This window comes from Stegodyphus dumicola, chromosome 2, assembly GCF_044657685.1.
Source record: "Stegodyphus dumicola isolate Sdum_Otavi_A_Nest chromosome 2, ASM4465768v1".
Classification (NCBI taxonomy): domain Eukaryota; kingdom Metazoa; phylum Arthropoda; class Arachnida; order Araneae; family Eresidae; genus Stegodyphus; species Stegodyphus dumicola.
The window spans coordinates 80,662,163-80,806,341 of NC_140769.1; the positions used below are offsets into that span (position 1 = coordinate 80,662,163).

The 144,179-nt window shown below is 32.3% G+C and overlaps 1 protein-coding gene across 1 annotated transcript; it reads right to left on the reverse strand.

The window, feature by feature from the left end:
• Positions 1-671: 671 nt before the first annotated feature.
• Positions 672-78,960, reverse strand: LOC118205471 (uncharacterized). Its single transcript, XM_035377757.2, has 2 exons — positions 78,788-78,960; positions 672-1,623 (listed from the first exon to the last, which is right to left on the reverse strand). The coding sequence occupies exons 1-2, from the start codon at positions 78,796-78,798 to the stop codon at positions 1,158-1,160; spliced, it is 477 nt and encodes a 158-aa protein (XP_035233648.1). The 5' UTR covers positions 78,799-78,960; the 3' UTR covers positions 672-1,157.
• Positions 78,961-144,179: the final 65,219 nt, after the last annotated feature.

A 144,179-nucleotide genomic window follows, 5' to 3' on the forward strand; every position in this document is an offset into this window, starting at 1 on the left:
ACGGAGGAATAAAAGTTACTATTCACAAAAAATTACCTTGAATTTAAAGAAATTTGATTTTAAACTGAAAATGTGGTGCAAAGTTTTCATATGCATTTAGAAAATCTATAATATTTTTTAATTCCATTATGGAATTCTTACAAGCATAAGATAGAAAATTATGTATTGAAAATGCGTGCAAATATTTCCATTTCTTCAACTTTAATATATTGAAAATTTGAAGAGAAATAATAACAAAACTGAAGTTTACTAGCTACCAATAACTGCTATCATATATCCACCTTTTTGCCAGTAAATTATGGTAATGTTAATTGCATTAAAAATTATTCTATTTTATAACCTTCAAACAGAACATTTAGTTAAATTTTACATAAGCGTAGTTAACACATCTCCTGAAAAATGAATGTGTTCTTAAATTGCGCATGCAGATCATTAAGTAATTCCTCCAAGTCCGATTTTCAAAAAGTTAATTTTATAAAAACCTTAATATCGATAGATGCAAGTAAGCATTTTTAAATTATTATAAAACCATATGTGTTCAATTAATAGCTTAATTTCTTAGCAACATAAAGTTGGCTTAAATCGTAACCCTTCTTTAATACAAATCATGCTAGTTTGCATTAAAGATGCATCCCGTTTCTTATTAAAAAAATTTCACACATTTTATAATATTCTTTCGCAGTTAAAAGCCTTTTATTTTAAATAAAATACAGATTTGTAATACAAATATTCAGCATGCAATTTACATGTAAAAAAATTCATGTAAAATTTTTGAAATTATTTGAAATACTGAAATTTCAGCGCTATTTTTTTAAATCAGATTATAATACTCTCTCATAGAGGTTCCTTTTCCTTACTTTCTGACATTAAAAAAAGAATGAGAAACATCTTTTTCATTATGAACATTTCACAAAGCTCGCTTTCACATCGGAGCATACGTTGATAAATAACGATCATGTATATGTTGCTGCTAACAACGAATCTTATTGAAATTTCTGTTACGAAATTTCTAAGATAAACAACAAAAAATAATTCTTTGCTGAATTTGCAAAGGTCTCTGAAGATGCATCTGTATAAATGTCAATGTTTTTATCATCTTCGTGGAACTGATAAAGATTTGCTATAATTTCTTAAGTTCGATACAATGTGAACATACATCACAAATAGTTGAAAGATGGGTCTTTGAGGTAGACGCCAATAGGCTTTGCGTTCGAAATGTACTTCAGTGGCAACCGTATGATATTAGATAAGGCATGCGGCAAGAAGTCCATGACGTGATGAGATTTGCTGGGGAATCCATGAATTACACTGTGTGGCTTCCCATTAGAAAATAGACGCAAGGGTAGCCTGTAGACCGCTGAGCCAGCAGCTGATCCCGACAACCCTGAAGAAGAATATAAACTGCCGAAAGGATTCATGGATTCTGACGGAGGCACAAACGGATTTATGAAATGGATGGGAGAAGTTCCGTCCATAAGCCGACGATCGGCACGAGGAGGATACCCTCCATTATTCTTTCTATATGCCATGTAACTCTTTAGCTTGAAGGCTGGAGCACTTTGGGAGGACATTACATTAAGCAGCAAGAAAACTACCAACGACGCAAACAACTTGAAATAGCACCTGAAAATAGAAACAACAAGTTAAGTTCCTTTGAAATCACTATGAGAAAACATGAGTTCTGATTAACCATATCATAAAATCATACTTTTAATGTTATTAAAGTATAATGTGTTAATCACGGCAGTCAGCAGCTCCGCATACTAATATGCTGTATCAGACATCCCACTGTTTCGTATTTTCCAAAACAAAATTTATAATTGCTTCATTAAATGATTAGTTATATATATCATTCAGCTATTAATCGCGCAGTAGATAGATGTCCCATTGTATGTTATTCTCGTAAATATATCTTAACTACAGTAGCAAAGCTTTATGTTAATTACTTTCAAATTGAATCTTGTCGAAACTCAACTGCCTTTGAAAATGACTAATCTAATCTCCATTGTGCTGTATTGACAGTATGTGTTGATTAATCATTTTTATTACCTGAGAACTTTTTCTAATCTTCTTCTATCTTTCATTGCATAATTATACTACAAAAGTGATTACAACTTACTACACAGTTTTTTTCTTCTGTTATTGAAATAGATACATCGGTTTATAAAAAACATGTTTTCGATTTTAATATTTTATTAGCTTTGTTAACATTTTCGAATTTCGTAGCAACTTTTGACGATAAAATTAAAATTACATGCCACAGAACCCGTAACGGAAGTCCAGATTGGCTATAGCTGAATAATGTTAGCGTGCTTATATACTGGTAATGAGTTCTATTTTCGAAAATATATATTAATAAGCCTATTCCTTAAAAATAAATCAAGCTATCATCTTTATACTCTTATCCTCTGCATTTTAAATCATGCTAGTATATATCTAATTATTACAATATTAAATTAATATCTAATTATTATTAAAAAGAAATTTAGACCTGGTATCGAAATACAGATTGATTCAAGCAGTTGCGATAAGCTTATAAGCTTCCTAATTTAGAAATTATACCTTAAAATCTAAAGATAAAATATAAAATAAAGCATAAAATTTTATAATTAAACTAAAGTATTCAAAATGGCAAAGCCAAATATGAGAAAAAGTTATGCTGTTCTATCGCAAATTAAGCCAACATGTATATTTTTGCAGTTACATAATACAGAAAAGGTTTAATTATTAAAGATATAGCGATGCAGTTGTTTCAATGGATCCCTTGTTTACCGATGCTTGTACCAAATATTTTTCTTTCTATTTTGCAAAGATATGAAATCTGCGAATTTGAAACAATGTGCACGTCGAAGAAATTTCTTTCAAAGTATGGGAGAAAAGGTTTAAGAGAAAGAAAATGCTAAAATCTGAGGAGGGAATGGATCTTGAACTCTAGCAATTTCGAACATGCTTGCACTCGTCTACTAAGATTATCGCCGAAGATATTTCAGTAAAATCTTACTTACGTTCTAAAACTAAATCACACTGCTAATAATAAATTAGTCTAATTTGTTAATGCCTAATTCAGGGTAGAAGAGAAGGAAATAGAAGTTTTAAACAAATTATTACTTAAAAATCCTACATTCAAAAGAAACATTGTTGTAAGATATTTGCTCTTCTTGACCAGAAATCTTTGAGTGTGTGACATCACTGACTCCCTTTGTGTCTTCCTTTCTCCCACTTCTATAAGTCAAAAAACATCACTGAACTCGATAGTTGGAAAGAGCGTAACCTTGTTTGTCTGTTGACCAAGGTTATATCAAAATGTTATCTTAACACTAATATATGGTTTAAAAAAGCATATTTAAAGTAAATGAAAATTGACATTACTGTAAATAATACTGCAGGTTGCCAGAATGTGCGAGGAAAGAATGATTTCTTTATGCTAATGAAAAATCTCGTTATCGTCTGTTACAATTTGTACATCATACTGAGTGTATTCAAGAAATTTTCAGTCTGAAATCATGTCTAAAGATTTTGACATTAATATTTCAAGACTTTAGAGACCAAAGTATCATTACTAGGTTAAAACATTTCTTTCAAAATCTGAAACGTCTCAGTCATTATGGTTTATTCTGTGAATTTTCTCTTTGATGCTTTTCTTAATTTGTGAACAAGTGTCATTTAACAAAAACTATGAAATAATGTATACCAAAATTCCACATACTGAAAAAACATTTGTATAAGATATTTTTACTGCCTATAGTTAATTGATCGATCAGTAAAAAGTATAAAACTTTTTACAGAAAATGCTATAAACATAAACAATACTTGCTTAAGAATCTGTTTCCAGAGGCAATGATAATTCATTGAAAAACTTTTAAAAATTAATATTAAAGTTCTAAAATTATCAAAAGAACATTTTTGCTGTTTACACTTGTCAATTTTGAATGTTATTCAAATTGAGGTGATTTAATGAACATTAGAACTTCTTGAGGAATTTTATATTTGTCCTATGCTAAATAAAGTTGTAAGATAAATTTCTGAGAAAACGTTCTAAATTTTATAAACAAAAAATACTAGCTCACACAGAATAAATTTAATCTATTTTTTTTAGAAATCGTTAATCTTCTACGATATCCTAATAAAATTTTGTATATCTTTTCATTTTTTTTTAAGCAATCTATTTGTGTTAGCCCATATATTGCTTGCATGTGCAGTTTTTGAAATCACTTTCAGTTAAATTCTTTTAATCCCTTTGCAGACTTTTGTGAATGCTTTTGAAAACTATTAATTTTTAAAGGAATATATTTATTCACTTCTCACTTTTAACTTGCATTACAAGGTAATGGACAAGTGTAGAGTAGAATTTTAAATAGATCGTAAGCTAATTATTTACCTTGCCATCTCCCTGACACAAAAATCAAGTTTATGTAAATATGGCATAAAGGTCAAATTTATGCTATATTTGAAGCACGTGACTTCATGAGGCAATAACACCGAACGTAAGACACATTTCTGTCTCTTGCACGTGGTGCTCATTCTTTTTTTTTTCTCTTAATATGTGAGGGCATATGCACTAGAAATAAATATATTTTTATTCTTTTTGCAAGGATACATTATGTACAACATTTCGCAAAATTCGTATTGTGATAAACCATTTTGTTTTCATTTTATGCATTGTAAATTAACTATTACTATAAGCAGATTTACACATATTAGCTCCTTCGTACAAAATGTTATGCTGTTTCTGCAATTTTCATATTTCCTCATTAGTTCTTTCATTTTTCCTTAATGAGAATCGTCTAATAAGTGCGATTTTAAGTCATTTAACCAAGCGTGAAAAGAAAAAATTGTTCATTAAAATTAGATAAGTTATGGTTCTATTTTAATTCCACTGGCTGACTAAAATTTTGATACTTGAAATTTTAATGTTGTTATTAGCTGAGAGACATCCTGCGTTATGTAAGTACTGGAATTATGGTCATTATAAAAGAAAATATGACAATAATTAATTTTGAAATGATACATTTCAGAGCTACTAAGGCTCTTCGCATAGTTTTTAGACGATTTTCCTTGTGTTCACAGAAATATTTTACTTAAAATGTTTCCGTTTTGAATGTTCCATTTGATAACACTTATCCTTCACTATCTTTCTGCACCGTAATTTCCCAAGACAATAAAACTTTTTTTAGTAGCGGAAGAGGTATTTTATCCCGTTCCTCTTGAAGAGTTTTCCAAAATCCAAAGAGGTTAGGTCGAAGTCTGAATAAACCGCTTTTTAAAATTTAAAAAGCGCAAAAATCCGTTGGATGATATATCAGAAAATTTATTAGGGATATGAATGAAGGGTATGGCGATACTCGTTTCTTGTTTCATTTTTTTCCGCGAAATTAACAGTGGGTTTTGACTTGTGGCTCCTTTCTTTGTGTATGGCACTGTGAGTAAAGAGAAGATATTTCATATTTGGAAACTGGATACAAAATATGTTCCTGATAATATGTGGAGTTGACTTTAACAGTTTTCTTTCTGCAATCTATTCAATTTTTAATTGTAGTTATATCAAAAACCAACAAAAACCATAAATCCCTTTGAAAAATTTTCTTTAGATTCTTTGAACCATGTTCTAAATTTTTAATTTTTTTCTTTTCTTTGATGGTAATAAATGGATCTCTTTTTATTGCGTTCATTTAAATGTATTCTAGATTCATCTTTTGTGACAATATTTTTCCATTTTTTGTCCGAATAATTGTTTCTCAAATAGTGATTTCCAGCGCGTTTTGCTTTCAGCGATATGTCGTGGGGAAAGACGACGCCATTAGTTTTTTTTTTTTTTTTTTTTTTTTTTTTTTTTTTTTTCCGACTTAAGTTAAAGAATGTAAAAAGGAAAGCTTTCGTCTAAAATTTTGATTAGGGAGCAGGAAAATCCCTTACAGTAAAATTACAGAAGCGTTTTATTTGATTAATATTGCATTTAGTAATTTTTACGAAAATTAAAGCTATATTGGGATAATGTAGAAATAAAGTAAATTATATTATTTATTAAATTAATTATTTCATAAAATAATTAATTCTACGTCTTGAATTACTTTGGATCCGGTTATAAATATAGCCCGAATTAAGAAAAGTTCTAATTATTAAATAAAGGAGGAATAATCATTTCTCGGCTGTCCCCTTGAAAACGATTTAGCCCAGTCTTCATTTATTTTAATTAATTTATTGTTTTTCAACTTTTCTTTCTCAAGTTTCCAAAAATTTTTCAACTTAATCTTAAATTTAATTCGTTATAACTTATATTAATTTCTATTAGCAATGCTTTGTTTCTTAAAGCAGAATACTTTGAAAAAAATTTTTTTTTTAATTTAGATGATACTTTTCCCTTTTACATGGTTACCTGTTTTAATTTATGAGCATTGAGCTTGTTTCCTTTGGAAAGCAATAGCAGTAATTTATATTCATTATTTGTTTAAAAAATTTTTGATTATTACTGATTTAGCGTATAATTAATTTCATATTTATGTAATTAAAAAAATTAAACTTTAAATTGAATTTTTATTTCAGTTTACATTAATTGCACAATATTGCTTTATACATGATGCATCGTGGAGCAGTTTTTACTCGAATACAAACCATAAAAATATGTTATAGAATATAAAATGAAATTGAAATAAAGCTTTTCAAATAAAAAAAAAGTCTCGCGACAACTAATTAGATTGGCTCGGCAATGGTGGAGATGTATGGTTTTAGAGAGAGATATTCTCTGGTAGTTTATAGCTCTCGCGATCTTGAAGACTAAAGGTAGTCAGGGACTATATGAGTTGTCATTTTGACGAAAGTATGAGCAGTTGCCATGTCAATATCCGCACTTGCTGCCTCACATCCGCACTTTGACGTGATGTAGAAAGGCACGCTTCTTGAATTGTTCGCACTTTAAATCCGGATTATACTCCGTATCCGGAATAACAGCCTTCTTTTGAAAGTTTTTATATAAAGACCTAGCCTTTTCCTTGATAATCCGAAAGCTCAATGGTATATACATTTCTGCGCTGAATCTTCGATCCAGTGATACAGCAATTTCTCTATATCTGAAATTGGGCCGGCCTCTGGCGTTGGTAATATTTGTACAATTCAACCTATTTAATTTATATATCATCATCATTGGTGTTTTTGAAAATGAGAACTTTATTCTTCATTGCAAAGTATATCCTTTATTATGTAGAAATAGGTTCACTTACGTCCCGAATTATCGTTGATAATTTATTTTTGTCTTCATATATGCGAATTCGTTTCAAATTTTGTTCCAAATTAGTTTCAGATCTTTAATTTTAAATGGTTTTGCGCTTCAGATTCATTTTAAGATTAGATAAACAATGAACAATAACGGTGATAAACAAGTGACTACACTAACCAGGCGATTATTTATATGAATTGAAGAAACATGGGTCGTCGGAGAAAGAAATTATTTCCGGATTCTTTATTTCTAACTGGTTTCAGTTTGAATGTTATGGCTTTTGTGCACGTATTTAAATGCGATTTACGTAAGTTGCATACTTTGTAAAGCAGGAGATTACTGTAAGCATGTTGCTATTCTTAGGACAAAAAGGGAACCAAACCTTTAGACTCTTTTATGATGCATACCAAAGTTGAAATTTTATCTTTATCTTGCATGTATATCTTACATTATATCGTATATTATCTTACGAACACAGAGACATATATATGTGTGGGGTTAATGTTTTAGGATGCAAGAGAAGATACAGATAATTTTGATCGGGCCGATGGTTTTATAAATGGCGCTGGCATGTAAAATACGTAATTGAGCAGTTGTAGTCAGACGCAGCCTGACTTCAGGATAATTTACTTCAGGACAGAATAATTCCATAGAAGGATATTCTGATCCACACATCAATATGAGCGAAGTCTGCATTAGCATCAATATGAGAGCATCATCATATTTTTATTCGTATTTTAGATTTTATTATATCTTAAGACAAGTGCAATGAATGACACAGAGAAGTGGGTCGCTAAGTATTAAAAGCAAGCAAGCAGAAAAGTGCATTCCAAAGAAGTCCTAGGAGAGAGTCAAAAGATTATGGTTCCCCAAAAACGTTTTGAGGTCAAATGAACTCTTATTCATTGATTGGCTGAAACGTACCGACATTCGCAGCGTTATGTGAGATCGTTTGATATGACATAACTTTAAATAACGCAGTTTAAATAACTGTATTGTAAGCAGTTATTATTTTATTATTAAACCAGAAAGGGAAAATAAACAAAATTAAAATGAAGAACATGAGTAACTATTGCCAATTAAAGTTAGAAATTTGTTTTACATATATTTTTACTTTACATATACGTATAGCTTAAAAATATCTCTGAAGGAACTTTCCGATCGCTAGGAAGAAGGTACCAGAAATCGATACATCATTGCCAGCCATGCGACATTTTTATTATATCTTTCAGATTTACAATATATTTAGATTACTATTGTTATAAAACAAGGCAATATACTTTTAAATAATATTTTATGCTTCTCATTGGCAATAAAAGCGTTTGAAAAATGTTTGCCGATTCCGTAGTGGCTTCATTATTATTCATAAATATAACTATAGTGGTTCTGTTTATATTCCTTAGACATATTCAAGACAAAAAAGTCTTGTTTGGGTTACAACAAAGCCGTTTTACGAAACCAAAGGAATGGAAAGGATATTTGATTATATAATATATTTGATCATAATTGATACTATACTGCATAATACTATATTTTTTAGACCCTCCATTTAAAAAAATATACACGTATTTAAATTAATTTATTGATTAGTTAAATAGTTACAAACAGTTCTAAAATAGGAAACGTTTAATTATACTGGCTCGCTCCACTGGTTTAAAAGCATCCTTACTAATTTCTCTGTAACTACATTTATTCTTTTACCGAAGCAAAACATAGAAAGAAAGATTCGTCAAACAACCTGTATAATAAACTTATCAAAATAAGTAACCATTTATAAACTGAGTATAAAAAGTTGCGAAAACGTAAATGATACATCAAATAGAAAAAGTCAATTACATGCATTTTTTAAAGTAACCCTTTTTTCCATTTTTTTAGGCTGTAATGATGGAGATATACAAAAAAATTCTAAGAAACCTTTCGGAAGCTTTTAAATGCTCACATGTATCCATCAATAACATATAAGGCGCCCAGACTCAACTCATTTGAAGCGTATGATCAAAGGTAGGACTGATGGCAGTAAGCGCCGAGTTCAGTGATCTCCGCGCGCTAAACAACAAAAAAGTAAATAATAATAAGGCTGAATGAAATGAGAAAAGGATAAAAAAAAAGGTGCTCCAATAATGTGATCTTTTCGAAGGCTTCTTCAATATTCGATTTTTTACTTCATGTCTATGTGGTGGTCACTTTATGAGAAGCGCTATGTAGCCCGAGGAGTTCTACAAGAATTCAGTGATTGAGATTCAAGATTAGACTGGTATTGTAAAGGATGAAAAAGATGAGCTATTTTTCGGTTTGATTGATTTCTGTTGCAGCTTTATATTTTATTTATTTCATTCTTCAACTGAGATTTCTAAAGTACTGACAGCAATGATTTTTGAACAGATGTTCACCGTAACACTAGCATTCTGTGAAGGTATACCAAATGTGTTAGTAGTTCCAAAAGCTCAATTCGTAAGGCATTTTACATGTGTTCTTAAAGCTAAGCAATATTCACGTTTAAACTGACAATGGTTTATTTAAAAAACTTCATTCAAAACAAAAACCAAAAATAATAATAATAATAATAATAATAACAATAATAATAATAAAAATTAATAAAACGTAAATTTGAAAAATTTAGATTTTAACGTCAATGTTTTATTTGCTTTTGCTTAGTTCATAGTTCATCAGTTTGCTGCTGGGCACAATCATGTGGACCTTTTTACTACACAAGGTGTCCCTGAATTCATTGGCCAAACTTTAACGTAAGTAAAATACATATAAAGAAGCATTTTTTGTACAGCAATATGAGGTCAGAAATAACATGTGTAGGCGAAGGAACAGGAAATATTGAGGAAATAAAAAAAAGATCCTTATCTCCATAACATTATTTATAGTAAGTGCTGAAACGTCCGACCATTAACAGCAATAAAGCCCTGGAAGTGTCAATTCAGTGATCAGGATATATTGTAAGTGGTAGAGGACAGTGTCACAACAGCTAGGCAGCATGTATTTTCGTAAAAGATTTTTAGAGCAAGTGATATTAGAAATTGAACGACATAGCTTAAAAAAACAAATGAATTCTAAGGAGGAAAATTATTTAATATGGAGGCTGAATTTGTTTGTATTATTAATCTTCGGCAAAACACTTTTATTGAGCTTGAATGGTATTCTGCGAGCTTCAAATAATTCTTTGCTCTTAGAGATTTTTATGCGTGGTGGAGCAATTTACACTCTTTGAGAAAGCAGACATGCATCTTATGTACAGGGCTGTGAACTGTTAACAGAAGAGAAGCATCTTCGAAAGAGTAAACCGATCTCTTGCTAGACGCTACTAGGCCTGTATCGACACTGGTGCTGGCATATTTGAGCACTTACCATTAATATAACTAAAGAGCTTTTTTTCATTTCCTCAGCATCTCTGTCTTTTCCGTCTACACTTTTTATTTCCGATCCCTCACTGCTATATAAAAAATGCTTCTTTATATGTATTTTACCTACCCTTAAAGTGTATCCCATGAATTCAGGGATACCATGTATAATAATAATTCCATTCCTCCATAAAATGGAAAATGATAAATATTCGTGTCCATATAGATATAGTTAATCATTTTCTATTGTGAGGAATACATAATTAATTACTAAATAATGAAGAAACTGACCATGTAGGTGTATGAAAAGTGGCTCACATCTGTTTTCGGACTGTATATACTTGTAAGATTAAAACTTCGATAGCATAAATCTTATACTGAATATTGAAACACAGACTTCAATTTTTTAAATACATTATTTCTGTATTTTAAGCATCATTTAAATATTCCTTGTAATAAAGTAATTTATTCAAAGTATTAATCACATAATATATGCGATCACTAACTTACATAATAATTCGAACACTCAAAAGTTTTTGAGATATTTTATCAGATGATATTTCTTGCCATAATTTTTTGTTTTCCATTAAATTACATCACAAGGGTTATCGTCTGCATTTGAAAAGTGTTACTTATTCATCAAAACATAATTAACAGCTCTATATCTGAAGTGAACCTAGCAAAGCTACACATTAACAATAAGTTCAGTTTGAAATTTAACTATTCATCATTCTAAGAATGGCCAAAGTATTCAAAATATCCAAAAGTTTCGTCAGGTAAAGTATTCAACTAATTATCTATGATGTACTAAAATGGTTGCACTGTGTGAAAATTTTCAAAATGCATTGAAGTCTGGGCTACATTTATCATATTGAAACAATATTATATTTGCAGACGAATTAAAATTTATTATATTCGGATCAGATGAACGAATTGCTGTGTGACGAAAGGCGAATGAATCCGAATAATTGCCTACTGTTTATCACGAGGGTGAAGGAATAAGGGTTTGGGGTACTTCGTTGCCTCTGGGATGGGAAATTTAATTTTTATAGAAAATAATTTGAATCAGTATAAATATATAAATATTCATAACGAAAACATGGCAAAATTAATAAAAGTAACAAAGAAATTTACTTGGAGACAAGGGGAAAAGCTATTTACATGCAAATTCCGCCGAAACTCGAACTAACTGTTGAGCTGTTAGTTTTTTTAAAATCGTCCGCTATAGTGAAGCTTCAGGAAATGAAGACTGATTTCTCGCGTTTCTGTTGCATCAGGTTCTTCTATTTACAATAAAATTAATGTAAAATTCCTTACCTGCTGCATCTTCAGTGTTCTCGACGCCAGGCTTCTAATAATCACGTTTTCCAGTAAGAGTTTCTATTACAATTAGCAGGCCATCTTGTCTTTTAATTATTTATTGAAATAAAAAGCTAATATACACTATTTACAAGGTAGGTGATAATTATTTTAAAACAGTACATTTTTAGTTCTGAGTCTTTACGCTCCTCAGAGCGGTTCCAATCTCGACTGCTTCTCGGAACTTAATTACAGCAAAAGTAAAGGAAGAGATGCCCGCCACCTAGTGGCAAGAATGTGACATCCTCCCACCTTTTGATTTTACCTCGATAAGATGGGAAAATCAAAACAAAATTTATCAATAATCAAACAAAAATTCAAGTACAACTTTCACAAATATGAAAAGTAACTAATGCTCTAAAATTAATACTTACAAAGAAGGATTACACATCTAAACATTTTCTGCATTACATTCATACCATATCCAGATAACATGTTCCAATTGACAACTGTTAGGACAATTAAATTTCTAAAATACTGAAAAGAAACAAAAATTAATATAGCAATTTAAAAATATGTAAGAGGTTTTACAGTTTTACGTCCATATCTAGTTTGATAGTTCATATCACTGTAACACTTATCCGCAGAGTTTTTTATGTTCATGGTGAAGTCACTAAACAAGTTAGGTCTATCAAGTTCGAGAGGATAAATACGTTTCACAGGTCTTAGGAGTTCACCCGTTGCAGTTTTCACTTTGACAACACGTACTTCGTTGTCTTTCCCAGGATATAGTTCTACAACACGACCTATTGGCCAATCTATTCTCTTCTTGTTGTCGCTGCCGACAAACACCAAGTCATTTTTGTTGATAGTCCGAGTAGATCGTTTAGATGGTTTTTGCACTAGGATAGCTAAATATTCACCACGAAATCTTTTGCGGAAATGTTCTCTTAAGTTCTGCAAGAACTTGTATCTTTTTGTCAGATTAATGGTATCCAGGTAGTCTAAGTCAGGCACTCCGACGTCGTGCACATCTTGTAGAAACATTGAAGGAGTTAGTGCCGTAAGATCATTTGGATCTTCTGAAAGGTACGTAAGGGGTCTTGAGTTGATTACTGATTCGATATCACAAAGTATAGTCAACATTTCCTCATAAGAGACACAGGACTTGCCGAGAACATTTCTCAACATCTTCTTCACTGTTTGTACCAACCTCTCCCACCAACCGCCCCACCATGAAGCAGTTGGAGGATTAAACTTCCACTGTATTCTCATACTAGTTGAATTACATTCTATTTCTTTCCAATCTATCGATCTTAAAAGATTTTCAGTTCCAACGAAATTAGTGCCATTGTCGCTGTAAATAATACTTGGACGACCTCTTCTGGCAATAAATCTCCTTAATCCCAAGATGAACGCATTAGTTGATAAACTTTCTATCAGTTCAAGATGTATCGCGCGATAGACCGCGCAAGTAAAGAGCAAGATCCATGCCTTTTTTCCTTTTCGTAAATAAAGAGGACCGGCTACATCGACTCCGGTCACTTCAAACACCAGAGCATCTCGAACTCGATCTTCAGGAAGAGGTGCTGGAACAGTCTCTATATTCTTTGCGCTATATCTTCTACAGCGAACACACTTCATAAGAACTTTACGTACTGTTTTTCTTCCTCTCAGGACCCAGAATTTCTGTCGAATATTGGCTAGTACGAACTGCACACCAGCGTGGGATAGTCGCAAATGGTAATCTAAAATTAACCTATGAACTAAGTCATGATTTTAGGGCAATACAATTGGACAGAGAAAATTTTCTTCTTCCTCTCTTCTAGTAATCTTGGTCTTTAACCGAATAAGGCCATCTGAGTCAAAAAAGGTACAAAGGTTGCTAACTTTAAGTTCTTTGCCAAATGCTTCTATTTGTATTATCTTGCATATTTTCTTTTCTACAGTTTCTATTTCCGGGACCGTGAGTTCTCCTGATTGTTTAGAATCTGGTCTTCTGCAGTTTTTGATAAATCTGCATATCCAAGCAGTTATTCTTAACATTTTATGGTAAGATGAATATTTCTCAAAAAAATGTTCTACCCTTTGCGTATTTAGTGCAGAAATGACTGATTTCCTTTTTTCTGAATTCACTATTTCCATGTCCGGTATTTCCCTTTGTCTAGGCCATTCTTCCTGATTTTTCTTCAGCCAGTCGGGGCCCTCCCACCATCTAACTACTAAAAGTTGTTTAGCGGTGCAACCTCTTGATGGGAGGTCAGCTGGATTTTTTGTTCCAGCAATATGTTTCCACGTTTTTGGATCCGTCAGTTTCCTAATCTCCCTGACTCTGTTTTCCACAAAGACAGCCCAGACAATCTCTTCCCTTTGAATCCATGTCAAAACTGTTGTAGAATCCGTCCAAAAATGCGTTTCCATATTTTGCCATTGCAAACCATTTAAAACAGAAGAGCATAGTCTGGCACCTATCGTGGCAGCTATCAATTCCAGACGAGGGATCGTAATAGATTTTACGGGAGCTACTCTAGACTTCGATGCCAACAGATGAATTTCAACTCCAGAATTCGTCACAGTTCTCAAGAAAACTGCAGCAGCATACGCATTACTACTGGCATCACAGAATGTGTGAATGCTGCAGAACTTCCTATTGTCCTTGCTGGAATGTATCCAACGTAGGAGGGATATTTCTTTTAAGAGAAAAAGGCTTTTATACCAATTCACAAAATTTTGTTTTGTACTCTCGTCAACTTCAGTATCCCAAGAAATTCCTGTTTTCCATAGGTTCTGCAACAATATTTTAGAATACAAGAGAACAGGACTCACAATACCAATAGGATCAAATATTTTGTGTGTTACAGCGAGAATTGTTCTCTTCGTTATTATACCCATTTCAAAATCTTCTAGCCAATTCAGATTCAAAGTTAAATTATCTTTCTGACAGTTCCATAACAGACCCAATACGGGTGAAATAGTTTCCTGTTTCAGGTTATCTCCATTATGTAACCAACCTCGAAGATTAAACTTTCCTTCATTCATTATTTCTCGAGATTTTTCGATGAACTGAATCATCTCGGATTCTTTGTCAAAACTGGCAACAACGTTATCTACGTAGAAGCTACGCAAGAGTTTAGCTATTATCTCCGTATCATATGAAGAATTTTTCATGTACTTTTGTAGATGGAATTCTATAACAGCTGCCAAAAGGAAAGGACTACTCTTAACCCCAAATACTACCCTAGTATGACGAAATATTTTCGTTTTCCTTTCTTCCACATCATTCCACCAGAAAAACCGAAGCCAGTCTCTATCTTGAGGCCTTACACTGATCTGTAAGAAAGCCTTTTCAACGTCTGCTATAGCAGCAAACTTGCCTTCCCGAAATCTCAACAAAAGAGATGGAATTAGTTCTATCAAATTTGGTCCACACTCCAAACACTGATTTAGAGAAGGAGACGATTGTTTCCTCGCAGACGCATCAAACACCGGTCGAATTGGTGTTGAGCTATTTTCTTTGATCACCGGTCTATGCGGTAAATAATGTCCATAGTCAACCGCAATATTTTCTTTAACTTCTTCGATCACTCCTAAGTTACACCAGTCATTAAAAACTGCATTGTATGAAGAAAATAAATTTTGAGATAAAAGTTTCTGGGTGGTAGATTGTAGACGTTTCAACGCTAAATCCTTGTGGGTGGAGAGTGGTACATGATTCTCCGCCCACGGAAGTGCGACTTCATAACGCCCTTCTTCGTTTAGAGATACAGAATTTTCGAACTGCAATTTTGCTTGCAAATCCCTTTCCTCTCTAGCCTTCTTTGTAACTGGATCTGTTATTCCGATAACATCAAGCCTCCACAGTTCTGACAGCGTGGCATCAGAAATATGTAAAGATAACGAAAGCGTGGAAAAGGAATTTTCTATTTCATAATTGTCAGTGTTCGCTTTCCCCATGACTGTCCACCCAAGTCTTGTACTTACAGCAACTAATCTTCCCCAAGGAAGAACTTCGATTTTACCTGTAAATAAATTTGCAGCAACATCTGTCCCTAACAACAAATGAATCTCTTGGGGGTTCTCCTGAAATAATCTGCAATTTTCAAAAACATCACTGACGTAAATTCCTCTTCTTCTAAGTTCCCTAATCCAATGTATATTTTTGATTTTAGGGACCGAAGAACATATTTTTCTTTCATCCAATACATTGATTTCGCAATTATACCGTTTATCTACGCTACCCAATTTTATTCTATAACGTTTATGTTTTTCCGAAACTTCTATGCCACCGAAAAGTCCGTGGGTTACACTTTGTTCACCTAAGCTTCTTAATTGTAACCTTTCTGCTGCATACCTGCTTATGTATGAGTTTTGACTTCCGGTGTCAATTATCGCTCGAACAAATTGGTTATTCCCTCTTCCATATATGCGAACAATTAAAGTTTGCAAATATACTTCTGAACATCCTGCTTGATTTGAAAGTACTTTATTTTCTATCTGTTCGTCTTTTTTAATTTCCGAAACTTCGACAGAAGGATTTTGTTTATTACACATAATAGTTGCATGTTGTTTTTTACAAATAGAACAAGTTATTTTTGTTCTGCAGTTTTGAGCCAAATGGTGTAATTTTAGGCATTTATAGCAAGCACATTTTCTTTTTAAAATGTCCCTTTTTTCTTGTAATGATAATCCGGAAACGAAACTACAGTCATAAATCTTGTGGAATTGATTACAGAAGACGCAGTTCATATTTTCCTCTCTGCATTCGGATTTTGTAAACAAATCCGTAGCGGTCGGAATCTTTGGTTTATTATGTCTATTTGAGAGACCATATGCGCTTTTCGTTGCAGGGGGGGAAGAAGACTGTCGCCGATCGGATACTTTTTGCTGTTGCGAAAACGTTGACCTTGTGCGTTCGCGGGATGAAAGTTCTGCGTGTAAAAATGACATTAAATCTTTTATGTTATAATCGGTGCCAACATTTTGTGTTCTATGAAATTCAAGCGTTAATTCTGAAGGCAATAACTTCAAAATCATCGGACACAGCAAAGCGCTGTAAGATTCCGATACAACATCTAACGCTTCGAGACATCTAATCTGTGTTTGTACTTTATCATACAAATTACGAAATGTTTTTATGTCATTCGCATTTTTTAATGATTCAATATTCAGCAAATTATTCATGTGCGCATTAATAAGAATGTCTCTCCTTCCAAAACGGTCGTGTAAGATTTGAATTGCTGAATCATAATGTTTCGGCGATAACGGAAGTCCTTGAACGCAATTAGCAGCTGTTCCTCCTAAATACGCTTTCAGGTAATTAAATTTGTCTACTTTGTTCAATAATTCGTTATTATGTATTGAGGACTCAAAACTATTCCAAAAAGTAAGCCATTGACTACTGTTCCCATAAAATACGGGAATCGAAAGTTTTGGTAATTTAACATTAGGTGTATCTTTTATATTTTGCTGTGTGTTCGGTGCATTTAAGTCATGATTAAGTTCCTTAATCCGTTTCTTAAGCCTGAATTTCCATAACGTTATCTTCTCGCGATATTGTTCTGTAATTTCGAATTCATCTACACTCAGAATTGGTTCAACTTCCACATCGGCATTAGATAGCGTTTCGGTTTTAGCATTAAGCTGTTCTAACAATTCTTCGAGCTCATTAATACTACCTTCAGATTTATTTAATTCACTTTCGATTTTCTTAAATAGTTTTGTAACGGCAGTTCTTAAGATACTTCTTTTCTTTTTTAATTTATCTACTTCAGCCATTATCTTTCTTAGATTCAAACATTTACACAAAAAATATACGTCTCATGAAAAACAAATATTTAACTCTTACTTAGAAAACAAAATTATTCTTTTGCTGAATACTTCAAGAACAAGTATTAAAATCTTCAATTTTAATATTCAGCTTTTGAATTCACTTTATTAGAACTTTTCAAAAAACCTGGCGTCCCTGTTCGGGCGCCATAAAAATGTTGCATCAGGTTCTTCTATTTACAATAAAATTAATGTAAAATTCCTTACCTGCTGCATCTTCAGTGTTCTCGACGCCAGGCTTCTAATAATCACGTTTTCCAGTAAGAGTTTCTATTACAATTAGCAGGCCATCTTGTCTTTTAATTATTTATTGAAATAAAAAGCTAATATACACTATTTACAAGGTAGGTGATAATTATTTTAAAACAGTACATTTTTAGTTCTGAGTCTTTACGCTCCTCAGAGCGGTTCCAATCTCGACTGCTTCTCGGAAATCGAAATCGAAATCGAGTAATTACAGCAAGATGCCCGCCACCTAGTGGCAAGAATGTGACAGTTTGATTACACGGTTGCTTTACTGCTAAGTTTTCATGAGTTGCAAATACAAACCATATGCACGTTCATTTAGTTTACGATAGCTTGCTTATTGCTTTATATGGCTTTAAAGATAAATTATACTTTTATGAGAAACATGTTGGTTACATTATTAATTAGTAGCTGGAACTGTGAAATCACAATAGCTGAATTTATATAAGCATTATATATTTTTTGGTTTTTTAATATTTATTTAAGCGCCTGGCAGTGATACGGATTAGTTATTGGAAAAGTGAAAAAAAGACAGCAAAAGTGATGACCTGAGGATTGAGACTAATAGTTTTCCTGCCCTAAAAATATATTTTTATAAAACAATATTCACTCTTGTATATAAAACAATAACAACCTAATACCTAAATTATACTTCAACGCAATTATCTAATATCGCAATATTTCAAAAATATCTAAAATCGGGAACTAAGATATAAAAAAAAATAATTTCGATTGAAGCATACACCCTTGTTTCTCTTCTTGAAACAACAAAAACTGCACCATTTGGTTTTCATGTAAATTCATTTCATAATTTCACATATATGTAAAAAGTTTCATTTTCCTACATGACCATGTTTCCTGTTATCATAATCTCGTGACCTCAGAATGCATTAAACGATTGTCTTAATATTACACAGGTATGTAAGCGAAAGGAAAAATTAATTAAACAATATACTCTAATATGCTTATTTGCTTTATAAGTGAAAAAAGTGGCTTTAACAACTTTCAGTAACACTTTATATAAAAAAAGTTTGGAAACTGCAATTCTATCGCCCTTCTGCGTGGTCGCCCTAAGCTTCTATCTGGTTTTGACAGCAGCCAGAGCTGAATATTCTGCCTTTTAAAAATATGACGCTTCAAAAAGCATCAAATCTTTTAAACCTTCGTTAACTATTGTCTAGGTACTTCTGCCTCACTAGAGCCAAATCTGTGCACAGAAGATGACATATTTCAAGGTGGAGTCTGATGAATACCAATAAGCTATTATTGCTCGATCGTTTGGAATGTTTATGAAGCCTCAGGTTTACGGCTCAGTCATTTCTAAAAGCACTTGTCAAAGTGAACAGTGGAACATGATTAGTTAATGGTTAGTGAACAGAGTTTCTCAACTTCATTTAGCATTTTTCTGTTAAAAATATAAGCAACAATGAAAAACGATTGTTATCGTCTGCTCATTAAGTATTGTATTTATTAATTTTAATATAAACATTTTAACTTTACGTAAACACATACCAAATTTTGTTAATATAATTTGTGAGTGGCAACAATATTTAATTTCATTTTATTGTTATATAAATTTATTTAAAACAATTTTTTTAAATTTATGTATTAGAATGTGGGATTCGCTCGAATTGCCTAATAGAAATATATGCTGCAAATAAAAATATCTTTATTTAACAATCTTTGATGTGTAATGTTTCTGTATAAAGCCTTTGTAGAGTCTGGCTCAAAGGTAAGTACTTTAGTAGCGCAGTTTGTTTCCTAATTCCATCGACGGGATCCAACAGGCTGATGAATACCTCATTAAGTCTAGTTCTTTACGGAGCATGCACTGGGGACTTCAAAAAAACACTATTGAAGAATTATCTTCTAGCCTTGTGAAACAAAACAAAAGTCAGAAGAAGGGCGTATAAGACCCTTTTATTCGATCACAAACTTAACAATTTTCTAGCTGGGGTTTACAAAAGCCAACCATTTCTGGCTTAACCCGACAAACGTACGTTGAACAAATTCAAAATGTGGTAGATTAGCCTAACAGCTCACAGGATAAGTTAACGCGTGGGCAAGGCTCTGGTTTGTAGAAAACCGTCGAGATGAAGCCAAATAGCTAGAAGTACTCGACACTACAAAATCATGTTGCTAATAGTCACGGTACAACGTGGCCTGGAATAGGCAGACATGCTCCAAAACTAACATAAAAAATTTCATAACAGAATTAAAACACAAACACTTTCTTTCCTTTAAGTAGCACTGCAACGCATGGCGGGTAATAGACAGTCCATATATATAACACAGGATTTCAAAATTCAGATTTTACCGGTCGCCTCAAAGGATTCTTTAAGAGTTTTAGCGCTTTCGATGAGTTCGCTGTCTAGCAATTTGCTCTTTCACTCTTTATCACTTCTGCTAAACCACTTTTGTTAATTGTCTTTTCAGTTGTATTATTAAACACCGTTTCCTTCGCACTCACATAGCATAAAATTCAACAGCAAAATTACAAAATTTCTAAAAGCATCAAGGCAATGTATGTTTAGAATTTCCCTAGCAGTGTTAAAGGTTGCATATAGTTTTCCATGTTTTCAGTATTTTCTTAATTTATCCTATAAATGTTCAGTTTTCTTAATAAGATAACTTAGAAAGTTTTTCTGGGGCGAAGGAAAGCAAAATTTGCAGAGCATGATAATCATGGTTTTAATTCAGTAAACATGATATACATGTTTATTGAATTAAAAGCTGCAACACTGTGTAAGACTTATATCTCAAGCAGGTAGGCCGAAAGTATTTTTTAAATAAAAAAAAAAACTTTAGACACTTTTAGACTCGTGTCAATACTTTTTAAAATCATTTCAATGTCTTTTAGCACTCTAAACCAACACATATCGAAACATTATTCCTCACACACATAATTATGCTGTTAAACCATAGTTGTTGGAAATAACTATACTCGAGCCTGAACTTACATCACCGACACCCAACCATCGTACGTAATCAGGTGTAATGACTTGTGTTAGTAGCATTTAATTTTTAACTTCTGGAATCCTGTCAGCGCTCAAATGTTTTGTTTCAACACTTCGTATATTTGGGTAAGGAATGCTGAGCCTATATAAGGCATACGGTTTCATCTCTTTTCACAGAATCTATAACTTTTTTTACTGACGAAACAATCACGTATATTAGTATGTATAATATATATATATATACTAAATATTCACGAAAAAAAATTAACAAGTTAGAAAAGAAAGCATTGTAAAGCATCTACTCGATTATAACATGGCTCCTTTTTCTTACTCCTTTTGACAAGCTGTAACTACTTATACTCGCAACCCAACGTTTAAATAAATATATGGAAGTAATCTGTCTCTTAAAATCCATCAAGTTTAATGCAATTAAAAGAATTCTTGTTTACTTAGTTTTATCTCACTATATATTATTTAGCCTTCCCAAGAGTAATTTCATAAAAGCTTCGAATATTTCTAATTAAACATCTTATGATTTTAATGCATCTTTATTTAAAAAAATGTTACTAATTTTGTTATTTAATATTTTATTTTAAAAAGTAGAAAAAATATTGCTAAGAAATGTGTTTATTGCTTTTAAATCGCTTAGCATATGACTCAGGTAACCTTCTTGATTAAATCTGAATGTGTCAGGCTTTACTGAATAGCAACCTGGCCCGTGGAAGATAAAAGTATATGTTATTTGACCCATTGAAGTATCTTTGCTACATTTCTTGAAGTTTTATGTAAAACATAAAGTTATCTTACGTGGAATACCTTCTTTTTATCTTGTAAACAGTAATGCTTGGTAGTATCTTGTAAACAGTAATGCTTTTATATTTCGGCTAATATTGTATGGGATATCTATGTTAGCATGCCATTAATTTGACATTTAAATTACTGGTTTAATAAAAACTTTTACTTGAAATTTAATTTTTAAAATGTCACGACACTAAAGGATTGACAGTAGAATCGAAATTAAAATTCACAGTAAGTTAAGATTGATTTTAAGTATTACATTTTGTAAGTATAAACAAAATCATATTTTGAATAGTTTTCCATAATACACAGTAAACTAAAAAAAGATGCGCCAAAAACGTATGCAAAAATGCTGCAATACGTCCGTCAACGTTCACTTCAGAACAGCAGCGGATGTTTTTAAGATTTGTGACATTCACATATTGTTCAGTTAACATAATTTCTAACAGATTTATTTATTATCACTTATAGGAAGTTATGTTGGCTAAGTAATAATATTTGTGAGGAAAGTTTTGAGGATTGCAAATGGACATTGGACTTATTATTGGACTTAGATTATGCAAACTTAAGTTTAGTGCGAGTTAAGGTAGCTGAAAGATAAATGGATATATAAGCATACAGGCTGAAAATAATTATAATATCACGGCACTTCTGAGTTTATGCGCTTAATTTTTTCTAAAGAATATTTTTGCTGTATCATACTTAGTAGAAGCTACTTAAAAATTTTCCTCTCAAGATATTTTCGCTTAAAATGTTTCTATACAGTCCTCTTTAGAATGTATCCACATTACACTTTCTTTCTTAGTTAAAAATTTTTGAAGTCTGTTTTAGATAGCCCACTGGAAAGTTGTCTGCATATTCTTCTTGACATTCGAAACTAAGAAAAGAGTGCCCGAAGAGTACAGAATATTCTTTTTGTTTAATAATATGTATCTTCCATCCCAGGTAAAGAAAGTAATATAAGATTTGCCTTTCGATTTGCATTCCAAACATTCATTAATTCAAGAAGCACGTAGAAAAGAAGAAAAATAATATCTTGATGGATAAAGTTGTCACACTGATTTTAACCAAGGAATGCTTTCAGCAGAAAAACAAAACTTAAAAGTAGACAGAGCACTTAGTTATGAGTTAACCTCTGAGAAAATATTTTATTATACATAAAAAACATCGTAGTGCTATAGCATTTCAATTGTATATATTCTAAAAATGTTTTACGAGGTGTGTTTAAGAATGATAAAAATTCTGCAATAATTCGAGAGTAGTTTTATAGATATATTCATATGCTTATAAATTTTAGACATACGAATTTTAAAATCTATCCTTCTTGAATCTCAAAGAATAAATTAAATATGAATATATCAAGCGAAATTTTACGAAATAAATACAAAAATCTAATTTCATATTAATGTACTTCAAAATTAATACTATCATAAATTTTCGCAAAACTAAAAATGTAGCCGAAACACCTCGCATTACATCAAATACTTGACAACACCTCCCGTCGTTCATAAACCGTGCGTATATATTTAACAGTAATAAATTAGGTTAAATAATTATGACATGATGTATTTACTTTTAAAATATTTAACAGTTATGCATATCATTTAGAATAAAATTATATAGTATATTTCAAAGTTCAGATCCAACATGCTAAATTTCAGTGTGTCGAGAATGAGTGTAACACACAAAAATCATGTTGGAATATACAGGGTGTCTCATCAAGACCACCCAAACACTGCAAAGTCAAATTCCTCGCTTGGACTACATAAAATGTGTCCATAGAACTGTAAGTGTACGACCCACAATTTACGAGATAAATGCGAAAGAAAAGTATGACCCTGTGCAAGAAAAAAGAAATTACTGCAAAGATGATTATCAGTCTTTGCATATGTTTTATATAGAAAAATGTTCAAAATGTATGCACGCTCATGCGCACTCTGTGGAGTGGCAGATTGCACACGCTTGCAGCTGCATGATATTCACCAAAGTACACGCAGCATGTAGACGAGCAACTAAGTCAATTTCTGCAGTAACTAGGTCTCGATAGACCAACTTCTTCAGATGGTTCCACGGGAAGAAACCCAAAGATATCAGATCTAACAATTGTGACGGCCATAAAACCGGCCCCCTCTTCCATGTCCAATTCAGGGCCCTGGGTTTTCTATATCTAGTCAATTACGCACTGAAATGCGCCGGAGCTCCATCATGCTGGAACCATAGACCACGCATTGCCGCTAAGGCTATGTCATCTAGGAAATCGGTAAATACATCACAGATAATACTAAGTGTTAATGTCCCATGAGCTGTTTAGGCAACAGATATGATCCTATCATGCGACAGAAGACAAGAAAACAGTTTTTTGAAAGGAATGTAATATTCCTTTAGAATATTAACTTTAATTTTGTTCATGTGCTGTCTCTTTCTATGTGCATTATATTATAATGCAATTTCTGTCCACTTCACAAAATTAAAATGCTCTGGAGAATCATTTTATTGGCCGAAATGGCATAATAAAATAATTAACTATCGTTAATTTATGTGACAAAATCATTTGAGTATACCTTCGTCTCTAAAAATACTCATTATATCTCAGCGAACAGCCTGTAAAGGCAAGAATGATATTATAAATACTAAATGCATGATAACTGCAGTCATTGCCTAAAATAAACACTAAATGATGGCCTTTTTTTGCAAAAACAAAATCTTCAGATTTTTTTTTTTTTTCGATTACTGAATAGAGAACTAAATTAGTTCTTTGGTAAATATGAATTGAAGAAAAACGATTTTCTTAAACCGTATTATATTCGTATATATCAAAAATGTGAATCATTTGAGAAATGAAAATAACAAAAAATACAAATGCGAGAAAGGAAATGATAATGATATAGTTCATTTTCTAATTTCATTACGAATGAACTGCTAATGAATATATTTGGTATAAGTTCTCTTGCTTTTTACACATTCTACTTCTTGATATATGCTTCATCACATAACCAAAGAAAATCATGAACCAAAAAATCTATATCTCATCACAATAAAAATATTTGGAGAATCAAAACCAGTTAATAAATTTGCATTTAAATAAATAACCATATTTTACCTCTAATAATAAATCCAAAATTGTAAGCAAGTAAGGATACATTTCATTTAATCATTCTTTATTCCCGATTTATCATCTAAAAATGATTTTTAATGAGCTATGGAAGTAACTCGTGTTTTATTCATACAACTTAAAATATAAAAAATCATTCATTCCTTTGGCATGAAAGCCTTAAGGGAAGCGAAAACTTCTTTTGTGTCTTCTGTGTTAGGTTTTCAATAAAAATTTTGTTCGTAACTCATAAAAAAGGATCTATCACTCTTAAATCGAACCTGCTGACAGTCTCTAAGAAATTCGATGTTAAATTTCTGCCAATCATTCCTCAATTCGACCTTGCTGAATACCACTTTTCCTGCAGAAACAATACGCAAATTAAACGGTACTCGCTCATGGCTGACGGCTAAACAGAATCACTGTCGATTTCATACAGAGATTAGGAATATTTTTTTTAAACTACTTTTCCTCGTAAGGTAAAATATTTCGAAAGTTCTCTCTTGATGAATCCTGCACTTTTTCCCTTATGACTAATTAAAAAAAGGATTAACTCCGTAATATTGCTATTGAACAACTCTAGGATTAAAGTTGACCTTAAAAGAGTTCCCTTTCTTTAACAATGTTTAATGATTTAGTAAATCTCAGTGGAGCGACTTTTTTTTTTTTTTAGAGAGCAAAAGGTTATTTGTTTTACAAATCTGGGAGGTCTAGGTATACTTCACTTGGGCAACGCTTACGACGGCTGATGAAGGTTATGTAAATGTCATATACCTTTTCGTTGAAAACAAAAGGGTAGAAAAGCCTATTATTAATATAAAGCCTCATAATAATAACTTTCTAAATATGCTAGTTATTTTTAACTGTCTGGTGATGTATCAAGAGTATTTTCATTTTTAGGTTTGCAACTAAATTTTAGAAAACCCTCACTGTATTAAGTAATTGTATTGTTATAAGTAATAGAATGTGATTTAAGTTTCGCAGTTTCCTTAAAAGACCAATAAAAAATATAACAGTAACTTTTGATGAAACTGTATATATTTCCTAACAGCATAACAAAAATCACTGAGAGCCATATATTCAATTTATTTTAAACGATTACGTCTAAAGTGTTTATAAATGTACGAAAACTCACATAAGCTTGTTAAAATTTTGATTTACAATAAAGTGCAAATATTAGCATATAAAGCATATGTATTTTTGACACCATTTGCGGAAACATGATAACATCTGCTGCACAAAATGTACTCCTAATGATGAATAAGTAAGTAAATTAATAAATAAAATTATTTAGATTCTACCAACGGGATCTCAAATCACAGTAATGTAAATCTCATATAGCCATTCTATATAATACCCAGCTATATTCTTAACAAGCAACACTAATACATTCCATAAAATCTCTTTAGTTCTAGGGAGAAAAGATAAAAGCACTATTTCAGCTCTCATAGAACGGGGTTAATTTGATTGATCGATTCCCTTTTTCTCACCACACATCAGAATGTGAATGCCTCCCACAAATTATAATTATCATTATTATCATTTAAGAGGTGCATTTACGTAATAGGTAAAATTAGCAATTGCAATATAGCATAATTACAGGTATTTGTAAATGTAAGGTTATAAGGTATTTCTCCCGCCTTCTTAGCATGTCTTCGTGGTACACTCGAAGGGGTACTGACCATTACACCACGCATATTCGAGAGATCTGAGTTTCGAGGCAAGGCGACGGCATTGCTCATTTTTCATGTCTCCTGCTTCGAAATAACTTAATGTCTCTACAGTGTCACCCGAACTAAAAGAGGTGGTAGATGATTACTCTCCACCACCACGATTTGGCAACTGTCCCCTAATCCCCAGTCGCCCTTTAAAACTGGGAGTATGTAAGGTATTTCTCCCGCCTTCTTAGCATGTCTTTGGTGTAATGGTCAGCACATTCGGCATGTATTCGAGAGATCCGAGGTTCAAGTCCCGGCGAAGGCATTGCTCATTTTTCAGGTCTCTCAGAATCGAAAATCCTAATGTCTCTACAAGGTTTATTATATCTAATAAATATTGATTATTTATTTGTTTATTAATATATTAAATAAATATAAATACGGGAAAGTTTTCATTAATTTCAGATGTATTTATTTAAAACCTAAATTAGGTTTTGATCAGACCTTTTCAGTCACAGGATTTCGACCCGTTCTTATTTAATCTTTATTATAACAATTTAAATGTACAAATCTGAGGTCAATAAAACTCCCTTAAGAGTGTGAAATCCTTCCAGACATTTGATAATATGCTCTCTGTTCAGTGTTTCAACTAAACCAATAATGGTATATTAATTGCACTGAAAATAACCAAATAATTTCCGCAACAAAAATGACCGTTTTGTAAATAATTTTGGTATGTTGAATATGAAAATTATATACTTTGAAGGCTCACAGAAGAATATTTAATTAAAGACTGAATATTTAATTAAAGTTTATGCAATATATTTTTAAAATTTTCATTTATATATTCATTAAATATAAGTACATATTCAAGAGAACAATATTACGGATGTTTTTAAAGGATGGGCGGACCCTCTCTTAAACATGACCACATGGCACTGCTCCCAATCCATGGTATGTTGAAACTACTTTGAATATATTACTTTGCATGTCTCCCGGATCGGCGTCGTAATAATGTCTTGTTTCCTGATAGTGAATCAATAATTGAAAAGAATCGTTTGATTGTATCTCATATGTTCTATAGGGATAATATTTGCGAAGGAAGACGATCTTAGCTCTCGAAATCATAAATTTGTGCATCCAACCATGTATGTCCTCCCCCCCCCCAAAAAAGAAAAAAAAATTGCTGTCAAAAGACCGAAGGCTGTCGATAAGAAAAAGAATAAATTCAGAATCTTGTAACGTTTCTAGTTTAAACCGTACTTATAAACCATATTATTAGAAAACTCCCCAAATATTTGCTGAATCTCACTTACTCACTAAATATGAGCCAGTTTCCTTTAGAAAATCCCCCTTAAAGCGTTTTTTACCATAGAAAAAATAGTCCTGGTATGCGTTGTCATGTTTAATTACATCAAAATAAATAAATTACGTTGGACACTGTAAAGTTATTAGGTTATTTTAAAGCAGGAGACATGAAGAATAAGCACTGCCCTCGCCGGGACTTGAACCTAGACCTTTCGAATATGAGTCGAATGTGCTACCGTTACACCACGATGGTATGCTAAAATAAGGCAGAAAATACCACACTGCTGGCCAGAGACTTGACATTTCACCATCCATACACCTTATAACATGACTAAACTGACACTGAATACGTCGTGTTATAGTTTCCTTCAGTTGCCTTCACACAGCTGGAATTTCACCCGTATGGATAAAGTGAATATATTTTATCCGCGAACGTTCAAATTTTATTTTATCTATGCCAGCCTATTTTACCTGTGCTTAGTAATATATTAATAACTAATATCTAGATAAGCGTACGACTTTGGATTCTCATAAATCTAGCAAACACTGAATATTAATTTACCTTTCTGCTAGTAACCGCTTATTTCAAGTGACAATATCGTACACATTTGGAAAAAATTCACAATGTCATCATCGTAATATTTTTTGTCACTTCTTTTCATCAGCTCGTAATGATAAATGAAACAAATAACAAAGAAAAGATTTTTTTAAATCGGCTTTTTTGATATCAGTTCTATCGTTCTTCCTTGTCACCACTGGTCAAACTAAAAAGTAAATTTGTTTTTAAAAAAAGAACTAAATTTCATTAAATAAGAACAAATGCATTTTCTATCAAAATAATATGAATAATGTATTGCTTTAGTTTCCTATGCGTGGGAAAACAGTGGAAGATCATTTTCTGAATGCATCATTAAATTATTTATCTGTAATATGATACATATGTTTTGGACCATCTTACGAAATGAAAAAAGGTATAAATAGATCAATATCAATAATCTCTGAAATTTCCTGATACCATTTCTCTCTTGTCATTACGTAAAAACATTACTGCTCAATCAGCTACTATTACAGGATAATTATGTTGTTAGGATAATTGTGTTTTTCGAGCGATAGAAGACAAGCCTCATCTGTGAGCAATTTAAGGTATTTACGAATGTTAGCAATAATTTATATCTCTCTTCTAACATTTTTGTAATTGGCATTTTGTATCGATAACAACCATTAGATATTTATGGAGACGCACTTCTGATTAATATTGAGAAACAGACTTTGAAAAAACTTCACCTTCAGGTAGCCCTGTGTTTAATGGAAATGCTTGTCCTTCTTATCTTCTACATTTCTGCACTAAAGAAAGGTTCTTGTGAATTTTTATAGTATATATGACAATTTTTAATGTTTTAATTTAATAGTTATCCTTTGTGTTCACGTATAGGCAGTATTACACAGTAAATTTGTAAAAGATATATATATATATATATTATATCCTTTTACTGTAAAAAGTAAGATTAAGTATCTAAAAATAATAATAGTACCAAAGTAAATTTGGCAATATTAAAAATTAAAATAACCCAAAGAAGTGTTATTCATGTTTATATGTTTTAATATATATGTTTATATTTATATCTAAAGTCAACATAGTAATTGGGTAAGAATTGAAATTCAGGAATGTGTCCCGCTTTAGATTCTTAACTTTAGCAATTAATATGGACTTTAACGGAGGCGTACATTGTTTTTAGTTAAGGAATAAATATATTTTATACAATTTACTAATTTAATTTTTTTACTCTGTAGATCGCATTAATTTGAGCTGCTGAAAAAAAAATTAAATCATTTTTTGCAAAAAAGTGCAAATTTAAAATATGATAAAAGCTGTTTTTGAAAATAACTGAATTTAAACAAAACTTAAACACAGAATTTTCTCACTTCTGGCTTTAATGCAAACTTGACATTTCATCTTCATGCTTTCAATCAAGGTTTTAAGCCCTTTGATTCGTGAAAAATCCTATTTAGTCTCACCAACCATTGCAGTTTGTTCAGTGATGTGGAAGAGGAGGAAGGAGCGGCTGTGTTCCTAAATGATCCCATAAAAGGTCAAGCGAAATGAGGTGGCCAATCCTTCCATTGAATTGTGTGCTCTTCAAGATGTCAGTTGAGTACTTCTTATTACCGTAAAAACTTTATAATCCATTGAAAAAAATGAACCCCCTTGCATTTCCAGTATATGGTTGTACATCATCAGTGATTCTCAATATTTCAGGTTTTTATTATAAAAACACAGCATTGGAACGCCAAAGATACCCCTACCCGAACTAGTACACTGATCACTTGGTAAATATTTTTTTCAAGAAAGTTTGAGTCGTTATACCACATTTCTTTCCGTTTTCTAAATTAACGCATGATGTGAATCACACAGCAAAGAATATCAAGATTCTTCAGCTTAAAAATACTTGAGCTCTGTTGTTGCCTTTTTCATGTGACATGTTCTCTTGTCCAAAGTAGTAGTTGAGCTGCTCGGTATTAGCAAATCAGTGGAACACACATACGGTGTCTCCTGTCAAACATTCAAGATGAAGTTGCTTTTAAGCTTTCTGTTTGCACTTGAAGCTAATTAAATATTAATTAATTATCCGTCTTCTTGTAGCTGCGAAATGATCGGTAGTAAGCTGAGATACTTTTACGGTATTTCTGGTTAAAAGAAGAATCGAACATCAGACATCATTATAACCGATGGATGACCTAAGACTGCTCTTCTCGAAACTAAAATCTTCCAGGTGCTGTTAAAGATTGCTAAAGACACTGTGTCTAATTTTTACTCGCTTTGCCATTTTGGCCAAAGACAGATTCACTAACATCCAGTCAAGAGCTCATTATCCCAATAAATCAAGTAAATAGTTTCTTTAAAAACCGAATGCAATAGTCAGGTGCAGAGTTTAATATCTTTTAATACACTTTTTAAAACAAAATCGCAATATTTACAACCATCATGGCTCCATTTCCCTAATAAAATGTATACATCATTTAATTAGCTAATAAATTGCAGTTATACAGGTGTTTTAATTAACATCATTATTTTTATAATTAACAATGCTTCATGTTCTTTCCCTATTTTAATGTATTGAATGAGGAAAAAAGTTGTTTGTTTTTTATCTTTCGGATATCAGTGAATACAGAAATTTATTTATATTTGCCATGAATTAATTGGTCGTTTTCATTATAGTAAAGCACTCCGGTAAAATAACGTTTAATGCTGTTTTTTAACACTTCATACATTTACTATTTATACTGCAGATACCTTAAGTTACTGAATAATCTAAATTTAAGAAAATTCGCTTAAGGTCTACGAAATTTATAATAAAAATCTATATTGTATTCAGTATTTTTTCATTTTTCATATCCGATGACTGGACAGCATTCCATAATACGACTGTCGTATTTGCACTTCACTCGGTACTTTTGTCATGGCGTGTGTTTTGGCTCTCAGTCTGCATTATATCCAGTCCTCTCTCATCGGCTGGAATCTCTTAACCTCAAATGTCGTATCTCCTTGCGCTACGAGAAAATGGTCTCCCTCTTTGCCTTTATAATTATGTTAACCTCGTTTAGGGTTTTCAGCTTGTTAATGCCTCTTAATGCCGTATGCACTAAGCAGTGTTGCGAATGACTTAGTTTATTAGGGCCTTGCATATAATCATATCCACTGAGGCAGCAAAGTACGAATCTTTTAAAAAGTGTATCATAACCACTGAATGAAGCTTTTACGACAGATTACCGTACGCTGAGAAATGATATTATTGATTCAGAAATGTGTTTTGTATAAAAATAATTTTTCTGTTATCATAGTAAGAACTGGAAATGTAACTTTTTGATTTATTAAGAATTTAAACTGTTTTAGTTTGCTAGCGAAGTAAGATATTTTGAGACTTTGTAAGGATCTTAAGTTTACTAACGTTTATTTTATTTTAAATCTTTACTATCACTTCTTATTTTCTACTTCCGGCCAGAATTATAAGCGTGAAGGAGTTTATGCAAAGTTGTCTGGCGAACGCCAAGTATTTAAGTGTGGCCTTTTTGCCAAGCAGAAGAGAGGAAGCCGTGAGTTCGAAGCAGGCCGCTTACCTTAGAAGTTACGCAGTTGCTACTTTGCCTTCCAGGCCAGAGGTTTTAATCCTCTTGATAAATTAAACGTATTGTAGTGTTCACAGTCTCTGTGCTACATACGCTTTCTGTTATTATAAGGCCAATCTTATTCTAAAGTTAAATTAGAGTTTAGTTTTATTTTGATATCTTTTAAGTTAGACCCCGAGTGGAGGGTCATTGTATTCCGAAGTACGGAAGTCATTGTATATAAAGAAAAAAAATAAAGGGTTTTGTATACCCTTCGTCTGTATCCTGTCTACTTACTACAATTAGTGAACATAGCTTTAGTAAGCTCTCTGTTCTAGTCAGGTCATTGTATGTTTCCGAAGAAGGTTAGAAGAAACATTGAACCTGATAGTGGCGCCCGACGAAGAATAACCATGGCCGAGTTTCAAGAAGAACCTGTGCTGCCTGCAGAAACAGCTCAGAATCCAGAAATGCCAGCTGCCGCCCTGGAAGGATTTGGGTATATTGTCCAGACCATGCGCGCTTCGATGAAACCGGAAGCAACGTTTAATGGAAACTCACAGGTAACCAGTTTTTTGGAAAAATTGGATGACCACTTCATGCTCTACCCCGTGCACGAGTTTCAAAAAGTTACCTTAGCTACCAGCGCTTTGAGGGGCCAAGCGCTTAACTGGTTCAAATGTATCGGCAGAAGTCTCTTGGGTCAAGCAGGAAGTCCCACCTATACCTACGAAAATTTCAAGACTGCCCTACTAAAAGCCTTCCCTGTTGTAAGGGATCGTGCGAAATTAGAAACAGAACTGTTCAGTATATATCAACAAAGAATGGAAAACCTCTCCAGGTTTATTTTAAGAAAAATTCACGTTTTCAAGCTCTTGTATGGAAACCGTCCGGATCCTGAAATAATTCAAGTGATTTTGCCGAGGTTACTACCCCAAGTGCAAGACTTTATTGAATTGAGAAATCCGACTACACTGGAAAAATTATTTGAGCTAGCAATCCAGTTTGAAAGTAGAAGAACGGCGGACGTCGAAAGAAGACGCCAATATCAACAGCGAAACCAATTTGGTACGCCAAGACTACAGCAAACTCAAGCACATGGCTACGGAGAAAAAGCGAATCAGTGGGCAAGGAAACCCGAGCATTCAAAAACAGCCGGCGAACGTCGACAGTTCAATAGCAACCCAGGAAAAAAGTCTCAAGGCCAGTGGAGAAAGAAGGAAAGCACCGAAAGAAAAAATAATTTAAACTAAAACGGATTTCTGCTGACGAGAGGGTGCGGAAATCCGAAGGCCACGAAAACCCCTCTTCCTACAAGTTAAATACAGTAATGGTGAAAAATTTAACTCTTCCGAAGATTGAAGTCTTGGTAAATAATATCCCGGCCACCGCACTCCTGGATACCGGCGCGCAGTGTTCCTGTGTGGCAGAAGTCTTTTTTAGAAAGTATTTTCGCAAATACCGCATATATAATGCGGATAATACAACAGTATTAGCGGCGCAAGGAGAACAATGTAAGTGCGTAGGTAAAGTACCTTTGTACATCCGTATCAAGGACGAACAAGTAAAGGTGATGTTTTTTATAGTAAAGAATTTGCAAGCACACTTAATACTAGGAATAGACTTTCTTTCAGACGCACAAGCTACACTGGATTTTAATGAAGCGTCTCTTAAACTGACGATGAAACCAGTGCGTGTAGAAAAGGTTGAACCGCCAAGGGTAAATCTCGACCACCTGCCTAATGACGAGCAAGATAGAATCCGACAAGTGGTAAGTGAATTTGCTTCCTTATTTAGTGATATTCCAGGATTTACCCAGGTTACTAACCATAGTATTGACACCGGAGATGCATTGCCGGTTCGTCAAAAACCATACCGGTATGATAAGAATAAGGAAAAAATTATAGAATGGCATATTACCGATATGCTACGTAAAAAGATCGTAACGCCTATCTCAAGTAGTTATGCTAGTCCGGTGGTTTTATGTAAGAAAAATAATGATTATCCTTTGGAGCATCCAAAAAGGTGGAGATTCGCTATTGATTACCGTAAATTAAATTCCATAACGAAATATCCGGTATATCCGTTACCGATTATAGAAGAAATTTTAAGGAACATAAAATCAACCAAATTTATGACAACTTTAGACTTAACGAATGGTTATTTTCAAATAGGGATCAGGCCTGAGGACGTGCCTAAGACTGCTTTTATAACCAAGTCTGGCACTTATGCATTTTTGCGAATGCCGTTTGGCCTTTCAGGCGCCCCAGTAACATTTCAGCGATGCATGGACATTGTGTTAAGACCTGTTCTCGGAAAGTCCACATTTATCTATTTAGACGATATCATTATTACTAGTGATAATCTAGACCAACATGTACAGGATTTAAGACAGGTGTTTTCTTTATTAAATGAGGCCGGTCTAAAAGTTAATGTCGAAAAATGCAAATTTGCAGCCCCTGAATTAAAATATTTAGGTTACAAAATATCGCAAAAAGGGATCGAGACAGATGAATCAAAAATAATCGCTGTACAAAAGTATCCGACTCCAAACACGGCAAAGAAGCTCTCTTCTTTTCTAGGACTTTGTTCATATTATAGGTCCTTTATAAAAGATTTTGCGGCTATCGCTGAGCCATTGTTAAAATTAAAAAGGAAAAAGGCAAGATTCTCGTGGACGGCCGAAGCCAATAGTGCTTTCGAAAAATTAAAACAAGCATTAACGCAAGCCCCTGTGTTGAAATTTCCTGAAAAGGATGAAAATTTAGAAATTTCAGCGGATGCTTCGGATTATGCGGTAGGAGCGGTACTTTCGCAAAATCAGCAGCCAGTAGCATTTTTTAGCCGAACTTTAAATCAAACACAAAGAAACTATTCCGCGACCGAGAGAGAGGCACTTGCAGTTCTGTTAGCAGTGCAAAAGTTCCGAGTCTATTTTGGAAAGGCGCCGATAACAGTATATTCTGATCATGCGGCGGTAACTAGATTGTACTCTGGAAAAAATTTATCCCCAAGGTTAATAAGATGGGCACTCAAGCTGCAAGAATATAATCTGGTAATCAAGCATACCCCCGGAAAGGAAAATATCGTAGCAGATGCCCTGTCACGAATTAAATTAGACGAACAGGGTAATACCGTAAAAGTTGCAATGCTGACAGCGTGTACAATAAATTCCCGAGAAACTGTAATAACCGAACTGGGTAAGGATCCTGAGTTTGGAAGTATTTATGAGTATTTGAAGGATCCTGAAAATTTTAGCCACCAAGATATTGTGGCGATAAGAAATAGGGCGGCCCATTACGAACTAATAGATGGTCTATTATTTTATACAAAAACTACGAATTCCAACAACGAATTTCGACCTGTTATCCCAGCTAGTCTTAGATTAAATATCCTGCAAGAGCTCCATGACAGCCCTTTAGCTTCTCATGCTGGTATTCGAAAAACTACTCAACGCGTACGCGAGGCAGTCTACTTTCCTGAACTGCAAAAGTTAACAAGGGCGTATGTCCAGTCCTGCCCAACATGTCAAGCCGTTAATTATATTAATTTCCGCCCGGCCGGGTTTCTAAATAGTATTAAATCCGAATTTCCAAATGAAATAATCGGTATCGATTTATTGGGCCCTTTCCCAAAAAGTCAGTTAAACAAAAGTCGCTATCTCCTTGTTATAGTTGATCATTTTAGTAAATGGACCGAAATTGTTCCCTTAAAACGAGCCTCCGCGAAATTAGTTACCGATTCTATTTTAAATAAATATATTTTAAAATACGGGGCGCCCCTAAAAGTTATATCGGATAATGGTCCTCAATTTGTAAGTAATATATTTGAAGACATGTGCCAAAAACTGGGCATACGTCATTTAAAAATGGTCCCGTATCGGCCGCAATCAAATATAGCGGAACGGGTCAACAGAAATATAGTGAAAATTATCCGTAGTTATGTTAAAAATTTTCATAAAAGCTGGGATAACTATGTCAATGAATTTGCTTTCGCCCTTAGGACCGCAAAACATGATACAACGGGCAAAACTCCTGCTGAGTTATTTCTAGGCAGAAAGATTATAACACCGTTAGATAAATTATTTTATGTGCAACAAAGAGCCCCAGAATTTAAAATGGGTGATATAGAAAAACTAATTAAGGAAGCAAAGAAGAATACGGAAGTAGCACAAAGAAAACAGAAGCTCTATTATGATTTGAAACGACGGGGAGTAACTTATAAAGTAGGGGATGAAGTACTAAAAATTAAGCATTCACTTTCTTCAGCACCAGAAGATAAAACTGCCAAATTTTTCCCACGCTTTGAAGGACCATATGTTATAGAAAAAATAACTCACGCTGTTGTAGTATTAAAGGCAAGAAATGGCGAAACCTGTTCCGCAAACATTGACCAGATAAAACCATTCTATGACCGTAATAAAATGCAAATCTTTTCAGATCTTTTGCAGGATCCGGTACGGCAGACACCGCAGGTACAAGTTCCAGAGGTGGGAAAACGACAAGTACAAGGGCAAGCCAATGAGAGACAGAAGCAAGTGAAAAGAAAATTGCCCCGCGGAAAAATTGAAGGTACAAAGAAAAAGAAGTCGTTCCACCGTCCAAAAAACAGAGTTCACGAACACCCCCAGAATGAAGAAGGGAGAAGGACGACGTATGTGGAAAAGACCGGGAGAAAGGACGGCAACTATAACCCGGCTGTGAAACGGAAGATTGACTCATCCGACAGAACTCTCCGCAGCAAAAGTCGCCGAACTGCGGAAGGGCCATCAGCGGCGGAGGAAAAAGTACAAGAAAAATTTGAACGGCCAACAACGAGGTCCAAGCAGGATCACGACAGAAGTTTCCCGGTTCCACCAAGACCAGCTGCCTTCAAGCGGCCAAGACCACAAGCAGAGGACAGAAGGAAGATGTTCAAGGGTGGCCGTAGTGGTGAAAAACGGAAGCTTCCAGAGGAAAGCACTGAAGGGCGAGCCCGTACAAGAAGGAGGATCAACCAAGCAACGGTCTGCAGCACCTTTAAAGACTGGGCCCAGAAAAGGATGTCTGAATATTACAAAGATAAGTAAAATTTTGTGTTACTTTACAAACTTAAGTTAATCTTTCATTCTTACTGCAAGTGGCAGATTTGAAGAAGTTTTACCTCATGCGAGGTCTACCTTTATCGCCAAAAGGGCGAGAAATGAGTTGTGACCGATTTTCTTATTATGTTTTTCAATTACTCGCGCGTAAAACTAAAGTTGATGTATAATAGCGTTGTATAAAGACTTAAATTGTATAAATTTTATTTAAAACATTCTAACAAGAAAGAAGTTTTAGTCTGAAAGACTTTTTGAAATGTAGTATTATTTCAATGTAGAAAGAATTGGCACTTGCTTTGAAAAGAATAGAAGTTAACAATGTACTACTAATGTATGTTTTCAAATGTGTAAAATTAACGGCATCTTCATATGTTCTTGTATACATGTGAACTGTTATTTTGAATGTTTAGAAATACCGTGATATGGTAAAAGTGAAAGTAATGTTAAAAAATTTTGTTATTCGTGTGACTGTAAAGATTAAATCATGCTGAATATGTGTTAAAGGTTGAATGATGTAGTTAGGCTCTCTGACGCTACACTTTAGAGTTAGCCACTTTCAGAATAGTACCTCAGGGTCTAGAGTTGAAATTAGGGTGTGTTAAGAGGTCTCGTATGTTGAATTTTAACACGTTAGTGTTTTGATTGTAGGAGGAAGTGTTGAACACATAGACAGAAACACATTCGTGTTTGGTGTTTTTACAACACATGTCAGAGAGCACGGGGAGAGATAATTAAAATAGTCATGAATGAAATAAGAATGTTAAGAAAAGTATATTCTATATGTTATTTGCAATGTCATTCTGTAACATTTCATTAAACTAGTTTTCCTTCCAGATCTCTGGAAGGAACCAGAATTGAATAAAGCTCCTGTTTTGATGCAGTACAGATGAAAAAGAAAAAAGATTGTTGTATATTCCGGGAGCTGCTATTGTAACAAATTTCTTTCTTTTAAAATTTTCTAGTTTCTAGCTAAGTTATGTTTGTAAAAGTTTGGCCTCGCGTTAGTTTCTAGAGCTAAAAGTTTTCAACAAGGTCGTTTTAGACCTCAGTTTCAAACTAATTAACTCTGGCGGGAAGTATGTAAGGATCTTAAGTTTACTAACGTTTATTTTATTTTAAATCTTTACTATCACTTCTTATTTTCTACTTCCGGCCAGAATTATAAGCGTGAAGGAGTTTATGCAAAGTTGTCTGGCGAACGCCAAGTATTTAAGTGTGGCCTTTTTGCCAAGCAGAAGAGAGGAAGCCGTGAGTTCGAAGCAGGCCGCTTACCTTAGAAGTTACGCAGTTGCTACTTTGCCTTCCAGGCCAGAGGTTTTAATCCTCTTGATAAATTAAACGTATTGTAGTGTTCACAGTCTCTGTGCTACATACGCTTTCTGTTATTATAAGGCCAATCTTATTCTAAAGTTAAATTAGAGTTTAGTTTTATTTTGATATCTTTTAAGTTAGACCCCGAGTGGAGGGTCATTGTATTCCGAAGTACGGAAGTCATTGTATATAAAGAAAAAAAATAAAGGGTTTTGTATACCCTTCGTCTGTATCCTGTCTACTTACTACAATTAGTGAACATAGCTTTAGTAAGCTCTCTGTTCTAGTCAGGTCATTGTATGTTTCCGAAGAAGGTTAGAAGAAACATTGAACCTGATAACTTCTTTAATATATAGTTGATAGTCTATATCAGATCATGGAGATCTGTCTACATCCGATATTTAAGAGAATAATATTATAATAATTATCACTGTGTGTACTTAATTACGTTCTCAGAAATTCTGTTTACTTTCAGAGGTGATAGGTTTAAGCAGCTAGGTGATAGTTACAAAAATGTTCACTTTGTTCCTATTTATTCGCTTATGTTATAGTGGAATATCAAAGATCAAGACCTTTGCAATAATTCAAGGACAATTTCAAATAGAAGCTGTGTTTATTTATAAATAATTTATTGTGGACAGAAAGAATCATAATGCTGATTAAAACAATCAGGGCTGATCATGCAAATTATACTAATACATCATTATTTAGCGAAATCCTACGACATTCTAGGATGTAAATGATGAGAAAAATAAGATAACACTAGAAAAATTTAACTAAACATGTATACAAAAATAAGATGTCTTGCTTATCTTCTGGCTTCTTAACACTAGTGATAAACCAAACTCTCAGTAAAATTACACCTTGTTTTTGACGGCAGGCGAACGCCTATTTTTCCCAGCTCGGAGTTATTAATTACGTTAGTAAAATGTTATGTATTTTTCCTTTCCTCCAACAAAAAATTAATAAAACAGCGGTTGCGAAAGGGATAAGCTATAAACAAGATCTTTGGATAAACCAATTTTAATCGAAATTAGAGAGAGAAAGAGATGGATTAGACGAAACCCTCGCTGAGAGCAGCCCTTGCCTTCAGGCAGAATACCTGCATAACACTGTTCTCTTGGAATTACCATCACTAAATGTGAAGTTTCTGAAGCATTCATTAAAATTTAGAAATAGCAAGGTATTGAACTAATATTCAAATGTATCTCGAGTAGGATGGTTAAGGTTTCGAAATAATAAACAAGAGTAATTTATATAGATTAGGTATTTAGTTGAAAAATCGGAAACATGCTCAAGATCAATGAACGATAAATTACAGTTGTCTGCCTATTCTATGCAATGAATATCACAAGTGATACTGTAATAATTCTTATTATTTCATGGAAACTTTTCTTTCAAACTCTGTAGCACGTAGATGTTAGGTTTGTTTATATTATTTTATTTCTTTTTTGTAAAAAAGTCCTTTTTATAAATTTTCGCATGTAGATAAGTCTTTGATCACTGGCATATTTCTAATTTCAAAACTTTTAGATATATTTTCAGAGTCATTTTGATAATTCGTCCTCGTTTCATGCCCTCATATGCATCATCATTAAGGCACTTATTCGTCTGCAACAAGCATATAGCTTCGATAATTTATGAGAAAATACTTCCTTCTACAGATAGCTTCTACTTTCTAATTTCCTAGTGATAGCTGGAAAGTCTGTCGCTTTAACAACAGCATTCTATACATCGTTTCCTTTTAAATCTTCTATCTTCTAATTTGTTGCCCCTGAATGGCTTTAATTCTAATTCCCCACGAATAGCCGAATGGCAGTTTATTCCGGATTCGGTTTCTAGCGAATGGTCTGGTGGCATGGACTTTTTTTTTAATTTTTTTTTATGATAACAGCCTTTTACAATAACATAAACGACGTAACGTCGATCGGCTCGAAGTTCGAATCCCGCGAACGGGCTGGCTGCATGGGCGTTTTCGTGGTTTTCCTCATGTGTAATGTGTATACGAGCCAGTTTCCATTATAAATTCCTCCACGAAAGCATCCCTCCCCTTAAACAGATAGCCCTCGAAACTTTGCCATGATCACATAAATCAAACTTTACTATTTTATATAAATAAACAATGAATTGCCAATTTAATTATTTATTTAGTTATTGTGATTAATGAGATTTTGATTTGATCAGTTGCAGTTCATGGACCCTGTTTGGCTCTTTGATCATCACCGACCCCCTTTAAAATTTCATCGACTGCCCGAGGGTCAGTTGGGAACCTCTTCCATTGGGTTCCGTTGGGAACCTGTGATTTAATTAATTAATCAACCTATAAAACAATTTAAATGACTGGATTGTGTGAGTCTTAATTTCTTCCCTTCTTGGCAAGTATAAAATATAGTTCTTCAACAACAATATTCGGTGCATCACCTTTACTGAAATTTTTTTGATGTCTCTAATTCTCAAGAGCTTTGTGAACTTACGATATTACCTATTTCAGAACTTATCTATTATAACTAATTATCTTATTTTAGTTATTATTTATTCTACAAATAAATGATCTGACGGACTTAATGTGTATCATTCACGTCATAAATTCATCTGCAAGTATAGGAAATAGCTTGTAGGGTCCAGGTGGGTTCTGTCTGGATACAGGAGTAGCAGGAAACTACACAGAAGAAGGGTTCAAACCCTTTAATTAACTCTTTAAAATTTACAATGCGTCAACTTGACGCTAACAAACTTCGCCTGTACTTGGCCGGTAACTGAAAGTCAAGAATTGAAAATTAAAAGTTGAAATGTTTAACAAGTGCTAAACTAAAATGCAGGGCTCAGCGAAATCGCGAACTTCAACCCCCTTCTAAGCAAAGCAATGCAAATTTAGCCACTTGAATCAGCAATGAGCAAACGTACCTACGGCAGAGACGGGCAGCCTAGAGCCTAACTCTCTTTTTCCCTCACCGAAACTCGGCTTTTAAGTACTTCTCTCAACAATGAAAAATTTGCATGCGTTCATGCGCGTTACAACATTTAACTATTCTGGCACTGACAATTAGGGGAATGAAGGCTTATAGAAAAGTCTGAACTTAAAATTTAAAATGTTAGTTAAAATAAATATAAATCTCTACAAGTTCATTATTATTATTAATTGTAATTAAACGATTTGAATTAATTTACACTCATGTCCAGACTATGTGCATGAAGTAACGGATTTCTTAGAGAATGATACATAACATTATAACACATACATAAAAAGGAAACATTTTAGAGCACTAAATATGATTGTATCGCGAAACAATAAAAATGGCAATAATATGTTATAATAGAAGTCAGAGGGGAAAAAAGGTGATTCAGAACAAAACTGAGGCTTAGGAATTTAATACGGAATGTGATCTTCTCTGAATTGTACACCCATACCCACACCGTGTTTTCACGCAATAATGTTGCTAACCACAGTTTGGAGAATTAAGTTGCATTGCTCAATGAATGCGGTCTTCAGAGTATTTACACCTCTTTACATAATAGAAACTTTCGATCACTTCGGATTGAATAATACCAATTAGGCTTGTCTTTCATACATTCTCTGGAAAAGTGGATTACATCAATTGCATATACATATTTCTATTTCTAAATATTTCTTATAATATTGTTATTTTGGAGTGTGTTAAGATAAATTTGGACATGATTGTAACCTGATGATTAAGTGAGCAAGAAGGTTCATTTCTGTGTTCCTTAACGTCGGAAACAAATCAACTATAGAACTTTCTGTCTTTAACTTCTGAGCATAAGAATTATACAAAACATCAAATGAATATGGTTTTAAACGTCTAGTGCGCACCTCTCAGAAATATGCAAGAAATTCATGACTTAGTCCAAAGGAACACTTACAATATCGTTATGTTCCTTCGCTGGCGTAGGACAATTCGTGTCCGTGGCGTGTTAAATCCAAGTACAGTGCTGGAAGCCAACAGAAAATCGCAAGATGATTAAAAGTTATCGTTAAAAAAGCATTAATTTTTTTCTAATTTATTACATTTTCCGCAAATTTATTTGACATTAAACATTCAAATAAAAAATATTTCTTGTAAAAATGTAGAAGAAAATGTTAACAAAAACTCTCTTGAGACTGATATTAAAATTTTACCTTACAAAATTTGTAGCTTTTTTGCTTTTTAATTTCTTTTACCAAAACCACAGATTTGAAGAAGAGAATAATAAATTACTTTGATGTTTGTATGAGAAAAGGGTAACTATTATATTATCTTGGGGTGTGTGAATACAACCGAAAACTAACGTTGTTTCCTTGTTCTTTTCGAAGCACGTGTGCGTCCTTGAACTTTCCTTTCTCTTTCAATTCGCAATTATTTTACTAGAAGCGCATAGACCATCTCTTCACTCTCACGTTGTAAAATTAATAAACATGGTTTCTATGCTTCCAACGGCAAGTTATTTAAGACTTAAAAAACGCTTCTAGAGAAATATTGTGGAATTATATTCAACGTGATTCCTTCAGGCAAGAATATTGTACTATCTTCTCTTGAAGACAAGTTACGGCCCCAACAGCACATTCGGCGTAAATTTTGTCAAGGTCACTAAAGGTTTAAACCTCGAAGATATTACGCAGTTTATTTGGCCTTTAAAGCAAACAAACTCTATTAATAAGAAGGTAAATTCCTTTTTTCACTTAATGACTCAAACATAATAGCCATAAAATGTTCAATAACAGATGATGCACTGCCATAGTAAGTCTTAATGGTTTTGAAAGAATTTTGTCTTTTTTATGACATTTCATGCGTATTCCTTCCCATTAACAAAAGAATATTTCTTTTCGTTAGAGTAATTATTAATAGTATCATGATGCACATAGATACGCAGCTGCCGTTGTCTACATTGTTATTTAAAAAATGACCACCTAGATTTAATGAGGCATTTTAGCGACTATTATTTGCAAGCACAAAATTTCGGTTTTGCTTTTCTATTAGAAATAAGACATGCATAATTTTTATGAGACATTAATACAGCAGAATTGTACCCTGATAACTATTCAGCTTAAAAATCTGAAATTATAAATAATTAAATTTCAATTTTTCCTTTAAGCTTTCCTCTGAATTGAGCAAAACAGAGACTACATTTTTTCTCTCGAATAGCCGGGTTGCAGAGTAACTGAACCTTACCTTAAAAAAATATCTATCACAAAATGAGAAAAGTAAATTTCTACGGGAAATACAAAAAGGAGAAGAAAATGCATGCGATGACAGCATTTGTAGCAGTTGATGGCAGAGATTTAAGAACTGTTTTCCTCCTTTACATAACACAGCTTAATTGAGCACAAACATCAAACTGTAAACGAACTACAAACGTTAAATGCTGTGATACAAACGCTAAAACCCAGCTTAGCAGCCTGTGATGCCTGAAAATTTCCCTTTATTTAATGGTATAAAAGCATCTAATAAATTAAGAAAGATGTGACTCCTTTACACTAAATAATTTAGATTAATTATTTTACGCGACGGATATAAATCTTGGCAATATTAATAATATAATAGCTGCTTAACAAATGCCTTTTACTGTGGAGAGAATTCACAATTATATTTTCCAATATTGCTTTTCTATAGTCATTTTATTATAAATTTATTTTTGTCGCTATTAATTCCTCTAATTTTAGCACAATCTGGATTACGTATATAATTTCAACATCGGCCAAAAAAAAAAAAAAAAAAAAAAAAAAAAAAAAAAGAACGCTAGTCATTGGCCAAGAACTTACGTACCTTGTAAGTGAGAGTATGAGTTTTCTAAACTCCTTCCAATTTTTATGAATAATATTCGGAGGATGGATTCCAGGGTCTTCTACCTATCAGCGTCTACCACCAACTTGAATGAACTTCGAATCGACGTTATTTTAAGTGCCCCGAGCCGCAAAGGCACTATTCATTTTAAAATGTCCATGTCTTTTCTAAGTTCCAAACTTGGGCCTAACGAACGAACAAATTTCAAACCTGGTCCAGCCCATATTGCTGACCGCCATGCCAAATAGAGTGCCATTTTTAATAGATATGATTATGAATCCAAATCACATACTTAAGAATTTCAAGACAATGATTATGCTAGAGATTGAAAATTTGTGTATAATTTTTCACTTAAATAATTTTTAGTTGGAAAAAATGATAAGAAGGAAACGAAAACCCCAATGAATTCTCTGAAATCCACTAAATTATAAAAAGAAGTTCTGAATTATGAAAACTAGTTTTTTATTTTTAACTTCTTTTTCCTAAGAAATCTTATGAGGAATGTTTCTAAATCAAAAATTGAATATTAATCATCTCTTACATTAATTTTAATTATTAAAGCAATTTTACTTATGTTTATAATTTTGAACATTACTCCTGTCACCCACAGAACTAACATTTATCTTTTTATGAGAGGTTTAGATAATGGATGATTAAATAGCAGATCATTTTCTAGCTTGTGGTTAAATCATGAATGATAGGTTTTCGGTCATTGTACTCATAACGAAACGGAATTGTGGCGCCAGGTTCTTTTCGTGCGGTTTGGGTGCAGCTACTTATCCCTCTGATGGCATAATAATCAAAGACTAGAAAAGTTGTTTTTAATGCTTATTGAGAAGATAACTCATAATTTTTCAGATGAAAAACAGAGGTCTTTTTAAGTATAAGAAATTAGATAACCAAAAGAATTTCTCTGCACAAACTATGTTTAACTATTTTCTATGTATAAACTATTCAAACTAGGAATTAATACAGCGCCAAATTACACAGAAGTTTAGTTTTAACAAAATGAAAAGATGTTTCATAGATTAAGATTATTTTAAGAGATCTTTTTTGGGGGAAGGAAGATCCTTTTAGGCTATACTTTGACGTTTTTTTATTTTAATTCAATTGATTTTCAGTTTTAACAAGTACATTTTCACAAAATTTTGTATTTGTTTTAATTTAGTTGTCATCTTTTCAAAAGTAAAGATGTACGAGTAAATAAAAATGATGTACCTCTTGTTTTGTTATATTAAATTGAGGTTTCTTAACTTCTTTCTTTCATTCTTTCTTTTGACGCAATTTTTTGCCACTCCGGTTTGTTTTTAATAATGTTAGTAAAACTTATAACAAGTTTTAGATTTATAAAAAAAGAGACAAAAAATAGTTAACTGCCATATCAGAAGTGTTTAATGCTAAAAATTCAGATAAGGTCATAGCAGGCATGTTAAAGCACTTATCAGAGGTGTGTTCTATTGGTAGATTGTCGTTATGAAAAATGAGTATCATTTCTTTCGTTGTTTGTCTATCTTAAAATAAAGATCATGCCTCTTGTCTCGAAATGTCTACTCGCTTGGATTTATTTTGTGATATAATTTAATGTGAACGAGTAAGCACTTTCATAACTGGATAGTAAATGCGTTACCGTAATTCCTCTCTTCGATCTAAAGAGTTAACGATGGCGTTAACTATTTAAAGACTGGTTCTCAGTAATATGAAAAATAAACAGAGTATTTTGACGATAATAAAGCGGATTACTTAGTGCATAAATCAAGCATAATAGATCAATGCGAGTAATTTTGATCTTTGGAAAAATATTTGCTTAATACAGAAATTGATGTTAGCGTATGTGATTAATTCTTGAACCTATGTGAAGCATTAGATCACTAATCTTCTGAATGTTATAAACATCTACAGTTGAATCTGTCTATTTTCCGCATCACAACAAAACATGCTACCACAACATTAATCATACATGCAGCTTGGCTAATCAACAGTCTTTTTTGTTGTTAATATTACGGTAGAACTTTTTTGGCCAACTGGATTTTGTAATTGTTTTCTACATTCTAGAAATTGTATAAACTGGAGAAGTTGTTTTACAAAATGTGATACTAAATTAAATTATTTCATTATGGTAAAGCACTGGAGGCTTATTTTCCTTCGAAAGTGCTTTCCTGCAGAACATTATTAATGGTAAATGTTATTCAATTATTATACTTATATGGAAATTAAGAAAGCAATTTCCTCATTTGATTGCAAAATTATGTTAAAAGTGCGTATTTTGTGATTATATAACATCGGAAAATAATAAAATTTTAGTATTTACACATGACTAAAGTAAACACATTTCAAAAACAACCTAAACCTTTATGCTAAAAACAACTTTTTAGCCGCACGGTTTTAAAGGCACTAAAAGTAAAACTATAATATTTCTTAGCTATTACCCTATATATCTGTAATCGCATGTGATTAAAAATTATATCTTGGGATGCTAACAAGTATGGATTTAAAAGCAAAGTTCCCAAGAGAACTTTAACCGAAATGAATGTAATTATTCTTACATACATCATTTCTATATTATCACTTCTGCTCCTTAAAATTATGTGTAGGTTCTAATAGCGTCTTCGATAAGCGCTCAATAATTCTTTTTTCTAGTGACTGAAGGATATAGAACTAAAAATATTGTAATGGCCGAATTTAATAAAAACTTAAATTTAAAAAGTTTTCATACATATTTTAGTCTATAAAAAGAAATAATAATTACAATGATTAAAAAATAAAACCACTGCATTATAAGGTTATTTTCTCCCACTTCCCTAGTGTGCCTTCGTGGTGTAACGGTAGCACGCTAAGCCGGTATTCCAGAGGTCCGTGGTTCGATTCCCGGCGAAGGCGGTTGCATATTTTTCATCTCTCCGACTTCCAAAAATCCTAATGACTCTACAGCCTTTCCATAAGGAAATTAATTTTCCTAATAAGCGTATTAAGAAGAACAGACTATAATACTGTTTTTTAAAGGTCTTTCGATTAATGCATTTCTGTATGATTGATTACATTAAACTCACTTAAGGGGTATCAGAAACCCCTATACCGACAATGTTAAATTGGCCATTTTCGATGTAGCTTTTCTCAAAATCTGCTGTAGATACAAGCTTGAAATTTTTCTGTAATTAAAGTATACCTATCTGATTATACTCCAATGAGCTTTTTGAAACATTTTGAATTTTAGAGTAAAATACAGGATATTTTGTTAGGCATAGTAAAATTTAGCACTTTTCTCACACAAAAAAATTAAAAATGTTTTTTCTAAGTTTATTACAAAAATCTCATTTCAGTAAATATTAGGGAACCTAATTAATAAGCCATAAAACGTTTAGACACCTGTGAGCAGTAGTTCCTGAGAAAAGGTACATCGAGTATAAAAAAAATCACGTTTGGAGAAAAACGCTTTTTTATGTAAAAATCCTCATTGATCAAAGCAGTAGATGACAAATTAAAACTAGATTTTTTTACAGTTCTAATTTTCATAGAGATTAAAGAATGGTATTTTTAGAAAGACAAAAGTGTAGAGAAATTGAAAATGCAAAAATCCGAAATCACAATTTTTTGAAGATTTTGGGGTTCCAACTCCCCTTAAATGTCTGTGCGATTTAAAACTTTTAGTCTGTTTTTATCATCTCTTAAACTCGCGAAGCTGCTATCAATGAACGAATTGAATCTTTCATTCAAAATCCGTCGCTGTTAGCAGCCGAAAAATAACTAAATTAGATTTTTAACTGAAAAATCGTTGAAATTCAGTAAATTATATCATTTTCTAAAATTTCATTTGGATGGTTACTTTTCTATTTATGATATAACTATCGCAATACTCCACTGACTATTGTGATCGTTTAGCAATGATATGTGAGAAAATTCAGTATTAAATAAAAATTTACTATGGAATTTTAAAATCGGTCTTTGAGGAATAAAGTATTGTAATCGCAAACACATTCTGTCCGTAAAATTTTAAGAACTTTTATTGGAAAAGGGTCAGAATTTGACTCAACGGTGAAACCAAGCTAAATAAAATTGTGAAAAATTCGATAATTTTCTTTTAAACGTCTATAAATGATTTCATGATTTGGCTTGCAATGCAGTTTTGAATTTAAATGCATAGTTATGTTGATGCGTCCCATGTCATTTCAAGTAGAATATAAATATTTACTTTCTTTCAAATGCTAAAAATGAGCCATATTTCATTTTCTGAGCTATATTTTTCCTAATATTGAACTATGTTTTCACATTTCCATGAAACCTGCCATATGTAAGTTTCGAAGTGCATCAGCTACTGAGAATGATTCAAAATATGATTTTTATTGTAACTAATTTAGACGAAAGAGAAAGAGCATTATCAGAGACCTTATCAGCTGCTTGAACACAACATGAAAAATAAATAAAAAATTTAGTTTTTTTTTTAATTATGTAAAATATAACAAAGTTTTATAAAGAAAGAAAAATTCCCAAATAATACGCTCTTCCTCAATGATACAATGTTGATCTAATTCTCAATTAACAAGCACTTTATGGTAACATAGTAAAGTTTTTATAAGTTATTCATTAGATACTGCTAGGCAAAAAAACAAAAGACCGTATAATACGTGTTAACTTTTGGCTCCTGTGCTATGAAATATTAGTTCATAATTATATACTTTAAAAACACGAGACACAGCCAATAAGTTTCTACAAGAGTTGACTAATAAGAATCACAGAAATTGAAAATAATATTTGGAGTAATTATTTATAAATTGCTATAAAGGGTAAGAGAAATTGTTTACTTCCATTATAATCCGAAATAATAATGTTTAACGTTTTATTAAAATTGTTATTTAATTTTTCTATGTCTTGTAACCTTTCTTGCTCAATGCTATATGCTTCAATATAAAATGAACTGAAATCATCTTCTGAATATTTAAATTAGCAATAATAGTACTAAGTTCTGTTACATGTACTAGGGAATTGATTCCAACCCATGCATTAAAGTTTTATGAAATATCCATTACGTTTCTACATTTAGTCGCTAAAGATTTCTTTTGAATTTAATAAAGTGCATTATAAACTACAATAAATCTTGCGCTCAAAAGAAAAAAAATCTCTATCAAGTCAAACTTGAATTTTTTGTTAAATTGCTTTCTGCAGTCCTGCATTCTCTCTAATCGGCTTTTCATCCTATAACTCTAATACATAAATGTAGTAAGTTTCCCAGCCTTCCATCAATAATTTTGTTTGAACGAAGTACCATGTGTTAAATACCATGAATTACAGACCACACGCAGGAAAAATGTTTTATCGCAAACCCTTCGGGCGTTTCCCCCTTTATTTCCCTCTGAGTTGATCAAATACAGTTTTTCTATGAAAGAAAAGTCAAGAACGTTGTGTCGAAAATACTTGTCACTGTCATCTAATTCAGCAATTTCGTCGGTCGCAATTCCCTTAATAATCGCTCGCATCTAAAGTTTATAACCGATTTCACGATAAAATGTAATGCATTTATTTTCAACCGTGTTTTCATTTCATTTCCTGTGTTTAATTTAATTGCGCAAATTTTCGTTATCTTATGATATATGCAGTATTAGTAATAGTTTGTCAAATAAATTTCTTTATTCTTCAAAGTAAAAACGTCCATAATTATAGGAATTCAATATTTTTTATTAAAAAGTGCTTCAAAGCAAATGAAGTATAATCCATATTGTTTCAGCTTTCGGATTCTTCATAATTAAAACTTTATTTGAACGTGATAACAATATAACATTTTATGGTTCTCTTTAAAAAGCATTTTTGATATTGGTTCTTTATTCGTAAAAAAAATTGCTATTAATTGCAATGAAAAACTAAAATTCAAAATTTTAATATTTGTTTCAATCTGTTTTCAAACTAGTTCAGAGTAGAAAGATGGTCATATAGATGTAGTGAAAAATTATTTTACGTTTAAAATTGTATATAAGCAGGTTTTTGAGGAATAGAGCGAGGACAATATTTTTCAAGTGGCATATTTAAATTTTAAATTTTTTAATTCAAGTGGCAGTGACAGAAATTGGTTTTATTCTCCAGAATTTATTACCTAAATTAATTATAACAACTCCGCTCCAATATGTAATTATTTTCTGAAAAGTGCTTGTTTGGCTCATTAAATGAGAACAAAAAATAAAAAATTAAGTTGTACAAAATTACAATTTATGTTTCTGTAATGTGAGTTGAACTCACATGACGCTAATAAAGCATCCTGTTAACTAGCACAGAAACATATGGAAACCTTACAAAAGAAATTTGCAGATGTGAAACTTTGAATACTGAATAACAAAACGAAACACAAACGATATTCAAAAAAATTGTTTCAAATGGCTCAAAAGTTGCAACTTATATTCTTCGGGAATGGTCAAACCCCTTCGGTCATTTAGCCGCATTATCACCAAGGACGTTGCCCAGGATGCGCCACAGAGAGCGACCGTCCAGGGAGAATGGGTAACATCCGTCACAATTTGATTGGAAAACGCCCCGGAAAAGTTAAGTTTCTGTTTTTTATATAAACTATTTTGCTTCATCAGATACGTACTTTCATTATTTTGTGAGAAGAAGAAACAATTTTTGGAAATAGCAAAATATGAGCTTAGGATGACTTGTATAAAAAATTTTACTTTCTCATAATCCAGAAAAATTTTGTGGGTTAATTGATGTGTGTTCAATACATATGTTATTACTATGTTCATTTGTTATTTTTATTTTTTAGGTTATTGACAACAGGTGAACTTTCCATCGAGAAGATCACTTTTCCAGAATGAATACATAATAAGTAATGTTATTTTATCCGTTTGTAAATCGCATTTTCCATAATCAGTTTGACTAAATTAAAAATCTAATCATTTTTATATCTTCTAGAAAAATAATGGTCCTAATTGTTTCCCTTTCTTACAAATTCATTTTTTCTGCGTTTTTTTTTTTTTTTAATTCCTCTCTCAGTTTACACTTTTGAATGGTACCGCACCTGAACTAACTGAAACAAATACGTATAAAAGTGAATTAATGGTACATATAAAGATGACATAATATTACGTAACGATTTAATATGTATGAATCATACATTTGATATTGGTAGTTCGGTCCGAGGTTCGAATCCCGCGAACGAGCTGGCTGTATGGGCGTTTTTGTAGTTTTCCCCATGTGTAACGTGTATACGAGCGAGTTTCCCTTAGAACGTCCTCCCCGAAGGCATCCCTCCCTTTAGGCAGATAGCCCTCGAGGCTTTCATAATCACACATACACATACATACATTTAATATACTGCAGCCAACTTCTGCATACTCTACGGCAAATATAATTTGTGTCTTGGGCTGCGGGCCGCGAGTAATAAATATTAGAAATATATAACTGAATAATAAACTTCGATTATTTCAGAATTCTTATGGTGGAAATTTCAAATAAATTTAGTTAGTCCTAAAATGATTTAAAGTATGAAAATATACAACCATCTGAAAATTGGCCAAATAAATATTAATTTTGTTACCTGTGGGACTTGAGAAATTGCCTCACACCCTCATGCTTTCTACGTGCCGCCAGTTACCATCACTGAATAAAGTAGGAGTCATAATCTTTGCGTATTAAAAATCAACTGTTTTTCCCTTACCTCAAATATTTTTTTTTTTTAAATTTAATTTTTACTACTAAGAGAGTCTCTCATAAAAGTATCTGTATTTGTCTGAGAACAGAGACCTATGCAGCTTCTATCCCTATTGAGCAGAAAATAATTAAATAAATCTTTCATATAAATAAACTTCTTAGATTTAAAAATAATAGTAATAAAAAGTTTTTAAAAAAGTCTCATTTTCTGAAGCGTTGGGGAGAGAGGTTTAAGAAGAATAAAAAATGCTTTTCACACACATTCTCCCGAAGTAATTCATAACCAAATTCAGCTCTAAGTTAGATTTCTAATAAGTAAATAAAATTTTAGAGACACTAAGTCGCTTAAATAGTAAGAAATTTATAAATTTAAGTATAATCTTTAATGGTTTTCCTTTACCTGCTTTAGAATATTTCAAACATGGAAGAAACTCCACTGCTATGGTGTTTAAGCAATTATTACGAAACGAAAAATAAATTCAGCACAAAATAACTTGGCGATCGTTGATGAACTCCATATCTCGCATCGAACTGGTCGGCAACCCTAATGAATCAGCCTTGCCCTGAGCAATGTCCTTAACACCGACCTTGGATAGGTCGAAAAAGAACAACACGATTCAATTTCTGATCTTCAATCACGATTGGAAAATACGAGTATTTTGTATGCACGCGATTCACTTGCTTAATAACGGCGGCCCAACCATGCAGATGAAGCTAGCAGTGCGCGTTAACTCATTATTGGAGGAAATACGCAAATTGATCTCTCTCATTAATGTTGCCGGTTGATAGAACCTAGCTCGTAATTTCGTCACACGCATTCCTTACGTATAATCCTATGTTGAAAAAGTTCGCAGAAAGTGCTTGAAACGCAGCTTTGTTGGAAAAGTAAAAAATTATAAACTACGGACTTTTCGGCGTAAACACCCATAGTAACTTGCCCCAGCACATTCTTGGAAATACTGATACAATGCCTATTTCGGCGTTCCAACTATCTGTTCGGCTGTTTGCATAGCTTCAGTTTTCCGAGGAAACTCATCACGTAGAACTATTTTAACAAGATAGAAGAGCAACATTAGAAAACGAGAATTCTAGTAAATAATAGTGGTTGTGGCACCGCAAGATCCTGTATTTGACTGAAGAAATCCAAGCTTCTTGGCTGAAATGTTCTTAGTCAATGTGTATACATATATATTTCACATCCATAAAGAATATAGAATGATGCAAGCTTATAAACTTAACTTCGTAGTTTATTCTCCTTTAAAGAGTTCTTAACGTAAAATAATTCTTAATTTGATCAGTATAAAGTTAATAGAAATAATCAATGACTGCAAAATTCGAAAAAAATTCTTTACCTCTTTTTTAATCTTTATGATTGTTTCCATCATTTTGTTACATTTTGTGACACTCCGTTTGCAATGCAACACGAATTGCGCTACCCCGAATAATGACACGTCGTAGATTTCTTTTGTGGAAAATGCGCTAATGGCGAAATTCAGTTACCTTGAATTTCATGCATGTGATACGAATTTTACTTAACTTTCTGATTAGAGGATTATTCTAAAAGCGAATTAAATTTAAACGTTACGATGCATAAAATTTTGAATTTTAATAGGAGATCAGAGTAGTAGAGGGATAAGACAGTACGATACCATCCTGTCCAATGCAATTCTCTGCTCCTCTGTAGAGCAGCATCAATGTATTTTGCATTAAGATAACAGAATTAATTTAAGGTATAATTATGCTCTCTTAGTGATCATTATGACTAAGCTCGTCAACTCGATTATAACGAACATGAGTAGAAGGATATAATTACATCGTTGTAATCCATTACTCGACACATCTGTGATGAGTTAAGACTATGTTAAGAATAAAATAAATAAAATCATTATAGTTATCATCGTTGTATTTGTGCTTATAACAGAATACTAATTTTAAGATATAATAAGACAAAAAATCTAAATTAATAAATACTCAATAGATTCATGAAGATGTCAGCAAATGTTTTGGATATTGAGGACGATGCATCGCATTTTAATACCATAATAAACAAACTTTAATTTGTACATCTTAGAAGGAGTTCGCCCTTGAATAAGTGTGTAAGACTGATGAACACAGGTAGTTCGACTCGATTTCTTAAGTTTTGTTTTGTTGCTGTTGTTGTTTCTCATTTTTATCAGATATTTGGAGCTCTTTCTCTTGAAGTAAATTATCCCTACTTATTTTCGCTCACAATATTTTCCATGGCATATTTAAAACCATATGTTAGAATAACTAACCTGTTCACCATTGTCAGATATTAGCGCAACTATAAAAAAATGTCAGATAGTTATATTCCATGCAGACCATATAAAAAAACAAGCATTAGGAATTACCGCTATGTTAGATACTAATATAAAAATTCATGCGAATTAGCCAATAGATATTACAAAAAAAAAAAAAAAAAAAATTCGGTGTGAAACTGTTGAGCTATTAATACGAAGCATGTAAGGCAGAAATTTATTCCTTCGTAAGTATATAAATAAATCAATAGATTATAAGATCTGTAATATATTTTAACTATACTTAGATAAACTGCACATCAGTATAATGAGCATCATATCTATAACTATCAACGAGATCAGACAATTTTTCTTCAAATTAATTCGTTCATTGTTCAACCTTCAGAGTAGTATAGCCTATAAGGTATTTCTCCCACTTTCCTAGGGTGCCTTCGTCGTGTAGTGGTTCTGCACCCTGAGCCGGTATTCCAGAGGTCCGTGGTTCGATTCCCGGCGGAAGGCGGTTGCTATTTTTCATCTTTCCTGCTTCCAAAAATATATATGTCTCTACAAACCTAACAGAAAAATACCGCAGCATGAAAGAATAAATGGAAACAGGCCAAGGTTTATACATAGATAAGTAATCAAAAGCTTAACAAATGATTTAACTTTGGAAGATGTATCATGAAAAGATAATTATATATACAGGGCATCAAAACTTCTGCATCCCAATTTTGGGCAATACATTCTTGAGCATTTCGTTGCATTAAACTAATAAATGTCTAAATCGTGTCACCTGGTATTGTGCACCAAGCGTTGTTAATGCGATTCCACAATTCATTTTCGTGTCGTGGAGGAGGGAAGGTATTTAGCCAACGATTGATCATACCCCACAAATTCTCGACAGACAAGAGATAGGAGGATCGGACTGGTTAAAGGAACAGTTGCTACCTTGCAATGAATTCAGGCTGAGTGGAACAGCAACACAGTGTCCGACTACTATTCCAATGCGCTCGAAAACTGTTCGAAATATTCAGCATCCACGTGCTTACGAAAGATTGAACTGCAACAAGTATCAGAATAGCGGAATCCTGGCAATGTGCCTATTATGCGCACTGAACGGCTGTTAGCATTAACAGCACTTAAACCATTAATCCAAGCTATATGTCATTTGAAAATGGTAGATGCATTCCTTTGGTGCTATATCACCTTCACACACCGATCATTATTCGTGACTCAAAAGCCAGATTCGTTGCTGAGGGCTATGCTGTCCTTTTCGGTGGGACATCATTACTAATGATGACAGCGATGACTCGCTATCAGCGAAAGCCTTCGTAAAGGACAGTTGGACATTAAACCACCATCAGCCAGTCGTCGCAAAACTGTTTGCGTTGGTATATGAATAGCGGAAACATCCTGTACATATCACAAATTGTCTCAAAAAATATGAGACTCAGGGTCTCCAGTTGTGGACCATGAGTCTCATATGGCTATCACGTAATTTGCGGGGTTTAGTGCGTTGTGACGTCCACCACTTCTTTATTCCTGATTCCGTACGACAATGTACGTTTCCAGTTGTAGACCATGAGTCTCATATGGCCATGACGTCATTTGCGGGGTTTAGTGCGTTGTGACGTCCACCATTTCTTTATTACTGATTCCGTACGACAATGTACGTTTCCTTCTTGGGTGCATTGTTGCAAAATGTGTCCAACAATTGTGGCATCAATATGTCTTTCACGGTACTACACAAGTCCCAACCAACGGTACGAAAGAATAACATGAAGCCTCTCGTTTAGTCAGCCGTTCTGTTTGCTGATTAAAAATCAATGACTCTAAGGCCTGAAACTTAGATTTAAATTTAAGATTCTTAAATTTGTAAAATACTATTTAACTGAAAATATTTGGAAATACAGTCTGTTTAATATTAAAAATGTTTGTAAATATTTGAAATGTGCGACCGAGTTTCTCGTTTCTTTCGATAAAACTAAATATCGTAAAACATCATTATATCATCGTATTTAGTAATATCAGTGTAAATATTTGGAAAGACATTCTAACTCTATGATTATTAAATAAATTTAATGTGTTTTTTGAGACATAACCTTTAACTGAAACATGAAATTTCAAAAGAAATTCGAACAACTTCCAAACGAATTTCGAATAATACGTAAATATTTCTATCACATCAGTTTCCTGTCTAGTCGTCTAGAAGAGTTTATACAATGTAAATATAACTTTTCAAAACTATTATCAAGTTAAAGAATTCACTTAATGTGAAGGGATTTTTTGAGTTGTACAAGTGAAAAGTAAATGAAACTAGTTTCCTAAATATTATATTTTAATCTATTGAATTTTAAATACGATATCATGCCTGCTGTCTTTTCGCTAAACGGAATTTTAACTTCTTATCTTTTAATTTTATTTCTACGCTGGAAAGGTTTCATTGCTATTGGATATTAAATCGCACGGCTTTCAGGCTGCGAACAAGAGTAATAAATATTCAGCCAGAAACAAAGCTTCATTGCCACATATTAATTAATATGTTGCTAAACGTTGAGGGATTATTAATTTATATTCCAGACATAAACTAAGCCAGACACAGAGTTAATTTTAAGCTATACTATAAGTACAAAAAGTTCATTCTTGCTTACTACAAATTTTACATAACAGTACTTTTTTTCACAGCACGTTTTGATGCATGTATTTAATCAAGTAGCGATCTTTTTAATTTTTCTCATATGCCTTATTATATTCATGCCTTTAACGAAAATTTTTACAATGTTTTAAGGATCTCCCCTTGTTTCTCAAAATTATTAATAAAATATTTCTGTTTGGTTTCAAAATCGAAATATCATTAGCGTGAAGCTTAATAAGTAAAATCAAAATTCTCAAGAACAAATAGTAGCTTAAGCATAACCTCGTATATTAAATAACCTTCCAAAACTTCCAATAAATGAAATAAGATGAATACATTTTACATTTCAAGTTATTATCTCTTATGATTACGAATCCTGTTAGAAATCTTGCTGCTATTCATATTGTGAAGAATTTGATAAAAATAATCTTTTGCATTTATTACCATTTTAGCGTGGGAAATATGTGCTTTCGTACATAAGCAATGACACTAATTTAATCACAAAGCTGTATCATTTTAAGCCTTTTCCTAAGCCTTATCACGCTGTATTATTTCACATAAGAAATAATAAGCAGTTTTTCATGGTGTAATAATTTGTCGAAAGTGACAGCAGAATTTTTTTTCTAATAGACTTTTCCTGAAAAATATTTGCTTTTGTTATTTGTTTAGTAATTACATAACGAACACAACAAATAAGAAAAAGTCACCTGTTTTTCTTATTCATCAATCTTGACAGCCCCATTTTCCCAGGTCGAGTTTAATTCGTTTCTCATTTATTAGGATTGCTTGTGTTGATTGGAGAAATCATCACAAAAGTTATACCCAGAAGGAAAAAGTGAAAATGAATTACATTTACGACCTGAAATTACTCATTTGAGAAGTCTCTTCGAAATGTAACTGAAGCAATTAGTGTGTCAAAATCTATGTGCCACTAGGTAGTTGTTCTGCAGGGGAAAAAAGGGATGCAAATAATTCATTCAATAAAATTCTTCTGAAGAAAATGAAGAAAAAAAAAAAAAAAAAAACACTTGCCCCAGGGTTTACTTTTGGTTAACACAGGTTCTACACTCATCTTGTCAAACATATGTTTGCGGCTGAATATTTGTAATAAATAAATAATATGTGCCGTAATAGAACCAAGCTAAGCACATTATAATGGCCAGCATCTGGTGGACTTGCCAAACTTTGACAACTCATAGAAATGATTACAGATTTTCCATACTGGCATCCCAGATCGGAAATATGCTAGTAACTATTAAATATGTGCCTAAGGCTTTTATTACACCGTTCAAAATTTCGTGGTTTTAAATTTATTTCAGCAACGCTGATAATGAACTATAATTTGAATATTTCCGTCTCGCACTTTGTTATGTTTCTGATTGATTTTATTATTGCTCAAATACGCTTATTCATGCATCATTAACCTAAAATATAAAGTGCGAACGTTTTTGTAATAGTATTCAATCATTCAAAGCGCCTAAAATATCGTGGTTTATTGTTATTTCTTAAGAAATAGTTAGATGTAGATAAGAAAAGAATGCTGGAAGCAAAATAAAATTACATGCTTTGTTGGTAACCATGCCAAGTATCCTTCAAAAGATTTACATCTGTTATTTTATTATTTTCAAAACTCTAAGCTGACATTTCAGAACCAGAGTAATAATTTGAGGATGGATACGTACGTCGTTGAGAAAAGTTTTGCTTTTAACTTCAGCATCGGGTTATTAGCATCACGCTAATAACAAATCACGCTTCAAGATCAACTGTGGAAATACAGGATTTCCATAAAATTAAAAAAGAAGAGTAATCCTGTTCTCTCATGAAATAAAATGTCTTGCTGCATTTAAAACTCAACTTTAAAGTGAATTTCTATAGTATTTCTTATAACATGTTGACTATTTTGACTATTTCTTATAACATGTTGACAGTAAATGATGTATTTTAATTGCTAAAAATTTCATTTAACAGATTTCAAAGGAATATCCATTTTTACCGTTCCCGAATCTATTTTCAATATTCTTTTACATGACTTTTACATGCATAGAATAAAGGATTCTTTATTCCAAAAACGTATTGTAAAATGGAATTTTTTTCCTGACTTTTGTACATGTGTATGGACTTGTCCCGCATAACACACAACCGATTAGCCGTAGAAAGTTGAAATTTTACATATGGGACTGCTGTAACATCTAATTTTACACCTCTATTTTCTATTGCAATTTAGCAATACCAAAATTGTATATACAGATATACACACACACACAAATATATATATATAATATTATATGTGTGTATATTAAAATATATATATACATAAAAGAATACTCCATATATATATGTGTTTTATTCTTTTTTCCAAGTCTTTCGAAGGTGTGTAGGGAAACTCCTGGTACATTTAAGATTCAAATTTTTTGGTTTTGCATGAATTTTAATGTAATGAAAATTTTTTTTCGGGTTTTGATCTTATACGAACCAGAAGAACAAAACACGTTTTCGAAGCATATTAATCAAATTTTATAAAGCTTTAATTGATTTTTTCCTGATGAGTTCTGAACTGGAGTTTAAATAAAGGGGGGATTAATTTTTATATTTCTATTGCCTTGTATATTTTTACCCTTTTGTATTTTTAATTTTCGAATTCGTACTACTTTGATTCTTTTTTTAAATTTGAATTATTTAGATATTGTGTTAAACCTCTTATAAAAGGATGCAATTTTTAATATTGTTGAGGAATTGCCTTGCTTTAACTCCAGTTTACTTTTATTTTTGATGCTTTGCGTTTATATACAGGATAATTCATAGATCATGGGACAAACTTAGAGGGGTGGTGGAGCGTACTAAAACATGCATTTGTTATAGGAATGTAGGGTCTAAAGTGACGGGTTAAGGCAGAAAAACGACACGAGAGGAAAATGTGCTTATGTACAAAATCAACCCAAAGTGGGTGCTTCTTTGTAGCAATACAGTATTCACAATAAATGTTCAAAATTGCGACCACCAGCAGTAATACATGCTTGGTAACGTCGCAGAAGGGGCTGATGAACATTTTGAAAAACTAAAGGCATTTCGCGCACGCATGCAGCCGCAATGGATAGTCGTGCAAAGAGGTCCTCCAGTGAGTCAACGGGTGTCTCGTAAATGATGCTCTTCAGATGGCCCCATAAAAAAATCCAAGCTCGATAAATCTGGCGAACGGGGTGGCCATCGAACGGTTCCACCACGGCCAATCCATCAGCCCAAAAATGTCCCATCCAAGTAATTGCAGACCCGCACGTGGTTATGGGCTGGTGCACCATCATGCTGGAGCCACATGCGATCACAAACGACAGCCGGAACATCCTGCAGAAATTTCGGTAGTACCTTGTGATGTTGGGAGGCCCCAACTTGTCAGCAACAGTAGTAGTGACTGCTATGAACTGGAAATTACACAGACTCTTAAGAAGGGTTTAACTCCCTTTTTATTTCACTTTAGAAATCACAGTTGCGTTCGCTTGACGCTCACAAACTACGCCGACGCGGCGGTTAAACAAAAATAGAAAAGAACAACTAAAAATAAATGACAGGATGCATAACTAACGAAGTAACTATCTACGAGGCTCTATAATTGTAACTATCTTAACCGCGTTCTAAGATACAGCTGAGATTCAGCAAACTTTCTGATTAAGAATTTGAAAGATTCAACGAATTGTCGAAATAGGCACACAGGCCGAAACGCGCGGTTCTTAAACTTTCTACCAAGCAACCTTCACGCTCGTGATTCAAGAAGCACACCTACAATCTCGCTTCCCTTCTATTTAAACTCAATTATTTCTGCTAAAATTTGAATACTCTGCGCGTTCTACTACGATTTACATACTCTGGCATTGGCAATTCTAGGGGAAAGTAAAGGCTTGACAAGAAAGATAGCTTAAAATAAATGTTAGTTAAAATAAATATAAACCCTACAACCTCTTGCAGAAAAATATGATAACATAAGCCATTTGTACGTACAGGTAAGAGGTATGGGCCTATGATGTAGTCGTTAACAATATCCGCTCACACATTCACGAAGAAGCGGGTTTGGAATGCATGTGGACATGTGCCGTGTGAATTTTGAGTTGCCCACACGTGCATGTTGTGGCTATTGAAGATGCCGTCCTGTGAGAAAGTCTACTGAAGTTGCAGTCCGTGAATAGCACATCCAATCGCAAATTCGCACACTGCTGCAAGAACCAATGACAGAAATGAACTCAAAGAGGGTAATGTGTCTCTTGCAAGGCTTGGACTCACTGCAAATGGTATGGAAGCAAACCATTTTCATGAAATACTCTCCAAACGATGGAATGACTCAGCTGCAGACGACATGCAATAGCTCTTGTACTTGTCTGAGGTGATTCATGCACAATGTTCAAGATGGATTCTTCAATGCGAGCTTGTTGTGCACTTCTTCCACTCCTAGTGTCAGAGGTGGCTTCAAATCACCCGTTTTCACACAGAAACCGATGCAACCTCTCGAACATTGTGTGCTTCGACATACGCCTGTTCGGAAACCGTTCCTGGTACAACCGTAGCCCTGGTCTGCCGTTCCCATTAGCAGCATCATACATGAGATGCATGTCAGCTTTTTCCCTGTGCGTAAACTCACCCTTCACGTTGGACATCAGAGTTGCGAATGATCCTCTGATGCATCGGATCGTGGTTTGTCCGACTCACTACCGCTCTCTACCGCTGCATTGCCAGCCAATCACAGATGTAGTTCCTATCACTATTAGTGTTCCCTTTTTGAACATTTATTGTTAATACTGTATTGCTGCAAAGAAACACTTTGCGTTGATTTTGTACATAAATACATTTTCTTCTCGTGTCGTTTATTTATTTATTTTTTTTTTTGTTCCTGCCTTAACCCGTCACTTTAGACCCTACATTCCTATACAAAAAATGTATGTTTTAGTTCGCTCCACCACCCCTCCAAGTTTGTCCCATGATCTATGAAACACCCTATATATTATAACCATATGTATATAAATAAGTTTTTTCCTTCCTTTAAATTCTTTTTGTCCTTTTACAATTACTTTAGTCTTTTGCAATTCTTAAAGTCTTTTCATTGTTTGACTTTTGGCATGCACTTGCACAAGCGTTTTTAAAGATATTTACTTTTCATTAGAGATTATATATTCTTCTTACATATGAACATATGAGAAGAGTTTTGTATATATATCATCTCATCTCCTAAAAATTAAACTTATGTGTAACACACACTCATTCTTTTACCCAGTTTAAGAGTACGGAATATAAGCCGTGTAAGTTTAATAAAAGCCGTGTTTACACGGCTTTTATTTTTGAAATCATTGGTCGTTTCTAGTTACGCAAGTGTTCTGAATGAATGAAAATATTCCTATTTTGGAAGTATTAAATTTAAAAAGAAATATTTAATTTGTATAAATAACGAAACCTAAATTTTATTACCTTCTTCCATTTCCTATACTTATAGCTGGGAAATTATTATACCCGTCATAAAAAAATAAAAATACAAGAAGTTAGACAAAAACTGAGCGGGATATTTAATTTCAAAATTGCAATTTGTTATGTCACTTTAACTTGCCTTGAATGATCGGTTTATTAAGTTAGTATAATTCGAGTAAATACGTTTCAATGAAGTGCAGCAAACAGTTTGCATAATTTAAAAGGCCGTACAAGGATGTCATATGGTGTTCACATCAGATTTTTTTTTCAGAAATATAACGGCATAGGTTATAACAAATTTCTTTAAATTTATCGAACGTTTTTTAGTTTTGCTACTGATGAGAAAAGAGATGTTGCAGGTGCTCATGAACAGCATAAGTTGTTTAGTATCTTGAGGCTTATCCCATAAACGTTCCCAGCTTTCCTTCTTCAACGTGTCAGACTGTGTCACATCTTCGACGCACTAATTGGGCTTAGCTCCAAAGCTGACGGATGGAGTGAGTTTATATGCCTGAGGATCTATGCTGCTGTACCTCCTGATAAAAAGATTGGCCTGATTCATTTTGCCTAGAAGGTAGCAAGATCGAATTTTTACGTTATCTCTCTCTCTCTCTCCCTTTCTCTTTTTGCTTTCCAAAGCCCTCTCTCTGTACCCAAAGTATCCCCCTAAAAAGAAGTTTCTCAGTTTAAGAGTGGCACGTGTGTGTGCTTATGTTTCTGACTGAACAAGAGCGTTATTCTACATCTCCATGTCCTCGTTTGGTTATAGGGCATTATCATTTTATGTTTTAACTTTTCCTGCAATATATACTGTCCGCTTGTTACATCCTTTTTTTTTCCTTGTTAAGCATCTAAAAATGTAGATTTCCCTAATGTAAGAAGCCTCTTTTGAAGGCCGATACAATAGCCAGTATACATTTCTTACTCGCACAAAACATGAATTTTCAATTTATTTTTAAACTGTTAAGATAGTAAGATTTTAAAATGGCTTCAAAGACAATATTTCAAAACGACTTAAACAAGTTTCTACAGTAGCAGGTTGAAGGTCAAAAAGGAAAATAATAAAACTTGTGGGCAGATTCACACGACTTCTTCTCACGCCGGGGCAGTAGATTCAGAATTTGTTCTTCTTCCTCTTGTTCATTCTTGCGTAACCAAAAATACACATTAAATAAAAATTTATGTTAAAACTTCTTGTGACCTTCATCTGATAGTAACATATTAGAATAATGCTTGTCCAGTTCTTCTGTCACGACATTACCTTTAATACACTCAAATTCTCGTAACTATTTCAATAGCATTTAATATTTTACATTTAAAATTTAAAAGCTTGGATATAAATAAAACTGTTTCACTGAATACTGTTAAAAAATTAATTGATTTACTTTGAATTATCGCTTTCCAGAAAAAGAAACGTCCGACAAAAGTGCTGTTTGCACTTTTAAATTAAAATGGATTAAAATTTATTATAAATATACATTGCAAAACGTTAAGGAAACATTTCAACAAATCTGATTTTAAGGAAGATATTGCTGTTTTCTAGAAATCGTGTAAGGAGAGAAGGTAATTTTTAAAGTACTATTCTAGTCTCGTCCTACAGTTAATTTATGTATATTTTATGGCCATTTGTAAATACATACTTTTTGGTAGGAAATATTATCAGATTCAAAGAGCATACTACGGAATTTAGAATTTCCCAATAGTAATACTATAGAATTCTGTTTACTTTTCTCGGTTAGTCAAAGGCCATATTACGTATTTTTTTGCCTTGTGGTAGATAGAAATGCTATCAGAATTAAAGGCCATACTACGTCGTTTAAAATTGCCAAATCATATACCGTATTTTTTCCATTCTGGAAGCTATCGATTATAAAACATATCGCTTTATTTCGGTACTACCAAAAGAAAAAGAACTTTGATTCTAGGAAACTAAAATAAATTAAATAAAACGCTTCGAGTTATTAAAAGGAGCATTGGTAATTTATAAAAATATATTGCCATGTAATATTTAGCTACTCGGGGAAAATTTTGATATTAATATCGGCAAATTCTTTCCATCGACGCTTACATACACGTAAAAAATGCGCTTTAATCGAAGAAACGTATTAGTTTTTTTTTTTTTTTTTTTTTTTTTTTTCCCCAGCTGATACAACCTATTTTACTAACGTTAGGAAAACGAAATAAATAAAGGCGCATCGCATCCCATTTATGAAACTAATTGACACTGGCCCTTTCGCATTCTCAATTTAAACTCCTGGCTCTTACACATCATCAACTGATGCTGAATCATTACTAAACATTTTCTCGGATAGCACCAGACCAAGGAGTGCTAATCTGTTGTTGAACGGTTTGGAAATTGAGAAGATGAAGCAGTTTCATATCCTAATAGGTTAAGTTTTTATAGGATCTCTCGTTAAACGTATAATCAAATATCATCTTGAAGCAACAACACATCATGTTTTAGAACAATGTTGATTGTTTTATGTACTACAGTAACAAAACAGACTATATACTTTTTATATGCTGCGAAGTGTATACTTTTGCATGTTGCATAGTACGTGAATATCGTTTTCGGTATGTGTTGAATACTTTTATAATATCTTATCTCTGATGTTAAAGTATTATTTACGAAAACATACTGTTGAATGATACTGATTGATACCCGTGACGTCACGTACAATAATCATACGATGAAATTGTCTTCAAAATATTCTCTATGCTGTAATTTTTATGTTACGTTTTGATATCATTAATCAGTCTATGGATTAAAATTACGTATTTTTTGCACATATTAACATCCTCAAACTTGATTCGATGGTCTGATCGTCACATATACTCCATAAAAGATTATTTTTGTAAACAGAACAATCGTATGCATTTCTCATTCTTTTTCATTATAACTACAATTTCTTTATTTCTCCAATGCATGCTAATTAATCCTTATTCTCATAGGATTATCCATTCTAAAATTTTACAATGGCTTTTTTTCTTCTTTTTGCCTCCGTAAAATACAAAAAGACGTTAAGTTAGAATGTCTGTCGAGCATTAGCTAACATGTTAATAACATTTGGGAAAAAAATCTTTTCACGACACCTTATAAAATTATTTCAATTGTAATCCTCCCCATTATAACCACTGTCTTCTTTAACAAATGTTCAGCTGTTAGCTTATGCTATTCCTTTAATAGAAAGGCTGGGAAAAACCATCAGAATAAGTGGAAACGACATGTGTGCATTTTTATTAAAAAGGTATGGCGTCCTGCTACTAAAAAGAGTATGTACCTGAGACTCAATAAAGAAATTTTAACTCTTTTCTATATTTAATATCAGCTATAATTTGTAAAAAAACATAATATTCATTCGTTTTTGAAGTGGTAAAACAATCATTGTGCTAGATAATTTTCTACTATAAGGCTGTTGTAGCAGACACTGTATCCGAACATGACATTTGTAACGTTTACGATATACCAAATAAATTCTTTGCTTTTTGGTCTAAAGTAAGGTTCCGTTTTGATACATTTGCTGTAAACTATAATTACAGCTAAGTCCATAACCCTTTAACTCTCACCATACCTATCATTACGGGTTATGATTGTATCTTAGATTAGTCCACAGTCAAGCAAAATAATTTAACAAATTTGTAATAAAGATTTGAATACGTCATTAAATTTATAACGTATTTTACTAAAAATGAATACAGTGTAGTTGAACAAGTTCTCATTTTTAATGCACAACTGTAAAAGCGGACTTCGCTTGAAGAAAGACTGAAGTTACTAACAAGTTCATCAATTTGATTGTCTCGTGCTGAAGCTGAAGATACTGGTATACGAAAATGACACACTTAGAGATGATTTGTTAAGCATTGTTCTCTTCAGGGTGATATTAATGTAATAATTTAATTAATTGCATTCGGGATTAATTAAGGTTTTTGTAATTTGTTTCTTTTTTCAATTGCATGTCTGTTTAACAAGCAGCCTTGTTACTTCGAGACACTAGTTAGTTTCTTTGCTAGCAAACGCTACACGTATCATGTTTAATGGATACTAATAGCTTGGAATCTGATTAAAATTCCAAATTCGAAGTTTGGGTTCTACTGAAAGCATAGCACGTATGCATAAAATTAAAATCAAACCATTTTAAGTCTTAGACCACCTGCTTGTGATCCTGAAGGCAATGACATGCAAGTATATTTCCCCTACGATTTTACTTTAAGATGCTGTGAAAAAAGGCTTATATATATATATATATATGCACATATTTGTTAAACCTGAGTTCCTGGTTTAACATTCCTAACATAAAAAGTACAGTTCATTCCCTTCCTATATATTTAATAACATGCAGGCCATGTGTATCGTCCCTGATGCGAATAAGTTATGATCCGCTACGGGTAGACGACTTTGGTTATTTTCTATCTTTATTGATAAAATGTTAAGAGTGTCGGAACAGATAATATCAAGTAAGTTGCAAAATGCACTAAAATTGGAGAAGGATTTCTTTCTCAGACTGCTAAACAGGAAAACAAATATCGAATTGTAAAATTATAAAGATATTCTTTATTTCTTTTGAACTCAATAATCCCCAAGATATAGTTCAGAAGTGCATATGCTTAATAATGATAACAAAATAGGACACTGATTATTGTTTCGAAGCTGTTAAACAACTGATTCAGATTGAACGTTAAATAAAATATATAATACATTTTACTAGAAATGTGTTATTGGAATCCTAGAAAAAGATTCACAAATTCGAAGCTTTTCACTTTTTTCATCCTTCGAATGTCGCAAATCCAAATTCTAACCTAAAATACTGTTTAAAAAAATCTGAAAGTTTTCAAACTTTGCTTTAAAACTACGCCCACAGGGGCCTTTTGTTTTAATGATATCGTGTTCTTCGCACTTAAACCATAAAATTCAATTCAACAGTAATATCACAAAATAATTTAAAAAGATCATATTTTTATAGTTTACAGTTCTCATAGGATACACAGTCTCGCGCACTGGAAATAAAAACTTTTTTCCCTGCCTCTGTTCAGTGTTGCTACTACTCGCTTTGAAATCATTGAGTTTGTTAATAAAACATTAGTTAAAGTTTTAGAAAATATGAAATAGATAATGGAAAAATTCCAAATTTCAAATTTGGGCTTCCAGATGCGCATATTCAAATACAGGACTACGTTATGCTAAATTTGGTCAAATTCAAAATTTGAAAAAAATCTCTACGTATCATTGTTTTTTCACAGAACGAGAAACATACATACATTCATGCAGATTCTTTATTATTTAATTTCTTTAAATATAATACAGGGCTCTAATATTTTATGGCAACAATTTGAAAAGTGATTCAGACTTTTATACTGATTGAATACAAAATGTCAAAACGAAATTAACAGTGTATCTGGGCAAATTGCCCCTTTGAGCTAAAGAAAAAAGCAACAATTTTTAAACTGTATTGCTGCTTAATATTCTAAATTTCACTAATTAATATACATTTAATTCTGTTGATTAAACCAATATTAAATTCCTTTTTAGCATTTAAAAAACGTAAAAATCAGAAAAACTGCTTTTTAGGTAACTCCTTTCTACATTTTGCTGTGCCTCCAACCACTGATATTAGGCAAGATTTTATCAATTTAAAACAGTTATTTAATTTAAAAGAAGTAATGGTTTTTATGTGTAGTTTCCTGTGCTCAATTTACATAATGAAACTTTAAATCTATTAGGGGCTTAAAGCAAGTAAAAAAGGATTTTTTTTACGAAAAATCATAATACTCTGTAAATTAGTCACACAGAAAACTTGCGTGAATAATTATTTCCGTTTTGTGCTTCTAATTTACAGCGGTTTTTTTTTTTTTTTTTTTTTTTTTCTGTTTACTATTTTTATCAAATAATAAAATTCTGATCGAAATATTAGGTATTTTTAATAATTTTTTGCTGCAACTGCTATTTAATTTGACATTAGTTCTGATATTTTTATCTACCGCGTTTCAAAAAACTATCAGTTTACATTATATTATTTAATTTTTAAGCTTATTTGCTAATTAGTAGTTTAATTACTTCATACTTCGATAAAACCTTTTGCAACTGATTACAATTTCACTGAATGAAAAATAATTTCAGCGGCATATTGTTTTGTAAAAATAACAGTTTGCAGCTAACGAAATTAAAAAACATTCAATCAGCGCTAAAACTGTTTTTGTGTTTTAGAGTCATTAGGATGTTTTTTAATGTGTAGGAGACATGAAAAATATGAGACATGAAAAAAATCCTCACCGGAACTCGAACCTGGACTACTCGAAAACGCAACGAGTGCGCTACTGTTACATCGTAAAAGCATGTTGGAAAGAGGGAGAAAATACCTTATATACACCCTCCTTTTACAAGTAAATGGGGATTAGGGGACCCAGTCTCCAAATACTGGGAGTGACGAATTATTGTCCACCACCTTTTAGTTCGAAGCGTTACTGCTAAGTCATTAGTTTTTTTTTTTTTTTTTTTTTTTTTTTTTTTAATGCTGGAAAACTCATTTAGATTTTTTTCAATGTCAGGAAACTGAGGAAATCCGCATTACCCTCGCCAGAACTCGAACTTAGACCTCTCGAATACGCATCAATTGTGCTACCGTTACACCACGAAGGCATGCTGGAAGGAGGGAGAGAATAACTTGTGTAAATAAATAATTATATTTATAATAGGATAGAACTGTAGAAATATATTCTAGCATGCTTGTAACCTTTAATATATGAAATTGAAGATTTTAAAAATATTTTAATGGCGTAGTGAGGAAGTTTCTTTTGATAATACTGTTGAGATATCTGTGGGAACTACCAGGTATTTCTCTAAAACATGAAATGAGTTGCTTCCTATAACAAATGCAGAGTAATTCATACGTTTATATATATATATATATATATAATATTTAATTAAACAATCTTTAATCTTAATTGATGTACATTTGTTGCAATATACTTGGTATATATGATCCGTACGATCTGGTTCTCATTAAATTAAATGCATTTATTTTAAAAGCCTACATCACCGTTTGCTGCAGAGTCCTGTAAACCGTTTTGCTAGATACTATTTATGCTTAAATAAAAGTCCAAAATGTTTTGAAGATGTTTATATTGATGTTTATTTACTTGAGGTGTCATTATATTTTATTGTTTTTTACCTAAATTACCTGAAATGTTTTCTAATTAATAAGCCCCCGATTGTCTAACGAATCGAATAAGCGAGCGGGTGAAACTCGCAATAGTATGGAATACATAGAAACGAGAATGGGGATATTAAAAAGTAGAGAATAAATCTAATTTTTAACTTGCTTATACATTTTGAGACTTAGTGATAATATTATACAAACAAAAATGAAATTAAACAATAAATAAATAATATTAAGTAAACATTATACGAAAATTAATCAATTTAAATGTAACTCAAAATTTGTGCAACATTGAACAATAAATTTAACACCACAAATCAACTCATGAAGTTAATAAATCAGCTCATGAATTTAATCAAACTCGTTTCTGTACACAATGTATCGAGTAAAAACAATCTTAAACATTCATATAAATATAACACGTATACACGTACAAAACTTTAAACTAAATATAAACTTCGGAGCTGAAAACTCGCATTTGCTTTAATTAAAACGTAATAATAAATTAAACGCGATCAGTGCTAAACAACGGACACTCACTTTTTCCCTCATATAAGAACAAATTCTTCATGCTTTCACGTTGCGGGGAAAGGAAAATCCCTTTGACCTTCATCAGTTCACTGCATCCAGGGCACGCACATTCGCCGTTTCTAATATAAGATCGTTTTAATATAAAATTAAGCACCGAATGTGTTTAACGGTTTGGGGTAAAAAGCAAAATAGTTCCAATGACAAAGCTAAAGAGTTGGAAATTTTTTCCAATCCCTGGCCAATTTTTTAGTCATATGGATCGTCGAGGCAAAGTGAAAAATAATGAGATTCTGCAGTGCTATATTGAAATACATTGAGAACAAAAATAATTTTTGTTGTAAATGAAACATTACAAAAATCACTATTAAATTTCAACTTTTTATATCTTTTTTTTTACTCCACCAAAACTTTTGATTGTAAATTTGATTTATCAATTAAATTTTCATCTCGATAACATTAATAAGGAAGAATTCTTCGTCAACGGGGAAGTATTTCAGAGTTGTGTTTCCATTATTGATAGGGAAAACAAAACAGGAACGTGAAAGGGCATTAGAACTTTTGCAGTTTATTCTAAAATGCAATCTTCAGGACAAAGTTTCAAATAATGTAATACTACCTTGAACTTTTCTCATTGCTTTAAGTATTACTAATTGTGAGAAGAGCTTTCTAAAGAAAAATCATTTAAGAAGTTTTTAAGAACTATAATCTGCTATTTGGGTAACAACAATTGGACATATCAAGCTCAGACTTCTAAATTATCATCGATAACTTTGGCCCCCTCTAAAAAAAAGCAAAACAGTAATTTAATTTTAAATTGTATTATTTTTTTGCTTGCGGAAATTAAATTTTTACTTTGGAAATAAGAAGAGTGTTTTAATTGATTAACCTTTAATGTCATTTTGACACTTTCCAAAGTTTTTATTTATTTTTATTTTTTTTTTCATACCAAAAACGGCGGTAAACTCAGAGAACGCCCCAGACGGCTTTCAATGACTACCCCACACAGCAAATGCTACAGCTATGCCACTCAATACTTCTATACATGTCAGTGTGTATAACATTTAATAAAAACACTGAAACTATGAAAAAATTGGGACTTAGATTCGCTGCGTCTCAATGCGAGCAGCGAATGGAAGTGATAGATAAAAAACCATTATCAAGATCGAGTGCAATAAAAATATATTCTTCATTAATCAACTGAATATGTTGCTATAATATCAAAAGCAAACAGAACGTGTTTAAAGATAACAAACGAAAGCTATTAAGAAGTTGAAGACTGGCTTAGAATGACAACAAAAGCTCTCAGGATTATGAACTTGTTTATGACCAGGAATATAGCTAGGTTCAATGTGTATAAAGACACTTGCATTTAAAAGACTTGTTTCCTCTGGTAATAATATTAATGTAGCATCGTTCTAAATGGCATATATGTGATTTTACTGCAAATCTGTGGAGGCTATGGCAAAAAGGAAAATGTCTTATTTATCTTTTCTCTTATTGTTATTTTAGGCGGAGGAATGATGAACAAATGATATCGGAAGTCAAGCGAAATGATTCTATAATTCGCCATTAAGTCAAAATGCTTTTCCGGTGTCGAATATCTAAACAAACATTCTTTTTTAATTGAACAAGAAAGCATCGCTTTCTTTCTTAAATGATCAAACTTTTAAATCCTCCTGCCGGCCTTCCAAGTGTTATTGACCCATATGATGTGACAAATCTATTTGTATTCAAGGTACGGGAATGACCTTAAGTGTTTAATGGTTATGAAAACAGTGACCTTTTCCTCTTGAGCTCTTTCAGCAAGTTTCATAAACGGTCTACGTCAGACTTTAATAAATAGTCCCTCAGGCTGTTGTGGTGGTTTTGTGAGAAAAGAACTTGACCCAAAGTGGGCAAATTTATGCACGGTTGGTGAAGATCGGCTTTTAATAAATATGGCACTTCTTGATCCAAAACATAAACAAGAGATATATTTTTAAATTATCTCCTGGTGGTATGCTTACGGTATGTAAAGGTCATCAAAGGAAAGTGTTTTCCTAAAGCGGCACATTGGGTTTGAGAAGGTGCGTTTGCGGGATTTTTTTTTTCCAGTTAATGAATTCGAGAGTAAACAGTTAGGGGAAGCTCGTTGTCTCTAACTTTGCCTTGTTCTCTGCGTCTAAATAATAACAAAAGAATTTTGCAACTGTAGAAAGTGGTTTTTTTTTTTTTTTTTTTTTTTTTTTTTTTTTTCATATTTGACTATTACAAGCCAAAAGTGAATCGACTCAGAACCTGTAGCGTTTAAATATTGACAATTCAGGTCTTGGATGAGAGATAAGTGAAAGTGAATTGTTTCGCGGTAAATAAAACCAAAATTCGGGAATTTATGAAACTTCGAAGAAGACTGATCTGATGATCACAACTATTTTATGGCTTATAAAATGTTCATGATAGTTAAGCCTCATGTGTTGTCAACATGTTCAATGTTTTTGAAACTCTTTTTTCCATTACATGAAACTAGGACTTCAAGAAATGAAATCAATCAAGAGGAATTAATGATATTAATTTAGAATTATGTAGAATCAATTATTTCCGAAGCAAAATTTGTAGAGACATTAGGTATTTTTTGGAAGCAGAAGATGTGAAAAATGAGCAATACCTTTCTAGGACTCGAACCCCGGATCTCTCGAATACGCGTTAAATATGCTTCCAATTACACCACGAAGGCATGCTAGAAGGCGGGAAATATACCTTATATACTCCCCCTTTTAAAAGGCAAATAGAGATTAGGAGACCCAATCTAGTGGTGGAAATTCATCATCCATCACCTTTTAGTTCGGGCGCCACTGTAGAGTTATTAGCTTATTTTTGAAGCAGAAAAAGTGAAAAATGAGCAATGTCCTCGCCTGGACTAGACCTCTCGAAAACGCGCCGAGTGTGCTGACCACTACACTACGAAGGCATGCTAAGAAGGCGAGAGAAATACCTTATAAATTAAATTAAGAAATGCAACTTCGGTAAAATTCAGCAAATAGTTTTAAGATTCGACTGTTAATGCTAGGTGACTAAATAACATTATAATTCGTATCTAAGAGAAATAAATTTTAGATAATATAACGCGGGTGTCGCTTCTCAAGGGATGTTTTCAGATTCATTTGTTTAGATTTTTCGTGTATATGGAAGATTACAAAATCTGGCTTGACTGAAGATTGTGTTTTTCACGTAATTCAACTATTTACGATAATTCCTCTATTATTCATTAAAATTATCACTATTTTTAATGTTGTAATTTCAAAACATATCACAACACTAATTCTAACCATAGTCAGTTTCAAAGAATGAGAATTAAAAATTAATTGAAGAAATTTTTTATGCTAATGATTTAGAGTAAATACAGTTTAAATGATTTCGATATCATATAAATCTATATTGCACTTTTTCTACGTTTATGCTACGTTTTCGAATATAGCATAAGCAAAATGTTGGATCATAGCTGGAAAATGTTATCTGATCTGTTTAATAATAAAAAGCTATCAGTTCAGATTTCATTTAGCTACTTTCAAAATATGTGCAATCAATCGATCAATGATATTTCGAGGGAGGAAAGAAAGTTAAGTTCAACTTCTATCTTCAACTTTTGCTCCTTATAAACCACCTAGCAACGTTTGATTGCTATTTCAGCTTTATTTATAGGCATAAATAGAGATAGTTGGCATAAATAAAACAGCTAAACTTTACTTAAATATTAATGGATCATTAAGAATATATTTTTGCAGACAGTAAATATTTCAAATAATATATACATACATAAAAACGCACCAAAATAAATTTTAAAAAGCCTATGGAAACGAAACAATGATTGAGATATGAATAGAACTGAATCAATCAGTGATAATGTCTCCAAATCAGCACTTCTGCTCATTAAGAATGAGGAAGATAATGTTGATTTCTGATCAAAAGAATAGCATAGTATACTCTAGCTTGGTTCATTATACTAAAACTATCAAGTATCTAACTTTGAACTAAATTGTAATAGTAAATGCAGACTCAGAAAATAATTAAACCAGTATTTATCATAAGTCGACTTAGCTTCACGATTTTAACAATGGCATCTTTATTTTAAAAACAATGCAAAAATTTTCAAGCGCTGGAAAATTCGATCATGCCGTTAAATAACCACTTAAGTGAACAAGCATTTATTTTTTACACCAAAAAATACATTTAAATGCATTATTTGCTAGTTTTCTTTTACTACATTAGGCCTAGTAGGTTTATAAGTCCTGAATTACATATAGCCAGTAATAAGAAACAGTAAAGCAATTAATTTCGTGAAAAGGAAATAGTATATAGTTTAATACTGAAGCTAAAAATTATATTTGGCTTTAAGGATAAAAAAATGGAATTTTTGAAATTTTGGTCAACGAATGCATTTATTTTAACTTTCTCGATTGAACCTCTACTTTTAAAGAGCAAGAAAAAAGTAGCCTATTTACAAAAATAAAGCATTTATATTCCAGATATATAGAAATTAATAAATTGATATATAAAATAACCGTTGTTTAGAAACTTTTTATATAAATTTTAACATTTATCCCAAATAATAGTAATTTTAAAAGAGATTTTAAAATGTGTTATTCTAGGAATACATATATGTGTGATAAAAATAATATAATATTTAAGAAATTTTGAGATTATTATTAATTTTGGAAAATACTGAAAGTGCTTTGCTGTTATTAAGAGGTGTAACTAAGGGATCTATTTTTAGACATAAAAAATCAAACTTTAGAAATTTAATTTCGTAAAAATACAAAATCTAAAAGAAATTACCGTTTAGCTGCTTAAAATCAGTTACTTTTATAAGTTATTTCTCCCGCCTTCTTAGTATGCCTTCGTGATGTAATGGTCAGCACACTAGGCGCGTATTCGAGAGGTCCAAGGTTCGAGTCCCGGCGAGAATATTGCTCATTTTTCATGTTTCCTATTTCGAAATAACCTAATGTCTCTACTGTGGCGCCCGAAGTAAAAAAGGTTCTGGATAATGATTCTCCACCACCAGGATTTGGCGACTGGGTCCCCTAACCCCGAGTCGCCCTTTCAAAGGGGGTGTATATAAGATATTTCTCTCACCTTCTTAGCATGTCTTCGTGGTGTAATGGTCAGCACACTAGGCGAATTTCGAGAGGTTTGAGTCCTGCCGAGGGCACTGCTCATTTTTTGTGTTTCTTATTTCGAAATAACCTAATGTCTCAAACACTTTAATCCTAAAAACTTAGCGTATTGTAAGTACTTTTAGTACTTTTAAAAAAACGTGGAATATGTATTTTTGCTTTTATTTTTTTGGAAATAGTATATGATGAAATGAGTTACAAATTTAGATTCATTCAAAATTATTAAATGAAATGATAACCAAGAATGATCGCTTTTCATAAATTTAAGTAAATACATTTTTCACTCGGAGGAAATTTCCTACATCTATTCCTCAAGAGATACTACAGTTACTAACGTCAGTATCGTATTTGAGATTCAAACCCTGGCTTTCCAATATGTAATCAGTCTCTGCTTATCATTAAATCTATTTAACGGCTAGGAACCGTTCATCAGTAACGTACCATTTAGTAAGAAAAAAATGTATTTGTTTTTCCTTTTAATTCAGTACGTAAATTTTAAATATCTGACCTTTATTTTGTTGACGAGAAGTAATTAAACAAGATTGGCCAATCGTAGTTTATTACAAAAATTGTATTTATTCCCTTTTTATGTGCTAACAGAAAACAATGCAGAAAAGAGAGAGAAGGAAAAAAAAATATAAAATAATATAGTTTGAAAATTCCTATTTTCCTGGACTTTTATTTACAACCGGTTTCGTAAAACTTGGTGAAAATGTTTCCACATCAGATGTCAAGTTTCTGCGTCGTTTTACGTGATAACTGCAATGCAACTGCCCTGAACCTAACCACTACGTCAAAAAAGTCGTTTCTCGAATTCCTGAGGTTTTGCAATAGAGGGATTCGTCAAACAATCGAATTTTCTCGAAAGTGCAAAGATCTTTGATTCAAGTGATAATTGAAACAGTGCGAAACCATTTGAAACGTAAACTAAGTTATAATCCTAAACTCTCGCTGCTTTGCAAAATAACTCAATTTAGATCGATATTTCGTAGTTTTCAGTGAAGTTACGCTTGTTTTGTAGTTTTTCGTGAAGCCAGTCATTTTCAATATGACAACGACCTGGAGGAAATTGAAATAGCGACAACAACCGTTTGATTACTTCATTGCAAATAACAGAATATTCTTGGCATTTCCGCGCACTAACTGCTGCCAGGATGGTTACAGCAAAGAATAAAACACGAAAACATCTGCCGTGGTGGACAGAGAGGCTGAAAAACGAGAAGTCAATGAGCACGGCGAAGCGACAAATACCGTCATTACCCCCCGACTGATGAGATTTTCCTCTCGTTTTCTGTTTCTCGTATTCCCTCTCGCTTCCAGCTGAGGAAAAGAAAAGAAATAAAGTCTAGCAGTTTGATTTCTTTCAAGCAACACTATACAATTCACACGTGTGTCTTATTATTGCTTTTATTTCAATTTTCACGTGAATACATTTTCTTTCTAATGTATTCCTAAGTACTTAACGGTTCGGTCTAGTTTACATTCCGCTCATATTTTCAGATTTACCTTTTGAAAAAAAAAAAAAGGAACTGAAATGATATGTTTAGATGTTGTTGCTTTCGTTTCGTTTAAGGTTCAAATTCATGTTCAGTATGGAGGGGGAGGGGGGTGAGAAAGAATTGCAATTCGAAAATTTTAGATTACATTCTAATGTTTGGAAGAGTTTATTATAGTTTTAATAAATTACCAAAATATTTTAAAATTTCAAAAAATATAAAAAACGTGTTTTCAAATACAATTTAATCTTTGCATGCACATTCCAGTTTCATGTCTAAAACAATTACGCTAAACAGTTGGTATTAGCCTAAATGTTTAAAAATTAATCTCCCAAGAATTCAAAATATAGAACTTAAAATCATATATTTAAAACAAGCTTCCAAAAATAGCAATCCCAAATCATAGGGGAAAAATTTTACTGGGACGTTATTTCATCATAAATTATCATAAGCCGGAAACTTAAGTTATTATTCAATAAATAAAATACTTAATTATTCAAGACGTAGCTGTGCACTTATTTCTCTGAATCGCTTGCCCATCTGGTAAGCCACAAATATTTCTCTTAAGTTAGAATATTTTTTATTTGTTTAGGAAGCGAAGTCCAAGAACCGAAAACATCTCCAGAAAGTTATTTTCTCTCCCGTCGATTATCACAACACCAAATGTTTGCTAACATTTTTAATGGTTATCTGATGGTATTTAATGTTTTGTAATATTTATCCGATATTTCAACTTTCGAATGGACTTGGACTGTTGTAATTTTCTGCCGTGAAATTTCTTACAATTGTAATTGGAACTATGAACTGATTGAAAATGTTTTACAAACATGGACAATAGCATGACTGATGCAATACTAATTTCAAGCCATGACAACCGATAATCTATTTTCGTGGCTTGTATGAATGTGAATACAACTATGCCTTCTTAAGGCAGAATGTAAGTAGTTAAAAATGGAAAACTCACGTAGTGACAAAGGTAATTTTCTGTCGAATATATTACTGAACTCACTTTGCGCGTTTTCTAACTTTCTGCACTTAATGTAAGAACTTTGTAAATTAAGAAAATGAAAAAGCAACATTAAAAAAATGTACGCAAATTCATACTCAATTTAAACATTATTTTACATTATTTCTTTTCTGTCTTTCGTTTTTAAAATACTTGAACCTGTATAGGAATAGAATAATAGAACTTACAATCCGAAGGTAAATTTGCGTTATCTCTAATAATTTATCATAACATGCTTGAGATCCCGGAACATTTATACCTGCCATCATAAGTACACAGGAGATATTATATTATATATATTTGTAATCATTCACGTACGATATGATGGCAATTCACGTACGATATGATAATTAAATACTGCAAACAAAAAAATTTTCTAGCAACCTAATACCCATATTAATCATGTTAAATTTATATAATTAAAAAACTATTTAATCACATCAAATTTTGCAAGTCAAAATATTTTCAGCTCATATAGAGTGTGATTTCTTATTCAGTTTGTATACGGAAACATTTGCAAAATGTATAAATGAATGCAAAGTATAAAGTGATCGCAGATTATAATTTAAATAGTAAAACAGGAAAAAACTTCAAGTAGGCTAAAAATATCTGCTAACTATTTGGAATATCACTGGAAATTATGCAACATGAATCGGGTAATTTTTAAATGTCCTATTTCATTTGGAATAAAATTCCTTTTTTGTTACGAATTATTTTTCTGTTTTCTATTATATGTTTCTTACGAATTATATACTTTAGATTTAAGACATAATGAAATTTTTAATAATAATTACACTTTATGCTTGCAAAATATTTCCTTTTATATAAATTATTTTTTATATAAAATCATATATATACATATGCGTGTGTTTCACTGTATTTTAAAAATTTTCACATTATAGAAATATTCGAAATTAAGTATTTGATATTAATATTTCTACTTAAAAACAGTTGATTCGAAGGCTTATGCTTAAAATATAATGTCTGAATTGTAAAGGTGTTTATTACCACCTTTATTACAAATGCCTACAAAAGTGCATTTTAGAATGAAAGGCAAAAAAAAGTCTTAACTACAGAGCATAAGCAATTTATTTTTTCAATCCTTTCGAAGTAATGAAAAGATAATCAAGTATTATATTAAAGCATATAAACTGGAATCATAATAATAAATTTAAATTACTAAATAATACCATTTATCTGGATATTTACAAGTATGAAAAATGCATTCGTTTGTAAAACTTATAAAAACATTATTGCATTTCATGTATTGGGGAAAAAGTTGCATTCGTTTTACAATCCTCATTTATTGCAAATTTCATAATTAAAACAGTGCCCAACGTCCATTTATATAAATTGCAAAATAATTATTAAAAATGAAAATGACTTTCAATAAGTATTCTATGAAAGAACATAAATTTTTCTGTAAATAAATGGTAATATGAATATTGGTAAAAATGCTTACCTTAATGCCATATCGAACTAAAAGATGAGCGAGAAATCACTTAATAATACTTTAATTTCTAATAGAAGAACGTCAAAAAGTCAAAGGTACACTAAAATTTGCTTGCTCCCAAAACTCTTCATCGTCTGCTCATCTTCAGGATAGAAAATCATCTGCCGCTCTCAGAGTAGCCGACACTGTTTCTAAAGGCTTGAGTTAGCTCGTTGGTTCTTCCGCGCCGATATTTCCAAACCTGATTGGCTAAAATACCACGCACGCGCACTGAAGGTCTTTAAAGATGAACAGTTGACTATTTTCTTTTGTTTTCTCAGTTTACAATAATGCAAGATAATTTAAAATTGGCCCTAGTTTTGGATTTTTGGGTCTTGAAATCGGACGTTTTCTGAATTAAGAACTGTTATTAATTAAAATAGTTATGAACATTAAACTTATTAAACTTATGTCATTTATTTCAAGGTTTTATGTTTACATATAAAATTCAATAAATGTGCAAGATTTTTGTTATGCATATTTTTACTGTCACAGTTTTCAATGAATAGAACACACAAATAATGAAGTTATAAAAATTTCTGAAATCAGTGTTTTTTTAATCGAATTTGGTGCCTGGTTTTTATCTTTTCATTTTGTTATATTATCCGTTCTTTCCGCAATCAAGGAATTGAAATAATACTTCTGTTCTTAGTTTTATAAGGGTCCACCAGTGACCGAGCGGTAAGATCGCTGAACACTGGTAGTTCGGTACGAGGTTCGAGGCTGCATGAGCGTTTTCGTGGTTTTCCCCGTGTGTAACGTGTATACGAGCCAGTTTCCCTTAGAAAGTCCTCCACGAAGGCATCCCTCCCTTAAGGCGAGATAGCCCTCGAGTGCTTTGCCGTAATCCAATAAAACCAAAAACTTAGTTTTATAAATGTCATTCATGAACTTGATAGCATTCCTCCTTTTTGCGATAAAAAGGAAGGCGATTATATAATATATCACTGTAACGCTTATTGAAATGTTTAAGTTTTGATGTATTTTCTTAAGTCATTATTTTAAATCAAAGTATAATCATAAAAAACTTTACTCTGATCAATAAAATAGTAATAGGAAAGCAGTAAAATGGTCACGATCACAAAAATTCAGCTTACGAAAAGAGCTTTCTATTAAAAATTTCAAAATGTTTCAATTTAGTGCAATTAAAATAGATTTTAGATCATCAATCTCTATGAAACTACTAATTTGAAAATTAATTCACAAAAACTCAAGGCACAGAACATATAATCATGCATTTAAAATAATATGTTCAGAATTGTTATGATAATATTCGGTGATAAGTTAATATTATTAACTTAATTAATGGAAAACATCAACATTAATTAATGGAAATTAACATTAATCAATGGGGAAAATTCCCCTTATTTTAAAATGCGATTAATACTTGCCTGCGCGTCAAGCTTTCAACAGATATTTCCAAGAAATGTCACATCATTTCAAAAGAGGGGACAACAATTTCTACTTGCTTTCTCAATATTGATAACAACAGCATTTTTTTTTTGAGATATTTATGTCACTTAAGAAACTTCTCATCGAGTATTAATTCTCTTCGACTGAAGCTAAACAATAGCCTTTCGTGGCAAAATAATAATAAAAAACAGTGGTAAAAAATTACCTTTATCTTAAAAGCACATTTCTACGAGGGCGAAGAGCATGTAAATAGGAAATGCGCTTATAACTATTTAAGTCTGACTTTTAAAATTGAAATAAGAGTATAGATCTAACAGGCAAACTTTTACTCAGGCTCCGTTTATAATATTTCTGGATAGCTCTAAAGATAACAAATCTTAAGAGCGTATTTATAAATGCGTTTCATGTTAATCTATTTCTTATTCCTCAAAAGAAAAAAAATAATCTTGCAACTAATATTTATAAACCGTGTGAAAATTAAAAATAAAATTGCGTTCATTACCTAAATGAAATAAACTATAGTTTATTTTAATACAGGAAACCTTAAAATGAGCTCATTTGTCTTTTTTATCCGCAAAAGTCAAAATTACAACCTATGTAAATGCAATAAATCATCTTTATAAACTTCTGATTTATGAAAAATATCTTACATTTATCTTATCAGCCCAAAAGGGCCGTTAGTCCGAAATGGGATATTAGTTTCGAAACAGCATTTTACTTGAATCGTTATAAACGGCGTATCTTTTTCAAATTGTTGCCACCAAATTTTATCACCCTGTATTATATTTAAAGAAATTAAATAATGAAGAAGCTGCATGAATGTACGCATGTTCTCGCACTGTGAAAAAAAGCGGTACCTAGAGCCATCAAATTCTGAATATCGTAGTCCTCCACCAGAACATGGGAACTGGGAACACCGAATTTTGAATTTCGAATTTGTTTTATTATCTATTTCATATTTTCTAAAACATTAACGAATTTTTGGTTAGCAAGCTTAACGATTTCAAAGAGAGCAGAGGCAAGACTGTATAAAAAAGGTATTTTTATCTCTAGCTTGCTAGACTGTCTGTCGTAAATTCTAAAGATAAGCTGTTTCTAAATGTTTTGTGATTTTGCTGTTGAATCAAATTTTATGCGGCGTAAGCGCCAAGAATGTAATATTTAATAAATAAAGTAAACACACAAAATGTTAATAATAAAAAACAAAACAAAATATTTTGTAAAGCCATCTTAGTAAGAAAACTGAACATTAATGTGATAAAATGAGAAAATACTGAAAATTAAAACAGAAAAATATATCCAGCAGTTAAGGCTGCGTCGGGAATTCTGAACGTATACTGCTATTATGCTTTTAAAATTTTTATAATTTTGCTGTTGAACTGTATATGGCATAAGTGCGAGGAAAAGGATGCTTAATAACAAAGTTCAAAAGACAAAAAAGGGAGGGTAAGAGTGATGTAACAGTAAACTGGTAGACTAGGAGCTCAATAAGAGCATAAACCATGAAAATCTGAAACTTTTCAGATTTTTTTTTAAATTTCAAATATATAGAGAGAAAGAGAAGTATAGAATATTTTGTTCTACATTTGTTTTGAATCCACGATCATAGTTTACAGCAGTTGCAAAAGAGACTATTTTGCGGTATGAATCTCTTGCTCAGTCAAATTTATTTAGAAGAATGGAAAAATATAAATTCATTTTTATAATCAAATAGCATATGAAAAGACACAAAAAATAATTAATGATAATAAAACAAATAAATTTAACTTGTTTTAGTAATAAGCTATGATTTGAAAAGGCTTATTTTTGGGCCAAACTGATATATAAAAGAAATATTTATTGCACTTGCATTTTAAATTATTTAATTTTATTTTAAAGGAAAATTTTAATTAATTGTCAACAACTATTCAGAAACTACTGAGGAACAAAGCTACGTTTTGCAAACACAGAGTACACACTACATAATTGACATTAGCCGAATATAAAACGTCCAGCTTCTCAAACCCAGAAAAAGGTCTGAGTAATACAGCGTCTCATGCTATCAACAAGAGAGTTTCTCTTCTAGTTCTAGTCAAGTTAGAGACCACCACACTGTAGAAAATTGAAGTCACCGAAATGCGTACTTGCCACTTTTTAACTTGTAAATATAATTTTATCATTGATAAACTTAAATGACGTATCACGCATGTCTGCTGAAGGTATATTTCACATATATATAGAAAGTGTTTACACAATTTTGAAATCAATTTTTGGAATTAGAACTAAACTTATAAATGAAAATACTTATATCTAAATTTTTGTATCATGACTGATTCTTTCGACTACCAGTGTGCATCTTGACTTCAAAATAAAGTACATCTTCTATAGTCTGTTACTTTAGAATAGGCACTCCAAGGTCATTATAAACGATGACGTAACCATAGCAACGAATGCAGCAGAAGTGAGGTCGAACCTTCTAATTTCCTAAAATTCACTAATGCCGTCTGTTCCGTGATGACAACACATGCTACGATTGTAAATGAGGGCAGGGTTACTACAACCTTGAAGTGCCTAGTTTATAGTGACAAATTAAAATGCAGGCTAAGATATGTTGCTCCAGCCCTTTTCCACTTCTTTCCACTCTTTAGTATCAAATATTTTAAGTCTGAACACGTTTTTAGGTTTGAAAGCTCTCCTTTTAGCAGTTTAGAAGCACAATAATTTATTGATGTTACCTTAAAAGAATATGAGTAATATAGTAAGTATAGATTTAATAGAAGGCTCGCTTGCATTTTTTCAAAAAAAATTATCTGAAGATTTGTATATATGATTACAGTTTTATAGATCTGTTTGATGAATAAAATGATATAACTTGTTTAAATAAATTAAAAAGTTATTTTAATTATGCAAAGGATTAACACTTTTAGATTTTGTAACTTTTATCTTCCATTTTGAGAGAAATCACAATTAATTATAAATTCCACTACGTTCATTATACTTTTTCTGTTTTACTTTGCATCTTTTATTTATACATCTTTTATTGTTATATGCTATGTTTACTTTCCTGATAACGTTTGGCACACGAACTCTGCAACACATCTGAAAGATGTGAATTTTAATGGTCTTGATGCAAAAATAAAATACGTAAAAATACAAAACAAAGCAAAATTCACTTGAAATGAATTTTCCTAAGTTTAAAAGATTTAATTTACTTTGCACGTTTCCTTTCTCCGCCGAGTCAATGAAAAATGTTTCTTCACATGAATGTTTTTCGCTTTCTCTGCACTTCAAGCATTAAATAGCAAACATTTATTCGTCTTTGTATCTGTTACTAAAATTCTGAATAATGTTATTTGTGTTTAAAGACCATGAAAGCGTTTTCTTATACTTAAGTTTTGTTTAACATTTAATCTTTCTCTTACTTTAGTAAGAAAAAATTTCATAACTATTCTTTATTCTAAACATATTATTAATGTCATTACCCTTATTTAGTGTAAACTAAACAGTTGTTAATAATCATCGTAGTTTGTAGCTTTGGTCATTTTTATTATTAAACTCTTTAAATCTGAAATGAAAACACTCCTAAGAATAAAAACTGCTTAGACTGTCCAATATGTATTTCAAATAAGGTGTACAAGATGTTTCTCGATGTTTCAGAGACTGAACCATTAATAGCATTTTTAATAAACGATTTTGGTTTTGTTCCTCAGTTTTCTAAATTGTCACTTGCATGCATTATTTATCGCAAAGTGAATGAAAACAAATAGGTTCATATATTTGATAATAAATAGCATTTTGCAATGGTGCTTTACAATATTCTCTTGTATTATTTTTTAGTAATCATTCAACATAGTTGAATAGCATAGGATTTTATATGCGAAACTAATCTACATTTCTGTACCTTTCTAATGATACAAGATGACTACGGTCGACTAGCTATTGCAAGAGATAGCCCACTACACATTCACACCAGAGGAAATGGCTGTGGTGCCATTTCCCCTGGTGTGGTGGTAAATCAAAGACTGATTAGGACCGTTGGCCCTGTCTCCTTAACACACGGACTTGATTGTCCTCTGCTGAAAGACTGAAAGGGAATTCATCGCTTAACGTTATGATATGCATTCGGCTGGCAGCCATGATAATTGGCAATGACACCACTCCAGACAATCGTCGGGCTAAAGGTAGACGTCTTAATGGCTGCTATAAACGTAATAACGTCTCAGTCAAGCACCCGGATTTGCTGAAAGTTGCCACAGGTGATATGGAAGAGGCTGTAGCACCTTGATAGCGGACAATGAAGCCTTTGGGATAGTTCGGGTCTGTCACACAATCATCCGATTTTGCCACGCATTCGTGCACCACCACCTTCCAAAGCCTTAATTCCGCCGATGAGTACTTTGTAGCAAACACTGTTGTCAGTACCTTTGCACAGCCGGTACCAGGCAAATATGGCTGTGCAAAGGTCCGTAGTTCTATAAGCTCTATTGTTCGGGTCCATAGTTCTATAGGTTCTATTGTTCTATTGTTCGGGTCCGTAGTTCTATAGGTTCTATTGTTTCGTAGAACCAGCCCTCTTCAAGCATCCCTACTATGCGATCACGTTCGAAATCATCCAATTTATAAAGTCATTGTCTATAAAGTCTTCAACAATGTCATAACGGCATTATTGATTGTGTCTGTAGGGAACTGCAAAGCCGACAACAAAATAAATAAATAAATAAACTAACCGCAATTGTTACCTGTTGCATACGAACTGCATACGAACACCAGGGTACAGTCCCTGCTCTGGAAGGATCAAATCCTCCCTTTCAAAGTTCAGACAGAAGTTCAAACAGAAGAAACGCCGCTTGCCGTGATCGATTCAGATTCTTCATTATTCAATTTCTTCAACTATAATAAATTTGAGCGATAAACTTGGTGGCAACAATTTGAAAAGTGATTCAGTGCTTTTGGTGATTCGACGCAAAATGCCATTTCGGGTAATAGCTCTTCTTGATTAACACCTCTTTGGGCTGAAATGTTTTGTAAATGCATCTTAGTAAGAAAACTGAACATTGATATGATGAATGAGAAGAGACTGAAGAAAAGAGAACATTGTATACCAATACTTAACGCTGCATCGAGAATTCTTAATATATATTGCTGTATTGCTTTTAAAATTTTTGTAATTTTGCTGTTGAGTTGTATATGACGTAAGTGCGAGAAAAATGATACTTTATTATTAAGTATCATTTTCCTCGGCGAGTTAAAAAGACAAAAAAAAAAAAAAAAAAAAAAAAAAAAGGATTAGTAGGAGTGATGGTTACAGCAGACGGCGAGCTCAGAACGAGTATAAAAAGCCTTAACAAACCTTCTTGGGCGAACATTAAAATCTGGAACTTTTCAGTTTTCTCCACGCCCGCAAAAGAGTACCTTCTTCATCGATTCATTAATTAATTCATATCTTCTTCTGTATTCAGAAATGAGAATCAATTTCTTTTTTAAGCGTTTCTTTTTCATGTCTTTAGCTAGGGAGTCGGAGTCTTCATCTTCGGCAATCCTTACATGTGCCTTCCCACATCCAAGTGAAATTTAAATTTGCCTTTTTTTCTTTGTAACAAAATGAGGAGCTCAGATAATATTAGATTTAATTAACATTTTATTTATCTTCTCCAATAAACAAAATTTTTAAAGTGGTTGCAGGACGTGTACTCCTCATCATGAGCTGGAACAGTTCCGCCCAAAACTAGGTGGCTAATGCAAATATGCTTAGTCCTTATAGGAAACGGAAAAGGAAGGTCAACGTCTTCAGTAATTTAGAAATCGTATAACTCGTTTGTCTTTTTCGATATATATAAATGTGATCTTTACTAGAAGCAAATTCTTCTCAACCAGTAGAAAGTCTTTAAAATGCAAACACTTAGATCATGGCAAAGCATTTTTAGTGGCATTTTTAATAAATTTCCGGCATAATTAACACCTACATCATCAAATCCCGGTGCATCTTGTCTTCATTATTCCGTTCTTGTGCTAAGCTTGTAGATAAACGTGCTCTTAACATCGGTAATACTTCAACTTCGTGAACTTTTCACATATTATTCTAATCGCGGCTGAAGTAATTAATGCACACACCATCAATTACCTATGAAGCTATTCTGAGGAATTTGTTAGCCCTAGGTTCATTCGCTGTCACGGATTCTCGGCGCAATTAATTCATTGCAATATTAAAGTATGTTGTCACGTTTCAATATATTATTTATTTTTTATATATATTATTTGCTTTTCATTTTTATTATTTTTATTTTTTCCCTTTAAGCATATTGCACACTATCTTTATACCATGCAAATATTTTACTATTCATGCATTCTGCTCTCCCTTATCATCATGTTGTTTGAATGATTTGACTATACATTTATTTCTAATTTTTAAGATATTTGTTTCAAGATGAAGGGTAGTATTATTTAATAGTAAAGATATTTATTGAAAAGACCATAGCCATGTAGGTATATATTGAAAATAATTATAAATATTAGTTTAATAATATTATAAATTCATGGGTATTTATTTTATGATTTGTGTAAACATAATTTCTTTTACACTGTATGTGCATTTTGTACTGTGCCACATTCTATGATAGTTTTTCAGTTCCACTTGGAAGATAATTAAGGGATTTTACATCTCATGCAGGTTGCAATACTTGCGTAAGTAATAAATGGCATGATACCGTATTATAACACCACATAAAATATGGAAAGCCTCCATTAAATACTTTGTCCAAAAATGTATCTGTAATCGCTTTTCCCTTCATTTTCAACATAAGAAGTGTTATAACGGCTAAAAGTAAAAGTACGGGAGATACATGAGTGTAAATTAATCTTTGACACTGATGAAATTTTTGCTGAATGGAACAGTAATGAAAGGACACTTTTAATTTTATGATAAAAGTCATAAAATTAATTAAAGCAGAATTTGAAATCTAAGTTTAAGAAAAAACAAATTTTAAAATGCTGTTTTGAAAATAAACATGTAATTTTTATAACAATACAAACAAATTTTCACAGGAGTGACATTATTTTTTCAAATAAGAGCAAAATCCTTTCTAGACCATAAAGTTTTAATTTGTTTTCAACTAAGTTTGAAAGCAAAAGTTTAATTAAAATGTGCAACAATTTATAATAGAATATAGAAGGGTGAGTTATTTACTTATTTTTCTTTGTTCAATGTAATATAAATTATCTTAAAATTCTATATCATAAAAAAAAGTTTAAAAAAGTTACAGCAGGCTTTTTTATCCTTCACAAATTAAATCATGTCTGGCTATTCCAAAGAAATACTTATATGCCACAGGCTAAAGATTTAAATAAAAGAAGGAAAACAGCTTGAATTCAGTTGCTTGAAAAGAAAAGGAAAAACAATATTGGCCAGAAAGTTAGAACTTCTAAAAGGAGTAAGGAAGAAATGAGAATATTCAGTATTTTCCACTCCGCGATGATTATTTATTAAAAAATAGCAACAAAACAAAATCAAGAACCTTTCAAGAAATCTTGGAAGTTTTTTTCTTTAAATACGAATTAATATACCAATTTTTAAGTTCGTGCAATCTGCGAGACAGGTCTTCAGAATTTTTTATTTGATGGTTAAATCTTGTCATTGCTTTTTAACTGTTCTTAAGTTATAATATCTAGTGTGTCAAATCAGGAACGTGGAGGGAATGGGTAATACAAATATTTTAATGAAATTACTAACAGGCTTTACAGCAGCAGATTTGGCTAAAATTTTCCATAACAAATTAGCAGTAATGCGCAATACTAAAAGATATAAATTCCCTTAATAAACCTTTTCCAGTATTATAGTTATACAATGACAAGAAATAAAGTCCGTGTTTTTCAAATAAGTTTTAATATCATATATGATTAATAAATGCAACCTACGTCAAAGTACAGGGGCATTTATTGCCAACATGACAAACCTGAATAATTTACAAAAGCAAATAGTTTCTGCTTTGACTGCTTAAGATCGTTTTTTTTACCATGACCGAAAATTTAAAAAAAAAATTAACGCGATTTTCTAAATATATGCATGATATTCTCCATTGAACGCAAATAATTTTTAATATTTGCATCTATTTTATACATGTAAAATTTAAATTTAATAAAATTATATAGTTTTATTTAATCAGGAGCTAATAAAACCCCATTAGACGTTGAATCATCGCTAAAGTCAAAAAATAGTCATGGAAGATCTTAATAACTTTTTTTTTATTTAAGAAGAAATTAGAACATAAGTGGACATTCTAGTGCTAAGTACGTTATGAACCACAGCTCGTGATGCTGTAACTAAAATAACAGTCAAATTTTAGGTTAAAACGTAGTACAATAGTCAAAGACTACACAATTAAATTTTACTCTAAGCTGACTCAAAAATTCTAACCTGCGTATCAGGTTCTCAAATTCAAATGTCAGCAGGGATAACGCAAAGCTGAATGATTACGACTTAACCTAGCTAGCAGGAACTAACGCCCGAGAAAGGTTTAGAACATGCTGTGTCTTACAAACCTCTGAAGGCACATGGCCTTTGCCGAGCTTAGCATGTGAAACTGTAAAAGCGGTCAATACAGTGGAGAGACCATTGTCTCCTGTACTGCATGTATACCAGGTAGATGGAAAGTGACAACAGGAAAAAATTACGGCGCGCGAAAAAAAAAAAAAAAAAAAAAAATGCAACGGCAGTCAAGGCTAGGTTACGAATTTGTGGTCTTTAAGCATGTGAAAAATAAATGGTCAGATCAAATTACCTTCTGGAATGATTTGGTAACAAAGTACTCCTCAAAAATTTGCAGCATCACAGCTAAGTTCAGTTTTGAAGAAAAGCTTATTACATTTAGTAGTGTGGTCCACTATAGGATCGATTTTCAAGTCATCGTGGACTGCCTTAAAATCCAAAAACGTCAGTTTAAATACTATCAATCTAATTTGCATTCTGGTGATGAAATGGAAAGAAGAAGTTATAGTAAAATCTGAAATTATAAATAATTAATTAAGTTAAAATAATAATCTTATAAAGTAATATATAAAAACTTAGGCTTAAAGTTTTACTAGTTATTACGTCTTAGTTGGTTTGCAAATTAAATCTGACTAATTTTCACTTTTGAATTGGTATGTAAATTTCAAAAGAAGTTATGAACACTTTTTTTGAAGAACTAAAACTCGACAAAACGGGATAAATTACTTTATTTGACGATGTTTATCAAAACTATAATTTGCCTGTATGTTGGTGAGATATAATTATGAAATTCATACCAGTGTAAACATAATATTCACCAACATCAAATTAAAATTATGTTTCACGTGCAAATTAAAGAAGATTGTGCAAACCATGAAGCACAAATAAGAAGTTTGCAATCAAATATGTATATTAGAATACCGCATCTATCAAAATTTAGACAACAGAGTTTCTCCCTTTCATGTTTCAGCTTTCATGAATAATACTTAATATACAATTAAATTTTAATTTGAATATATTCTATTACTTTTTAGGCTTTACAATAAAAATATATTATTAACGGTATATATTTGTATTGTAAATGCTGAAAAGTAAACTGTAAGTATTATATTCTGCATATGGATTCATAAGACCATTCGTGTATGAAAAGAAAGCAAAAACTTCAGTGACTCCTTCTCTATTCAAAATTTACTTCTTGCCAATGGCTGATTGCAATATTTTTTTTTTAATTGTCTGAAAAAGAAGGTCAATGCATGAACGGAAATATTCAACAGAATTTGCAACTACTTAAACGATATACATACTGAAAAAAAAACCCTATATGATGTTTTTAAATGAACTTCTACAAAATATAAACATTTAGTTCCCAAACATGTTTCACTATCATATGTTCCACAAACAATCACAGTAATTCTGAAAAGGCACAAGAAGGAAATATGGAAATTGTTATTAACAGTTACAGGCTATAAAAGTGTTTGCTTCTGATACGTTGAAGCATGGATTTTGTTGGCGCACAAGTGGTTGATTACATCAAGATCAATCATAAGGCGTCCAAACAGTTAAATATATTTGCGGAAGTATTTAGTGAAAGTACTTTACATAATAATTATTCAAAAACACATTGTAGTTATTAGCATGTCAAAAGGAATTTAGTATGAACTGCCCTATCTCCATCAGAGCATTAGTTTCCAGCCATTTTCATAGTGGCTTTCAGTAGTTAGCGATACTGGCAAACGTACAGTTGGACGCGTGTTCGAATTCGGGAGAAGGCTTGGACGTTTATAAGTGTATAGTGCAAAAGATCCATACCTTCTTCGGCATAGGAAACGAGGTCAGACTTTTATTAGACTTTTATTCGTTTATGAATATAAAAAACTACTTTTATTCAAGTTTTGGTATTTATCAATATTTTCTATACATTGTCTTATTTAATTTATAAAATATTTTTAAGAATAATCCAGGTTTAAATAAATATATATATATATATTTTGAGTTTGGAAAGGAGGGATGGGAGATCGTTTGGTAATAGTGAAAGGAGTGCATAGGGCAAAAAAGGGCTGAGAACAACTGGTGTAATATCTACGCAGCATAATGGCACTTAAAAAGCTGGCAACTCGAAAATCCTCTCGAGAGACCTGGCTGCAGAGAAAGACGTTGGGAGCTCCCCAGGGTGTTCTTCCTCAGAAATGGGCGAAGTTGCTGCTTTTATATGGGTGTATTTCAGATATCCCTAATAGTGCGGCCTACCAGCGGCCGAGCGGTAAAGTCGCTGAACACTGGTAGTTCGGTCCGAGGTTCGAATCTCGCGAACAGGCTGGCTGCAAGGGTGTTTTCGGGGTCTTTCCCATGAGTAACGTGTATACGAGCCAGTTTCCCGTAGAAAGTCCTCCACGAAGGCATCCATCTCCTTAGGCAGATAGCCCTAGTGTGCTTTGCCATGATTATATTAAATACACCTAATATAGCGCTTTGGGCAACGTTGTAGGTAAATAACCAATGGGTTGAAGACATTTCTTACGAATACATTAGTTTGCAAATGTCCAGTTATTTCAAACAACGACATTAAGTTTCCTTTTATATAAAGCAAGTATCAACTAGTTTCCTTAGACTGCTTTCCATGAGAATATACCCGCTCCCTGAAAAATAACTCTTGAATGCTTTTCATTAGTTAATAAATCCAAACTAAATGCAAGCCGCTTTGTCGGAATTTCTAAATAATTGAATGGTGAAGCGATTTCTTGCCACGTGATTCCACCACTTGAAAGCAATCTACAGCTCTATATTTTCAAGGGTTTTGTGTTTGCTGCATTGTCCGAGATAAATGGTTTGAAATATGCACAGGTATATGCAAATGAATCTAAATAATAGTCTCTGTTTTGCAGTTTTAAGTCGCAAACGGACTTAACAAGTATCATCGAGGAAACATGAAGACTCCTCTGCTGTATACTAATTAGAGAAATGAATTTGCAGCATTTTGATCACCAATTTGATGTTATAAACTCACGCTGAAATTGTTTTCAACGGCAAAAAAAATCACACACAGTACTGAAAAGCCATTTTCTCATAACAAAAATACTTCTTTAGAATCAGAATATAAAAAAAAGGATTAAAAAATGATGCGAAGAAAAACGTAGGTGCAGGAAAATTATCATTAACTAGATTATGATCACGATTTTACGTGTTAGCGGTTCGTGTTTTATATCCCTAATATGCAAGGTAAGCGATAAAGAACACTTGGCCTTTATTATACTCCCAAAGTGTTTTTACTTAACGCTTTGCCAAACAAATGTTTGCCGAACATGGAGGAAGATGTCATATCTTTTCATTCGATCAGCTGCATGGTAATAGATATGAGAAAACTGAGTGAAGTATAAATTCAGCAATACTAAATATGCTGTCAAATGTTCCTCCAATAAAAAGAAAAGCATTGTACAAATTTAGTCTCAAAATATGAGATCATTGAAACTTCATGCTGAAATTACAGCTAAAGTAAATCCCGAGTTCTTTCAGTGATTTAAGCAGCAAACGTTCACAATATACCTCTCACCTATTGTTTCCTGGCTCTCAGCAATTTTGTTTGATGATTTCTTGGTGTAGGAAAGAGGATTTTCGAGAATTTTCTGATAAATTCTGCCCTACTAGTCGCATACTTTCCAAATATGAAATCTAATATTACATGAAATCTTAAAATTTGAGCATATTTCGTTAAATGCGGCCAACACGTTGACTATTTTCTCATCAAACTCCAAAACTTCCTATTTTTCTCCTAAAGCTTTATGCAACGGTTGTTAGCATAATATTTCACAAATTAAAATATAATAATATATTTATAAATTTAAGCATAAAATAATTATCTTGAAGAGAAATGTCCACAAATTTTGAAGTTAGCTACCATATTCTATTGATTATCGTTAATTCGGCAGACCACCTAGAATGGAATGTCATAAAAGAAGCATCTTTAATTCCATATACATAATACTATGGCTTGAAATTTGCCCCATACTTTAAATCACAATAAAGTATATAGATGCAGAGACGGGTTTAAGCACCTAGAGTAAACCTAGTGGCGTCCAAGTACGCTGAGATCGTGAGCACCTAGTTGTGTAGAAATACAAGCTCTTTTTTATGTAAAGAATGTTAACCAATCAAAATTGTTTATTACAGTCACCTTAGTAAAATAATGTATTCCTCAACCCAATATTCTTAAAAGTCGAAAAAATAGTGGCATCTTAAGTTTTGTCATAAAGTATGTGTTAAAATGTTCCGAAAACGACTATATGTAGTTCCAAGCAATTTTATACTTCCATAGAAGTGATCCCCGTAGAGAAACTGACTACCTTTGATGTGTTTAATGGTGAAGCTCTTTCCAAAAAATGCTGGTCAATGTTGATATTATGGAAGTGGCCGCTGGGAAAGGTCTTTTGTTGACAACTGTCGATGAGCCATTTAAGCAGTAAACGACCGTTCTCATTTTTTATCTAAACTTCCTGATTTTTTAACTATACTCAAAAGTCTCCAGTGACTGTTACAAATCATACTGCTGCCATGTGAATTTAACATTTTAAACAGCTTCTGCTTTTGATGTAGATGTGAGTGTGCCTCGTGTACGGCTTATTCTGTTTATTTTCGTGACAAAGGTTATTACCATTCTACATTTCTTAAATTAGTAAGTATAATCATTTAGTATAATGATGTTTGGTTATGTTTCGCGAATGAGATAGTATTTCAAGTTTAATTACAATTTTTTAAAAAGTACTATATTTTAGATATTTATAACTAATTCAAAATTATCATGTTTTTTAAGAAAATAAATATTTATCAGTTCTCAAATTTATACGTTTTTTCAACTTAAAACTCGAAAATTCCTTCATTTGGGTATTCATATTTTCATTTAGAATAAAATAAATCCGAAATTCAAACAAATAATAATAATAAAATAAAAAAGGAAACTATTGACTATTTAGACCTCATGGCATATTTCACTTATATTTCATATTAAAACAGCTTAACCATTGCCTAAGTGACACGTATAAAAACAGTATTTGTTTTTTTAATAATATTTGAAACAAGTTTATTGACACTTTATACCATTCTTATAGTTAAAAAATGATACTTCGGAAAGGATATATTATGTATCTTTGCTATGAATTCCTCTTGCAAATGTACACTATCATTTTCATCAAAAATAAAATGGAAGATAACGATGAAATTCTGTAACAACTGGTTATTGTATACATTAGTATTTCCTAAATAATTCAGAATTTACCGGAATTCCTTCAGTGTATTTAACCCTTTGATTGCTAACTGCTCTAAGCTGAAGCACATTGCGGGACGGCGTGCGGCCGCAAAATGACTGACCAAATAAACGAGATTTCATTTTTTCTCATTGCTAAGCAACGAATGAGGTATGAGGTATCTGCGTGTGTTGAACATATACGATAGAAATAATTTCCGAACATACACGTGAAACAGCAGTAAACAGCCAAAGTCTTAGCCAAGGGCACATTTGCGTCCATTCTCAACACCGCTGGATGTACACTGCTCAAAAAAAAAAAAAAAAAAAAAAAAAAAAAAGGGACAGTCCTATATCTCCCGATCTACTGGGCCGATTGACAAAATTCAAATTGCGTTCTTCATGTCTCGAAAGCGCGACTTAGGATATGTATTAGATTTATATATAGCACTATTCTAACATAGGTATTTTGACACAAAATCGGACTTCTTCTGAGATAACATATCAATTTTTTTACATATTTTGATTCTACGACTCAAATTACGCCTAAATATGAAATTTTGTAAAATTTGGAGCGAAATTTACGGAGAAATTCACAAATTTATGTTGGCACTTTTTTGTCAGTTTGCGCCAAGAATAGTTCACTTGGCGAACTTCTTAATATATAGCAACCTAGTTTCCTTTCCCGTGAGAGAGAAAAAAGTCACCATCGTTCCTTTTTTCCAAATAATATTCTTTATATTATATTTTTAATTATAACTTATTATTTTAAGTAATTTTTTCTTTTTCGAATTTCATTTTAATTGTTTAAGTTGCATATTTTTTTTAAATAACTGTTTTAAAAATTTCTGTTTACCTATTCGAACTGCGTAAATAAAGGTGCAGCGTTTATTTTTTTTTCAAATAGTTTTCTTTATATATATTTTTTGTCATTATTATTTTAGGTAATTTTTAAATTCTTATACTTTTATTTTAATTGTTTGTGTTGCATTGTCTCTTCAGATAATTGTTTTAAAATTTTCTATTTATTCCTTCGAATTGAGCATTTTAAATATATTTATTAATATAAATTTTCCAGAATTTGATTTTATTTATTTGAATTGCGTTTCTTTCGGAGGAATACTTTGTAACCCAGACTACGATGCGTTTGAAAACTGCATACATTGAAATAGAAAATACAGTAAAGCAAAGTTAACACGCCTTTCAATGTTCCGTTCAGAAAAGAGATATATAAATAAGAGAGATGTATAAACGACATTTTAACTTAGAATGACTTGCATAGACTGCTTAAAACAGTTTTATCATTGTGCCCATTGCTTTACACAATTTTATCCTACATTTGGTTTCTTAAAATGTTATTCATATTTTAGTCAAATATTTTATTTTTGAAATCACAAGAATAAAATATCATAAGATTAAAAGGTTTTAAATTTAAAAAAAATTCAAATACTAAATTTTACGCAAAAATTTATTTGTTCTTCTCTTTTTCTTCAGGCATTCTACTTTATTCTTGCTCTTTTTCTTTAGGCATTCTGCAAGTATATTAAAAAAAGCATCCAACTTTTCGAAACATTATGGTACTTCTCACAATTATTTTAAATAAAGTTATCGCCTTCCATTTCATAAAGGCCAACAAACAGCCAAGCGGTAAAGTCGCTGAACACTGGTAGTTCACTCCGGGGTTCGATCCCCGGTAAACGGGCTGATTGCATCGGCGTTTTCGTGGATTTTCACATGTGTACCATGTATGACAGCTGGTTTCCCTTAGAAAGTTCTTCACGAAGTATTTCGTTAGAGTTTTATCAGTCTTTAGAGACTAAACATTTTGAAGGTATGAGATGAAAGGAAAGACTGGTTTCATCAAGAGGTTTTGGTTTATTTAATTATGACAAAGCACACTAGGGCTATCTGCCTAAGGGAAGGGATGCCTTCGTGGAGGACTTTCTAAGGGAAACTGGCTCGTATACACGTTACACATGGGAAAAACCACGAAAACGCCCATGCAGCCAGCCCGTTCGCGAGATTCGAACCTCGGACCGAACTACCAGTGTTCAGCGACTTTACCGCTCGGCCGCTGTTTCATCAGGAGGGGAAAAAAAACGCCTTTAGGTGACATCCACATACAAAATACTGGATAAACTCCTGAATCTTCAAATAATTCGACTGAGAAAATCATAGGATTCTCCATTTATGATACGATATGATGTTCTATAACGAATTTAAATTTATACAACCATGTAGACTAAAACCAGTCGCTCTTCACTTTAATCTGCAATGATATCGTTTTTGTCTTTTCTGCTAACACAAGCTCAATTGATGGTATTTGCTGGTGTACACGTTCAAGTGTTTTCTCTTTGAACGCCTAAATTCTTAGAAGTATCCTGAAAGTATATTCAAAAGCCTCCAACTTTTTGAAACATCTTGGTATGTCTGACAGCCAAATTTCTCTGCAAATGTTTGCTTACTTTTCTTCCTAATTTTCTTCTTTTCTTCTACAGTTACTTTCAGAGCTCACACAAGAAAATTAAGATTTTTCGATTGCTAGACTTCCATAAATTTTGCATTCTTGTCAATTTTTTAAAATATCAATTACATGAATTGCGATTCAGCTGAAAACAGCTTTTCATTTTCTAGTCATTTTAACTATAAATTAAGTTTAAAGCGAAGTCCAAAGAATAAATATTTTAATTAAAATATTTTTGCTAAATGACAAAGAAATAAAACAGTCCAGCAGGGTTTATTCTGAAATACCGAGTAATCCGATTCTTATATCAGCTGAAACAAACTAAATCATATTAAAGATCATGTTTTTTTTATACAATCTATAACGCGAGATAAAGATTAGCTTCCTAAAACATTCTTTCTAAGATGATTAATGTAAGAGATTATATTTATATACATATATTTTTAAAGCTGGGACTTGAACGAACTTGTCAGACTTATAAAGTTTAATTTGCATGGTGGTTATAATTAAAGTTCCAATTTGAAATGGTCATAAAAGGAAAACTACCGGACCAAATGGTATCAAACCTGGGAATCGTGTAAAGGAGGTTATGGGAATTTATTTTCCGCGGGATAAAAAAAGAGTTCAAAAACCCACCACCAGGGGAAAAATGGCACTGTATACAATATTGGTAAATGAAATAAGACACGAAAACATCTGTTTAAAATGTGTTTAATATTTTGCGAAACGTGCTACGAAGCATATTATGTAGCGTCCAGCATTTTCCGAAAGCAAGTTAAATCCTGTTACTGCATTCTCAACAGCAGCTCTTAGCATATCAGGAGGAATGTTACGGACATGTCAGTGTATCACATTTTTCATTTCTGCCAAATTTCTTAGATTATCACCATAAACGAAACTTTCGAAAATAAAATATTGAAATTTGACCTTGAATTTATTGGGTTATCGAAATATTTAATTTGACTTATCTTCTAAGTCCTAGTTCCGACAACAATTCCGTCAAAAATTCCGAATTACTTAAGCTGAAGTAAAAGATTTACTATATATTCACTCTATGTTAATAAAGTAATCAGAGTGTAATAAAAATAGATTATAGAATTTACGCTGATGCAACGTTTTGTCTGACTGCACAACATGTAATGGAAGAGAAGGCTTGTAGAGATCTGTTTTTGACATGCCTCTAAAAGTAGATGTCATACTTCTTTTGTCTCTTCAATATCAAAAAACTTTCCTTTGAGAGGCAACTTTAGTTTTTGGGAAAGAAAAAAAATCACAAGAAGACAAATTTGAAAAACATGCAGGACGATTGAGTACACATACTTATTTTCGGAACACAAGCGGTTCTCCGACTGGTTATTGAATAATGAAAAGATGCATTATCATGCAATACGAAACATTTGGAATACGTTGCCTGACTGAAAACGTAAGATTAAAAGTCATCTGCTTAATACACAGCCATTTACAAGTCAACTACTGGGGCAATTGCAGAATCGTTTTGATCCTGAGCTTGTAAGACAAACCTTATATCACTGGATTTAAACACTTCTTTAATCTTCCAAGAACGTTCCTTCTTTAGCTCACATTCCAAGAATATTAAGTGAATACAATTATTGCAAAAGAAATTGAATATTCATTTGCACTACGGCTTGGTAGTTTACTAATGAGTTAACAAAACTTAAATTCTGCTTTTTGTGTCTAAGTATACAACAATATTTTAAATATTTACAAATAAAATATTAAATTGGAGATTTAATTGCAGCCTCACCAGTTGCCTAGCATTTGAAGATTGTTAAATACTAATTGTTTGTTGCGAAGTCTAACCCAGGCTTGCATGGTTGGTTTTCGTAGTTTTTTAGGTTCTCTTTACAAAGGTTCTCTGTGAAAGCATCTTAATGAAATAGCCTCCATGTTCTTTCTATGTTCAAATAACCAACTAACCTAGTTTAAGCGCGATTTCCAAATGAAGTTACTAGCAAAACCCGAATACTCATTAAAAAATCATGTAGCTTGCCAATCGGGAGTAACATGAAAGATACGGCGCCAATAATTGAATTGCTGTTACGGTACGCTGTTTCTAAATTTAGATGGTCATTCCTTAATAAAATAGCCCACCAGCGGCCGAGCGGTAAAGACGCTGAGCACTGGTAGTTCGGTCTGAGGTTCGAATCCCGCGAACGGGCTGGCTGCGTGGGCGTTTTCGTGGTTTCCTCCATGTGTAACGTGTATACGAGCCAGTTTACCTTAGAAAGTCCTCCACGAAGGCATCCCTCCCTTTAGGTAGATAGCCCTCGTGTGCTTTGCCATAATTGAATAATCCAATCCAATCCGTAATTAAATATAATTGATTTGTAACTTCTACTAGAGCTGACGGTAAAAATTGAAGTGCAAATAAATAATATCGTGTGCAATCTTGATTAATATAAAATTAAAAATTTTGCATAGAAAAATATTTGCATTCAGACAAAAAGTTTTTTTTTAAATATTTGCAATTACTTTATAAGAAGGATTTATTAATAACCTTAATAATTACTTATTATATTACTGATGATTAGGATTCAGTTCTTGACAATTACATTCTAAATTAGAATTTTAAGGGTATAATGAAAATACGCTACGCACAAAAATACATTTTAAGATAAAAAATGATTTGATTTTTTATGTTTTAAAACTTCTTAAATTCATTTAATAAACATCGTATCCTCGTTGTTAATTGTATCCAGAATGTTGTGTGTCGTTTATATAATTATTCTTACTTGTCCACAGAAGTTGCTGACTTATCCAGCCATTAAGTAGCTGCATATCATTTCTACATAACCATTGAACTTCCACTAATTCAGTCTCTAGAGGATTGTATGTTTATATCATAATTTGACTTATATAAATGATTATTCTAAATCTTATGTTTCTATAAAAATATACTGTGCTTTAAAAATATGGATGATAGTATCTGCCGCTCTTTCAGCCACTTCAAAAGCAACAGTTTGTTTAGAAATAAATTATGCAGTTAATGTCATAAAATATTTTCATAAAATTCAAATAAACATTAAACGAAAATTCTCAGTTTTAGACAATTCGATTTAAACGAAGTAAAGTAGCAGACGATAAAACGCCGAAGGTAAAAAGAAAAGATTTCTAAGATCTCTTAGAAAAATGCACTCTTATTTTTTTTTAAAAAGGAAGAAAGAGAAATTTAAAAAAATTGTTAAAAATTTGAATAATATCATCTATAATTTAAAAAATAGCTTTTCATATAGTATTAATAAATATTTATTACGCCTTATTGAGGGAAAAAATTTCATATAATTAATTCTCCGTACAATTTTACTTGAAATTTAAGGTTAAAAATAGCTGTGGCAATTCAGTTTAACAAAAATCCATAGACCACATTTGGCGTTATTATCGCTTAAAAAAAAAGATGCCAAATTTCAAAACGCGAAAATATGTAAATTCGTGTATATCTTAGAAAATTTTGAATAAAAAATTCTAATTTTTTGCAGATATGCTTAAAAATACACCTACTTTATGATGATGGTAAAAATTTTATAGGTTATAATTCAAAATTTTTTTCGAAAAATTTATAAAAATTATTTAAAAATAGAAATTTTAAAAATAAAACACAAAAAATGGGTAAATTTTATTTGGAATGAACCTAAATTTCGAAATGTGAGAGAAAAAATCAAAAAAGTTCGATAAAAAAAGAGATATTAATAAATATTTCCCAAATTCAATTAACATTGAGAAGCTCAAATTTTGAGAGCTAATATTTTAAAAACTAGTCGTATGATTTTTACAAAACTTGGTATTCTGGCATAATTTGAGTCGTAGAATCGAAATATGTAAAAACATTGGTATTTTATTTCAGAAAAAGTCCAATTTTGTGTCAAAATACCTATGTTAGAATAGTGCTATATATAAATCTAATATATATCCTAAGTCGCGCTTTCGAGACATGAAAAACGCAGTTTGAATTTTGTCAATCGGCCCATTAGAACGGGAGATATAGCACTGTCCTTTTTTTTTTTTTTTTTTTTTTTTTTTTTTTTGAGCAGTGTACATATGCGCCTATACGCCACACAGATGGTTTTCGCTGGATGCATGTATTTTGGTTTCTGGTAGTTCCTTATTCTGGTAGCACCCATTTCTTCCAAAAAAAAAACCTGTAATTATTAATCTAAAAGCCTGAGATCATATTCACGGGTCATATACAAACTGAAGAGTAAAATATTTAAGTTTTTACACAATTGCAATTGAAGCCTCAATTTAAACAAATGTTTATCATGCTAATAGACGAAGTGATGAGTATTAAAATGCAGACTGCAAAGAAATGTTTTGATCAGTATGAAGTTTTGCAAGTGTGATATTTTTTTTTCACAGAATCTTATGAAATTCCTGTTCTATAAAACAGTAGTATGCTCCAGTATTTGCACATACTGAACTCATAACATTATTTTCATATATTAAAAATTAAGAAGGTTTCTTGTTCAATAATTTTCCCATTGTATGTGTGTATGAGTATATGATCCTAAAATAGTGAGACTGCATGTGAGTATTATTAACATAATTTTACATTTAAAACTCATAAACTACTTGTAGGAAAGAGCTTTAGTTATACTAAACGTAATAAAATTATTGATTTAAAAATGGTATACACTTATAAATCGAAGAATATCATTGAATGGCATTAAAAAGGAAATCAACACAAAAGTATTCTAATTTCTTTTTTAAGCCGAAAACGAAGCAAAAGTCCCAAAGTTTTTTAATCATGGAGTAGGAATATTTCTCTTCGAAAAGCGTAAAAACTTTTCCTTCATCTACAGCTTAATTACATGTTATATTTTGGAAGAAGAACCAATTTAAAAGCAGCAGGCCGCATTTCGATTTCAAATAATGAGCTGTAGCGAGAAAGTTTTATTCCAAAACATATGCTTTTTTTTTTAATTCTTTCCCGAAATTACTCTAAAATGATGTAAATACTCTGAGTATTAAAACTTACGTGGATGTTATAAATTTTGATAATGAAATGGAACAGTTTTTAAAAGTAAGTGGAAACAAATTTTTTTCTGACGCACTCCAAGAGAAAAGTAATCAACTCTTCTCTAATATAGAAATTATTTAAATACTTTCATGACTATACAAGTTTCCAGTGCATTCGGAGAGTGACATTTCTCTGTTTTGAAAAGAGTAAAATACTATTTACGAAATAAAATGTTAGAAGTAAGAGTAAACTGTGTAGCTCTAATCTATATAGAACAAGAAGCGTTTGTACAAGAAGCGTACAGCATGTGTACTTAGAAAAGAATTTACGAAGTTGCTAAAAAGGAGTCAAGAGTAAAAAATATTAAACCTACTGCTTGATAATCATCTAATTTACTAATGAATTATTTTTTTAAAATTTTCCATAAAATGTTTTAACAGTTTAATGTTATACTTTTCTTTTCCATACAATGTTTAGTTTTTTGATATAATTTTAATTTTTATGTATTTTAATCCTGATTTGCAGAGGAAATAATACAAGAATATTAAAATAAAAAATAATAAGTCATAATTTCATTTTAAATATTAATAATATTAAATAATTATGTTGTAGGGTCCAGTTACTTATCTTCTAAGTGAAAACTTTACGTGTAGTAAGTCTGGTAGGAACTAAACAGAAGAAGGTTTAAAAGTACCCTTTATTAAACTCTTTAAAATTTACAATGAGCAAACTCGACGCTAACACACTACGACTCCCTTGGGCGGTAACTGAAATCACAGAATTAAACTAAAAATTCGAAGATTTTCACAAATAGTAGAAAATTAAACTGCAGGGCTCAGATATTCCTGTTTATTTAACCCGCGTCGAAATTAGTAGCAGAAAAGTAAATGCTGTTAGGCCACGTAAATCAGCAGTAACTCCGGGAGTAGAAGCTCACGCTACTGAGGTGACGGCGATCGCCTAACTCTCTCTCTCTCCAACTTTCCTTCTGAACCTCGGGGAGAGGGGGGGGGCATTTAAACTCTTTCTTCACAAGGTAGAATTCCGTTCCTTTACGCGCGCTACCAAATTGAAATATTCTGGCATTGACAATCAAGGGAACTGACAATCAAGGGAAAGCTGAAAATTAAATAAAATTGGTTATTTAAAATAAATATAAATCTCTACAATATGTATTTAATAATTTATCACTCTTCAGCATTAACTGCGGTATTTGAAGTGTAGATATTAAAATGTTTTCATATAGGCCAACATTTTACCACCAGGTCCTCGAATTGGCTTAACCCGTCCTAGCATAAATGATTAGCATTGCAGCGCATATACAGCATATACATATCATATGGGCCAGTAATGTATAGTAGAAGGATTTTAAAAATTATTTCAATTATGTATTTTTCAGCTTTGTTTGCTTGGGAAGCTTCAGTATGCTTCGTTGGAAGAAACAGCATTCATTCTAGCGAAGTTTTTGCTCTTATAACCGCTCATATGGGAAGCAAGTTCTGAGTTTAATAGAGAACGAATTGTGGCTTATAGAAATTACGAATTACCTTTCCAAGAAATCGGTGATAGCGTTGGATGGAAACAAGTCATCTGGATACAAGAGAGACGGGAACTATTACATGAGTCTTGTCACAGCACCAAATGAGAAAGAAGACACATAAATCGTGCATCTGGTAATAACAAATAGCGCAATAAAATCAAGTACCCTAGCGGAAATAATTAGGAGCTATTGTATGACAGCCTGCGCCAACACGTACCACATTCGAAATTTTCTGCAGAGGCGGGAAATTTTTACAAGGCTTTCGTTGCTAGGATCACCGTTAACTTTATATTAGAGGCGTATACGATTATAATAGAACATTAAACACCGGCCATAAGCAAATGAACTACAAGATATTTTCTTTCAGAGGAGCCTCCATTCTACCTACCGTACCACCACAGTCGAACTCGAGTCTGGCGACATTGTGATGAGGCTTCGTGACTCTTACCGGTCTTTCATCTGAAGATATGGTTTGAGGTGCTACTGGATTTAACCCCTCAATTCTCTAATGCGCACTTCTGACAGACTCAACAGCCACCACAGCATCTCCGAAGCTTTGAAAACTGCCATCTACACTTATCTTCAAGGCTTTCTTGAGGTTAATTTTCAACAAAATAATGAACAATCGCACGTGATACGCAACATTCAACAATTTATGATTGTTCACCGGATAGCAGCACTGCTGCCTTGGCCCAACCGTTTACTCAATATCTTGTCCATCGAACATGCCTGATGGATGATTCGCTAATATATGGCCCAACATACACCATCCACGGCTATTCAAAGTGACATCAGGAAACAAAATGAACTGCGTGTGCAAGCAGCATGGAGTGAGACACTCCAGGCATATACAAAACCTCTTTTTTCAGTGCTTTAAACAACCATGATTATAATTTTTAACACCGATGCATTTTGAACTAGGTTTTTAATTAATATTTTAGGCTATATTTTGAGTTAACATTAACGTCCAACAATTTCTGTCACTGGAGGCCTCAAACTCGAACATACTAAACTTCTAAAATTATAAATGCATATATGAAAAATGTAAAAATAATTTTATATGCTTATTATTTTCTTTCGTATGAAATTATAAAATACGTACATTTGCGATATTGCTGTTGAATTGAATTTTCTGGTTTAAGTGCGAAGAATATGATAATTAATAAATAAATGTAACACACAAAACGTTACAAAACACCCTTTTGGCGTAATGTAAAATCTCAAAGCTTTCAATTTTTTTTTCCTTCCTTTTCCCCCCTCAATATAAATCTATTTTTTAAAACCCGAAAGGCACGTTAGTCTCGAATGTGATATGAGTCTCTAAATGCCATTTTGCCTTGAATCATTAAAAACGGAGTATAACTTATCAAATTGTTGCCACCAGATACTGATATCGCCCTGTGTTATATTTAGAGAAATTAAATTATTAAGGATCTGTATGAATGCATGATTGTTTCTCGCATTGTCAAAAAACAACGGTACCTAGATCCATCAAATTTTGAATAGGTAGTCCTCCTCCCGAATGCACCTGGAAGCTCGAATTATGAACTTCGAATTTTGATTTATAATCTACGTCATATTTCGTAAACGTTGAGCGAATTTCTGATTAACAAACTCAACGATTTCAAAGCAAGCGGCAACACTGTATTGGGGAAAAAAACACATTTTTATCTCCAGCGCCGCGTGACTGTCTCTCGGAAATTCTAAAGATTTACTCTTTTAAATATTTTACGATTTTGCTGTTGAATCGAATTTTATGCGGCATAAATGCGAAGAACTTGATACTTGACAAATGAAGTTAATACACAAAAAATTAATTTACAAAAAGACAAACAAAAAAAAAAAAAAAAAAAAAAAAAGAAGTTTTCTAAGCCATTTTACAAAGAAAACTGAAAACTGATATGATGAACTGAAAAACGACTGCAAAAAATACAAAAAATATGTGCCAGCACTTAACATTTTATCGGGAATTCTAAACGTATACTGCTATGCTACTTTTAAAAATTAAATTTTGCGGTTGAACTGTTTATGTCAAAAGTGAGAAGAAAATGATGCTTAGTAATAAAGCTAAAAAGATCAAAATAAAGTCAATGTAACTGCAAACTAATAGATTGCGAGCCCATCGAGAACGTATAAAACCTTAACAAACCCTTTTCGGTGACCATTAAAATCTGAAACCTTTCAGATCTTTCTTTAACCGTTTGACTGCTAAGCAATTCTCGCAAGAACGCACGAAAACTGCAGGACATATTTTGACTTGATGTTGTCAAATAAAACACTCTGATTTAGACAAATATCAAACAATTTTAATAATTCTTTTCGTATTATAAAGCAACAAAGACACACTGAGCGTCGTGGTTTTCGACACAAATGAACGCAGCGCTTTTGCGCCGTGTAGCAGTCAAACGGTTAAAGATACGTATATATGTACTATATATGTTTTTTTTTTTTTTTTACATTTATAGGATTATATATATATATGTATACATTTAAGTACCGAAATTCTCCAACACTCTTAAAATCTGCACAGCCTCAGATCTCCTGCCGTACATATTTTACTATATAAGTAAGAACCAAATAACTTTTTGGGGTAATTTACAATCTTGGTAAACTATTAGTGCTAGATGCTGAAATGATATGATTACAGCTATGAATTAGATATCTAAAATGTGATTCTCAATTATTGCTTTGGCATGAAATTATATAATTACACACTACAGCATTTATAACAATATAAATATTGTATTGACTCACAAATTTCTGCCACTCTGGTAATTTTATCCCAGTTTTTTAGCATGTGATACGGACACTTCTGATTTACGGTAACAATGTAAAATATACACCCAAATAGAAAAGTATACTGTGCAAATAGAAATAATATTATTCAAACTGATAAGTCTTTCGAAATACCTAATATTGTTGCTTGCACACAGGTTCGGCTGAATTCACGCAGAATAATAAATTGAATGCATATAGAAAAATGAATGCAGAACAGAGTGAATACACACAGAACCGATGATAGTTTGATAACATTTATTTTACCAAAAGAAACACTTTACAGCTCTGGAACTTTCCACAAAAATACTCCTATAGCTCTTCTCAGGATCACGGAATACAGTCAGAAGCTATACTTCAAACTACTAAGTACGTTAAGCATAATGCAATGACAAGACGCTTGTAAAAGGCCAAACTCTCAATACTCTCAATACTCCTAAGTTAACTCTGAACTAAAAGCTGAAAACTGATGCTTTTTTCGGTTTAGTTTCACCCCGGCTACTGAGAAATCTCAAGCACCTTCCAATTCTCGAAATTACTGGAAGGCATATAAAGTCAGATATAAGGGCCGAATACGGTTAAGTTACGCATAAGGATCAATTTCAGTTATTCATTTAAAATACCAATTATAGTTATATAGGAACGGAACCCAAATGTTGCCAAGTTTGGCGATTTTCAGAGATTTTTCGCCAAATCTGGAGACGAAAATTAGTCGCCAAACCTTTGCGATATCTTCCAATTTAGCGAGATGACCATTTACTCAATATTAAATATACGCCTCTGTAATCTTATTTTTTCGGCAGAGCTTCGTGTCTTTCAAGCATTTCATGTTACAGTGTACAAAAATTGCTACAATTTTACATACAATTTCCCTAAAATTCTTTATATGTCTATAAAATTCATAGCAATGTAATAATATTAGTGTAGAATATTCATTATGTATGCTTTTTCATATGCAATATTTATCATTTAAGTCTTTTCAGAAAATAGTATAAACAGCGTATTTTCCCCCTCCCATTTTTCAAACTGTAAAATTAATAGGAAAAAGGTAGGGAATGCGCGAGTAAATATAATAATTATAACTAACGTATAATTAATTAATAAAGTTTCCTTTACATTAAAATTACGAATTTAAATTTTGTCTCTCAACTTTGTTTTATTTATGCATTGGCCCACCGGCAGTCAAGCGGTAAAGTCGCTGAACACTGGTCCGAGACTAGAAATCTGGCAAACGGGCTGTCTGCATGGGCATATTCGTGGTTTTCCCCATGTTTAATGTGGTTACGGGTCAGTCAGTTCGTCTTAGAAAGTCCTCCACGAAGGCATCCCTCCCTTACGCAGATAGCTCTTGGGTGCTTTGCCATAATCTAATAAACCAAATCAAATAAAGCATTTATACATTATAAAATTATTTCTTAAGTTATTTATGTGTATTTTAAGCATTTATTACTTATTTTTTAAATACTTTTATTTTAATTTACTATTATCCTTACGGAGGTAAAACAATAGTAGTATCAACTTGAAATAATAAGAATTCTTTTTGTTTTTCGAGTTCCTTAAAGTTTTGTCTAAAAATTTATTTCCTACTTTATCTAATATCTTGCCTCATTTTTTGTTTATTTTTCTTGCTGCTTAACAGTAGAAATCCCATTTAGAAAACTGCTAAAGCCTGCATTTAATGCATTTTTTATGATATTTTGACCATTTTTGAGTAGATATATCAATAATTCAACAAGGGTGTAAACCAAAATGGTTTAATTATTTATCGGAGTCTGAGGGACGCCTGCCTGGAGAAAGAGGGGTATTTTCATGGACATCTGAAAAAAAAACCTCTTTTGCATTTGCATTACATACGAAAGAAATTCCAAAAATTCTTATGTTATTAGCTCGCTACGCCACTGAGAACCGAACAAATTCAGAACTTGAAACATCCTTTGAGAAATTAATAGATTTTAATTCCAGTGGTTGCTTTCAAATTTTATAATAGATTTGTATTTTCCTTAAACCTTAGGCACTGCTCTATTATACATAGAAAATAATAGCATTCATCTTTCCTACAATGTTTATCATCTACAAAATAATTTTTACAAAAATCTTCATGGTTGTAATTGAGATTATCTTACCAGTAATCTCATGTTAATAAATATTCATACTCATCATTTGTAAGCTACAACATTATCCTTGCTGCCCTTCCTTTTTGGAATTTAAATCTCTCAAGATGAATCTAGACTTTCATTTGCAATCTTTACCAGCGGTTCTCAGCCTTTTGACTAACGCATACCATCTAAACAAAAATTTAAAAATATTAGCACCATCCCTACATTTTACAATGATTATTTTTCTCAATAGAGATATAAAAAAAATATATTTTGCCATTTGCATAACCTATTGGCTACTCTTATTAAATATGCACACATAAAAAATATATTATAATTGGATTAAATATTGATTATCATTTTAATTATAAAATTTAAGTTATAATATTTAATTATAAAATTCGGTGAGAAATTTGGGCCTGTTTAGGAGAGATCAGTATCTCTACGTCTGGTCTTATTTCACTTAGTTTTAACCGTAAATTAGGATCCTCTTTTCGTTTTGTTCTGTATTTATTTTTCCAATAACAGCATGGAAGAAAATCCTTGTTCACACATATAGTAGTTTGTGCAAAAAAGGCAGTAAAATTAATAGCTTTATTTGAAACGCCTTTAAATTATTTTTTCGATTCATCCAAAAGTTAACAACTGTGTTATTTTTGAAATATTCAGTTAGAGTTCGATCACAGAAAATGTCTATCAATTGTTCTTTTCCTTCAGGTGATAACATTTCAGGTACATTTGAACAAAATGGGTTTCTAATCCAATTTTCGTTTTCATAACCCTCGGAAAAACACATGTTGAAATTATTTATCAATGAAAAACGCTGATTTTTAATGTCGGATGCTAATTTTTTTTTACATTCAAATTATTTTCGGTTAGAAAACTTTCTAAAATTGGTAAAAAGCTTAAAATATTATTATCCAATGCTTTGGTGTACTAGCTGGATTTTTTTCATTGCATTTATTTTATCTTTTACGATTTAAAAACTTTACTTTTGAATAACCAGCTTACTTCGGAATGTAATAAAAATGTTTCATTTTCACTGCCCATCTCTTGCCATAATTAAATTAAAATCTTAAATATTCTTGAATTTGAAGCTCGGCTTTTAATAAAATTAACATTTTTCACAATTTGATTCAAAACTATTTTCAGGTTTGGGGGATTATTTTGGCTATTAAACCTTCACGATGAATGGAGCAGTATGTGTTTCAGGTGCGACTTACTTTATTTCAGAACTAACACCGAAATGTTTTCCTGTTAAAGCTCGAGCTCCGACACTGCAAACGGTAATGTACGTCTTATAAGGAATATCATTCTCAGACATAAAATTGTCAATTACTTTAAAATTTCATTTGCTTTAAAATTTCAGTTGGATAACCTTCTTCGAAACGTACGTAAACTAATAACTTCAACAATTGAACCAACTTCGTTATGTCAGTACTTTCGTCCAATTGCAATGCGAAATACTCGCTGTGTTTTATTTTTTGAATGAATGTCTTTTCTTTGGAATTTGCCATTTCATGAATTTGTCGACTTTCTATATCATTTGATAACAGAATATTAAGTTCATTAGGGGCTTTTTTCGTTGAATAATATTAAAACGATATCTTCAGCTGCTGGTAATATAAGGTTTTCTTCAATAGTGTAAGCCTGCCCACTCTTGCCAATTCTTAGGCTTGCTAGGTAACTAGCTTCCAAAAGCTTTTTCACTTGACGTAAGAAAAGCCTTTCATTACTTGTTCACCATTTTTGCACTCCGATAATTTCCTCTTAAAATATTCTTCAGATCTATCCTTTAAATGCTTAGATTCAGGATGTCTTTTAAAAAACGATGGTTTCATACTTTGATAGGATAATACTTCAGCGCAAACAGCAAACTGAGTTTTAGAGTCCATTTCCTCTCCACTCCAAGTAAACCCAAATAACTCTCATTATATTTTCTATAAACAATTTGTCTTTTCTTTTCATAGTGTTAGTAGATTGTTCTGATTCCATCACCTGTGAATCATCTCTAGCCATTTTTCCGTTTTGAAAATATAGATTTGTTTTATTATTTTTTCACAAATATTTAAATGCACAATATATTACGAGTTCTTCAAAAACAAACGACGATATTCTTAAATCGCGTAGAAAAGTAAGCAATACAAGGCGACAAAAAGACATAATAACTGCTGTTAGAGACAGCAAATCGGCGTAAAAAAAGTATTATAACTGAAAACAGAGCAATACTGGAAAGACATACTGTTAAATCGATCAACTCTAAAAGAATTAATGAGATGCTATTATGTTTTTACAGGAACTTAATTTTTATTTCCTATTAAATACAGCATCTATTTCTATCACTCATTTTAAAAACACCATTTATGACAAATTTTGTTATGTTATTGCTGTTTTGTTATTGCTAAAAGAGTATTTGTGAAAATAAAAACGGACTATTTTGCTAAAGTCTGTGAGTGGCTATTAACCTTGAACAAAGCTCAGATCGCATAAATTTACGAATGTTCGAGGAAAAAACTTAAAATAGGATGTGGGGTATTTAATATTTGAATTTAATAGTTAGAAATAATTTCTTTCTTTTGCGTACCACTTATTTTTCTCTTGCACCGGTTGAGAATCGCTGTTCTATACCAATTCAAATACACGCAAGTTACACATGAAACCCTTAAAATGTTTTTAAAATATCCGCACTGTAAATTTAAGACAAGCTTTCACATGCAGTTTTCTACATTTGATATTAAATATAAAAAGTCATTAATTTACTTATCCATACTACATAAATTGTACTTTTTAAAATATTATCTTAACATTTTGAAGTTCAGAATGTTAATTAATTTTTGCATAGTTTAATGAATCACTTTACTTTGCATTATCCACCAAAACCCGTTAAAACGATCATTTTTACTGAAAGAAATCAGAGTGATTTACAAGAAAAATTTGAAATTTTGAAATGCTGTGGCATCATTAAAAATTGAGCTTTTTCAGTTATACGGTTAAATATGTATGAACTTTAGTTAGCATAAGTTTACTTTTGTCAGATGTGATTTCTTCTATTTATTTTATTCTGAAGATTCAAAAGAAAAATTTCAATTCTCAATCGTCAAAACAAACAGAAGGCAGTAGTCAAACTGCAACATTCACATTTTAAACATCCACAGTTGCGTAAAAAACGCCTTTTCCACGACATGCGACCACTTACAGAAGTAGAAAAGTAATTGAGATTGTAGAAAAACATTTATTTGTTGACATTTTTTCGAACCGCACACATACAGATAGACTCACAAAAAAGTGTTCTTTCATAGAATAATCATCACTTCCTACAACGATTCTGCTTCTTTTTCCAACATGCCTTGATCATGAGGCAAAAGCCACTGGGCATAACAAAAACTATTACTGTAGATGGTGACATTTACCTCTTTTAAAGGCTATACCAACAAAAATAACCCCATGATGTCTTGCAAAAAGAAATGATGCTTAGACATGGACGCTTTTCTCATTTCCAAAATCATTAGCTCTTAGTTGGCACTTAAAAGGAGGAGATTGGAATTTTAAAAAGAAGGAACTGAATGACGACTTGTAATCCTTCCACATGCCAGTTTTTAAGTTCAATCTCTGCTTAAACATCCCACGCTTGAGATTTAAGTGACCGGTGAGTTTTTCATTACTTTTGTTGGCAGTCCAGCCTTTTAAGAACATAAGTGCGCATGGAAGGATCCATTCCTCATAAAAGCGCTGTGTAATACGAAAAGAAATTTCATAATTTTCAAATCTTGTTGACTTCTAAACTTACAAATCTACGAATTAGGACATTTTGGAAATGCGTGTATCGTACGGAAGCAAAACATTTAGCAGTTATATTAATGATTTTTAAAAAAAATATTAAAAACAGGCATTCAAAATGATTACTTATGTATTAATAAATAATATACTGAATGCAATACAATTTTTGTTTTTAAAAAAAGGTATTTTTACCTGCCCGTCATTCTATATACAGAGGTAAAGGAGGTAATTTTTTCAGTTAAAAAATTCGATAGTATGTTTTCGGTAGATAAACACGCATTAGTCATGTTTTTACTTTCTTTAGAATGATGTCTGTGTACATATGCATGACGACGTTTTCGTCCAAAATAGCTGTTATATAAAACTCCCGAATATTTCAATTTGCCGCATTTAAGGATCTGCGTTGGTATAAAACGTTGGTTAGATTTTAGGTAAAATTAGGCAACTGGAAGTAGTACTTTACATGAAACCTGTAGCAGTTTTTAAGGACAACAGAAAGCGATATTTTAATTGAAACCCCATGACACATTTTAATGAAAACCTGTATTAAAAAATGTAATCCAAAACTTTCCAATTTTACTTGGATTAGAAAGACTTTCCTTTCAATGAGAACAACATGTTAGATGTTGACTGAGACTGAATCGGAAACGATACTTTACTTGAACACTGAACACTGAAACACTGAACATATTTTAATGAAAAAAAGTATAGAATGAGATAATTGAAAACTTCTCATATCTTGTATTTAAAATATCTGTGTGGACACCATATGACTTCCTTGCACGACCTACTAAATTATGCACATTTTTTGCTGCATTTCATTTAAACCTATTTCCCCGAATTTCATTAGAGACATATTTCTCATTCAATCAATTAAGATGTCACTATACGGCAAGGTAAAAATCCAAAAAATCTGATGTGTACACCATATGACTTCCTTGTACGAAATGTTAAATTATACGCATTTTTTCTTGCATTTTATTTAAACTTATTGGATTGAATTAAATCTACTTCGCCGACAGCGCATAAACCACAATAGAATTAATGCTTTCTTAACAGTATTATATTTCGTTCATGTTATATAACTCATAATGCACAAAATTTATATCATTTAAAGAATAGAATTATCTAATCGTTGCCACATGTTCTATTCAAATACTATAATAAAGCTAGAATGATGTATAAAAGAAATTAAGCAAACAAAACAAAACAGAAACAGTTTTTCACAGACTATTCAGTATTTCTCATTCAATTAATTCAGTTCTCACTTCACGAGAAGGCAAAAATACATAAAAACTCAAAGTATCTATATTAAAAATTACGAAGTAAATCTTAAACACTTATTTCCTCGAAACAATTCCAGAAAGGATTAAGCATGATTTAATTGGCAATAATAAATGTAGGCGTTATCTTTGTTGTTGCGAAGCTAAGTTTTTCTAGATTGGCAACAAATCCAATAGTCTGCTGTTTCAAATGTAAACAATCAATGGCCGTCATAAAAAAAAGGCTTAGCGGCACTTAAACAACTTTAAAATTGTTGATAATTCTAAAAATATTACATACAGATTTACTAAAGGCATCAAAACTTTAACCGGAAGATAAAAACAACATAATTCAATCATTTTAAAGCAAAAAATGTACAATTTACAGACATATAAGAGTAAAGAAACTGAGATCACTGAGCCGGGTAACAGAGTGGATATATATATAAATATATTTATATACGTTTGGTGCGGCCGATTGCAACCAAAATACGAGGTGCACATCTACATGTTATAGCAGTCCTATATACAAAATTTCAACGTTCTGAGGCTACTCATTTTTGAGTTATGCAAGATAAATACATACGTACGTATATACGTTCGTACAGACGCCAAGAAAAATTCTCTTCAGAATTAATTTTAAAGCAGTTTTAGAATTTTTTTGAGGAAACGAGTCTTTTATTCTGTCCTTACGTACAGATATCACGCAAAAACATCGTTAAATTGCATTCGATAGCGGTCAAAATGGATATTTTCGTTGAAATATGCTGCCTGAAACTTTTCGCGATTACAATACTTCCTTTTTACTTCGTACAAGGAAGTAAAAACAGCATATCTCATGAAAAGTTCTTCGATCAGATAAAATCATAAGGTAATAAAAATCTAAATAGCGTTACCTATTTTACTATTGTTTTTACATTAAAATCAATAATATTAAACAGAAGTTTAACATCTTTTTTTAATATGGCTAAAGTAGATTAGTGACCTTTTTGTCTGTCTTTAGTTCTACTTACTTCTTCTCAAAGAAGAGTTAAAAAATGGGCACATCATATCTTCAATGCAATATAAGTGACATAAAGAAGTCAGAAAAAAAAAATAATTTTCGACTGTTTTATAGTACTTTCAGCTTTTAATACCTTATACGTAATTTAACTTTTGTGAAGTCTGTGACCTAGATGTGAATAAACTTGGAATGTTGCAAAGGATAAAAACATTTTTTAATAATTTATTACGCAAATAGTACGACAACATAAAGCCTATAATATCTGAGAAAGTATGCATTTAATGCGTCATATTAATGCAAATCCTGCCCAGTAAGCAGACAGAATTGGCTGTAAGAGGCGACATACGTATGTTTATTAAAGTATCCTCAGAGGTCACTTGATTAAAGAAAATGCAAGTATTTCTTATGAAAGCACATCAACAATTGTTTTTACATTTTGTTTTTGTCACGTGACATTGAGAAACTGAAAAATAAAGTTCTAGGAGCTATCATTGCAGCCAAGGAAGAAATGCTGAGCACTGAATAGCATGATGTGTATTACCATGTGCATATTTATGAGTCACACATTATTTTCACATTTTGATGTGAAGGAAATGTGACTGGATATAAAGAACATGAGGTTTTTTTTTTCTTAAAATACTGGCGAGTCAAAATTTTGTGTTACGTAAAGAGGGTTGGAAGACACTCGGATCCGTCCTCCCGGTATTCTCCATAAAACCTAAGCCATTCCCAAAAAAATGCATTAAAGTCTGGTCATTTAAAACAACATGTAATTATTTTTGCGTAAAAAATTGCTTAAAGCTTTCCCACGATCTGTAAATAACATATTATCGACTTACATACACTCTGATGCAGAGAACCAGAAATTCAAATTAAGAAAACTACACTGCATTAAAAAATAAACACACTGTAAAATCAAGAGCCGCTTCAAGGGAATCAATGGTATACATTTTAGTTCAAGAAAAATTAGGTAATTTTAATTATAGTTCTTTAGTAGGAGGTCAAAAGAATAATACCCATTTGGGCTACTGATGAATAGTCACAATATGATGAATAGTACTTTTCTTTTTGAATGAAATCGACTTAGATTCACATTGCACAAGAGGAAAATCACCAAAGTTTTGGGACAGTAGCTGAATCCAAGATGAACTATAGAAATCCCAAAGAACTCTCTCAGGATGCTCTCTAAGATGACCACTTCTAAAAGTGACTAGTATTTCTTAACAGGTATAAACATTGCTATTGAACATGAACTTTCTAACACAACCATATCCAAACGTTTGCAATAATGGTTGGTCGGCTTTGAAAGAGTTCACTATACTAGAATAAAAGGCACAATGTTCTTATCCAGAACGGTTTTCTAAAGTGGCATATAGGATTAGCTACCTCAGAATTACAGCATTTAATCATTTGGTATACAAGATGATCCGGCACCCATTTCAATCATATTCGTGCCTTACTTTGATGTAACCTAATTTCATTCGGGAATTTTCGGAAAGGCTTAACAGTTGCTTCGTAACCTTTTGCTTTTTTCAATTAGTCTTTTCTTTAAAGCTTCATATATATCGTTTGCTTTTCATACATATTGTTTGTGGTTACATATCGTTTACGATTACTTATCATTTGCTTTATTTATTTAGAATATTTTCTAAACTCGAGAAAAGTGTTGAAATGCGAATATGAAACTAGATATTTATTAGCTATTTTTGTATCAGTCGTAAAACCAATTTAAAAAATCTTGGCCTTCCCGTCTATTATAAGCATTTGAGTAACTGTACACTTTACGCCACTTCACTTTAAGACATTTTAAAGCCACTGAACTCATACTGGAAATCATTACCGTATCACATCTTCCACCAGTGTTAACTGCCTTGACCCAACCTTGTGGTAAAAGCTTTAAATGGAGGTTTAAGAATTCGTCTGCAAAACATTCATTAAACTCTTAGTGCTCATTTCAGCTTAAGGGAACCAATTTTCTCGGATACTACTGCTCGGAATCGTTCACAGCGAAACGTTATAAAATGCTTGAAGAAATTTGTGCAAAATGCCATGAAGCAAAATTCTATCGAAGAAGGCAAACTTATTAACTATCAAAAGACTGAATAATTGAAAATATTTAAAAGTCTATTTTCCAACAATCTATGTAAAATGTTTAAAAAATGAAATTGTTGAGTGAGATGAAACCAAAACTTTTAATCAATTATGGAACGACTTCATGATTCAAAGTGAGTTAAATCCGCAGTTAGCAAACGAAATGGACAATCACACAATGACGTAGAAGAAACATATTCAAATAAGATCACTTAGCGTTCAAACTAAAATTACTTATTGACATGTTCAATACATAATATTTAAAATTAAGAAAAAATTTTAATTTGTTCTATTATCTCCAGAACTGATGGACAGATGATAATGAAATTTAGTTCTTATCAGCTTGAAATTTTATAAAAGTTTCTATTGATATACTACAAAAAATACATTGTTTAACGACCCTAATACATACGCATATTGTGTGTAAGGCTCAGCGCTGCAGGAAAGTCTAAAGCAGAGATTGTAAGATCCAACACAAAAGCAGCTTAATAAGAAGTACGACCTCTCTAAGTGTCACATAGTTCTAACAACGTGACTTCTTGATGAAAAGAAGGCTTATGAGTCCTTGCGGTAGTCTATTCTACTCCTGAAGCAACGCTGTTTTCATGTCTTGGAAATTTCTAGAAATGGAAAGGCGAGTTGCAGTCATCCTCCCAAAAGCATCCCAAATTTGATCTGTAAGGTTTAGGTCTTGAAATCTAGCTGGGCTATTCATCCGTTTAATATCCTGTTTCCAGAAAATCAGCCACTAGATGAAATCTATGTGAACGAGCGTTGTCGTCCATAAAGATAAATAAGGGCCAACTGCGCTCCTGAAAAGGCGAATATAGGGCTTTAGGATCTCATCTCTATAACTTGTACGGCTCTAAGATATCATCTGCTTGCAAGAAGACCTATTGTTTGCTTCTAGAGTACAAAGATCCAGGAGACACAAAGATCCTACAATGATTCTCGAGATAAAAATAAAAACTAATTTTCCAGATACATCATGTACTAGAAATACTAGAAATTATGTTAAATGTTTCACTACCTATTGAAGACAAAATAAAATTTGTGACATTGTAAGGTATATTTTAATTTTATAACAATTATTTTAAGTTTATACCACTTTCAGCTTCAGCTCACAATTCCTTACCAGAATGAGGTTTTAGAATTGCGTTAAATACAAATGAGAAATAGAGTAATATTTAAGTCAAGTTCCACTGACTTCGCCAGAGAGAGCTAATATTCCTGAATAGCGCGCGTTTGCCTTTTGCTACATCTTTCTAACTGTTACTACGCTCGGCCGTATTATGTGCTTTTTGATAGTTTCGCTGGCTAAGTTAATATTACAGGCCAACTAATTTAGAATTGTGTTAGCTTCGGCTAAATCTCTTTAGTTAGTCATTAGTTAGTTCTTATTTCCTAAATTTTAAGCCCAAGGCTTTTCGCTACGCCCTGGGAAAAGGACCAATTATTAAATCTTTTTTGAGCAAGTAAAGGATAATTATCCTTTCGTGAGTTTACGTTTCTATTCTTGGACCTAAGCGATTATTCGCTTAGTAGTTCACTAGGTTCCTCGTCATTCCACAAAGTTAATAGAATAAAAGTGAGGAACCTACAACATCATTCTAAAAATCTGATCAAAAGTCCACTCTAACAACACATTTTCAGTAGAGGCACGAGAGTCTTTCGGTTAAAAGTTGATTTAAAAACTTATCTGAACTCACTGTGCTGCTTCCTGCAAGTGACCTATGGGTTGGCTGTCACTGGCTATCAATGTGTCAGCCATTAGTGACTAGCAGCCTTTACAGAGAAGTTCGTTCGTTACAGGAAAATTTCTATAGGAAAGTCCGGCCTTTTCATATGAAAATCTAGTGTCATTCTAATCAGTTTTAATTTAAAAAGTGTAAATTTTCTTCATGTCAATTTTCTTCATGTTTCGAGCGGTGATCTATGATTTGACCGTTATCCTACAGGCTACTAGTAGCCAAAGTTTTGAGAATGCTGCTGTCAGTTTAAAAATTGGAACTTACTATAATACTCTATATCTATGACCAGTATGTTGACAGCCAGTACTCGTCAACGTATTAGTTATCTGTCACTAAAAGTCTTGCCGGTCACCATTGGCTTCCATTTTATTTTAATAATCTACATAAATTTACTGTGTATATCCACACTGATGATTAACGCTTGATACTTCCCTGACCAATGTTGACGGCCATCTGCGGTTTTATTTTATTCTAATGAATAAATGTCATAATTTTAATATTAAATTTGCAGTAGGTTTTCTGGTACTTTTTGTGAATATGTGAGGCACTCACTACTTTAAGTAATGAAAACTATTGTTTTATTCAACATGATCTAGCTTATGAGGGTTATCTGCTGGGATTTTCTACCGGAAACCAGTTCATATTAATAAAGTATAAAAAAAGAGAACCGCTCATAATAATAAAATGTATAATGTATATAATTCTATACGTTACGGATCTTGCAACACTTTTTACGTTTAATTTATTTAGTAGAAATAAATTCCTGAAACTAGCTTTTAATAAAATTTAGGATTTTAATGTCATTGATTCCTTATTGACTCATGCGAGTATTTTTTGTTTATTAGCACAATGCGGTGATTACTTTCCAAAGTATTTTTTGAATATATTGAGTTATTTTTTAAAACTTCTATTGATATGTAGATGACTTTAATTGATGGCGTTATATCTTTCTGGTGTGTTGGCAAGGAAAATATTACCTGTCCCAGGATCTCGTTTCAATTTTGTCAACTTCTGCTGGACTCTTTTCACAAATTGTCAAAATTGCTATTTTGACAGGTAACTACCAAAGGCAATGAGGAACTGATACCTGTTATTAAATATTTTCTTTGCAAAATAGTCGCTTCTCTATTTTACTGGCGAATTGTTTCATGGTATTCAAACGTATTCATTAGTGAGGTTTTTCGTAGAACTGTTAGAGGGATGCTCCATATAAAATTAATCTCACGCATATATTGCATATCATAACAATCCATTACTGAGAAAAGTAAGAGAACATATTCATCAAAAGACTTGTAAGTTAAGTGATCATTCATTCATTCTCTAGAAACAAATAGGACGTATTACATTAGGCTTTAAAAATAAGTCCTTTGACAGTTTGATGTTTTACAAACTACCAATTATATGTCTTTTATGAGTAAATCTTGTACTAAAAGTAGATAAAGAAATGTAACTCATCAAGCATTAACTAAAACTGGTCTAAGCAGTTCATTAAGGAAACGAAAGAAAAGCCCAAACCGAATTTTAATAAAAAAAACCATATATAATAAATGAGTTTTCTGGTTTATTATTATTAAGTGCTGACCAAAATAAAGTCATATATTTTTATATGCTTTGATTCAATTAAATTCTTTTGTTTGTTTGGGACAAATCTTTAAATTAATTTCTGACTCCTTTCCATCGAACCGATTGTCTTGAAATATTTCACCTCTGTAGCGCAGAATATCCTAGGGATTATCCTATTTAAGTCGCAGTATCCCGGGACATACTTTAGATATTCTGAGTATATTGATTCTCAGATGTCCTGTTGTAATTTAACATCCTGAGGGTATCTTACCTAAGTCGCTATGTCTTGGGATATGCGAAGATGTCCTGAAGCTGCTGATTCTTAGATCTATTGAGAACTTCGTAATTTTCACATCCTGAGGATATCCATACTGCATTCTCCTGATGACTTCTGTTGTCAAACATTCTGAGGATGTTTACTCTCAGTTCTGGTAATTTTGGTTTTTCGAATCTGCATGTATATTGTTTAATTTTCATACGTAATTTACTTTTTAAGAGTTATTTCTAAATATTGTTCAATAAAAAATATTGATATCTTGATTAAATTTGTTATTTCGTCATTAATTTTAACTGCTTTTTTTCTGGCATTTTAAAAATTTATTTTTACATGGAAAAGATATTTTAAATGGATTACCTGTTTTTAAAATATTTACTAAATTACTAATTACTAAATTCTAAATGACATATATTTTATACAAAAAAGCGCTTAAGTTACTTACACAATGACTTTCAAATTACAAATATTATTATAGGTACAGACAAAGTTAGAAAAGTAAAAAAAAAATTTGTTTAGTTACAGGACTGAAAATGCTTTTCAATCTCGTACATTGTCGATGTTATTGAATTACAGACGTGTGATAATTTTACTGTAAAAAGAATTCTCTCTGATGACCATCCACAGTTCTAGCCATTTTTGTCGTCTGTAGAGATGGTCCTCAGAGAAGTAATGCTTAATATTTATTTATATTCTCAGAAATATTGGTTACTTTCATAGGTAGCTGCTTTTAGAGACGACGCTGTAAACATTTTAATATTCTTAGAAGCCAATATTTACTTATATTCTCATAAATACCGATTGTCACAAATATGTTCATTGTATATCGTATAGGTAACGCTCTACATTTTTATGAAAATGAATTCATCATCGTTTAACAACAATTATGTCACCATTTATTCATTTATGAGATATAGAAAAAAGGATAAACTTGGTACAATTTTATTATGGAATAATATAGAAAGTCCTCTAGAACTATATACTTTCGTGTATTGCATATTCTAATAAGTATGAGTGCACTCATATTTATTTTAAATTAATCATCAGAGAATTTCGACCTTTAGACAGTTCGATACTAAAAATATAATCTTACAAACGAACGTTTTTTCCGAATTTTTTAAAATAATTTACCTAAGTTTAGCGGTTTTTAAAATCCTTTCTTTTTAATTATCATACGATTGCAAATAACTACAGATATTTAAAGCAAAAACGTTAATATTGTCATGTTTAGTAATCTTATAAATAATGATGAACTGATTCTTAAATCAAACAAAATTTTAAATTTGCGCCATCCGATAGATCGGAAGGCCTTGGAAAAAAAGATATCAAGGTATTTCGTTGCTGTTCTTCCTACGCTCAGAGGTGCTGATTTTGCTTCTTTATTAATTTTCCGTTTTCTTTGAACTGTAACGAACAAAATAAAATACATGCAAATGAAAAATATTAATTTACATGGTTTTGTTATTTATAATGATTAAATTTATCTAAAACTCTTTATATATATTAAATTTAACATAACTCTGAGAATCGTATTAGAAATCGTATATATGACATACATTTGGATTAATATAATGTATATCGTAATCTAAATACATTTTGTATTGCTCAATATACGAAGGGTCTTAAGTCTTTGGGAGTATCAAACTGTATTTTACTTATTTTTTATTCCATGCAAGCAGTTCTTCAAAGACAACATAAAAAAATTTGCTGCTGTAATAAGAAACAATTATTTTTTTCCCTTCTGCCACAAACATATTCTAGTCTTTCGTCCCTTTTTCTTGCACTCCCACACAGGTTTGATGCAATATATTGATCAGAAAGCAATAGTTTATTGATCTGAGAAAAAGACATCATTGTCTGTCAGTCTGAGAATGCCCCAACGGGTCATAAATTTGAATTAAGTTGCTTGTTGTTTCCACTTGGCGATAACTCGATTCATAACGTCCTTCACGACCTGAATACACAATTATGGTTCAATGACATTTGTCGTTTCAATGTCACATAACGAGAAATTAACATTACTGCAACTGTTAGTATCAATCTGCATCACTAATATGTTATCATTAATATGTTTAACCGGTCAAAGCAATGTTCCAACAACATTTAAATAATTTTTGAATCAAGTTAGGGCCTTCCAATATCCGCTTCCTTATGATGCTAAGAAAGATATCTATATATACATGCAAATCCGTAGCTTGACTTCATTTTATTTCTTTTTTTAAATTTAATGACAGATGATGACTTGCATCTAGAAATTGTTCGGGACATCCTTTCAGCAAGATTTATTGATATGGCACTATAGATGTACTTTTAAACAAAATACTGTATACGTATAGCTCCTAATAATAAATTAAAGTGTACATGTTGTGGATCGCTCAATTTTGCATTCATAAGTATATGCTTATGGAATTTACTAAAGTTCGTTCTAATTGAAATTAAATATGTCTAAAAGACAGTTTTTAGTTATCATAATATTCCTACTCATATACGACTAAAACTACTCATGGAGCCGCCCAGACAGTATAGTGGGATCCTACAGCGGTACCAAAGGACCCGGGTTCGAGTACCGGAGAAGGCATGGATGTTTGTAAAAATATAGTATCTTTGCGGCATGCAGGCACTCTAAATATATGGTGCGCCAAAAGTCCTCTCGTGTGATTTGGTGGAAAAACGAAAGTTTGAGATATCTTCGGGCCACCCCTTCCCCCGGATGTAGTTCCTCAAAATTGGGGTGGAAGTAGAAGTCCAACCTCGAGGTTCTGGCAACCATTATTCCATAAACTACATAGACCAGACAACAACAACAACTAGTCATAGAAGTTCTAACAATGCTTGGATTGTCAAGCAGAGATTTAACCGAACTGAATGTAATTATTTTTTATATCTGTTATTTTTATTTCACCATTCTCACTGATCTTTCATTAATATAGTTTCTGTTGGTGTCCTAATATATTTTGTATAATGAGAGCTCAAGATTTTATTTTTAGCTGCATATGACCAAGAATATTATGATAGATAAAAAGGCATTTTTACATTTTAGTGCATTTAACTAAAAGCTAGCTCTCACTTTATTTAACAAAGGTTCAATTAAATAATGATTAATTTTAATTATTAAGTAATTAAATTTAATGAAATATTGATAATATTTAATAATATTAATAAATAATATTTATTGCCATTTAAAAAATTCCTTTTCATACATTTATTTTAAAACTTTTAATTAATAAAATGCGGAAAGAAATAAAAAAGCCTGTGAACACTGCTTTTGAATGTAGAAAAATTATTCCTTCTAATCAACGTAAGAGGGAAGTGCATAATGTCATCTTTCTTTCAACTCATTCAAACTAACAGATAATGGCGTAAAACTATATTCAAAATTTCTGTTTGATTTAGAAATCTAATCCCAACTTCACATAAAATCAAAACCGGATGTGGACATCACATGAATTCCTTGCACGGCCTATTAAATTATATACATTTTTGCTGCACTTTGTTTAAACTTATTTCCTAGAATTATATTAACTCATTTAACCATTCCTCAAGGCAAATTGAAAATGACATAAATATTGTAAATTTTGGAATTAAATGTCCCGGTCAATTTTTGTGGCACGGGGTCAAACTTCTTAAAATTTTATTCTTTTTAATACGAGTAAAAAATTTTCCGAAATATAAGTATTGGACCTGGGAGTTTGCATTAAAAGTTAGATTTCGCTACTTCTCGAATTTTTTTTCAATTTGACATTGACAAACATGAATATCTCCATCCATTTATGTTGTCTTATCTATCATTCACACGAGAATGGAGTATTCCAGCAAGATAACTACCACTCTCACAGGTCCCATTGGTTGGATGAGCATTCCTCTTACTGCTCTGTTATGAATTGGCTACCTGAGGCCTTGACTTAAATCCATGAACACCCTTCGGATGTTTTAAAGGAAAACTGTGAAACCATATCACACAACGCTAGTAAATCTTCTTGAAATATGGACAACTGTATCCGACGTTTGGCAAGTCATTCCCGTAGAATGCTTCGGCAAACTCATTGAATCTATGCCTCATCGTGTGGCAGCCATTATCAAGGTCAGAGGAGGCCCAACTCGTTATTGACTTGCTGTCGCTAATTCAGTGGCAATTCAGAGTGTATATATATGCACGCCTGGCTCTGCCGATTGCGGTAAAAAAAAGATGACCACCTAGATGTTATAGCATCCCATTTACAAAATTTTAATGATCTGCGCCTAATCGTTTTGAGTTATGTGAGATACACATACGTAAACATGCGTATAAATACGTGGAGATGCGTACACATACGTAAACACACGTCCCAAAAAAAAACTCTTCTAAATCCATTTTAAAACCTTTTTATAATATTTTTTTTGAAGGAGTCTTTTATTCAGTTCGTACGTACACACGTCACGCAAATATTATTCCATATTCTTTTCATCATCAATCAATCTTTTTCAACTCCTTCAGTTGGTTTAAAAAATTCTCCAATTTAAACCTTTTAAATTCATACACTCTATTTTTTAAATTGTTTTTTTACTTTGACTTCTGAAGAATTTTTCAGGATTATATCGATACTTTTTATCAGATATCTTTTAATATCAGTTAATCGAGAAATAAATTCAGCGTAAATTTTGATTAAATACTCTATCGATTTCGAAGGCGAACAGAAACTGTCCCTTAGTATCAAAAGTAAAGAAATTCTGCAGAAGCAGGTATCGGTATCGGTAACATCATGTCGCGATATTGTGAATTTCGCAATGTTTCCAACTCAATAAAGGAGAAGCCACGGCCGTATTTACACCAAAAGTAAAACAGTAAAGCGAACGGGAAGGTAGTGTCATCTGTCCATAGAAATACAAACCTATGAAATTTTAAAAGCATTAGGAAGGACGCGATTGGAGTTAAAGTCATAAAGTATTCATAAGTTCGCGCTACCTTCTTGTTCGCTTTAGTGTTTAGCTTTTGGTTTGAAAACGTCATGGCTCTCACTTCTTCTGCAGAGTTCTTTGCTCCTGATAATGAGGAACCTCTGTTCGCCACGCCAAACACAAGTTGTTGCTTTACCTAATTTGATGATTTGCTATGTCATTTATATGAACATCCATATATAGCTTTATCTGTTTAGCTATATTTAAAAAAAATGTTTGCGTACAAAACTAATATCGAATTTGTTTGAAAACATCTCAGAAATACACTTTATCTTAGGCTTTGATTATAGCCCAAGGTTTATAAAAAGTGCTCATTAAAGAACTAGGATTAATAGGAAGAAATTCACTTTCTTCTTGAGCTTCTCACTTTTAAATACACATCTGTAAGCATTCTTGTATTAATATTTTCAATCAATGTGTTTACAATTACAACAGATATGTTTTTCCGGAATTTCTAACTTATTCCTGTCTAAATGTATTAGCAAGGTTTTTGCCCATTTACCTGCATGACTTTGACTGTCTCTCTTTGACTGCTCTTTGACTGTCGTCAGCAGTTCAAATATTTTATGCAGCCGAAATAATCCATTCCAGGTCAGCAAAGCTATAAAAAATTCCCTAGTTGTATGGCCACGATTACAGATTTAAGAAAAGGAATATCTTAGTGGTTGGTTGCGCAAGAAAACTCATTTGCATCTGCATTGCACATGCGAAAAGCGAATATATCTTATACAGTCATCCCATGCAGTTGCCAGATTGGTTATCCGTTCAGTTGCCAATCCGAGGCAACATACCAATATTTTATTGCTTTAATCTTTTGGTTTTTGGTGAGCTTTGATTCTTAATTAATTTTTAATTCACACAAGCTCTAGTGCAAGAGAAATTTCTCCAAAGAAAAGACTGCAATTTTTATGCGTTTTTTTTCTCTATTAATCAAAATAAATTAAATGAGTTTATTATTATTTCTCTTTCTCACGGAGTTAAAAAGAAAATTCTGTTCATTTTCGTAGTATTTTCTATAGCTAACCCCATATTAATGCAGCTGCTTTAGAGTGGTGTGTTTTCTTCGTTTCACTTTTATAAAAAGTTTCACTGTAGGTACATATCATACGAGACATTTATTTTCTAATTTCGTTTAGCTTTCTTCAGAATGAATAGCATTTTTTGCCAGATGCTTCTGTCAGTTCAGTAGCTCTGATTCTCAATGATCGGTGTGTTTTAACGTCTGCTAGAAACAGACTCAGGGCGTGCGAGGTCACGTTTGCGATTCTCCGCCCCTTTCCTCACCGTAAAAGAAAGTTGATGCACAGTATTTGCACAAGAGAACTCATTACCTCGGCGGAAGCATTACTGAGGGATTTTGTTTTCTGTTAACAGTCATCGTTCAGCTGTAGCACGCTTCCGATGAGCATCCCGACAAGTGATTGTTGTCCGTTGACCTCTTGATGTTCGGCAATAAGATGGGAGAAGAGCCTTGAACAAAACCAAAATGAAATGGATGCTTAATATATGAAGCAAGAACCCGTCTCTTTAAGAGGCTATTTTCTCTAGTTCCAACGTGTGATTTAGCAGCCCATTCGTGTTGTTATTAATAACTGCAAATCACGAGAGTATTTGGGCAGAGCTAATTCTTTGCAGTTAACCTTTCAGTCGCGTATGATGTGTGTCATTGGATCTGTGCAAAGATTACACTTGGGAACTGATCATTGCCCGAGAAGTTGGTCTATTGAACTTATTGTTCCAGAAAATAACATATAAATTAGAAAAAAAGATAATTACCAAGAAGTATAATATTTTACATAGATCTGCTTTTTTTAGGAACTGTGGCTTTCAATAATAACAGTTCACAACTTTCATAAAATCTGCAGGATTTATGAACACTCTCATTTTTATTATTCTAGTTTCCCATACGACGATAATAACTATACGTGCTCTTGTATATATATGAGTTCTCATGCTTTTATTTGAAAATATGCATCGATCGTAGTATATCCTGTGGTCATATAGTATTTCTGATTCACGAAAATCTATGACTCAACAATCACAAAATTTTTTAAAAGAAGCGTATTTTTAGAATTTTCGATAGAATGCTAAGTGTTGCCATATAGTCTTTTTATATTCGTAATATTATTTCTATCTGCTACATTGATAAAATTTGATTGTATCATCTTTTCATTTGAAAAGTGTTGTGACATAAAAGTAAAACGAGCACAAATTTGAAGATTAGGTCTAATACATCTTAGTCATAACGAGAACTCCATCTTCATAATGAGCTTATTCTCGCTGTTTTAGCATATTTTTAAGAATCCATTTAATTCTTATAAATACAATATGTTATTTTAAATCACATTCCTATTTGTAAATACAAAATTTGAGAAATTTTGAATTATCTCAGAATATATATTTTTACGAAAGTCTGTTCGGGGCTTCAAGTGAAATATCACTTCTGAGTTTTAATTTTACAAAATGTAATATGTTGTTTTCATTGATATCAAAATCTTAAACACTAAAATTCAAAAGTACTAAAATGCTAAAATTTTAATATAGTTTTTTTATTAAAAACTGTTAAAAGCTTCAAAAAAATATCACTTCTGGTGGTCCATTAACACAGTTATGGGCTTCCTGTAAAATACCACTTCGGGTTGCCGACTTTTACCCGAAATATAATAAACTTTTTATATGAATGTAGAAAGCTTGAATACGGAAAATTGAAATGTTTTTAAGAGGTAGTATTAGAGCTATCATGTATGAAAAATCGTCACTTACATGCAGACAAACATCATTGTGAAAATAATCAAAATGTGTTGCGGAGACTTTAAATCGTGCTTATTGACTGAAAACTCACTATCAAATTTTTGGATCTAAAGCATTACCTTTCATACTGGTTACAGGTGAAAACTTCGCGGCAAGAACATCGCAGACGAAAATGTCGTCGTACAAAACACCGTGGGAGAAAACAAAGCAAGGAGAAAACATCGCAGTTCTAAAAACTTCGTGGTACAAAACATCGTTGTCGTCTTTCCCATTTCACATTTATATTTTTCGGGTTTGTTCTACTATGAATTCTTATTTTAATTTTGATTTGTTTAGATGTTGTGTTAAACCTCTTATATACGGTTGCAATTATTAATATTGTTGAGGAATTGCCTTCTTTGATTCCAATTTAATTTTAACTTTAGATGCTTGAAGTTTATTCTGCTTCGATCCTGCAGTTACAGCGCAGAACGGGTTTAATTTTTTTATTTGTATTCTATTATTATGTTTCTTTATATATATTGTTGTAAATAGTTTGAACTATTTTAATCTTAAATACTGTGTTTTTAACTGTTATATATATGTAATAAAAGCATAATTTTGGAAATACTGATGTAAAAGCGTAGCAAGGCTGTTTACTTTAGATACTTGATCCATAGAGTGTCCATCCATTTTGAAGAAGAAGCAGTCGAGCCGGATTAAATGCCATATTTATTTAAATTTCCATTTGTGGCCGCAATTTACTTGACACTACAATCGTGCCTATTTCCAGAGCATTTACATTTTTGACACTATGGCGACAAAAGAGAGCGTAGCGAAGCATCCATACAGTACAGAAACCGAAGCGAAGAGTGTCGCAGTACTTCAGAGGAAGAAGGGATGGAGTCAAAAGTTTCGATTTACAAATACTTTGATTGGGCAAGAGATATCTGCATTAAGCTTTACGTAAGATCGCATGATTAATTTGAAAGACGCAGTTTAGACTTATGGCGGTATTTCTAAGACAGAGAGAGGAAGTCCCCAAATTAAATGAAAAAATAAAAGAGGTTATTGTCAATTAAAATTAAAATTCATGAGTAATTGCTTTCATATTTTTTATATTACATATGTATATATATGCGTGTGTGTGTATGATAAAAAATATATAAGTCAAAATTAACCCCGTAATTCTTCCTCTCTATTCTAAAACACCCAACTTTTCAGGACTGCGTCATTTCTAATCAATCCACCTTGCGTAACTTGCGTAACGCTAATGACGTAGCTAACTCGGAACCCGAACTCAAAATTTTGAGAACTGAAACCTTTCTAATCTAAACCAAAAACCTTTTCTTGAATAAAATTTTTGGTCGTAAAAAAAGGTAAAAGGCTCGTAAACACGGTTTCTTTCACCAAAAACTTGAAACACCAAAACCTCCTGCAGTCAAGATGCTACTCCGTTCCATTTGCTTTGTCATGCTACTAACTATCCATTATCTAAAATGTGCATAAACTCTGCATAAAACTGTAGGGTGTGTATTGCGCCCATAATCATGTGTCATGAAAAATATATTCCACACATAATTTTATACCTTGATAATGTGCATCATCACTGTGGGGACGCTGTTTACCCCACAATTTTGTACAACTTACATTTCTTAAACAATAGACGAAATTTGGAAAAGTAAACTCTACGTGGCTAACGGCAAAATTGTTACCAAACCAACATCATTGACTTTTCCTTTAACTAGTGGAAGAGGGCTTTATTCAAATCAATAATTTACTACGGAAAATAAGAAACAGATCGAATACTTTTCAACTAGATGATTAAGAATTAATTTAATGCCAGATATTTTTAAAAATTACCCTTATACTTCAAACATAGTCATTACATTCATTAAAATCGAGATTTGGGGCAATTAGAATCTGTGATTTTGTTTCTACAAACTAGTTTATGTTCGTAAAATTAAAAAAAATAATAAAACATAAATCTAATAAACCACTTTTCCAAACATTTGGTATTCTTATACTCAATATAATTGTCTCTTTATATTCAATTATTTGTATTATGATTATGTTGCATAGTTTATGTTATAGAGAACAGTGTCAGGGGATCGATGAAGAAAACCATTCTTTTAATAGGAGCCGATAGTAAAAAAGGAGTTGAGAATCCCTAATCTAGCCACTAGGAAAATATTATCAAATGGAAAATTTCATGCTTGATGTTATTCGTGTGCTTTTTGCTTTAGAAAACGGAAACAGTGCATTAATTGCGTTGCATTAATTGCATTGCAATTCAGATTTTCCACTTTTAACTGTTTCTTAAATAATCCAGTAAACATTTTATGCTACAGACATCTGTCTTTGTTTAACATGTGTTGTTCGTTATTCATCATTCAATAAATCAATGCTTGTGTATATAATGAATAAAAAATATGTTTTTATGGATATTTCTCTTAAATTTCGTGTGTATCAAATTAATTTTAATTTAAATAACTTGCCACAATTAATTTATTCAATAATCTTTGCTACATTTTTATACCGGGAATACTTTTATGTAGAAATTAATTGGTAGGAAAAATTAATAGGAGTTAACGATATAATTACTACAATATTTTCACGATACAATTTTTTTCCGTAATAAATGCTGGAAATATTGCTTAAGGGGCTTAAATCCATGCGTGGACATGCTTCTTCGTACAATCGAAGACCTCTTACATTATTAATGAGGAAATAAATCTTACAAAGCATCATTAATCAAGCATTATCAATTGGGTGATATTAATGAAATATGGTCGCCAGATGGAAATCAACTTTGTATTAGCTTTCGGGTGCATTGGAATGTAAGGAAACGGAAAGCTGTGGCTTTAAAGTAAACTTGTCCGTTCGTTAATGAAGCCATCCTCCCAAACATCTTCGAGCATATGACAGAAAGTATCCAGACATATTTTCATGTTCTTGTGCGACGCTTTCAGCATTTTACATAGGAGGGACGAAATGTAGTTTTTTAGCACTTTACTTCACAACTGATTTATGGATAATCTTATTGTGAAGATCTAAGAGTGAATTGGTTTGTTTCCTACTTGAACAGTACGATACAACATTTAAAAGACGTACCAATACTAAATTAAGGTCTTTTTACAAAAATTAACTAACCGTTACCAGAAGAAAAGCTATACGCAAAAGTGCACGGTTGGAAAATTACAAATGCAATTTTAAAAATCTCTAACTTCTCATAATGTAAAATGAATTCTACATTTGAGATGTGTATATACATCCCCGTATATTTTTTACTTTAACATTTTAAGTGTGCATTTTCTTATTTTTCTCCATTTATTTATTCCATAATTTTATTTACTCCATTTATTTATTCTATAATTTTTCTTTGTTACCAAATAGATTTCTTAATATTTTAAGCGCAGTGTGTAGTTGGTCTAGAACTTTTGACCACCACTTTTTGTGTATTGTTATAGCAACCACTATTTTGCGAAAAGCTAGTACACTCTCAAAAATTTCTGAACGACAGGCATATCTTGAAAGCTTAAATATAGGTTCATGTAAATAAATTCTCGAGTAAAATTCTGAATTTCTCCTTCAGTATTCTAAGTAAAGACGTTTTTCTGCCTTTTAATTGCAAATGCTATGATCACAAATCGCAAAATTCTCAGAAATACTAACCGCTTGCTTGAGCCTGATACGAACAAATGAGAACTCAAATAATATATATATATATATATATATATATAATACAGGAAACTGAAGAAATCAGCAGTGGATACACTTCTGAAAACTATCGATTAGTGTATAATGTTTTGTTTTAATTATTTCAGTTATCGTATTATGTTTGCAGTTGTATACTTCTTTATTTCATCAACTTCCACCTGAAACGAGATAAAGAGAATAAAAGCGACCTTGCTGGCTTAAACTAATTTCTAACACTACCTTGCATTTTTGATGTTTGCACTAGCTTTTCGGCAAAAATTGGTTTGCTTTGGTCTTCGCGTGTAATCAGCCAGGAGAACCAAAGTTTGTGCCGCCCAGACGGCATAGTGGTTAGGAGATTCTACTGCGAAAGGTCTGTAGAATTACTTTCTGTTGAACAGCAAAAACTTTGAGTAGCTGCGGTTACGGGGTTTGATTTAATGCAGACGAGAAAGAATTTATTTATCTGGCCGATAGAATATGTTTCAGACGATAATAACTACGGCTTTTCCCACGGTAAGAACCTAAAGTCAGCAGTAAATTGAATTATGTTAAAAATGCGAGATAGTAAGAGAAGTTTTAACTACGTTTATTTCACGGAAAGTTGAAGTTCAGAAGTTGTTACATGAAAGAATGAGCTGATAGAATTGTTGAAACTGTCGGTTACTGTGAAATTATTATTGAGTTTATCTTAATAAAAAAACCATATAAGTTAAGTTTTACTTTAAAAAAAAGTTTAATGATTATTTGAATTGTGCACTTTTATGTTATTCATAAGAATGGAAAAAGTTAGTTAAAATCATTTTAATATAACTTAAAATTTTTCAAAGGTAAAAGTCATTCACATTTTTAACAGCTCTGCATCCAAATCAGCCTCTTTATGTTTCCTTTCAGTCTCAAATGAACGTGAATAATTTTTACTAAATTATTAAGATGAATAATCTCTTATAAAATTTAAAACAAGTATTTATGACCAAAAAAAAAATGTAGGCGTAGAGGAGAAATTAGCTTCCCACGTAGATCTCTGTTTTGGAATCTGTGGGAAGTGGTTTATTAGTCATTTCAGTCGTGAAAAACCCATTTGGCGTTTATTGAATATACAATTAATTAAAAATCTAAGACGTAAATGATAGGTGTGATAAACAAGAAAGTTTTCAGAATTTCCGTGTTCACAATTCTCCTTTCTTCAAGGAGAAGAATACTCTATACCCTTTTATCAAGGATACATTTTTTAAACAGCAGAAATAAAAAAGATTATGGAATAAAAAAGAAACAATGATTGTAGCTCCATCTCTTGGAAAAATAGAGAAGAAACCCATAAGGAAGTAATGATATAATCGTAATTTTAATTCATAAGGAAAAGTAGAGCTTAAAATTAAATTCGTTAGTTAAAGTCAATTACTCTTCTTGAGTGGCTTTTGTAAAATGTCTAGTTCACAAATTGCTTTAAATAATTTTAACAAGATTGCAGCTAAAAGAATAGTTAAGAGATCAGTAAGGAGACATGAAAAGATAATGTAGTTCTCTTTGCTTTATCTGAGATTCGTGTTTCTTAGTACGAAACTTTAAAGCCAATATACGTCGAATCAGGTTATTTATTAAATATTAATTGATCGTATAAAAAAGTAAATTAAGATATGCTTTTCTCAAAATCTTTTAGAAATTTATAACTTACAGAAGATCTAATAATTAAACTTTATCAAATGAACTTCAAACTAAAACATTTATTAGTTTATGATGCTTTTGTTCTCAGGGCATTGAAAAACAAATGAAAGCTTCCTTCCTATCACACGATCGAATAATGGGAAAGTTTGGCAATATTTGAGGCTTGGTTCTTTGGTCACCTCAATCGCAGAGGAGGATTCTTCTGATCCTAGATTCTAAACCTAAGGAAGAAGATTTCGAAGAATGAGTAAATTCCCAAGAAGTTGGGGTGACGACGATAAGCTGCACTGATATGGCGACTCCGTGTAGGAATTGGTAACTAATTCGTCGCGATTTGTTTAGATTACGTGTTACTCACTGCATTTAGAACTAATAACGAATTTATTATAAACATATAATAATCTCTAGTATTAATACAATAACAGTAATTAACTATTAATATTGGATACATAACTAAGATACGAATTGTAAGCTATTTTCCTCTAATGAAGATCTTGCGAGTAGCAAGAGTCTCTCTAGTGTAGAGTTTTAGAGCATTTGCCTTATCTAAAACAGTTTTCAGACTCAATTAGTCATACCTTCTTAATTTGACCTCTGATTCGTTACAGCTAAAACCATATCAGAGAAGAAACAGGATCATTGGTTCGTCGCCTTTCCCGAAATCTAGAGGCTTTGGTATCAGACATAGTGCAGATCTCTAAACCGCCTTGACACTGGCCGTGAAATAATTATTCTTGAAATATTAAATAGAGTCGTAACTGAACGAATTATGGCTTTTACAGTGTCAGAGCCAGTCATCCTACGCCTCTTGACAGCCTGAACACTGCCACTTTTCAGGGACCACCATACGTGAATCTCTTATCTATATAGGTTTGCCGCAAAGTCTAGCAGGTCCAGCTCTAACGAAGGCTTGATGCATATCGAAGAGCAGCAGAAAGAGAAAAAGGAAGAAGAGGGTGAATCTGCCCAAGTTTAAAATGTTCGATACAAAGTTAATGGCAGTGGAGTTTACTAAGGCTGAAAAAGGACCAAAAAAGTCTAAATTTTTGTAAAAAAACAGACTACTGTGCACACTGTCATACTAGTGCTTCGTCGTATTTACAACGAAAAAAAAAGATAATCTTTTCAGACAAGTTTAAATACTTATTTTCCGAAATCGGTGTTGCTGGGCCATCTAAAATGTCAATTCCTTCCACCTCTCATGCAGTCTCCTCTTCACAAATGACACCTCTATTTGTTCATGAGTTTTTAGTGGGCAAATCAGACGTTGATTCACCCTCCACCCACTTAAAAATTTGCTAACCTCATCCTTATCCCATTTATACATGCGTTAGAGACAACAATCCAAGGTACTTACTGTACATTAAAGTAATGTTTTATGTATTGGTAATTTTTGTTCACAATGTATTGTATTTAAAATAAAAATGTATTATTTAACTGTTTTAGAATTTTTAATTGTTTTAATCTCAATTGAAATATCAAATGGAGCCGTAACTGAACGAATTATGGCTTCTACAGTGTCAAAGCCAGTCATCCTACGCCTCTTAACATCTTGAACACCACACACGTTAATTTCTTATCTATGTAGGTTTGCTGCAAAGTATAGCAGTTCCAGCACTCTATAAGTGAGGCACCATTTATAGAGTCATTAAAGGTTATATCTATGCAGGAAATATCAGAAATGCGCAATGCTCTCGCCGGAATTCGGACCTTCGGATGTGGCATCCCGGTTACACCACGAAGGCTTGCGGAATGGAGGGAAAAAATACCTTATATACTATGTCCCCTTTTAAAGAGCGACTGAGGAGATAGTATTTATAGCTCTTAGCTCAGGAACATCGTTACGAGATATTTGTAACACACTTGGAAACATTTTACGAAAAAAATTCATGTACGAACAGTTGTTCAGAACGTAACTCGTTTTCACGTTCGTCAGGCGGGGAGCGCTTGTATATATGGAGGTAGTCAAATTCATACAGTCATAAATAAATTGCCCACGGTCTTGATCAGCAACACTTTTTCTCTTCACTTTCCATGATGTACGTACTTGTGGACCTCATTTTGATCTTGATTTGGATCAGAAGTATTTGTTAAAACAGTGCAATTTTTAATTTGTATTACAAGAATTTCTTTCATTTTTCTGTAATATACTTGTGCATTAGTCTAGGCTCTTATTTATTACTTTTTTTTATAGTGAAGGAAATAGCGTAACAAGAAAAAACGCTTAGGGGCAAAAACTAATGTTAACTATTTGCTACACTGTTTTGTTTTGTAAAAAGTAAATGAACAATTTTTCCACGCAATTAATAAGATGTCAGAAAAAAGAATTAAATAAATTTTAATCACTGTAGCTATTAGTAATGAAATTCAAAACAGTGAGCCGTTATTTTTATGTTTTAAAAATCATTCCCCTCATCCAAAATCATCATTCAACCGGTGGTTGAAATATTTGACATCTTATATTTCAATACATTAATTATCACGCTGTTTGGAAATAATATTTTTTCCGAGATTATTTAAGTCTTCTAAACTTGAGATTTATTGAATGAGTTTTATTTAAGTATTGGCTTATCAAGGCTTATTATTTAAGGCTTATCGATATTTAATTCGATGTCTGGAACCATACTTCTGAAACAAATTCAGTTAAGCCAAATGAAGATCCTTTCGAAAATATTTTTACAGTTAATCTCTAATTTTTAGGTATAGTAGCTCTCTGCTCATAGTTTATGATGCAGTATCGTGCTAGTTTCCCTGTATTTGGTGGAATAGCAAAAAATATTTTAATTATCTTTTGTGCTTCTTCCTTTATATATGCTAACTACAAGTCAATCAGGAAGAATTAGAGAAGTAAGTAGTGCAATAAGATAAAAATTTATGGCCCGTTCATATATAATTAATTCAACAAATAGTATAAAATGTACTTTTCTGACCATATAATTTAAGGTCGCATAAAATAACTATGTACTCTCTAAACAAAAATATCCTTATCATACATTCAAAAAACGCTTTTAAGAAACTGTAAGTAATATCGGTAAAATGGACATACTTTCCATTTGTATGTAAACTTTCATTAATGCATACGCATTTAGGCATATTTCACTGAATTTTAATAAAGTGCAAGAAAAGTATGAAACGACTTCGTAGATTCATTAGGTTATACCGGTGCAGGAAATACGAAAAATGTGCAATGATCTCGTCAAGATTTGAACTCCGGACCTCCCGATTACGTGTCTTACGTGATGTATACTTACACCACGAAGGCACGTAGAAAAGAAGAAAAAAATACCTTATATATTTCCCCTTTTAAAGGGCGACAGTGACGAATTATCGCCACCACATTTTAATTCGGGCACCACTTATAAAGTCATTAGGTTATATCCATGCAGGAAATATCAAAAATGCGCAATGCTCTCGCAGGGATTCGGACCTTCGGATGTGGCATCGCGGTTACACCACGAAGACATGAGGAAAGGAGGAAGAAAATACCTTATATATGTCCCCTTTTTAAAGAGCGACTGAGGAGAAGGGAACCCAATCGCTAAATCCCGATGGTGATGAGTTATCCTCCACCATTTTTAGTCTACTTTTAAAGTCATTAGATTATATCGGTGTAGGAAATATGAAAAATATGGAATGTTCTCATGGGATTCAAACTCTGGACCTCCCGATTACGCGTTGGAAGTAGTATCCAGTCACGCCCCTAAGCCACGTTGGAAGGCGAAAGAAAATATCTTATAACTTCATAAAATACTTCTGCAGTTACTTCAATTAACAAGTTAATTATACTATTTGAAAAGCCCAAAAATTAAGAATAAGTTTAACAGAAAGAGATATTTTTATTTTTATAATTGAGAAATTCATTCTTTATTTATGTAATGATACCTAAGCGCAGTTTTGTTTTACTGCATGAATGCTTGCTGTCAGTATATTCCATAATTTAAAAGGATACTAACTATATACTATATACATTGAATTTTCGTAATAATTTTAAAAAGCATAAATTGTGATCAGTTTCAGGTGCTTATAGTAGTTTCTGAATAGGCTACAATGTTAAAACTTCAAATTATACTCTAACAACCAAACATTAACTAGTAAAGTTAAAAATTTATAAAATATACATGTAAAAGATTTTTAAAAAATATAAAATTATCAGACTAAAAAGAAATTGCAATCAAATCTTGGTATGCAGTTTTTTCTTGATTTCAGTTTAAGGCATGAAAGATTTTAAATTCATCAGTTATGGTAGACCTATTAATTTTGCAAATTAGTTCCTCGAAATTTAAAGACATGGAGCACAACATCTTATATCTAAGATAAATAGTTCAAAATAGGAAGACCAAATGGCAGAACAAAAATTTGCGATGACATTATTTGTTTGTAAGTTACTACTACACATAGATTTATGAGCTTAATTTAGTTGATTAGGAAAAGGCATAATTATTCAAAAAGTAACTGTATGTCTGTTTCCCCAACTCGCTTACACACGAAACTTGCAACAAAGTATTTCCCTCAAATACCAATACTTTCTATTTTTCCATGACGTAAAAATCCAAACACGCTTCGAGGTTCGAGTGTTCCTTCGATTTGTTTAATAAATTACCATTATTAGAACACATTTGATTCAATTTTAGAATGAATAAATGAAATGTAAAAGAGAGTAGTAAGCGTTTAACAGTTTTTATGCACTTAATTAAAGTTATCCTTCCTCTTAGCCATTCATCAAGTCAATATTCAGGAATCTCCGAATTTTGCAAGAAAGCATTGCTTCGGTTCAGGGACAAAGGCGGTCCTTTGGTTCTTTTTGCGTGGAAACAGAGATTCAGATTTACAATTAATTCTTAAAATAAATATCATTCGTCAAATAAAATACGTAAAAAGTGTACCCTAGTGATTTTTTTTTCTTTTTATAAAAAGACATATGGGCACAGACGTCAGTAACCGCTGTGACTAATTTAAAAAAGGTTTTATTTATAGAACAGTGGAGTGAAACATGCCTTAAAGTGTGTTATTAGATGAGCGCGTTGGAAAATAAAATATATAATCTTCAATGTGCTTGTTAAGAGTTACAAGGGATACATTGACCCATGAAAGCTGCAGTTACAGGCAGAAATCCAAAACAATGAGACTGGAATGATACACCTGCCAGGCATTAAAAAAGCATGAAAAAATGAGCATAATCCAGACTATCTGACAATCTGATTACTAAACCAATGGATGCAAAAAATAACAGCTTAGTATGCAAATTATGTTACTCGTATCGAACGTAGGTGAGAGTCTTAAAGAAAGAATAAAGTAGCAACACGATATACAAAGGATAATTACTGTCTCGATTTTTCAAAAGTTGTCCGTTGAAAAAAAAAAAAAAAAAAAAAAAAAAAAGGTATTTTAATGCCTAAGGTTGTTTCAAATCCATTACGAAGGTCGTATTATTGAATAGTTTTTTTTATTAGTTATAATCACGTAATGTTGGCCAGTACTGAAATTAATGATACTTTTTTCAGTGAAAACCACCTTTACAGTGCCAGGAGGTTTCAGATGTAAATGCCTTCTGTCATAAATCAGTAGTATAAAAGCGATGAATTTCTGTAAAAGTTAATATTCTTTGCTAAATGGAATTTTCTAACCATAAAACAGAAATCCTCGGGCTAAATTATCTTCATTCACACAATATATTAAATTAAGAAGTTTAAATTTCTTTTGTAGTGCCTTTATGTTTGCATTTTGGGGTAGGTTACGTTAGGTATATCTGAATGTGGTAAAGCACATTACGCTAACTGCCTAAAAGAAAGAATTTCTTTCGTGAAAGATTTTCTAGAAGAAACTGGTTCGTATTTAGGTTACACATGGGGAAACCATGAAGAACAACCATGCAGTCAGCCGATTGCATGGGATTGAAACCTGGTCTAACTCCCATCATTCAGCGTTCAACAATGGTGAGGCTCGCATGTTTGTAAATCATGTTTAAAAAAATGTCGTTGAATTTTTTTAGTGCGGTTTTATTTAACAAGTAATCATAACCTCGAATTCACTTTTTAAAAATAATGCCGTCGAGATGTCCATCTTTTATGGCTGGCACTTTTGTAAACAAGCATAATGATTCTGAAAACACGCAAACATACCGTGTATAGAATTGCAGGTCAAAATCTTCATTGCAACATGAAGATTTTATTTCAATTCTTTTTTTTTAAAACGTGCGATTTTTAAAATACCCGAGTAAAAATTGGTGGTAAAAACTAAGACTTCCCGAAAGTATGGCATATGATCTATACGAGAAATTAGTTAATTGGGGAATTTTTTTAACAACGAGTATGGAAGTACTTGAGTTACGGTATGTGGCACAACCCTGCTGCATCCAGGTCTTCTTGTAACAGCCTTCACACTCTTGTGATTCTAGTGCTTAAAATCCTGGTCTTTTCTCACGGATTCTTCAAAGCTTTGCACATTTTCTCCTCTTCACTAAAAATGTAACTATCCTTCTTATTTCCGATTTAATGTAGAATCAATTTGCTCAAATTTTGCTGACACGTGTTATAGATAAATTAACACCGAGAAACCAACTAATGTGTAAATCATAATGTATCATATACACACGCCACACAGCTACTCAGGAGTCGTTGTTTTTGTAAAAGTGTTTTACTTAACAAGTATCTTGTTCACTTGTAAAGCTTTCTGTGGTAAATAAAATTCCCACAGTAAGGTTTGGCTAGCCAGCGCCAGCGCACTCTACTCCCAATCCCTTTTTGAAAAAATATAATTACCATTTGAACACATATATTTTCCTCCCTGTACATTCAAATCCAGGTGTGCGGACAGTAAAGATTTTTAATGACCAAGTTATTAGTGTCACACTAGTGCAACATCATATCATTAGTAAGAATAGTGAAAGTAATAAGTATTACTAAATTTTTAAGTCGTAAAGAATTTTAAATTCATAAAAACAAATTTAAATAATATTTCAGTAAAGTGCATCGTAAAAACATTTAAAACCCATGTTCCGGTTTGACTAGAAACTTTCACTATGCCGATGTTCCGGTTTGATTAGAAACAAACTTTTCTCTGCCTCAGAATGGTAACCGTGAGAACTTGACTTTCGATTTGTTATGACGCAACTAGAATGCTGCTCATGAGATGTAACATTCGATTCGATTCTAGATTAGATTAATTTTAGTATTTTAATAAATCTTTTTAAACTAGATTGAGTATTTGATCATAGAATAATAGCTGAACCACCGCTTGCAGAAATTTAGATGTGGCATTTAGATACGTCATTAGATAGCTAGATGCGTAGGCAGCGACATTCGTGATTCGAATAGTGTACATTTGTGCGTATAAACATTTTTTGGTGCTATATGCCGGGAAGTCGGCTAATATTCGAAAATATGGATTCGTAAGTATGGATTAGCACGGTGTGAAATGTGCGAAGCCTGCAAAAAACAGGTAGGATAAGTTTTCTATTTTAAAGTAATTTATGAAAGATCCTGTGGCTAAGCTTAAATCGAAACGCAAAGTATTAAGGACAGCAGTGTCCAAGGTACTAAAGAAAATTGAGACAGAATTAAGCAAAGATGACGTTAGTATAAATGTAATAGAAGAAACGTTAGACATATTAAACGAAAAGGCAAAAACTCTTAAGTGATTTAAACACTCAAATAGAACAGGATTTGAAGGTCCCAGAGGATGAATTTGAACTTGAAGTTTCATCCGCTCTAGAATATGAATAAAAAATCCAACTGTGGCAATTTAGAGCAAGAATCAAATTGAGGGAATTACACAAACTCGAAAATTCGGATAAGGAAAGTATGAGCATTCCTAATGAAACCGCTATAGATTCCAAACTTGAAAATAATAAATTTATCCGCCTTCCAAAATTGACTATTGCTAAATTTTTTGGTGATTCTAGCAATTGGCAGGAATTTTGGAGTCAATTCGAGGCAGCTATTCATAATAATGACTCATTATCGAAAGTAAATAAGTTCAGTTACTTAAAGTCATTACTAGGTGGGGTAGCTTATAATGCCGTTTCCGGTCTCTCGCTTACAAATGAGAACTACGATTCAGCTATAGAATTGTTAACTAACAGGTTTGGGAGAAAAGATTTAGTAATAAATGCTCACATGAATAAACTGTTAAATCTTTCCCCTGTTAGAAATGTAAGGGATATAGAAAATCTTAGGAATTTATATGATCAGTGTGAAACTCAAATTAGATGCTTAAAGTCAATGAACGTCGTATCAGAAACTTACGGTAGTTTACTTTGCGCAATATTGTTAAAATTAATTCCATCAGAGATAACATTAGAATACAGTCGCAGTAGAAACAGTGACCAAACATGGAACGTTAACGAATTAATGGAATTTATTCGTAAAGAAATAGAAAGCCGCGAAAGAGCTACGCAGTTAAATGAGAGTAGAGAAACAAAAACGAAACACCGAGCGGAAATGATTCATAACTGGAGGCATAAATCAAACGATCGTCTCCACTCCGCTCACGACAACAAGCGCAGTAAACAGTTTTAAAGAAGTTCGCCTAAAACGTATGAATATGTTGCTCCAGTCGCTAGCAGTAAATGCATATATTGTGACGAACTACACGATTCGGAGCGCTGCGAAATTAAAACCGTGGAGGAGAAAAGAAATACACTCATGTCCAAAATTATCTTTACATACCCAAAACTGATGATATTCACTGAAATATCGAATCAATGTGATCCGTATTTGCAGGGAATGTGTGAAAACCAAGCCTAATTAGCATTATCCAATCAAAAGTAATCAAACGGTTTGTGATATGCAAATCTAGTTACGTCATCCAAGGGTGAATCAAGCGCTTTGCACAAACTGAATATTTGAGTGAATTTCTGCAACATAGCGTTTGATTTCAGTGTGTAGGGTCTCAAAGCGGTTTGTTAATTGCTTCGAAGTATCATTTGGAAGAATCTGTAAAGTGGCGAATTATCGGCCGTTTAGAAGCAGGGCAGTCAATCATGGAAACAGCCACATGTCTGAATATTTCAAGACAGACAGTCTCTAAGCTATGGAAACAGTTTCAAAATGATGGAAGTGTTGTAAGGAGGCCTGGACAAGGTCGGAAACGAACGACAACTGCCTCTGAAGATCGGTATCTGGCATTAACTGCCCGTCGTAACAGAAAGGCTACTGCTCGCCAGTTAAGTTCAGAGCATGCAGCCGCCACTGGAACTGTTTCATCTCGGCAAACAATATACAGAAGGCTTAATGAAAAAGGCCTTTATGCCAGAAAGCCAAGGGTATGTGTTTTACTGTCTTCACAGAAAAAGAGGGATCGCTTTAATTGGTGTAAAGAACATCAAAACTGGACTGAACATCAATGGTCCCATGTTCTCTTTACTAATGAGTCGCGGTTTAGTTTAACTGGTGATTCTAAACGTGTTTACATCTGGAGGGAGTCAGGAACACGAAATGATCCCTCGAACATTGTGGAACGTGACCGTTTCGGTAGTGGAGATGTGATGGTATGGGGTGGAATAATGATCGATGGACGTACGCCCCTACACGTGTTCAGCAGCGGATCTGTGACAGGCCAGATATATCGAGAGGAGGTCTTAGATCCTTATGTAAGACTTTTCAGGGGTGCATATGGACCTGACTTTTTATTTATGGATGATAATGCCTGTCCACATCGAGCAAACCTCGTTGATGAATTCCTTGAAAGTGAAGACATTAAGCGAATACCTTGGCCACCAAACTCTCCTGACCTTAACTCGATAGAGAACTTATGGGACTACCTTGGAAGAGCAATTACACGTATACATCCTCCTCCTAGAGATGTAAATGCTCTGAAGACGGGATTGCTGGAAGAGTGGAGATTAATTCCCCAAACTGTGGTTAACAACGTTATTTCCAGCCTTAAAACACGTTGTGATATGTGTGTACAAGTCAGAGGAGATCATATTCCATATTAAATTCGTAAGACTTAATTCTTTTTCTGAATCATTCCTTTTTTTCTTAACTCTCTTTGTCACACTTTATTACCATTTTTATTGTTTCATGCTACAATTTTATATCATATGAGGTGATCTTCAATTTTTTCTTTTGCATTTATGTGTCATCATGTTATGTATGATTCCCCGACAATTCATTAAATTATAAGTCATAGTCTCTGAGAAATCCGTGAATTTATGCATGTAAACATAATTTTGGACATGAGTGTATTTTAAAATCTCAAGCCCGATGTTTTTTGTGTCTAAACTCTCAGCATAAAATTAAGCAGTGTAAGGAAAGAAAAATGTGCGAAATATGTAATAAAAAACACGATAGGTCTATTTGTTTCCAACTCGAAACCAAATCGGAGAAAAACAAGGTCGTGTCGACAATTCCATCCAGTAAAGATGTACAGATTAGTCAATTAAAAACCAAAACTTTCCGCAGTGCATTGCTACAAACGTGTACTGTGATGATACGTCCATTTTTTGAGAAGGATAATTTAGAACCAGTTCGTATTCTATTAGACAATGGATCGATGAGAAGTTTTATAATTCGGGACATTTCAGAGAAGTGTAAATTACCTGTTATTCGAAAGGAGACTTTGTCCGTATTTGCCTTTGGGGTTAACCAGGCAACAGAACAAACTTACAATGTTGTTAAAGTCAAACTAGAAAACAGAAGTGAACCATCCCTAAATATAGAAATTAAAGCTTTAGAAACTAACCAAATATGTGCAACTAATTTAGCTTTCCCTGATATCCCAGTTTCCAAAATTAACAAAGATTTAATAGGACTACAATTAGCTGATTCTTATGAATTCAGCGACAAAAATATTGCTGTTTTGATCGGATCAGATTACTATCATGAAGTAATAACTGGTAGACTTAAACGTTTTAAAAATAAACTTATAGCTTCCGAAACAATATTTGGATGGTGCCTTCAAGGCCGGACTGATTCTAACGATGAATTGTTAAACATGGACATTATTGTTGATGACAAATTGGTCTCAACACAGTTAAAGCAGTTTTGGGAATTAGAAACATTGGGAATAGAACAAGGGAAGGAAATTAGTAAAATAGATAATGACATTTTAGAGAATTTTAACAGAACTATCAAATTTAAAGAAAAGCGATATGAGGTTAAACTCCCTTGGAATGAAAATTCGTCTGAATTAAAAACGAATTACGTAAATGCAGAAGTTCGCTTTAATAAACTGGTTAAAAGGTTGAGAAATGATCCACTGCTTCATCAGCAGTGTCACTCAGTTATAGAGAAGCATTTAAAAATAGGTATAGCTGAGGAAATTGATCCAAGTTCTGAAGAAACAGGAAGAATTCATTACATGCCTCACCAGCCAGTTATTCGACCTGACAAACCCGTGAGACTTGCATTTGATGCATCCAGCCATTCGAAAAACGAATATTCTTTAAACGATTGTCTCTATTCCGGTCCTAATTTAAATCCACCATTGTTAGAAATATTAATACAATTTCGTACACATAGCATAGCATTTACTGCCGACATTGAACAAGCCTTTCTTCAGATTTCTCTGTCACCTGAAGATAGGGATGCTGTAAGATTTTTGTGGGCAAATAACCTTACAGATAAGGATGGGAAACCTAACACGAAAATACTTAAGATGACTCGCGTTTTGTTTGGAGCTACATCCAGCCCATTTTTGCTTGCCGCTACTATC